Source organism: Monodelphis domestica, chromosome 2, assembly GCF_027887165.1.
Source record: "Monodelphis domestica isolate mMonDom1 chromosome 2, mMonDom1.pri, whole genome shotgun sequence".
Classification (NCBI taxonomy): Eukaryota; Metazoa; Chordata; class Mammalia; order Didelphimorphia; family Didelphidae; genus Monodelphis; species Monodelphis domestica.
Genome location: NC_077228.1, coordinates 242,754,544 through 242,879,219, shown reverse-complemented (window position 1 = coordinate 242,879,219; position 124,676 = coordinate 242,754,544). Strand labels below are relative to the sequence as shown.

At 35.6% G+C, this 124,676-nt stretch overlaps 3 protein-coding genes across 4 annotated transcripts; all 3 read left to right on the top strand.

Annotated features, from left to right (window-relative positions):
- The first annotated feature begins 6,625 nt into the window (after window positions 1-6,625).
- MYH2 (myosin heavy chain 2) lies at window positions 6,626-31,870 on the top strand. Its single transcript, XM_001371567.4, has 40 exons — window positions 6,626-6,656; window positions 6,879-6,942; window positions 9,271-9,498; window positions 9,584-9,727; window positions 11,897-12,053; window positions 12,618-12,645; window positions 12,733-12,841; window positions 12,963-13,055; window positions 13,445-13,508; window positions 13,832-13,930; window positions 14,201-14,304; window positions 15,549-15,687; window positions 15,894-16,012; window positions 16,097-16,246; window positions 17,904-18,074; window positions 18,433-18,742; window positions 19,759-19,835; window positions 20,890-20,977; window positions 21,058-21,175; window positions 22,017-22,140; window positions 22,221-22,357; window positions 22,475-22,730; window positions 23,182-23,424; window positions 23,555-23,731; window positions 23,827-23,972; window positions 24,055-24,145; window positions 24,229-24,618; window positions 25,037-25,163; window positions 25,904-26,022; window positions 26,144-26,340; window positions 27,165-27,348; window positions 27,436-27,601; window positions 27,694-27,818; window positions 28,005-28,313; window positions 28,410-28,613; window positions 29,540-29,665; window positions 29,753-29,923; window positions 30,012-30,116; window positions 30,412-30,507; window positions 31,581-31,870. Exons 3-40 carry the CDS (start codon window positions 9,295-9,297, stop codon window positions 31,731-31,733), a joined length of 5,820 nt encoding a protein of 1,939 aa, XP_001371604.1. The 5' UTR covers window positions 6,626-6,656; window positions 6,879-6,942; window positions 9,271-9,294; the 3' UTR covers window positions 31,734-31,870.
- Window positions 31,871-34,871: 3,001 nt separating this feature from the next.
- Window positions 34,872-76,671, top strand: MYH1 (myosin heavy chain 1). The gene is made up of 40 exons (XM_007482985.3): window positions 34,872-34,966; window positions 35,227-35,270; window positions 37,567-37,804; window positions 37,886-38,029; window positions 38,128-38,284; window positions 40,446-40,473; window positions 42,416-42,524; window positions 42,614-42,706; window positions 42,847-42,910; window positions 43,110-43,208; window positions 43,298-43,401; window positions 43,480-43,618; window positions 47,661-47,779; window positions 47,930-48,079; window positions 49,473-49,643; window positions 51,125-51,434; window positions 51,539-51,612; window positions 52,374-52,461; window positions 52,551-52,668; window positions 53,114-53,237; window positions 53,330-53,466; window positions 53,678-53,933; window positions 55,799-56,041; window positions 56,147-56,323; window positions 57,858-58,003; window positions 58,104-58,194; window positions 58,284-58,673; window positions 59,798-59,924; window positions 62,409-62,527; window positions 62,639-62,835; window positions 70,761-70,944; window positions 71,569-71,734; window positions 71,827-71,951; window positions 72,138-72,446; window positions 72,543-72,746; window positions 73,662-73,787; window positions 73,876-74,046; window positions 74,181-74,285; window positions 74,407-74,502; window positions 76,417-76,671. The coding sequence occupies exons 3-40, from the start codon at window positions 37,601-37,603 to the stop codon at window positions 76,567-76,569; spliced, it is 5,817 nt and encodes a 1,938-aa protein (XP_007483047.1). The 5' UTR covers window positions 34,872-34,966; window positions 35,227-35,270; window positions 37,567-37,600; the 3' UTR covers window positions 76,570-76,671.
- An 11,557-nt stretch (window positions 76,672-88,228) lies between these two features.
- Window positions 88,229-123,291, top strand: MYH4 (myosin-4). 2 transcript variants are annotated; one of them, XM_001371494.4, is made up of 40 exons: window positions 88,229-88,308; window positions 88,610-88,654; window positions 91,755-91,993; window positions 92,127-92,270; window positions 92,575-92,731; window positions 93,460-93,487; window positions 93,573-93,687; window positions 94,225-94,317; window positions 94,489-94,552; window positions 94,693-94,791; window positions 94,905-95,008; window positions 97,157-97,295; window positions 99,669-99,787; window positions 99,888-100,037; window positions 100,132-100,302; window positions 102,111-102,420; window positions 103,935-104,002; window positions 105,743-105,830; window positions 105,915-106,032; window positions 107,086-107,209; window positions 107,304-107,440; window positions 107,692-107,947; window positions 109,802-110,044; window positions 110,148-110,324; window positions 110,759-110,904; window positions 111,149-111,239; window positions 111,328-111,717; window positions 112,284-112,410; window positions 118,156-118,274; window positions 118,379-118,575; window positions 119,268-119,451; window positions 119,536-119,701; window positions 119,809-119,933; window positions 120,300-120,608; window positions 121,036-121,239; window positions 121,849-121,974; window positions 122,062-122,232; window positions 122,330-122,434; window positions 122,555-122,650; window positions 123,006-123,291. In XM_001371494.4, the coding sequence occupies exons 3-40, from the start codon at window positions 91,790-91,792 to the stop codon at window positions 123,156-123,158; spliced, it is 5,817 nt and encodes a 1,938-aa protein (XP_001371531.1). In that variant the 5' UTR covers window positions 88,229-88,308; window positions 88,610-88,654; window positions 91,755-91,789; the 3' UTR covers window positions 123,159-123,291. The 2 variants fall into 2 exon arrangements, with proteins under 2 accessions (XP_001371531.1, XP_056673418.1); XM_056817440.1 differs by lacking the exon at window positions 88,229-88,308 and having other exon boundaries at window positions 88,502-88,654.
- The last annotated feature ends 1,385 nt before the right edge of the window (window positions 123,292-124,676 follow it).

The window sequence follows — 124,676 nt, the reverse complement described above, 5'->3', positions numbered from 1 at the left end:
ATGTAGACTCTAAATGATCACCTTAGTACCAACATTAATGACATGGAAATAGGTTCTGTTCAAGGACACATGTAAAACCCAGGGGAATTGCACATAGGCTATGGGAAGGGGTGGTGGGATCGGAGGGAAAGAATATGATTCTTGTAACCAAGGAATAATGTTCTAAATTGACTAAATAAAATTTTCAATAAATAAATAAATTTTCATAGAATCCCTTAGTTATATGCACAGGTTATTCTCAAAAAGAATTTATAGAGATAAAAAGGTAGGCACATGGAGCCATAGTTGATGAATTCTTTTAATTTTCCTTTTCAAAATAATATTGTATGTGATTTTAAAATGTTTACATTTTTCTTTTTTGAGAGATATTGAAAATTAATCTCTGACCACTTTCAAAATTGCAGTACTATTGGAATAGATTTCTTCTGTAAGTCAGTTCTGGCTTCTATTTTCAACTTTATTTTCTTAAATGTCATTCCCACTGAGATGTTAGAGGTCGAATGTTGTAATTTACTGGTAATGATATATAGAAGTTCATGTCACTTGACATCTATTCCTTGTCTTCCCCAATTGTATCTAGAAATACAAATGTTTTTGACATGATCTAGATTAATTGAGTCCCCAGAAAAACTTTCGTTAAGCTTACTTTCCTCCACTAATAGTATTTTTGTGAAGTAGTAATTTTCTTCCATCCTTTTTCAGGTGAGTTTGTATTCTGAGCCAACATTGGCATATCTCTCTGCTTTGCCAACCCAATCATGTGATTGCTGGACATTTTCAAACTATGTTGACTGGTTATCAACCTCATCTTCATCCCCTCTGGAATTTTGGACATCACTCTTGGGATGCCAGAATCATACTGGTGAGTTTCTGTCTTATCTAGCTTAAAATCAGGCTTTGAAGTGATTCTGTGCCTTACCATGCTTCCCTATATGTCCCCTCCCAAACCATTTTCCAGTTCCCTTCATTTATTGTTAAGTTTTCTGACATAAAACATTGTCTTGCTTGTTTGTAATTGTGCCTCCAGACCTTAGCACAGTCCACAGTGCCTGACATATGGTATTTTAATAAATGATCTCCCTATGCACTATATATGAGTGTATGTGTCCATATTTAGTTAAACGAAGAAACTGTGATAATCAAAGATATTGTCTTTACTTTTATACATTTCCCATCCCATTTTCAGTTAAGAATTTTGAAATTAGGTTGAAACAGAGATGACATAGTTCTCTACAGTGTTTTCTCATCTTTATTCTTTCTGCTTATTTTATTTTAATTTTTCCCTAACTAGGGAATGACAGGAAGATTATACACAGATAGCTGATTCAGATGTCACCCACTTCTTTTACTTTCTGTCCCAAAAGCCAAGTTAATTTTTGTTATCCATGTCTAATACCTTATAATTGTCATCTTAAAGAAAGTAATAATGGCACTTAGGTGGCTCTGTGGATAGAGAGTCAGACCTAGAGATGAGAGAGACTTCTTTTTAATCTGGCCTCAAATACTTCCTAGCTGTGTGATCCTGGGCAAGTCACTTAATTTCAATTGCCAGCCCTTACAATTCTTGTACTTTGGAACCAATGCTTTGTATTGATTCTAAGACAGAAGGCAAGAGTTAAAAAAAAAAAAAGTAATCATATGTTTGCCTAAAACTTCTGAGTAGTCTACCAACATTTGCCTTCTTTCATTTCTTTATTCGAAACCATACTTTGCCCCTCCTCTTTTAAATCTATTTCATTTTCCCATTCATTTCACTGAATATCAAATGTTCAATGACTTCCTATCAAAAGAATTCAATCTCGATAAATATTTCTTAAAAACATTTTAATGATATCTCTTTATTTTGCTTAAATTCTCCATATATCCCTTCTTTACCCTCTTCCAAAGAATCCTCCCATATAACAAATTTTAAAGAGAAAAGAAAATAAAAGAAATAAAAAATTTAGCAAAACTGATAGATGTATAAAAAAAATCTTAAAATGTGTGTGATATTCCATGCCCGTCTATCTTTTTCCTCTGCAAAAGAATTAGAGGATGTGTGCTTTCATATCTTTTCTTAATAGACAATCTTGCTCTTTGTAATTTTGCAGCAATCATTTTTTTTATTTTGTTGTGTCAGTTGTTCTTTCCATTTATATTGTCATAATCATTGTGTTTATTGTCTTCTTGGATCTACTTACTTCACTCTACTTCAGTTCATATAAATTTTTCTTTGCTTTTATGTGTTTATTATATTCATTGTTTATGTAGTATTCCATTACTTTAATGTAATAGTTTAGCCATTCCCCAAAATTAATGAACTTCTAATCATTGCTACCATAAAAGTGATGCATATGAATATTTAATTGTGTTTTAAGATTTTCATTTTATAAGTGTTTGGGGTTATATGCCTAGTACTGAAACCTCTGGATCAAAGAGTTTAGACATTTTAGACATTTTATTTGCAAAATTCAAATTTCTTTCCTGAATGATTATATGAATAGATACAATTCATAAAATAAATTCCAACAATGAATTGTTGTTTCTGTCTTTCTATGACCTTCCCAAAATTTTTTCATCTTTGCCAGATTGTTGGGTGTGAAGCAAAACCCAAGATCAACAAAAATTTCTTAAGATTCTTAAGATATTCAAGCACTATACTAAGATCTAAGAATATAAAGGCAAGAACAAAAGTCCTTTAGGGACTTATAATCTCCTGGAAGATCTTGTGTTTTACATAGATATTTACTTCTATCTTCTACTACTGATGTTGGTGAATAAACTAATATTATTTCCATGATGGTCTTTTTGCTAATGCTTCTCTTAAGAACTATAAAGTGAAGTGACCAAGAAGTTTATATCATAATATTGCTTGCAGTCTTTGGATACTCAACAAAATCAACTTTTTTTTTTATCTTTCTGGGGAACTACCCTTCAACTTAGCTGAAAATTCTTTGTATCTTCCAGTTTCTTTTAGAGCAAGAATATCAATTCTGAAATGGTCAAGTTGCAAGTTTCTTTAATCAAAGAATCAGTCAATCAAAGGTCTTACATTGAAGTAATAATAGTAATAATCAATAATAAACTTTTAATTCATATTTATAGATGGCCCATCAGCATTGGTGAACCTTTTTAAGATCCTGTGCCTGAATTGCAACTTCAAGCTGCCTGGGGGTCTCACACATTAATGCAGACAGCAGAGGGAGGAAATGCTTTCATTGGGCAGCTGGACAGAGGAATGGAGCATGCAAAAAATGTCCTCAGGGTCTGTGAAGAAGGGGAACAGAGCAGCCTCCTCTGTGTGCCAGGGTATGCATGCCATACCTTTGCCAACATGAATCTAAATACTATCTTCTGTGATTCTTTCCACCTTCTAATCCTTTTTCTTGCCAGGTTACCTTCCTTACTGCAAAGGTAGAAAGGAGTTTAAATAGGACTAAGGACACTAAATATATATGTATATATTTATACTAATTATATAACTAATATATAATTATACTATTGACTAGTATAATTATATATTAGTAATATAATCAGTTGGTTAGTTGGTTAGTTTGTTTCAAAAGAATGAATTGTCCAAAAAAAATGTCCAAAGAATTCATCACCTGGTTGCTAGCCCTCTAGTGATGAGTTTTCTATAACTAACTAGACTGTCCCTAGAAGTTCAGTTTTCTAGCAGGAAGGTACTTTTTCATCTTGATAAGATTTTCCAAAACTTTGGTTCTTCTGGCACAACATTTAAGAACCTGGGGTCACTTATATATCCCAATGAAATTGCAGAGGAGAATGTTAGGGAATATAGTACCAGTTTTAGACTTCATCATGAAGGTATCCATAGTGAATGAGATGATTCTCTGTATTCTTCCTTTACTAGAGAACAACTGAAGAACTGTGTAAAGTTCTGGGCAACACATTTTAGGATGGATATTGTCACTATTTGGAACATTTCCAAAGTAGGGAAACTAGTGCTGAGTCTGGAGACTCATGCCATATGAATATCAATTCCAGCTGGAGGAATTGTAGATGTTTGAATAAGAGAAGACTTACAAAGGATGTGCAAGAGTTTAATGAGGTGCCTTGGAAGGTAATGGGCGGCAACTTGCAGTCTTCAAGAAAAGGCTGAATGTCAATCAACAAATATTTATTAATTGCCCACTATGTGCTAGGTATTATACTAAGCACTGAGGATCCAAAAAAAAAAAGGCAAAGATAGTTTCTGCCCTCAAGGAGTTTTCAATCTAATAAGAGAGATAACAAGTAGAAAAATATATACAAAGTAAACCATGCAGAGGAGAATAGGAATAGCTCACAGAGAGAAGGCACTAGAATTAAGAGAAGTTAGGATGGGATGTAAAATACAGGCTTTTAGTTGGAAATTAAAGGAAGGCAGGGAAGTCAGTAGGCAGGGTAAAGGAGGGAGAGCATTCTAGGCATGGGGGAAAACCAAAGAAAATGACAGGTGTGAAAATATGTCTTGTCCTTGATCCTCAAACAGGCCAGTATGACTGGATTAAAGAGTATGTGTCAAGTATAAGAAGACTAAGAAGGTCGAAGAGGACTGGGTTATGAAACACTTTGAATTGTAAACAAAGGATATGGAGGTGATAGAGCTTATTGAGTAGAGAAGAGATAAGGTTGGACCTATACTTTAGGAAAATCACAGTGGTGGCTGAATGGCTAGGAGTGCAAATCCACCAGCAGGCTGTTGCGGGAATCAAAGAATGAGGTGACGAAGGCCTGCATTAGAGTAGGGACAATGTCTAAGGAAGGAAAGGTGTTTATGAGAGCTGTTGCAGAGATGAAGTCAACAGGCCTTAGCAACAGATTGGATATGTGGTTAAGAGGGTAGTAGTGAAAAATTGTAAGTAATCAAAGATAACTATTAGTTTGTAAGCCTGAGCTATAGGGATGATGGTGTTGTCCTCTACAGTAATAGAAAAGGTAAACTAGGGAGAGAGTTTGAGGAAAAGATAATAAGCTCTCTTTTAAACATTTTAAATTTAAGATATCTATTGAACATAGTTACTTTGTTAGGTGTAAACCTATTACAGAAATCTTTATGGTACTTTGAACAGGATTATAATATAAATGTCATTTAAAAAATCCAAAATAGCCACAAGAACTCAAAAGCACTACACATGAGGAAAATCAAGCACAATGAGGCTTGCTCAGGGTCATGAAGCTAGCATGTGTCTGAGGCAGAATTTAAATTCAGATCTTTCTGACCCCCAAGTCCAAGACTCTATCTATTGCACTATCAGACTAAAGGGAATCATAAGATTGTAAAGAACCTCCAGTGAGCAGGTGGGTCATTGACTAGGGATCCCAGTACTTATACTCATTCCCAGGATCAGTGGCAAAGAGTGGACTTTATAGCACAATGTGTGCAATATGCTTTTCCTGGACTGGGAGAAAACACAAGAACCAAGCCAAGAGTGGCAGAGAAAGAGTGAAGACGGTAGTACATTCAGCTTGATAGCCACATTCCTAGACCATCAATTATCCATGTCTTATAAGATAATGGCCAAATTTCATGATTGGAGCAGTGGAAAAATGGAGCCTATTTGGGTTGCTCAAATTAAAAGCTTAGTGATCATTTGCAAGGCTGAATCAAGGGTTTAGAGATCAAGGGTTTAACCTGCTTTTAATAGTCTTGTATCATAGTTAGAACCATCTTATAATGTTAAATAAACATGCAAACTATTTTAGTTTTGACGTTTAAAGAGAGAATAATTGCTTTTTGATGATTCTCCTTGGCAAGAGAGAACAACTGTTTTTTGATGCTTCTTCTAGACCTAAGACCAAGAGACAACAAAGCATAGAGCCAATAATTATAGGATACAAAGTTTCCCCCAATAGAATACAAGTTCTTTGAAGACAAGAGACTGTTTTCTCACCTTTGTGATCCTAGCACCTGATATTATATCTTGCATATAGCAAATAATAAATGCCTACTGGAATGAAAAATAATAAAGGGATTATAGGCATGTGCCACCATTCCAAACTTGAATGAATGAATGAATGAACCATGGATTGGAGATCAGGATGGAGTAAATTTGTTCAGGGACATTCTTAGAAGGCTTGAGGGTATGTGAATATTTGGCTTCATTCAAAATAGGAGCAAAAAATGGAAGTGGTTACATATATATACATATATATATTTGCACACACACACAAATCTAGGGAAAGAAATTTGCACATGCTTGTCAAGTTTGAAGCAGGGAATCAGACTGATAAGCATCAATCTTGCAAAACACATTTTAAAAAATATATCTTGCCAGTTCAATGTTTAAGGTGCCAATGTAATGTAAATTTAGATCAAATGATGTGCCTAAAGAAATCTGGTAAGATAATAGTAAAATTGTTGGTAAAAGCTAAAGATCCTGGGCCCATATTTACTCCTTTACTCACCACCCTGCCTTCTCCTTTCAGATCATCCTCTCAAATTATTCATAGGAGATTTATTCACATACCCAATAAGAAAAATATGTCTAATTATATCCAAACATGCTTAATATGAATGAGAATTATGCTTGGACTCTCGATTGCCAAAACAAGCTTTGCCAAACAATTTTTTCGACTTAAGAAAGGACAGGCAGCTGCATTGTTTCCATATCTATCCTTATAAAAGAGCTCTTGGAATGAGTCTGACTCGTCTTGCTTTAAAAAGCTCCAAGGTAAGTGTGACAAGGACCTGGATTTACAACAGAGGGTAAGCAAAGAGGCCTTACAGCCACACATCCCAGTTTCAGCTGTGACTGATAAAGTTGCTATTGGTCTAGTCTGTTGGGTTTTTTTGTTTTTGTTTTTGTTTTATTTTGGCATTCTTGGGCCATTCTTGTTGCTTTGAGTTCATACATGCAAAAAAGGAAGTCATATATTTTTTCTTTATTTTACAGCATCTCCCTGCTTCAAGTTTTCATCTTCTTCCCTTCTTTCCCATATTCTTCCCTAACATAAGAGGTAAGATCTTGTTTTACTAATCTCCAGAGGATAATATGAGAGGCTCCCACATGGGATTTATGTAATTTAGCAACCTTCTAGAAAGTGCTTATCTAGTAACTATGTCTTCCAACTTGTACTTCAAGCAAGTTACTAGAAAGTGGATATTTTCTTTCTAATAGAGGACTTAAGGCAATTAATTGAAACAAGATATCATCTGGGCAAAGAAAGAATAAAGTTTTTCAGTATATTATCTATAGAATGGATCCATACTAAAATTCCCTTGTGGAAGAGTCTACTTCATTTTAAAATGCTTTAGCTTAGTCAACATTACCTTACATCAGTACTTAGGAAGTAATATTATTAAATTAAATTAAATTAAAAACTGTATTGGAAAGTACTGTTCTTTAGACTGTACTTAGAAATGTAATTCAATTATTTACTCAGTGAATGAAAGAAGACACTAGAAAATATGTAAGGTACCTTTTAGCTTTAAAATTCTAAGATCATTTGATCTTGAGTCTCCCATGTAGATGTATGAATGAGCATGCTTTTTAGTGCACAGTACACATTAATTATAATGTTTCAAGTAGTTCTGTTATAGAAAGAATGTGATAACATTCTTCATCAAAAGACCTGTATTTGAATTTCAGTTCCAACACTAATATTGAGCAAGTCAATTCACTGAATAGGTCCTCTCAATGATAAAAGAGAGATATAGTACTAGCTGCAATACCTATCTTAGAAAGTTGTTCTGAGGGTCAAAAGAGAGAGATGTAAAGTATTTTGCAATCATGAAGTGCCATCTAAATGTAAGCAATCTAAATTATTTGAAAAATGAAGGTGAACATTGGAAGCAAATTGATTTCAGTTCAAATACTGCCTGGTTGACATAAACTGGATGAGTGACTTTGGACAAGTCTTTTAAAATCTCAGTGTTCAGGTGACTTTGTAGGAATAAAAGCTTCAGAATCATTATTGATTTGTATTGGTAGAAGGAATTCCCTGATAAAAATAAATAAATAAATAAATAAAGATACCTACAGTAATGAAATCACAGATCTGAACCAAAAAACAAACAAACAAAAATGTTGTTGAGAGATGTTAAATAGTTTGTCTAAAGTGTTTTAGGTATTTAGTAGCAAATTTAGGAGAAGTAAGTTTTCCTGACTAGAAATCTTGTTTTGGGAGAATAAATTGTGTAAGGTACTAGGGGCATTCTAACCCAATGACATCTTCAAATCATGGCAGTCTGAGAGAAACCATAGAAATAAAGGAGAAAAGCAGGAAAAAACAGACTGATATACAAAAACATATTTTTTTTTTTGCATTATGAAAACACAGGACTTACCCTATCAAAAAGATCAGAGATTTAGAATTAGAAGAGACTTTAATGTTGTTTAATCAAATCCTCTTATTATATAAATGAGAAACTGAGTTCCAGAATAGCTAAATGTCCCAAGTGTCAGGCTGGAGATCTGAAGGATGAAATGACCCCAAATAAGCTGCTTACTCAATCAATGCCCTTTCCAGGTGAAGTCTGAGGATCCTTCTAGCACTTCCATTTGGGGGAAGACTCAACTTGAAGACCCATAGTGGATCAATCATGAATTAAAATTAAAAAAGCATGTAGAGGAATCCTCTGTTGAGGAGAGACATAATCAAAAATCAAAAATATTTTTTGTTTTGGGTAATAAAATTTTCTAGGAGAGGCAGTAGCATCAGTCCACAACACTTTTTTGCTGGGAGAATTTAAATATTCTCTACTTGTCAGAATAGGGCACAGGCAGAAGAACTAAAATGTGTCTTAAAGACTAAACCATTCCTAGCCATTTTCTTTCTCCCTTGAGACAAGAAGCATTAAATATTTCCTGGTTGCATTGACATGGGATGGTGAAAATGGAAACCAAAGGACACTGAATATCCTGCTAGGAAGATCTTTCCTAGAAGGAATGAGAAGTAGAGAAAAGTCACATCTTTTCAAGGAGGAATTCACTTGGGGTACAATCTCCCAAGGGAGGAAGCTTGGTTCAATTTTTTCTTTGTTGCTGAAGAACTGTAAAAATCTTAGCATTCTCTAAATTTCTATGCCTTTGCACAAGGCCCTAGTTGTCCCATCCTAATAATAGTTCTGCTCATAGGGGGTATGGGAAAATAAATTATGAAACATGAAAATGTGAGTTACTTTAATTTTGTCAGTAATTAAACAAGGATAGTTGGCTATAATCCCTTAGTCAGGAACATAGCAAATATTAAGTACAAATATAAATTGGCACATAAATGAAAATACATGTATGGTCATGCAAATCCTGAATAATTAATTTAATATATCTTCTTCTTTCTACTAAGCCTTGTGGCTAACATACTGTAGCCATGAGTTCAGACAATGAAATGGCCATTTTTGGGGAAGCGGCCCCTTACTTACGAAAGTCTGAAAAGGAACGTATTGAGGCTCAGAATAAGCCTTTTGATGCTAAGACATCAGTCTTTGTGGTGGAACCTAAGGAATCTTTTGTAAAAAGCACCATCCAAAGCCGGGAAGGAGGAAAGGTGACTGTAAAAACGGAAGCTGGAGCGGTAAGTAAAAATCTTACCAAATTGAATTCACATTCAATTTATTGTCTCCTATTCTATATGAATTTGTGCCTTTCCTTCTTTTCAGACACTAACAGTAAGGGAAGATCAAATCTTCCCCATGAACCCTCCCAAATATGACAAGATTGAGGACATGGCCATGATGACTCACTTGCACGAGCCAGCTGTCCTGTATAACCTCAAAGAGCGTTATGCAGCCTGGATGATCTATGTACGTGAGTATATCTCAAAATATGTGTTGTTTAGAACACATGCTGTTTTATTCCACTTTTAAATTCATTCATGTGACCTTGTAATAAAGTTCAAAGAAAGGTCCCACTGTAGAGTTCAAGAAGTTAAGTAGCCTATGATCTGAACTGTATATGGTTATTTTTTGCTGGAGTCTAAGGAATAATGAACAAAAAAGAATCTTTAGCTGATGATGGAACTTAAATCCAGTGATTCCCAAATAAGATGCTTCCAAATGCTCTATCAATATACTCTATTCATGATGTTTTAGAATCTGATAATACCACCCTCATTCCAATCATCACCTCCCCATTATGGTTTCATTAGCTGAAGAAAAGAAAGTTTCTTCTGGTTTGCTACAGATCTGAATAGGTATTTAAGGAGCTGCTAATTGGCAATTTAATCAAACATGGAAGTCAGTTGAGTTTTTTATCCATTTCTAATTAAGGAAACTCAGTGTTTACACATGTTTCTTAGTGCCTTGGATAAAGGCATACCTGTTTATCAAATTTGCAGATGACACAGAGTTCACTTGGCTGACCTTGAAGACTCAAACAATTTCAACAGCTAGAACTTTGGAAGGGATAAAAATCTTATACGGGTAAATTTAAAAAGTACAAGAAGTGATAGGAATAGCTTGATAACAGATCACTTGGAAAGAATCTAACATATTAGCCATCTATAAGCTCAAGATGGATCAATAGTATTAGATGAAAACCAAAAAAAAGTGAATGCAATCTTGGCTCGTGTTAAGAAAGGCACAGTGTCCAGGACTAGAGAAGTAATAGTCTTACCATACTCACAATCCTGATCTGAAGTCTTGTGGGGTTTTGCGTTCAGTTCTGGGTGAGACATTTTAGGGAGGACATTGATTAATTGAAGAGCCTTCAGAAAAGAAGAGTCAGTATGGTGAAGGGCCTTCATATAATGCTACTATATATAGTAGTAGTCTCTCAGTGACCGAGAATGACAATTGTCTGTGTGTTTTCATCTACGGTGTACCCTCATATGGCTTTGAAGTCTAAAGACTGAGGTGCAAAGTTTGTGGCACATGGGGCATGGGACGCCAGTTGTTACGGGAGGTGTGGTTGTGGCCTGGTGTCAGCGTTCATGTGCAGCGGCAAGATGTCGATGTCATTCATCTTCAAAGGTGGTGGCAGCATGGTTAATGTGGATTCCCCTGCTGCTTCTGACAGAGGCAGCAAGTTCTAGTATATAAGGACCAGCTAAAGGAAGAGGGTATATTTAGCCTGGAGAAGTGGTGATTTACAACAAGGCATAGGACTTGTCTTCTAGTGTTAGAAAGGTTATCGTGTAAAAAAAAAAAAAGGGATTAAAATGGTCCATTTGACCCCAGAGGGCAAAAAAGGAAGCAATAAATTAATAGAAGTGTTGAAAAAAGAAAATTTAGGCTGGATATCAGAAAAAAACAACACAATAATGAAGTCATTTAAAAGTGAAATGGGCTGTTTATAGAGGTAATGGAGGTTTTTAGAACTAAGATTTAATGACTATAGAAAGGATTCTTATTCCCTGAAACATGGATTTAGGGATAGAATGGACTTTTGGGGATATCTAGTCCAACTCCTTCATTTTAAAGATGAGAGACCAAAGCCTATTGAGGTTAAGTATCTCTTCCAAGGTCACCTATGTAGTAAGTAACAGAGAGGAAGTTTGAACCCAGATCTCCTACTAAAAAATCCAGTGCTTTCTCCACTCAGTACCTTTCATGTGTGTTTTGGATTAGATGATATCTGAGGGTCATTCCAACTTTTAGATTCTGTAATTTTGTGATTTCTAAAAGTAAAAGGGAGAAGCTACATTCACTATATAAGTTTACATTAAAAGGTAGTGCCTAAAATTCAGCATCAATCCTTTTGGGCTTAAAACTTACTAAGTGTCAAAGGAACTCAAAATGTCTTCTCAGTTTTTAGCAGGACTTTTCAATGAACAATATTTATTATAGGTTTTTAAAATTATAATTAAGGCACAGTGCTGAAAACTATTAGAATTATAAAGAATTTAAGAATTTCCTCTGCTCTGTTAGCTAAAAATATAGTTATAATATTCATGCCTTGAAAATCTTCCCTTTAAAGGGGTTTTCCCTTCTTTAACTAATATAAAAATTGCTCTCTATTCCTTCTTTGTACAGACCTACTCAGGCCTCTTCTGTGTCACTGTCAATCCCTACAAGTGGCTACCAGTATATAACCCAGAGGTAGTGACTGCCTACAGGGGCAAAAAGCGGCAGGAGGCTCCTCCCCACATCTTTTCCATCTCTGATAATGCCTATCAGTTCATGTTAACTGGTGAGTGATTCAATATTTAAGTACCTATAGAAGACTAGATGTCAGGTAGATGGCTGAATGAAACATTAATCCCCATTCTTCACTGTCATCATTTTTATTTCACAGAGTGATATGAGACTTCATGATGTAGCAAAGATTATGGTACAATCAATAGGCTATATGAAGAGAAAACACATCCTCTGCTGAGGATTGCATCTTATTTTCTATCTCTTCCTAAAGGTCATTTTATAAAAAGAACATTACAAAAGTTTACAGCACTTTTCTTCATGAGCTATAATTCCGTGATGTTTTTATTTTTATTCATTTTGTTTTTCTTTTTTATAATTTTATTCCAATTACAAATTTACACATAAGTTTTCCAAAGTTACATGATTCATGTTGTCTCCCTCCTTTTTTTCCCTCCACCATCCCAGAATTAATAAGCAATTCCTCAGTGATTTTTTTTCACTTTAAACATTTCCTCAGTGATGTTTTTAAATGAGACATGCTACTTTTAAGGAAACATGTTAACTGTATTTTGAGAAACCAAGTATATTTAAAATTCCTTTATTTTCTCTTTTGTAGATCGAGAGAACCAGTCAATCTTGATCACGTATGTAGATATCATCCTGGGGAGCTGATAATTGTATTGCTTAAATTATTTGAGAGTATGACCATTTCTCTTCTATGGATTTGGCAGTGGAGAATCTGGTGCTGGAAAGACTGTCAACACCAAGCGGGTCATTCAATACTTTGCAACAATTGCAGTGACTGGGGAGAAGAAGAAAGAAGAGTCCGGAAAAATGCAGGTGGGCTTATGAGTCAATACAGTGTTGGGTTTTCTGGTGCTCTTTGGTGTTTGAGTGGAGTTCCTGATATGAAAATGAAGATATGAAAATGAAAAATATGAAAATATTGTTGTTGTTTTAGGGGACACTAGAAGATCAAATCATCAGTGCTAATCCCCTATTAGAAGCTTTTGGCAATGCCAAGACTGTGAGGAATGACAACTCTTCTCGATTTGTGAGTCTCTTGGCAACACTAATAAGCACCATTAATGTGAAATCTGTAACATGGTATCTGGAACTCTGTCTTCAATATCAATCTTCGTTATATAGATGTGTTCCCCCTGCTTCCAATTATGGAACGGCAAAAGCCAGTGGGAGTTAATGTCTTGATATTAACATGGACCAATAAATGAAACTTTCTTTTTGGTTCTACCCCTGGATTCCTATATAACCTCCATAATGTTATAGTATTTATTTCATATGTTTAAATATAAACCTTCAAAATTGGGTATTTTTTCTAAAAATGGGAATTTCCCCTACAATATGAGGATATTTATGGAATTGATTACATGTACGATGATTTTGAGCTATGCAGACAAGGTTGTTTGTTTTTTTCTTTTCTAGGGTAAGTTCATCAGGATCCACTTCAGTACCACTGGGAAATTGGCTTCAGCAGACATTGAAACATGTAAGTGACCAAAGACTACTAATCTTGAATTTAGTTTACCCTTCAAATTTTTTTTCTATTTCATATATCTATGAATCTTTGTTTAAAAATTAGGCTTTGTATCTCACTTGTAAATTTTGACTAATTGGGTAATTTGGTGGCTTGGTGGATAGAAATCCAGGCCTAGAGACAGAAGGTCCTGGGTTCAAATGTGACCTCAGATACTTCCTGGCTCTGCACTTAACCCCAGTTGCCTAGCCCTTACTTTTCTTTTGCCTTATAACTGATACTTAGTATTAATTCAAAGACAGAGTATAAGAATTACAGTTTACTTTTCTCTCCAGATCTGCTGGAGAAGTCAAGAGTTACTTTCCAGCTAAAGGCTGAAAGAAGCTACCACATTTTTTATCAGATCACATCAAACAAGAAACCAGAACTAATTGGTAAAGTATTTTGCAATTTCCTTCATTAAATCAAATAACTGAAGTGATAAACTTGTTTAGACCAAAGACCTATATCTAGTTTGAGATTCAGTCTCTTCCATAGAGAGAGATGGAGGATCTTCTTACATAAATCTCACTGCATTCAGGTTGTCTTGGGTTAGTCAGTCATTCTTATTTTTTCAATTGTCTCTTGTGGTTCTGGTTATATCAATTGTGTTGGATTCTTTTTATGAGAAGGATAATTCTGTCAATTCTATTTCTTGTTCTTAGAAATGCTTCTGATTACCACCAACCCATATGATTATCCATTTATCAGTCAAGGAGAGATCACAGTTGCCAGCATTAATGACCAAGAGGAGCTGATGGCTACCGATGTAAGTATTTAAGAACCTAATTCCATCTTGGATAGGATTCAGTTCACCAAATTAAGTATTCTTTCTCCAACTCTAACACAAGAAATGGTTCAAGAATGAATATTGTTGTCCACCTTATTGTCAGCCTCAAAAGGTGAAAGTATCACCCCTCTCAAACAAAACAAACCCCGCCAAAACAAACAAAAACTCTTACCCCAATAGTTGGGGTCATAGAGTTTATTGAATACTGTGTTACTGTTTTTGCTTCGGTGGTGCTCCTAATCTCTTTTTCATTGATTGATTTTTCTCTTTTTAATCAGTATCAAAATGTTTTTATGATTACTTTTGTAAAATAGTTTGAGATCATGTGGTGTTAGGTCTTCTCACTTTTTCATTTTATTATTTATCCTCAGATTCTGGACCTTTTATTCCTCCAGATTAATTTTGTCATTATTTTTCTAATTCTCTAAAATAATACTTTGATAACTTGACTAAATAAAGATAGTGTGGTCATTTTTATTATATTGGCTCAACCTTCAGTTCCATTAGGTTCTTTCTATGCCCACAAGTCATCATCTGTTGGTTAAACTGTTTATGATAAACCACTTTGACCACATACTTCTTGTATAGACAGGTACTTATTCAGTTTAAGCCTGTGTTAAAAGTTTTTTGAACTAAATAGAAACTGCCAGAGTTTATATTCTATTGATAGAGCCTCTGATAACCCCAGTTCACTTCTATGCCAGGTTGAAGTCCTATATCACAGCTATAGTAGAAGAAGCTATAATAATAATGATAATTATTAATATTATTCTATACATTCTATAAAGCACCATAGGGGCAGTTAGGTGGTATGATGACTCCAGCCAGGCCTGGAGTCATCAAAACTCATGTTCTTGAGTTCTAATCTGGCCTCAGACAAGCAGTGGCTGTGTGACCCTGGGCAAGTCACAACCCAATTTGCTTCAGTTTCCTCATCTGCAAAATGAGCAAGGAAATGGCAAGCCATTCAGTATCTTTGCCAAAAAAATTTCAAGTGGGGTTGCAAAGAGTTGGACATGACTGAAAAAATAGAACAATAACATAAAGTTTCAGATATTACTATCTTAAGTTTACTTCTTTATATGTGTTAAAGGGATGAATACCACATTGGGATATGGTTAATATATCTCAATCTACCCCTTATCAAGTTAACCAGAAAAAAGAAAATAAACTCAAAGTTTCAGATCTTATTCTGACATATGTCTCATTGATTCTATTGACAGAGTGCAATTGATATTCTGGGCTTCACAGCTGATGAAAAGGTGGCCATTTACAAGCTTACAGGGGCTGTCATGCATTACGGAAACATGAAATTCAAGCAAAAGCAGCGAGAGGAACAAGCTGAGCCAGATGGCACTGAAGGTATTCTCTAGTTTCTCTTAAGCTGCTTGATTCATATAACTGAAATAAATATTTTATCTCATATTACCTTTCAGATTATAGAGAAGCACCACAGTATAGGGGCTAATCTTCATCAGCATATATGCATTTGCGTGTGTACCCATGTACATATTTACATACATATTTTTATATACTTACATTTTTTTTTTCATTTTTGTCCCCTGCAGTTGCTGATAAAGCTGCCTATCTCCAAAGTCTCAATTCTGCAGACCTGCTTAAAGCATTGTGCTATCCTAGGGTGAAAGTTGGCAATGAATATGTCACCAAAGGCCAGACTGTAGAGCAAGTATGTGCCTGATTGATTATAAGTGATTCAGCCATTTTTTACATTTCCCCAATAATGACAAGAATAACATTTTTGTACTTTAAGGTGACTAATGCTGTAGGTGCTCTGGCTAAAGCGATGTATGAGAAGATGTTCCTATGGATGGTCACTCGCATCAACCAACAATTGGACACCAAGCAACCCAGACAGTATTTCATTGGGGTCTTGGACATTGCTGGTTTTGAGATCTTTGATGTGAGTTAGCATCAAGTCGGCTAAAGGGGAATTTATGGCATTAAATTCAGAAAGAGGGCACTCTGTACCCTTATCTTGTGATTTTTCCAACTTTGATTTTAACAGAGAGTGATTAAATGATTTCAAGAGATGCTATATTCTGCAAGTTCCTATTTGTTCAGAAGAAAGCTGAGTAAGGTTTGGTCTGCATTGTAGTAGAATTCAATACTCTCAATGCAAGATAAGGTTGACATATTTAAAACATCTGAGTTCACTTATGAATGACAGGATATCCCAGAATGGATAATGGAGAAATATATCAATAGGGAGGTAAGAACTAAGAAGTAATTGAGTAATTTTGAGGTCAGAACTACAATCAACTTCTGGACCTACACTTTTGCTAGCACATAGATGAAAAGAAAATTCTTTTTGCTTAGTGAAAATGTGCCTGGTATTGTAGACCTTGGTAGCAAATCCAGTTAACTTAATACATCAAGCATTTCTTACCATGGGCCAAGCTCTATGTAGTCACTGACAATATAATGAAAAACATGAAATAGCCCCTGCCCTTAAGGAATCTGTTGATTGTTTAAAACTCACTGTTTTTCCTCTCTAATCTCCTTTTATACGTACATTTTGCCTCATTAACTTTAGAAATGAAAGGAGGCAACACATTACAATGGAAAGGTCATTTAAAATTTTTTCTTTGTTTTATGAGTCAGCAAGGCCCCAAAATTTTCATTATCATGTACTCCGCCTACAAGTGACAGGTAGCAAGACTAATCCTTAGAAAACAGATTCAGCCCATACTTGGAGTTGTGCTCAAAGCTATTCTAAAAAACTCCCAACCACTTTAAAAGTATAAATTTCTAACACATTGAGGGATTTGCAATATGGAAGGGAATCTAATACCCAGAGCTCTCCCATGGCAATGAAATCCTAGGCTTGGACCAAATAAATAATTTAAATTGTATTGACTGACTAAATAACTACTTTATTATTTAGAGTACTTGGGAATGGAATAAAAGGCTATGATTTTTAAAAAATCCTTACCTTTAATCTTAAAATTAATACTGTGTCATTTCTAAGGCAGAAGGGGCAAGCAACTGGGGTTAAGTGACTTGCCCAAGGTCACACAGCTAGAAAGTGTCTATGGCCAAATTTATATGCAGCATCTCCGGTCTCCAGGCCTGGCACTCTAACCACTGAATTGTCTCCAAAGTGCTATGATTAATCCACGAAAGGTAGAGGAAATACCTTTTTTTTGCCAATGGGATCTGGAAAAGCTTCATATGGAAGATAATTCTTCATCTGGGCCTCAAAGTCAGCATGGAGCTATTAATAATAATTATTATTATTGTCCTCATAATGAGGACCTTAGGAGGAACAGATGGAGTCCAAATGCAACTTAAAACATACCATTTCATGGAGAAAATAAGTGAAGAATGGTATGTTTTAATTTAACCCTTCATGGAATTCCTTCTACATGGTGTGGCTTCTCATGAAGTCACCAGATGTGTTTAAATTCTGATATGTACACTTAAAAGCTACAAAGCTTTGGGCAAATTACATTAGTGAGCCTCAGGTTCCTCTTCTATGAAATGTGGGTATATAACTATGGATGTCTAAAAGTCCTCTCCAGCTTTAAATCTTACCTCTCTGCAATCTCTCTATTTAGTTCAACAGTCTGGAACAGTTGTGCATCAACTTCACCAATGAGAAATTGCAACAGTTCTTTAACCACCACATGTTCGTGCTAGAGCAGGAGGAGTACAAGAAGGAAGGCATCGAGTGGACATTCATTGACTTTGGGATGGACTTGGCTGCCTGCATTGAGCTCATAGAGAAGGTGTGTTTGGATATTTTCATTTTAAAAATGTAAGAGCATCTAGGTAGCTCAGTAGAGAGATGGGAGGCCCTGGGTTCAAATATGACTTCAGATACTTACTGGCTGTGTAAGACAGTAGGTAAGGTTTTTTTGTTTGTTTTTTTTTTTAAGTCATGAAGATTCCCATGTTTGAAGTTAAAAAATATTTTTTATTCCAGATTTTACAAAACAAAACGAGCATTTCCATATCTAAAGAAAAAATATTGTATGCTTAATCTTCCAGCATTAATTTTGTGACTGTGTAGAATTTGAATTTTATTTTGATTTTATAGTCAGAATGAATCCTATAATCATTATGTGTCTACTGCCTTCTCTTCAGCCAATGGGCATCTTCTCTATCCTTGAAGAAGAGTGTATGTTCCCCAAGGCAACAGACACTTCTTTCAAGAACAAGCTCTATGAGCAGCATCTTGGAAAGTCTAGCAACTTCCAGAAACCCAAAGTTGTCAAAGGGAAAGCTGAGGCCCATTTCTCTCTGATTCATTATGCTGGTACTGTGGACTACAATATTGCTGGCTGGCTTGACAAGAATAAGGACCCTCTGAATGAAACAGTGGTGGGCCTTTACCAGAAATCCTCAATGAAAACTCTAGCTTACCTCTTCTCTGGGACTCAGACTGCTGAAGCAGGTAATGCTTAAAAGTCAGCTCTTATTCATTACTGAATGAAAACTGGAAGTGGTCCTTTTTTTCTAGTGACTTCTTAGCAACTGGCTCTGGAGGTATAGAACTAGTTGTTCTTTTAGGCCTATGGTTGGTAGATCCTTTTCTAATGACTCATTCATGAGATTTTCCAATACTTACTGTCACCCTGGTATTAAGAGAGTAGAGGAAAACACAAAATTTTCTACACATGATATGCTCACATTTGGTATATTTTATTCCATGGTCCTAGTAGCAAGATTCCTGCTAATATGATCAAGAGGACATTGTGGATTCATCCTCAACCCCATTTCCACTATTCTTTACTTACATTCGGTGGAAAGTGTCAAAAAGCTCCTAAGGTTTCAGTGTATCTGGACAAGGGCATACCTGTATTTATTTCAAGTTCCTTCAAACTCCAAATTTCTAAAAAAATTTTTTTTAAATCTACATCTTTGGAATCTTGGGCAGTTAAAGCAGTCAATTTAGTCAAGTCAAAAGTTAATTCTTGCTTCTCAGCATCTCAGTATCTCTATCAGCAAATTTTTAAAGCAATATTTCCACATTTTTCTACCCTTTTGATATAGGACATCAAAGTGGGAAGTTCCTGGCATGTAAATGCAACTAATAACTCCCTTTAAGCTTATTATCTTGGAGGGAATACGTTTAATTGATTTGGAGATGTGAACCTTTCTTTTCCTGACTCCTGATTTCTTAATTTCCTCAATTCATTATGCCACACTTCCTTTCTACAGCTTTCCTAAGTATATATTCTGAAATTTTGCATCTGTGCTAACAGTATATTTAACACTTCATTTAGTAGGGGGTCATAAATGTATATTCTAAATTAGTAGTGTATTTTTTGCAAAACTCCAACTTTGCAGAGAAGGACCAACAGCTATCTCAAAGCAATCCATTTAATAAGGGTGAGAAAGGAGCTAAGAAATAATGCGGAACATGAATATCTTAAAACTACTAAATTGCATATTTTCTCTTTTCTTCAGAGGCTAGTGGTGGAGCTGCCAAGAAAGGTGCTAAGAAGAAGGGCTCTTCTTTCCAGACTGTATCAGCTCTTTTCAGGGTAAGGTAGGAACTCTATTTTAGGTTTTCTAGGACCTGGTACTAGGTACTAATCTGGTCCTGGATAAAAAAAAATGAATCCCCAAATTATTTAGATAAACCTTAATCAGTAAGGGACATCTTTCTTCCCTATCCCCCTTTCCGCTACAATTCTTTGGTTTTACCTCAGCATGAAGGACTTTAAATTGCCTAGAATCATTCTCATCTTTCATGTTATGATAGAGGAACAAATTTTTTCAGAAGGCTTTCTAACATGTTACATTCCACAATCTCATTTATTCAATCAATGCCTAGTCAAGTTCTAAAACAAATCATAGAAACTAACAAATATAAAGTAGGTGGCCTAAAAGAAACTTAAGGTAGCCTGCCTTTCCTCTGTACCCATAATTCTTTATTATCCGTGGTCATTTTGCTTATCCTGTAGATAATCTGAGTGTCTTGGAAGCCAGCCCATGTAGTAAGGAAATCCGTGTTGTCAGGAAACCCTGGGAATTCAGTGCTGGCAGATGCAAATATTTTCTTAGAGTGATATGAAATTTAGTAGAATGAAAAATGGATTTGTAGCAGGGGAGAGGGAGGAATGGTATAGTGGGAAAGTAAGTGCCTAAAAGGAATGCAATTTTATGAGCTGATTATCATTCAGTTTTAAAGGAGTTTTGAAAATTCTATTTGAGATTGATTTGTATGGGTATTTCTGATCAGTAGTAAAAGAGCAGTTTGTTCTGTAGGGAAATTCACAGCTCAGCTCAAGTCCTATCTCTTACATGAAGTATTCTCTGGAAATTATCTTGTATTCATTTTGTATATGTGTTGATTTTCCTGATAAAGGAAAGTTCATTAAGGGTAATGTCTGATTTTATTTTTGTCTTTCAATTCTGAAATTGTGAAAACCTAGTACAGTGGTAGGTGCTAAACAAATGCTTCTGAATTGATTTTAAAATTACCTAAAAATATGACATTCCAATTAAGGTTTCGATATTGGTTTTTTTATAGTAACATAAATATTAGTACTTAGTTTTCACATTTTTCATGAGTCTTCTCATGTGGTCTCCTAGGAGAATTTAAACAAGCTGATGACCAACCTAAGAAGCACTCACCCTCATTTTGTACGATGTATCATTCCTAATGAAACCAAAACTCCTGGTAAGAGAGTCTCAGATTAAAATGCACAGTAAGCTCTTTATTTTGCAATATGGTAGCCACATGAATTTTAATTGTTTTAGGTGCTATGGAACATGAACTTGTCTTGCACCAGTTGAGGTGTAATGGTGTGCTAGAAGGCATCAGAATTTGCCGGAAAGGATTCCCAAGTCGAATCCTGTATGCTGACTTCAAACAGAGGTCAGTTTCTCTACGTTTTATTTTGCTAGAATTTATATTAGCCATTTAAGGTTTAAAAAATTCTATACAGATATTGCTTTACCATATCCTTACAACAATCCTCACTTGAGGACTTTGGTCTTCTGAAAGTTTAATATAATATAAATATTTCTGAATTCTTTAGAGCTCATTGCAAAAGAAAAAACAAAAATTATATCATGATTTTGAAAATAGGTTAAAATTTTATGTTAAGTTTTTTAAGCATTTTATAGAATTCATACTGGGCTCACTAATATAATTAGACAATTAGGCAACAGACATTTGTTGAATATTTGATATGTGCAAATCTCTAATGTAGAGGGGCAGTGGGAGATGAGTCAGAAAGCCAAGCTGAGGAAATATTGTAAGGAACTTAAATGTCAGATAGGACATCCAAGAAAAAAATGTACTGGGAGAGGAGTTGGGACTAGAGATGAAAATTTAGGACTCTTCTTTCAGTAGATGAATACTTTTATCAGTCATTCTAACTTTATGTGAATGGCCATAAGCTCCTTTCTTTAAGAGAGGTTTGATAGAGCAGAATGATAATCATGAGGGCATACAATACTTGATGGAGGAAAGGAATAATGGATTTGGGGAAGAACAAAAGAAGGAAAGGGTGGATCTCTTTTAAAACTTTGACTTGGACTGGTTCTATAGTGCTAGGTTGATTATCCTGATAAATATAGTTGTCCCATTTCACCAAGAATAGATATAGTTATATCAGAGAATGCATTGTTTCTTTATGGGCCTTATTATTTTTGGTTAATATCAATAAGTCAACAGAAAAATAAGTTATATAACATTTATTCTATCTCAATAGATACAAAGTTTTAAATGCAAGTGCTATTCCTGAAGGACAATACATTGATAGCAAGAAGGCTTCAGAGAAACTTCTGGCTTCTATTGATATTGACCATACCCAGTATAAATTTGGTCATACAAAGGTAATAATCTTAAGCAAATCCTTCCCATTTGTATTTCCTGTAGAATGAAACCAATGATCTGTAATCTCTCATCTATACAGGTTTTTTTCAAAGCTGGTCTTCTGGGTCTCCTGGAAGAGATGAGAGATGATAAGTTAGCACAGCTTATTACCAGAACTCAAGCCATGTGTCGGGGTTTCTTAGCAAGAGTAGAGTATCAGAAGATGGTGGAAAGAAGGTATGAATTCAAGTAAAGTGCGACTTCAAAATGGTTTCATTGAGACCAAGAAGTTATCTTGTATGTAAAGTTTCTTTTCATCACTGTATAACTAAGTGAACATTAATTTGTCAATAGGGAATCTGTTTTCTGCATCCAATACAATATTCGAGCCTTCATGAATGTTAAGCATTGGCCTTGGATGAAATTGTTTTTTAAGATCAAACCTCTACTCAAGAGTGCTGAGACTGAAAAGGAGATGGCCACCATGAAAGAAGAATTTCAGAAAACTAAAGATGAACTTGCCAAATCTGAAGCCAAAAGGAAGGAATTGGAAGAAAAAATGGTATCCATGCTGAAAGAGAAAAATGACCTGCAACTACAAGTTCAATCTGTAAGTAATATCTCTTCTTTCTCTCTGTGATAGTTATGGAGTTATAAATATTATAGGTTATAGATAGGTATAAATAAGTATGTTGTTTTCCCCATTATTTATCTAATATTAAATTAATCTTTACAAATTTCATTTCTAATCTCTGGTAGAATATAGGCAGGGGTTATATAAATTTTAATTTCTATATTTTTAGCATATAATAATAGTGCTTAGGACATGGTAGGACCTAAAAAATACATGTTGAATTGAGTCTATTCCTAACGCAGAGTCTGGCCCCCTGCTTCTCATATTATAGGTCCCACATAAATATTGGTTGAATGATAGAGTGACATATTAAATTTTGATTGCTTATTTTGTAAAATCCATACTCTTCTATCTTGTTTTCAAGATCCTCCATTATCTGGCCTTACTCCTTTATTTTTCTAATTTTGGTTTTCCTTTTTAATTCAAGGAAGCTGAAAGTTTGGCTGATGCAGAGGAAAGATGTGACCAGCTAATTAAAACTAAAATCCAACTGGAAGCTAAAATCAAAGAGGTGACTGAAAGGGCTGAGGATGAGGAGGAGATCAATGCTGAACTGACAGCAAAGAAGAGAAAACTGGAAGATGAATGTTCAGAGCTCAAGAAAGATATTGATGACCTTGAGTTGACACTGGCCAAAGTGGAAAAGGAGAAACATGCTACAGAGAATAAGGTCTGAATCTCACCATTATGAAATAGATTTTAAGAGCTTTACGAAAGCATATACTTACATTTGATGGAGCATAAATGCAATACTGAGTAAACAATAATATGTTTAATGAAAACAAATTTCACTTACAAAGGTGAAAAACCTCACAGAAGAGATGGCAGGGCTGGATGAAACTATTGCTAAGCTCACCAAGGAAAAGAAAGCCCTCCAAGAGGCCCATCAGCAGACCCTGGATGATCTGCAGGCAGAAGAGGACAAAGTCAATACATTGACCAAAGCTAAAATCAAACTAGAACAACAAGTGGATGATGTAAGCCTAAAATTACAAAAGAGATACAATCCTTTTATGATAATTAGAAATTATATTCCTCTAAGAAGTTCATTTATAGTACTGTGAACTTTTAGCTTGAAGGGTCTCTGGAGCAAGAAAAGAAGATTCGCATGGACCTGGAAAGAGCAAAGAGAAAACTGGAAGGTGACCTGAAATTGGCCCAAGAATCAATCATGGATCTTGAAAATGAGAAACAACAGCTGGATGAAAAATTTAAAAAGTAAGTAGAGGAGAATTATTTGTGAAATTGACTATAAATTTTGAGGAACACTAAAATGTCTACTTTTATTTTTTTTAAAAAGGAAGGAATTTGAAATCAGCAACCTGCAAAGCAAAATTGAAGATGAACAAGTACTAGGTGTTCAATTGCAGAAGAAGATCAAGGAGTTGCAGGTAAAGTCATCACTTCTCTGGATTCTCAGAAAATAAGCCACTGACAGGAAGGGGCTGATGAGTGTGTTTTCCCCTGTTCCCAGGCTCGCATTGAAGAACTGGAGGAGGAAATAGAGGCAGAACGGGCTTCTCGGGCCAAAGCTGAGAAGCAGCGATCTGATCTATCCAGGGAACTTGAGGAGATCAGCGAGCGCCTGGAAGAAGCTGGTGGGGCAACTTCAGCTCAGATTGAGATGAACAAGAAGCGAGAGGCTGAATTCCAGAAGATGCGCAGGGACCTTGAAGAGGCCACCCTGCAGCATGAAGCCACAGCAGCCACTCTTCGGAAGAAGCATGCAGATAGTGTGGCTGAGCTTGGGGAACAAATCGACAACCTGCAGAGGGTCAAACAGAAATTGGAGAAGGAGAAGAGTGAAATGAAGATGGAGATTGATGACCTTGCTAGCAATGTAGAAACTATTTCTAAAGCTAAGGTACAGTGAATCATAAAACATCTGTAAATATAACTCTTTCAATGTGTTTTAGTTCTTTGCTTAAATATCTTTGTCATTTGGAAGACGAGATACTTTCTGGGCAGATTTGAGTAATAAACTATCGGTGTGCTTATTGTCTCCACTGTCTTATAAGGTAAGGTATCATTTCATTTCATTGGTATTTAGTGAAATTCCTGGCACAAAGTAGGTATCTTGTAAATGCTTGTTGACATATTATTTAATCTAAGTTTTGAACTAATTATAAAATTACAGAACTGTCCTTTTACAAAGTTCAAGATGAATAAGAGAAATGTTCTTTTCTGATGTAGTTTTTGTTTCTATTTTAAAGGTATGGTATATAACTCTGGCATCATGTTTTAAAATGCTATATTTTTCGTGTCATCCTCTTTACATATAGGGCAACCTTGAAAAAATGTGTCGCACCCTGGAGGATCAAGTAAGTGAATTTAAATCAAAAGAAGAGGAACAGCAGCGACTAATCAATGATCTGACAACTCAGAGGGGGCGCTTACAAACTGAATCTGGTAAATTGCTTTCTCCAATGTGTGTCAATGTGAATAAAACAGAGATTTTGGAAAATACTAATGAGATCAACCTTCCAGCCCAACTAGAAAGGTCTGAGACAACTTAAGAAACACTGTTTCAAGCTGGACAGAACTATACCACAATGATTTGGGCTAGTCCTAGAAAGTGCCTAAATATCGGACCTCTTCTGAATCACTTGGAGATTTGGGTACAGTTCAGAACAGATCTAATGATTCTCAGTTTAGTTTAGTTCTCTTTGTTCAGTCCTAGACTAAGCTATCAAAGTCTAAACCCTTAAAATGGAACAAACACAGATTTCCATATGTCCATTAATTTGCAGAAAATTAGAGATTAGTGCATCTAGCCCTATTCTAGTTCAGATTTACATGTTTTGGGGGATATCACATCATTCCAAAAGGATAAAGAATTTAGGGAAGAAGGATAGAATGCAAGTTTTATTTCTCACTCAGTTTAATTCATATTAGCTCCCACGGTACTACATAGAAATATGATATAGAATATGTGGATTTCAATATAGAAAAATATCATCCTACCTTGAATTCAGTTAGATTAGAGGGGAAATTGTTGTTATGATTAATTTCCAATGTAATAAAAACACATAAAATGAACTTCCAAGATTGTCTTTCAATTCAATAGTATTAGTAATTTTCTTTTTGTGTGTATTTGTGCATCTATGTACATCTACATACATGTTTATGTACACGTGTATCGATTACAGGTGAATATTCACGTCAGCTAGATGAAAAAGATGCTTTAGTTTCTCAATTGTCAAGAGGAAAACAAGCATTTACACAACAGATTGAGGAACTAAAAAGACAACTTGAAGAAGAGACCAAGGTAATTTCTATGCCAAAATTTTTCCCTCACTTTATGAAAAAAAATACTTTCAAGATTTTCTTGCCATATAATATTATATATAATATAATATCATAAAATTAATTTAGATAACTATCCATAGGCCAAAAATGCACTAGCCCATGCCCTTCAGTCATCCCGCCATGACTGTGACTTGTTGAGGGAACAGTATGAGGAAGAACAAGAATCCAAGGCTGAATTACAGAGGGCACTGTCCAAGGCCAACAGCGAGGTTGCCCAATGGAGAACCAAATATGAGACAGATGCCATTCAGCGCACAGAGGAACTAGAAGAGGCCAAGTATGTGCAAAAAATCTCTTAGAGGAATGAACTAGACATATTAAATAGGAGAGAAATAATTGAATTCTGAATAAATTCTAGATGGATTCTAAAAGAACTAAAGCAAGTATGCATTAGAGTGGAACTGAGTGAATGTACATGGTTAAATAAAATAATACTTTTTAGGTCTAACATTGGGACAAATGAAAGAAACTGCCACATGACCAAATCCTTTTGACATTTGCACACACATATGTGTATATATATGTTATAACATATCACATATCATGGAATGCTCTCAAAGGTGTGTGTGTATGTGTGTGTGTATGTGTATTTGAGGAAGGGGGAGGAGCGTTCTACTAAACTCAGGAATCCTGAAAGACCTCCTATGGGAACAATGTTGTTTTTATTGTTCTAAGTTTGTGATTCATTGGTGTGAGAATTCCAAATATGGAAGCTTTTCTCATCGATCCAGTTCAATAGCTTTCCTATTTGGATAAACTTATATAAACCTGGGGCCATAAGAGGCTTAGTAACTTGCCCAGAATAATACATCTAATAGTTGTCAGAATCAGGTATCAAACCCAGGCCTTCTTGCCTTAAAGACTGAACTTTTATCCACATTTTCTCTCTAAGTCAATATGGATTTATATAAATATATATGTGTGCATATATATATAGGCAAATAGGTCTACCCCTAAAGAAGTTCAAGATGTTTACCTTATACCAAATTCTACTTGCCTTCTTTAATGACCAATATTTTAATGAAGTTCTTTCAACATTCCCTTTGATAATTTTATTCTTATTTAAGTTATTTATCTCCTAAAACATACATAATCCTTCAGAAAGAAGCTGGCCCAGCGTCTACAGGATGCTGAGGAGCATGTAGAAGCTGTGAATGCCAAATGTGCGTCACTTGAAAAGACTAAGCAACGATTACAGAATGAAGTAGAGGACCTGATGCTTGATGTGGAGAGGACGAATGCAGCCTGTGCAGCTCTGGATAAAAAACAAAGGAATTTTGATAAAGTATCTTATGGTATTTTGTTAATGATTTTTGTGTCCTTAATTTTTCTTCATTATTCTATTTACAGAAGACTGTATTTTGTTCTTCAGGTCCTGGCAGAATGGAAACAGAAATATGAGGAAACTCATGCTGAGCTGGAGGCTTCCCAGAAAGAGTCTCGTTCCCTCAGCACAGAGCTGTTCAAGATTAAGAATGCTTATGAGGAATCCTTAGACCACCTGGAAACCTTGAAACGAGAGAACAAGAACTTGCAACGTGAGTTGTTTCGTTTGCACTAATGTGACTTGGAAGACTCTTCTATTTTTTCACCTTTCTCACTCAATCTCTTCCTACCTATCCATCCATAGAGGAGATTTCTGACCTCACTGAGCAGATTGCTGAGGGAGGCAAACGTATCCATGAGCTGGAGAAAATAAAGAAACAAATTGAGCAAGAAAAGTGTGAACTCCAGGCTGCTTTGGAAGAAGCTGAGGTACATAGAAAAATGTAGACGGATCCATTCAGAACCTGCATTCAGTCTGACTCTTAGTAGCTATGGAAAGAATGCCTTAAAGAAAGATACAGAGTAAACATGGAGAATAGTTCCTCAGGGTTCAGGTTATTAGAACACAGTGTTCTTCCCATTCTGTTACTGACTTTATTGTTGTCTTTCATGAAGGCTTCTCTTGAACATGAAGAAGGGAAAATCCTGCGCATCCAACTTGAGTTGAATCAAGTGAAGTCTGAAATTGACAGGAAAATTGCTGAAAAAGATGAAGAAATTGATCAGCTGAAAAGAAACCACATCCGCGTTGTAGAGTCAATGCAGAGTACACTGGATGCTGAGATCAGAAGCAGGAATGATGCCATCAGGATAAAGAAGAAGATGGAAGGAGATCTGAATGAAATGGAAATCCAGCTGAACCATGCCAACAGAATGGCTGCAGAGGCCCTACGGAACTACAGAAATACCCAAGGAATACTTAAGGTAAATGGAGCCAATCATTTCACTCTCTCTGAATGGCTAGTTTTGGCTGAGTCCTTCAGAACATGAGGAAGAACTGTTTTTGTTTGCTGTGCCCAGGATACCCAGATCCACCTGGATGATGCTCTCCGAGGCCAGGAGGACCTGAAAGAGCAGCTGGCAATGGTTGAGCGCAGAGCCAACCTACTGCAGGCTGAGATTGAGGAGCTGCGGGCAACTCTGGAACAGACAGAGAGGAGCAGGAAGGTAGCAGAACAAGAGCTTCTGGATGCCAGTGAACGTGTGCAACTCCTACACACCCAGGTGAGAATAATTATAAAAATATTCTATTAGGAGGATGAAAAAAAAGGAAAAATTCATATTAGATCCTGCTGAAATATATTTTTGTACTTGCCAGAACTAAGGAGTTTTCTATATGACAAAAAGTTAAAAAAAAAAGATTTATCATTTGCATCTGTCCTTTTCATTGGGAATGAATTCCACATTTTTCTTAATGATACCATCATTTTTCTAATCATAGTGGCTCCATATCTTGGTATCATTTTTTTCTCTTTCCTCTACTTCATACTTGTCAAAATCTCATCTATCCTTCAAGCCTATTCAAATCCACCTTCTTAAGTCTTTCTGTTTTCTTTAACTGAATGTTATCCCTTCCTCTCTAGGCATGTAGCATTTTGTACATCCATTATTACAGTTGATTCTAATCAGCCTTATCTTATATAATATAAAAAATATAAACTAGAATATAAATTACATGATGAGAAGACCTGTCTTCTGTTCATCTTTTTCCATACCCATAGTGGCCTAGTATTATGCAGTCACATCATAAAGATTTATTGATTGAATCAAATCATTTCAATGAATGTCTATTCATCTTTAATGCTGAAGAATTGACTGTATATACAATATTGGATATTACAACATAAAAAAATTAGGCATGTAGTCTCTGGGAGGTGGTGTTGCACAGTGGATGGATGGCTAACCTTGGAGTCAGGAAGATTTTACTTTGACATTGACCCTAGGCAAGGCACTTCACCACCCTCCAACATTATAAGTTACTGCTGATTTAGCAATTTGCATGACTGTAGGGAGTTTCATCTTGAGAAACTCTTCACATTGATGAAATCACAGGTTCAGATCTCCTCCCTGAACTCCTTCCAAAGATTATGATCTCATATAGTCATTGGGAAAGAAGGACCAAGATCATTTGTTTTTATTTTTTTATCCAGAACACCAGTCTGATCAACACCAAGAAGAAGCTGGAAACAGACATTTCCCAAATCCAGGGTGAGATGGAAGACATGGTTCAGGAAGCCCGGAATGCAGAAGAGAAGGCCAAGAAGGCTATCACTGATGTGAGCAGAAAACACACTGATTTCTCTCTTTGATATAATTTATGACTAGCTGATATTTATAGTTTTCTTGGTTTCCTTGCTAACCAGGCAGCCATGATGGCCGAGGAGCTGAAGAAGGAGCAGGACACCAGCGCCCACCTGGAGAGGATGAAGAAGAACATGGAGCAGACAGTGAAGGACTTGCAGCACCGCCTGGATGAAGCTGAGCAGCTAGCCCTGAAGGGAGGAAAGAAGCAGATCCAGAAACTGGAAGCCAGAGTACATATCCTAAATCTTTGTGTTGTGCATCTTGTCCAATGGGCGATTATAGTAAAAATCTTAATACAAATCTAATATTTTATGTTAGGTTCGTGAGCTTGAAGGGGAGGTGGAAAGTGAACAGAAACGCAATGTTGACACTGTGAAGAGTCTCCGCAAACATGAGAGAAGAGTGAAGGAGCTCACTTACCAAGTAAGGGAAACAATCTGTCCTGGTTAATCGCCTGGAAAAAGCAAAAGAACGTTCAGTGTGATTATCTAGGTTCAAATCTTCCTTCTGTCACTTACTACCTCTGTAACCTTATACAATTAATTCTGGTATTTGGTTTCCCCATTGGTTAAATGGGGGGTTAGACTCAATGTCCCTAAGATCTCTTCAAGTCTTACATTGATGATACTTTTTAGTATCTGCATAAGATTAATGTCATCAGCAAATAGATACCAGTAATTTATCTTTAATTGTTCCGTACCTATCTACAATTTTTCAGACTGAAGAGGACCGTAAGAATGTTCTCAGACTTCAGGATTTAGTGGATAAACTCCAGGCAAAAGTGAAATCTTACAAGAGACAAGCTGAGGAAGCTGTAAGTGTCTACAAGAAAGTAGCAAAGATAATTCTCTGAGCTAGAAATCCTAATAAAAAGTCATAAAATTTATACAATTTTGGTGTTCCATCAACATTTCCCCAAACTCTAGGCATTAACATGTTAATGTTTAAAATCACTCAAAATACTATTATCTTTAAAAATAAAATAATATCCAATAATCTCTTTCCATTTATCTAAGATTCCCCCCCTAAGCTCCAAAGAAAATAAAGTTTCTTTTTTCCAGGAAAAAGCTGGGTGATCTTTGTTATATATTTAAAAATTGGGCATAACAGAGAGTTTGGGTTCATATTTTATCTCTGAGTCTTACAACTTGTGTAATCATAGGCAACTTTCTTAATCGCCCCAGGCCTTAATTTCCTTATCCATAAAATGAAGAGGTCAAACTAGATGGCTCCTGAGATTCCTTTTAGTTTTATTTCTGTGATCCTATAACATGCCTGATGCCTCTTAAGCTCTCCATTGATTTAAGAGCAAAATATAGTTACTGTTGTCTAATTGTAGAACTTATGGTCACAAGAAGTGACCATAAGTTACCCCTTGAAAGTTTCATAGTGTGTTTAGTTTAAGATTTGTTTTAGTAAACTATTTTCTGTGATGCTGGAGTGTTTTGATAACAAAAGGAGATATGCAAATATTTATGAAAAAACAACCAGGCCTAGAGACTGGAGGTCCTAGGTTCAAATCTGGCCTCAAACACTTCCTATCTGTGTAACTCTGGGCAAGTCAATTAACCTCCATTGCCTAGCCCTTACAATTCTTCTAAGATGGAAGGTAAGGGTTTAATGAAAGAAAGAAAGAAAGAAAGAAAGAAAGAAAGAAAGAAAGAAAGAAAGAAAGAAAGAAAGAAAGAAAGAAAGAAAGAAAGAAAGAAAGAAAGAAAAAAACTTAAGTTACAAAGTAAATTCTAAAGGTAAGAAAACATCTTCAGAATTGGTCAAATCACTAGTAACATTTTAGTAAGATATTTTAAACAGCCAGATTAGGGCCTTTCTCATGTAGGTCCAGACACATGTATTCTTTGTTATTGACAAGTCTATTCCTTTCATCAGGAGGAACAGTCCAACACAAACCTCTCCAAATTCCGCAAGATCCAGCATGAACTGGAGGAGGCTGAGGAAAGGGCTGACATTGCCGAGTCCCAGGTCAATAAGCTGCGGGTAAAGAGCAGGGAGGTTCACACAAAGGTTGTAAATGAAGAATAGATCCAGCCTGGTCCTGCAAGGTGACTGAAGAAATACCCAAAATGTGAAATTCTTGGTCACTTTACCCTGTAATAATTGTTGATCTTGCCTTTCATGTTAAGAAAATAAAAATTGTAGTATATTTTGCAAAGAAAATACATTAGACTGGACTTTAATTTTTGAAATTATTTGTTCTATCATTATAAACATTAAACACTCAATTTTCTGCTAATTAGGAAATACACTATACATTCTAGTGCCAATATGACAAGGTAATAAGGACAAAATTTAGAAGGATGGAAGGTGTCTTGAAATGTCAGTGTAAATTTTTGCTTCTCTTCATCTTTTTTTCACAAAATTCAATTTAGCTGATAAACTCACTTTGCCCAGGACTCCCAATCTACAAACAAACTAGCTCTAGTTATGTACACATAGTGGCTGAACTATCCCCTTTCTTCACAATGATTCTCTTTTCTCTTGATAACTTTCATCAAGTATGCAAACCCAAAGCATTCTTATTTGGTTAATATATTGTTTTGTTATAATAAAAAAAAATCAGCTGAATGCCCAACATTTTTGCCTAGATTATCTACTCCTAATGTTTAGAAATAGCCACTGTGGCAGGTTGGATTCTAATATATGTGAACCTCAGCTTTTAAAAATCCAATCTCCATTCAACTAAGCAGAAGTTTACTATAATAAGGTGCTATGGGAATACTAATTGAACCCTGGATCCAGATAAATCTGTGATTAATTAAATGGTGATATTTTAAGAGAAAAGAAAATTTTAAATTGAGCTTAGTAGAGCTACAGGACTAGGGGACGGAAGAAGTGAGCTAAGTAGAGCTTTTCCATTTCCAAATATAGAAGGAAAGAGAAATTTGGTTTTAACTGGTACCATTGAGGAAATATTTAAGACAGAAACAAACATAACTTTTACCTACTTTCTGTAAGGAATAAATATTTTCATTAGACTAAGTTTTATGATGGAAGTACTTAATTCTTACAGAAAGCATGTTAATATTATTATTTATTTCTGAACAAGACAGTAAAAAAAGACAATTTCTAAACTCTCAGGTGCTATAAGGATTGGGAAAAGGAAAGATTACACTGTGTTAAAGCTGGTGACTGTTATTAATTCACTATATGATCTTGGCAGTCACTTTTACTCTCTGTAGATGGACTAGGATAATCTCTACTTTCTTTTCCATCTCTAAGATTCTATGACTTACATTTGCAACTAATGTTCCTAAGCATCTAATATCAGATGCCATAGGTGAAGATTTACTATAAAGAACAGGACTACTTGTATTTCCTAGGACTTCATTTTTTATGAGACTGTGCCTAAACACAGGGTGATTGTCATGAAGCAAAAACTTTTATTGGTGTGTGGAGACTTTATAAAAGAAGGGGATTTTGAAAGGAAGAAATAATGATAGTCCCTGATAGGGGGTATAGCAGCAGAGCAGCCTAATTAATAGCCATTATTATAAGACAATGGAAGTTGAAAGAGGATCTCCACCTATGGCAGAGATGGAAGAAAACAACAGATGATGCCTATTGGAGGGATTCAGATACTGTCTGAACTCTACTCTCCATCTCCTCCCCCAAACCACTTCTCTTCAGCAACTCAAGGGATATAAACCTGGTTCTTGGACCTGAAGAGAGAAAGACCTGAGTTCACTCAGACACCTCAGACACTTCCTAACTGGAAAATCTTAGATAAGTCTCAATCTCAATAAGACTTAGAAAAGTCTTAATCTCAATTTTCTCATTTGTAAAAAGGGAATGATAATAAACTCGCAGGGTTTTTATAAGAATAAAATTGGCTAATATTTAGAAAGCATTTTATGAACCTTAAAGCATTATATAACTGCTAGCTATTATATATACCATGCCCTTTCCCACACCCAAGTATGAGTCTTGGAATAGATCCTTACTCCTTTGATAATCATTTCAAATTTCATATAATATTTCAATTATTATTGATATGAAAGTGATAATTATTTACTTTAAAATGCATGCTTTTGTATGGTCTGTTAGCATGGTACAAAGCAAGTTCAGGTAATCTTGGAGGTTTACAGAAAAATTGGGTTGAGGATGGTTTTTCCAAGTTAAATGAGACATATTTATCATCCCACATTCCCCATTATCAACCAAAAGATCTATCCACTCTATCAAGCAGTTAAATGAATGTTCTATTCTAATCAAGTAGATTGATTAAACAGACAAGATCCCTACTTCAGGCAGACAATACTAAAATGAACAGTTATAATCAATATATAAACATGACAAAACACTTTAACAGTTCAATACAATTAACAATTACATAGAAAATAAAAAACAAAAAATACATATTTAGTACTTAGTGGAAGTAGCAAACTCCAATACCAATAGTGAAAAAAATAATACCAATAAAAGAGAGTAAGCATTATTTGGTGCTAGGAGAAGGGAGGGAGGGAGGGTCATGAATGTTGCATACTTCAACAAAGAAATATCAAACAGAAATTTCTAACTCGAGGCTTAGAGAAGTCAGATTTTTTAAAGCTACTTGGTTGATGAAAAACAAAAGACAGTTGGTGACCTTACTAGGAGAACATTGTAGCCATCAAAGGCAACTCTAAAGAAAGCTGGCAGTGGGAATAAAATGATCAGACAACAGGGTTAAACAATTTTGAAAAGAGGCAGGGGGGCAGGCTCATGGGTAAGAAGAGATGAAAGAAATGAGGTCTATCTTTTTTTTTCCACTTAGATGTCTAAGCATCTAATTTGTATAAAATCTCTACCTTTATAGAAAAAAGTAACATATTTTTGCTAATCAAGAATACAAACTTTCCCCCAAAATATATTTGCAATTATTTAGAAAGTTTTGAAGTCAGAAAAAGAGCACAAAGAGTTGAGTAGAGTAGGCAAGAAAATTCAGAGATCTTAATCCTTGATCAAGCTCTCTCTTAGACAACACCTACATTATAACAACATACTCTCTCAGATCACTTTCAGATTGCTCCCTTACCGAATTATTTATAGGAGATTGATTCACATACTTACTCAGTATGGGATAAAATATTTCTAATTATATCCAAACATCTTTAATATGAATGAGAATTATGCTAGGAGACTAGATTGCCAAAATAAGTTTTGCCAACAATGTTTTGACTTAAGAAAGAGGAGGAGGCTACATATTTTCCATATTTGATCCTATAAAAGTGCCTTGTGGAATGAGAATGACTTGTCCTTCCACATAAAGCTTCAAGGTAAGTGAGTCTGAGGATAGCTCTGTGTCTGCAAGGAATGGGAATCAGGGGAAGCATGTCTGGCTGTCCACTTGCATGCCACTCATCCTTGTTCCTGCTGCTTCTGGCAGTCCTTTCAGGACAATATCAACTTGATCTGTAGGGATTTTAATTAGGCATTTTAATATTCCCAGTCATTTTCAAAGGTTCATATTTTAAAACTAGGCAATTGCAGGAGTCAGAATAATTTATTCAAAAGGAACTTATTCTTTCTCTCACAGTTTTGACCCCCTTCAAGCTTGCATCTTCATTTGCAAAACAAAAGGTAAGATCCTATTTCTATTTCCCAGGCTCAAAGAGTTTTTTTTTGTTTATTTGGTTTTTTTTTTTACTGTGAATTTAATCATCCTCATTCTAGGGATAATGAGCTATACAAATATGAGAAAACTTCTACTTAATAAAAAATAATTACCTGCAGTGAAATGTAGAGGGGAGTAATTAGTAATAAAAGCATCTTTTTAGTAATAAAAGTATCTTCCTTTGCTGGTTAGTGCCTGATGCTACTGCATATAAACATACAGATTTTTACTATGAATATGCAGTCATTATAATAGGAAAAGACAAGTAGGACTTCTGGAATGGTTTCTCATCAATCTCAAAATTTTGTCCCACAAGCAAAGATTTTCTCAGATATTTAGATAGTATGCATTTTTTGTTTCTGTCATGAACATAGCATTTGATATAATATTCTTTTAATGATCAAATTCAACTAGCAGGAAACTATTGTATTCTGCACTGTTATTCTTAACTTGTAGAGAGATAGCATTTTACATAGTTCTATTCAAAAGTGTTTTATGTCAAAATGCACAATTTGAATTTAAGTTCCTGGAGATGAAGTCTAGTTGATGAGTGCACACTGCTAAAATGACTCCAGTGACCTTGCAAAATATAAATTAAACTTGTTTCTTGATTCTCTGCCAGTAAAGTGAAGCAAAACATATTTACAAAGCTATGGTAGGAGACAAATCATTTTAATCTTGTTGTCATCTTTACAGTTGTTTAGCATTGATGGAGTAACATTAGCAAGTCCTTGAGATAATCACTCTGAAGAAAACAATTGCATGATTACTTTTCTGTTATCAAAATATCCTATATAGCAATACCAATCAAGAATTGATAAATAACATTTAAAAATTGAAAGGGACAGGAATCTTTTAAGAAAATTGAGGCATTCAAAAAAAAAGTAGGTAGGATAGGTAGGTCTGAGAGTCAGGTCTAGAGATGGGAGATCTTGCCTTCAAACCTGGCCTCAGATACTTCCTAGCTGTGTGACCCCTGGAAAGTCACTAGCCCTTGCCACTCTTCTGCCTGGGTGTCAATACACTGAATTGATTCTGAACAAAAAGCAGAAAAGCAAAGATTGGGAAAAGAAAGCATTGTAATAATTCTTTGAGTAACATGTGTAAAGGACAGATAAAGAGTCAGTGAGGTTTAGCAGAAAGAATGCTTTCTTGGAGTCAGAGCTCAGTGTCCATCTCTGGGTTCCTACTGGTTGCTTTACCTTAGGTAAGTCATTCAAACTTCTCTGAACTGGCTTCCAGACCTGTAGAATGGGAATGATAAAACTCACATTAAAATAAAACAACAACAGCAGTCTCTTTATGAGCCCAAGTTTCTTTTTTTCCTTTCTCAAATTTTCCTAGACAGCTTTGTTTGGATCTTTTCCTTACTCATATCACATTCTAACTTAGACCTCAAGATTATAAGTTTAGAGCTAGATTTAAAATTTAAGATTTAGAACTTATAAATCATGTAGTATAGTATAGAATAATAAAAATTTCTAAGAAACATACACATGTGTATAATTCTATATGAATATGTAAATATTTACATAAATGTTCAACATGTTGCTTCAGAGGGTTGTTGTGAGGCAAATGTTTTTAAAATTATAATGTGTTACATAGAAGTGAGATATATAAATATGAGAAAAAGGCTACTTAAGTTTCTAAACAATAGAAAAAAGTAATCTTTCTTTAAACAATATAGCCCTTAATAAAACAACTGTTTTAAAGAAAAAACTTTCATTTAATACAAAATAATTGCTATTATTTTCACTTTTCTACATTCAATTCACAAAGTACTCTCAGTACAGAGAGTGGTACTATGCTAGGAGCTATGAAATGCACAAAGGAAGTAGAAAGAAGAGGCCCTGCCTTCAAGGATCATACAGTCTACCTGGGAACACAAGCGTTCATGAAAAACTAGAGTAAAATTGCAGCAAAAAGTCTTGGATTTTAAAAAATATATAAGTTCCTGGAAAAGCAGCTGCTCCCATTCTGTGGCTCCTGCATTTACCATAGTTATGAAGTGATGCTGTGACAAAAAAGGCAAGTAAAGCAGTTTAGAAATGTCACAGTGGTTGAGCCAAAATTCACTGTCTCATTCCAAAGACATGACTGGTTTTTGTCCACACAAGCACCTGGGGTTAACATTTCACCTGAAACAAAGCCAGAGGTTTATACAAGAATAACATTATGCTTGGAGATAAACAGGTAAGAGAAAAAGTGTGAGACTCATAAATCTCGAATTTTCACTATCCTATTATTTTTTCCCCCTCAAAGTTCTCTTCTGTGGAATCATAAATCATCTGCAACCATGAGTTCAGATGCTGAAATGGCCATCTTTGGGGAGGCCGCTCCTTATCTCAGGAAGTCTGAAAAGGAAAGGATTGAGGCTCAGAACAAGCCTTTTGATGCGAAGTCATCTGTCTTTGTGGTGGATGCTAAAGAATCATTTGTAAAGGCTGTTGTTCAGAGTCGGGAAACTGGAAAGGTGACAGTGAAGACAGAAGGAGGAACAGTGAGTAAACTGTAAATTATTACACTTGCTTCTTCACCCGTTTCATTTATTTCATATCTGTTTTTCTATTTTTCCTGAAAGACTGTAACTGTTAAAGATGATCAAGTCTATCCTATGAACCCTCCTAAATATGACAAAATTGAGGACATGGCCATGATGACTCACTTGCATGAGCCAGCTGTCCTGTATAACCTCAAAGAGCGTTATGCAGCCTGGATGATCTATGTAAGTAAATTTTAAAGAGCAACTTTTCAGTTATTTACTTGAAGTTTTTCATTTTACTTAGCTAATTGTTCTTTGCTTCTATTTCCTTTTTCATGCAGACCTATTCAGGCCTTTTCTGTGTCACTGTCAACCCCTACAAATGGCTACCAGTGTATAATGCAGAGGTGGTAACTGCTTACAGGGGCAAAAAGCGACAGGAGGCTCCTCCCCACATCTTCTCCATCTCTGACAATGCCTATCAATTCATGCTAACTGGTGAGTGATTCAGTTGTTTGTAATATTGGTTATGTTATCAGTTATTGCATAGAGTTGGTATTTTATAGTATCTCTTTATAATTATGTGCCCTTTGCAAAGTTCAATAAAATTCAGAATAACAGACAACTATTAGAGAAGAATCAGAATGTTATTTTTTAAGTTAAAGCTCCCAAGAGCCTAGACTATTTATTTTTCAGCCATTTTTAGAAATTGTAAGAGTTCTTAAAGATTATTATATTACATGCATGAAGATGTTACATCATTGGTCTATTTTTAAAAGGGCATAAACTTTGAATTTCCAGTGACTTCTCCATTACTTCTCATTTGGTCTAACTTTTAACTCAAAACTTTTATGAGATAATTGACCAGGGTTTGGGGTATAGTTTGGGCCAAGAAATAGAATTTGCCCCTACTGCCTTTAGGAAGTTAACTGGTCTACATGAATATTTAGTCTCCCAACCTTAGTCTCATGAATTAGCATCACATTTTGCTCTGTATCAACTAAGTCAACAAGCTCAAACATGACTTAGAGTAGTAGAAAGAGCCTGGAATTTCAAATCAGAGTCCTAGACTTAAATCCCATTTCTGCCATTTATCACACAATTCTACCTGAATGACCTTGGGAGAATCATTTCCTCTCTCTAGGCTTTACTTTCTTCATCTATAAAGTAAGAAGGTTGAACCACGCTATCTATAAGACCTTTTCTCGCACTGACTCCTATGGTATTCCTATATTGTTGATTGTCCAAATTAGCCAGGGTCTGGAGGAAAATGCAAATTAAGTCTACAAGTGATAATGGAGGAACAATTTTGGTTATCTAACATGTGATAACATAAATTAAAACAAGCTAGTTTATGTGTGTGCTTAAGGAGATAACCATATTATGCTTTCTCACCTTACACAGAAGTTTTTGAGAGAAAAGTTTATATGCCTACATTCAAGTAATAAAGGATTTTACTTTTAAAAAAGCCATTGAGATTTTTTTGTATATCTGTTGATTTGTGAAATGATTGGAATAAAATTCATTATATCATAAGTTTTCATCCAATTAAAATATATAATTTAAGAACTCTCCAAAAGTTCCAAATATTCATGTAAATGTAGTTTAATACATTCAATTAAATTCATAAAATTATAAAATTTCAAAATTCTTGAATTGGAATGGAATCTCACTGGCCATCTAGTCCAACAAATATCCCCCAATAATTCTTTTAAAACATGTCCATAGTCTTCCAACTTCTGCTTGAAGACCTTCAAGTGAGGAGAAATCTACCAAAGCTTGAGACAACTCATTGCACTTTTGAACAGTTCTGTTTTCCGTTTTATACTTCCACTTTATCTTAAATACATTAATTACTAGAGAGTTTGTATTTTTGAGCAAGGAAGAGACATGGTGAGAAGTATGTGTGAGACAGGTAGATTATTTTTATATCTGTATGAGGAGGGAACACGAAGTCTAATTAGGAGGCTACTACAGTAGCTCTTGTAGAAACAGAATTAAGGTCAAAAGCAGAATCCTTCTGAAGGACCTACAATGACTTCTTATTACATCTAAAATACTTTGTTTGACTCTCTGCGATAGTCCTGCCTTGTTAGTCTTCTTAGAATGTGTTCTTTCAGTCTGCTTGCAATTCTCAAATACAAATCTTCATTTCTTCTCTCCAACTCTCCTCCATGCCTAGAATATTCTGTCTCCTAAACTACACTCCTTTGTTTCCATGAGACTCATCCCAAAACTCAGGAAGTCTTCTTTGGTTCCCATCCTCCATCATACACTTCCATCACAGCTGCTAATGCCCTGTGCTCTCAGAGTACTTTTTATCTACTCTGTAGATATGTTGGATCTATCTAGTTGTTTACATATTGTCTCTATCATTAAAATGTAAGTTTCCTGAGGCAGGGGCTGTGTTTTGCCTTTCTTTGTAGTTCTGGCACTTAGGATAGTCTGGCATATAGCATTTGCTTAATAAATGCTTGTTGACTGAGCACTAAATACTCATACTATACTCATAAATATTAATAGATAAAAGGAGTGTTCCTGAGTTTAAATATTAAAATGTTGACACCACTCTATTGACTGTCAAAATGTCTTTGCCAAGTTGTTAGTACATGTGAGTACTATACTTACTAAATGCCTCTCACTTTCTTTTATCTTTCAGATAGGGAGAATCAGTCTATCTTAATCACGTAAGTATTTTTATGCTAATACTACTGAGGCATTTTAGCAGTTAGGAAAATAAGACATAAGAAAAGTAGAAAATTTCTTCAGTCATTTAGCAAAGCAGAGGCAAAATCAGAGCAGGTCAACACAGCACTTTTTGTTTTTATCTAAGTTTTAGATTCATCTGAATATAAAATTATGATCAGAGAGGACTTGGAGAGATTGTGTGTGTTTGCATATGTGTGTGTGTATGTGTATGTGTGAGAGACAGAGACAGGGAGAGAGAGACAGAGACAGGGAGAGAGAGAGAGAGAGAGAGAGAGAGAGAGAGAGAGAGAGAGAGAGAGAGAGAGAGAGAGAGAGAGAGAGAGAGAGAGAGAGAGAGAGAGAGAGAGAGAGAGCGCATTTGACATGTTTTACAATACAGGCAACAACCCAGGGAACTTCCAGTCTAGTCTTGGTCCATGAGCTACTGAGAACAGGAGGAGAAGCCAAGTTTCATCTGAAATAATAACAACTTGCATTTACATAGGACTTAAAGGCTTACTAAACATGAAGTTTCTTGGGAAAGCCTGGAAAAGTAGATAGTTCAAATACTAATAGCTCTGTTTTACTGAGGCCGAACAATAAATGATCATTTTAGCAATGTTAAAGCCAGGATTCAAACCCAGAGCTCCTAAATCCAAGTCCTTTGACTATTTCATGTGTCTTTTAAAAGTATGAACATAAATATTAACATGAGAAGCACTGAAGTTTTGAATCATAAGAAGCCTGTGTTTTAATTTTTGTTAAAAATTTGTCTACCAATTCCAGAGAGGGAGCTCTCTTAGCTATCGCAGTACTTACTAGTGAATAAAAAACACATATTTTTAGAAGCATACCCAGATCAATGCACAGTATAGAGATCTTCTTGCAGCTTCCTGAACATGTAACTAGTTGAAAAAATGCCATCACAGAAAAGTTATTATCAGTCTCTGTTCAAGATATCCTGGTCCTTGTATTTCTAAGCTTCCTTGGGAACAAAGGAAAGCTATTATTCTTCATATTTCTCACCATCTAGAAAAATGGTTAAAGTGGCTTAATCTTCTCCCTTACAGAAAATCCTACTACATAGCAAAATGCTTCCAGAGCTTAGCACAGTGTCTGGCACATAGTAGGTGTTTAACAAATGCTAGTAATCTGAGGTATTGACTAGAGTTTAAATTCAACTTTAACATTCTGTGATTTCCTTTTCAATAAGAATGTATTGAATAATGCATATATGTATGCCTTGTGGAAAATGGAATGGAGAGAAGTAAAGAAAGGGAAAATTAAAAAAAAATGCAAGCCATGATCTCTGTCAGTCAGGATCTTACAGTCTTGTGAGAAAGATAAGAAATATGTCATTACATAACAATGCAAAATAGCATATGTGGCCAAATGAAAGCTAAGATAGTACAGTGGATAGGATGCCATATTTTGCATCAGGAAGATGAGTCAAATATTACTCAGAAACTCTACCTGGACTAGTTATCTTACCTTTGTCTGCCTCATTTTTTTTTATGTCAGTAAAATGGGGATAATTGGATTTGCCTCCCAGGGTTGTTGTAAGGATAAAATAAGATAATGTTTGTAAAGCATTTTGCAAACCTTAAAGTGCTACAAAAATAATGCTCATTATTATAGTATGAGTGTGGCACAAATAAATTTTATGGAAATTCTGAGAAAAGAGAGAAGAATGTTATTTGACCACAATGTAGTAGTGACCACAATGGGGGTAACTTGTGCTTGTCACATAAATCTCTTTCCCTCACTTCCTTGTCAGGTGCCCAAGGTAAAGGTCTGGAGAAAGTAGGGTCACAGATGTAGAGCTTTAATCAAATGTTTTTGTTTTTTACTAGTAGGAAGATGCTTCTAGGTTATGATGACTCTTCCATTTCTCTGACTGAAGCTCCTGTCCTTATATTTATTATGATTTCTGCTTGGCAGTGGAGAATCTGGTGCTGGAAAGACTGTTAACACCAAACGTGTTATTCAGTACTTTGCAACAATTGCAGTGACTGGAGAGAAGAAGAAGGAGGAGCCTGGAAAGATGCAGGTGAGTCTGTTCTCAGAGTTAGAATAAAATCTTTTCCTCTGCTCTCAGGTGTACATATAACCCTGATATAATAATTTGTTCCTTTTAAGGGGACACTAGAAGATCAAATCATTAGCGCCAATCCATTGCTGGAGGCTTTTGGCAATGCCAAGACTGTGAGAAATGATAACTCTTCTCGATTTGTGAGTTTTTTTTTTTAAATCCCATTTAAGTAACTAGAGCTCTGTCTTTGGTATTTATTTCTACTGGCATAGCTAACAATTTGATAAACATATTTGTTTGCCTTCTACATTTTTACAGTTATACTTTTTTTTATTTCAAGGGTAAATTTATTAGGATCCACTTTGGCACTACTGGGAAACTAGCTTCAGCAGACATTGAAACATGTAAGTAATTACAATGAGCCACTAAAAAAGTATTTTGGGGTATCTGCACTATCCCCAAAAGTAAGTGGATTTCAGCAGATGACAATTGATTTCCTGAATCCTGTAGCAAATTCTATAGCTTTAAATATGACTCATAAATTTATGCAACCTGAATTTCTTTATTAACTTCTGATTTTGTTAATTATGTATTCTCCTTCAGATCTGCTGGAGAAGTCTAGGGTTACCTTCCAGCTAAAGGCTGAAAGAAGCTACCACATATTTTATCAGATCATGTCAAACAAGAAACCAGAACTAATTGGTAATTAATAGAGGAAAAAGAGAACAGCTTTTTAACAAGAGTTCGATGTTTTCCAATATTTTAAGACATACATTCTTCCTTACCTACAGAGATGCTTCTGATCACTACCAACCCATATGACTATGCCTTTGTTAGTCAAGGGGAGATAACTGTTCCCAGCATTGATGATCAGGAAGAGCTAATCGCTACTGATGTAAGCAAATGAAAGGAGACAAAGTTAACCAGTTTTCTAGTACTGTATATAGAATTTACAGAACTAAATTCCTTGCAGAGTGCTGTTGATATCCTGGGCTTCAGTGCTGATGAAAAAGTGTCCATTTACAAGCTTACGGGGGCTGTCATGCATTATGGGAACATGAAATTCAAGCAAAAGCAGCGAGAGGAACAAGCTGAGCCAGATGGCACTGAAGGTATTAACTAAATCCTTATCTATTTTCAAATAACTGTAAATATAGCTGGGAAAAAAAGAATCTTGTCTTTAACTTATGATACCCTTGGAATTGTATTCTTAAAATTTCCTCTAGAAAAAGGAAACTCATCATCAAAAATTATTTACTGGGGGGCAGCTGGGTGGCTCAGTGAATTGAGAGCCAGGCCTAGAGATGGGAGGCCCTAGGTTCAAATCTGGCCCCAGCAAGTCACTTAACCACCATTGCCTAGCCCTTAGCAATGGCAATATTGATTCTAAGATGGAAGGCAAGGGCTTAAAATTATTTACTGATTATCTAGTATATGAAGAACTCTGTGATGAAAGCATCTACATGATAGAAAAGATATATATATATATATATATATATATATATATATATATATATATATATATACTACATGGTCCCGAATCTCAATGTTCAATCTAGTTAGGATATAAATCTGTAAAAAAAATGGTTCTAGAGTGCACTAAATAATTAATGAGTGATGCTGACAATTAATGGAAAAGTTCAGAGGGTTAAAGGCATCATGGAGGATGTAGCACCTCTACATATTTAAGAATTAAGCATTCAAATATTTAAGAACTGCTGCTGAACTTATGATAAAGAGATATGCCCCAGATGACAACACTGTACTCAGAAGGGGAGAATCTCAAAACCTGGCTTTAAAGCTTGGCTCTTCCCTTTCTCCTTGTGTGACCTTGAACACATCACAACCTCTTAGGACCTCAGTATAAAATAAGGAGTTTGTACTAGATATTCTTTAAGATTCCTTCTGACTCTAAAATTCCGTGATCCATACGGAAAGCTATCTCTGTGAGTATATTTGAATTAAAGGCAGAGTTGTCAAGGAGTGTTTGAAAAACAGTCTTGAAACCATTGTAGTCTTTTTTTGTATTGTTTTAAAAGACTTTTAGTACTTGAATGTTTCAGATATCTACAACTGCAGTGGTATGATTGCCCCCTCATCTCACACAGATCTAATAATAATAACAAAAACCATTAAATAATCCAATAATTTCAACAACACTTTAGCTATATTGTCACATTTGGCTTAGTAGATAATAAATAAAGTCAAGCCAACAAACATTTTTAAGAACTCACTATGTACCAGGCATTCTGGTAATTGGTAAGCATTGGAAATAAAAAGAAAGACAAAAACAACACCTTCCCTGCAGGAGCTCACAATTTAATAGAGGAGATACTATGAAAGCAATTATGGGGTTGGGGGGGGAAGACTTATAAAGGATAAATTGAAAATAAAGTTAAAGGAAAGGCACTAACATTAAGGGGAACCAAGAAAGTCTTCTTCCAGAAAGTAAGATTTTAATTGGGATTTGAAGGGGACCAGGAAAGCCAGGAAGAAGAGATTATGAATAAGAAAATTTGTCATGGGGAACAACCAATAAAAATGTATATCAGTGGAAAATAGAATGTCTTTTACAATATAAAATAAGGAAGCTAGAGTCTCTGGAGTATGGAGTATGTAAAGGACAGTCAGGTAGAAGAAGAATACTGGAAAGGTAAAAGGGGACCATGCTATGAAGGACTTTAAAAGGAATAGGAGCTACTGGAATTGAATGAAGAGGAAATCATATAAATCACTTTAACATCTGAGGGGAGAATGGACTGGAGTATGGAGAGACTTGATGGAAAGAGACCAATTAGGTCTATTATAATAGTCCAGGCATAGAGGTAGGCTAGGCATAGAATAGTAGTAGTGTCAGAGGAGAGAAGGGGACTTATGTAAGAAATGTTACAAATGTAGAATCCACAGGTCTTAGCAATAGATTGAGTATGAGAGAGAATGAAGAGTCAAGGCTACTGTAAGCCTAGATGACAGGGAGAATAGTAGTGTTCACAACAGTAAGAGGGAAGTTTGGAAGAAAGAAAGGTTTTGGGGAAGAAATAAAGAGTTCCATTTTCAACATGCTGAGTTTTAAGATGACTACATTACATCCACTTCAAGATGTCCAATAAGTAATTGGACATACAAGACCGGCAAGTCATAAGAGAGGTTAGGATTACATAAGTACTGTCTGCATAGAGATGATAATTGAGTCCAAGAATGTTGATAGGATTACCAAGCAAAATATGGAGGGAGATAAAGATGAAAAGACAGCCAGCCCATGGCAGAGTCTTGGGGGATATCTATGTTTAGCTAGGGTAACTTGGTTGAAGACAAGGAGACCAAGATAGAGTGGTAAAATAAATAAAAGTAGAACCAGGAAGAGAACAATATCATGAAAACAGAGAAGTGAATATCAAGGGTACAATATGAATATGTATTAAAGGCTACAGAGAAGTCAAGAAGGATAAGGATTGAGAATTCTATATCATAATTTAGAGATCACTGATGCCTTTAGAGAGAGCATTTTCAATTGCATGGTGAGTTCAAAAGCCAGAAAACAATTAATGAGAGTAAAAGTAAAGGAAAGTGGAGGGTTGGAGGCACAAATTATGAGTGGTTTTCTAAAGGAGTTTAGCAACAAAAGATATAGAATGAAACCTGGTAGAGACTGATTGATCATGTGAGGGATTTTTGAGAATGGAAAGAGAATGGGCATTTATAGGCAGCAGTGAAGCAAGGAAAGATTAAAGATTAGTGAACTTAGATCTTCTGGAGAAAATGAGATAGAATGATATGACTTTTGCATACAGAGGAGTTTCCTTTGGCAAGAAGAAGAATGTGAGACAGTGAAGAAGGAAGAAATAGTGGCTGAAGACATCTGGGTAATGCAAGATGAAGATGAGGAGAAGAGACTTTCAGTGAATATCTTCATGTTTTTCAGTGAACTATGATTTGAGGTTTTAAACTGAAATGGTTGGGGGAAAGAACCATGAGAGGTTTGAGAAACAATGAAAATTTAGGAAAAGTCACTGTGGTGAATTGGTTAGTGATTCAGTTAAAGAAGAGTAAAAGGATTGTCTTGCGGCAATGAGAGACCAGTTGAGATTATGTAAAAATAAAATTGTAATGGACCCAAGCAGCACAGTTTAATGATTTTTCTACAGCTATGTTCAGCAACATGTGAATAGAAACAAAAGCATCAGAGAGTGGTCATCATCTAAGACTTGGATTTGTCAGGACAAGATTTGTAATAGGCTAAGGAAGCAAGAACTCAGGAAAATAGGACTGAACCAGTTCATTAAGTGGTCAAGTTGGGGAAAGAGGGAGAGTATAAGCAGTGTAGGAGGGATGGGCTAAGAAAGAATTAGGGGATAGAGGGACTGGAGGTCATGGTGAGGAAAAAGAGAATTTTATAATCTTTAAGGGAGAGATAGGATGATAAAATATTATAAGGTAAAGAATTTCAGCATTCATGAATGTGTAAAAGATGGGAAGAGGTTTACTAAAAAATATCTGTCATTATGTGATCAAGGTCTTGATAACATTTTTTTAAATCAGTTATTCTGATTATCAGATAAAAATATACAATGTATAGTTGGACCTATATTTGAAGTTTGTTAGACCCACCAGAGATCAGTGTAGACTTTGAAAGTCATTGTCCATGCTATATAATGATAAGACTTTAGAGGTTTAAAAAGTTTGTTTTAATAAATGATTTTCAAGATCAGCATGGTACAGTGGATGGAGCCTTGGACTTGGATGGAGTCAGAGAAAAACCTGAGTTGAAAATTTGCCTCCAACACTTACTAGCCTATATCTAACAAAAGTTATTAAGCAGAACTGAGAGAACGTTGTACATAATAACAACAATATTATACGATGATTATCTGTGAAAACTTGACTACTTTCAGCAGTGCAATTATTTGGGAATAATCCTTAATGATTTATGATGGGGAATGCTATCCACCTCCAGAGAAAGAACTGTTAGTGTCATTTTCACATAAGTGTATTTATCATTCTATTTTGGGGGTTTTGTTATGTATGAGTTTGCTTTTACAACAATGACCAATATGGAAATATGTTTTGCATGAAAATAAAAATACTTAAAAATAAAATAAAGAAGCAAATAAATAGTTTTCTTTGGCCTATTATATTTCCTTTCTTCACTCACAGTTGCTGATAAGGCTGCCTACCTCCAAAGTCTGAATTCTGCTGATCTCCTCAAAGCTTTGTGCTACCCTAGAGTAAAAGTCGGCAATGAATATGTTACCAAAGGCCAGACTGTGCAGCAGGTAAATTAGTTCCTTAACTATAGATTTAGTTATCAATTAGTTAATCAAACAAACAACAATTATTTATCAACTATACATACAAAATAAATGTGTGGCAATTCTCTAATAAAGACAGCAATTTTATGTTGATTAACTTATCTGAACTTCAAGGTGATCAATTCTGTGGGTGCCCTGGCTAAAGCTGTCTATGAGAAGATGTTCCTGTGGATGGTCACTCGTATCAACCAGCAGTTGGACACCAAGCAGCCCAGACAGTACTTCATCGGAGTCCTAGACATTGCTGGCTTTGAGATCTTTGATGTGAGTTAATAGTAATTTAGAATTTTTATGGGGTTTAGAGATTGTTTTCAATGAGATGACTATGAAAACTAGAGTTGAGAGAGGTATTAACCATATGTTTTAGTGGCAAATCTAGTTTCAAATCTTGTCTGGATAAAATAAAGTTGAGCAATAATTGGCTGAGATGTGATGAAAACTGAGAAGCCATGTGGTTAGGCAGGATGGTGATATGTCAAAACCATCCAAGTACACTGACAGAAGAAATAAAAGCAATCTAGAATGATGTCAAAAGAAAGATTTCAATAGTTCTTGTGGTATTTTTTAAAAAGAAAAGTGGTTAGTTTGTTCAAAGATTTTAGGAGTTGAAAGTGTAACCCAGAAGGCAGATGGTATTACAGAGAAAGTTATCTCAATACTGAGAAGCTAAGGGAAAAGTTCACTGAGTTCTTTGAACAAGTGTTAGTGGAAGTTTCAAAACAGGACTGGAAAGTGGATGACCAATCAATCATCAAAGGAATGTTACAGCATCTAGACTACTGACTTTGCATTGTCAGAGAGAAATGTTGCAGTAGATTATTTATAAAATTATATTTGGGCATAACAAAAGAAATGAAAAAAATTTTTTGACTGCTTCTCCCTCTGTGGACTACAATTCAACCATGGTGATAAAGCTATGCCATCATATTTGGAGATGTTTACTAAAAAATGAAAAGTATTTTATAATTGAGAAATTATATATTGTCTCACTTATGAGGAAGTTATTTGCCAGGAGACTTCATTTATCATGAAAACAGAACATAAAATTGAGAACTGAAAGAGATTAAAAGAATTGGCAAAATCATCCAGATAGTAAGTAGCATAGTAAGATTATCTCAAAGTCCATATACTAAAGTTTATATCTAGAAGAATCTCTACTTTTACTTAAGAAACAATTATAGAAACAGGACACAGAGTGGATTAGAAGGGTAGGTCTATTAGAATCAGGCATGGTGACAAAAACAAAAAATGACAGCTGAGAGCCTGTCAGGAAGGAAGGAGACAGAAAAACGTTTTTAAAAGCAGGTGCAAGAACTCAGAAAGCAGAGCAGTCTGTAGATGTTGAACAGAACAATAAACAGCCTTGTATAGTTCAATAGTATCCACAGGCATTGTTGTATAATTATATCTTAGAATTCATGTTGCCCCTGATCTTGAATTAATGTAATAGTTTGTCCTCATAGTGATGAATACATTGTCAAGAAGAAATTGAACTATGTCCAGTGTATTGTTTAAGAAGTCTCAGAAGTACTGATACACTTTACGTTAGCATGATTTTTCTCCCAAGTAGTTAAAATGCTGTAAAATATTCAATGTAGATGGAACATCTCATTCTTTAATGAAACCATGTAAATGAGATACTTCTATATGTATTCAGTTCAACAGCCTTGAGCAGCTGTGCATCAACTTCACCAATGAGAAACTGCAACAGTTTTTCAACCACCACATGTTTGTGCTGGAGCAGGAAGAGTACAAGAAGGAAGGCATTGAGTGGGAGTTCATTGACTTTGGGATGGACCTGGCTGCCTGCATTGAGCTCATTGAAAAGGTGTGTTTGGCCAACGATTAAACAGAAAAGCTTAAGTTCCTTCAATAAAAATTGACTGTGGCCTTTGAAAGAGAAATATAATATTTTTTAATATATGTTTGTTTTGGTTCAGATTTGCTTTTCTTCTCACGAGTGAAATACAAATGATACCAGCAAAAAATCTTTCTTTCAATAATCCCTGGATTTGAACACACAGACAAGATAGATAGATACATATATATGTATATATATCACATATGTGCATATATATACACATATGCATACATAAACATTTATACCTACATATACGTATTTAGACTTGAACCATGCTTGTGATTGTCCAAGAATAGAGAATTGCTCTGTTCTGTAAGACATCTGAACTTTTTCTATTTTATAGAATAGCCTGGAATGATGAGAGTTTAAATGACTTGCCCCAGGTCCCACAGTATTATGTATAAACTCAGGTCTTTCTGACTCTAAGACTGGCTCTCCCCATCTCTTAGATCACAAAGCCTCTCACAAAGAACATGAGTTTGAATCCTGGATCTGCCCCTTGATCTAGGTGACCTTGAGAAAGTTGTTTCTCTAAACCTTAGTTTAGTTATTTGCATATACATTCCTTCTACATATATGTATGTTACATATACATATGTGTGAATGTGTTTTCTAGGGGAAGTTAGATGGCAGAGTAAATAATGGGATGGGCCTAGAGTCAGGAAGACATAAGTCATGAGCTCAAATCCAGCCTCAGACATTTATTATCCATGAACCTAGGCAAGTCATAAAAAAAAAAAACCACCTATGCCTCAGTTTCCTCATCTGTAAAATGGGGACAAGACTAGTATCTATTTTCCCTTGGGCTGTTGCAAGGATCAAACAAGATAATAATTACAAAGTACTTAGCACGGTGCCTGGCACATAGTTAAGTATCATATAAATATTAGCATCTATTATTATATTTTAATGTAATCTGTAAATAATACTTAAATATATATATATATAAATACATAGGTAGGTAGATAGGTTTTCTTTTCTCTAAAAAGGTGGAATTTTTTGATTTTTGTATATGAGAATTTTTTTTTTTTGCATTTTAGGTGAATTTTAATGGAAATTGGGGTATTTGGACCTTGTAATCTAAGGCCTTTCAAAAAATTGTTTTGTTTATTTTTTATAAACATGGCAGATCCTTGGAACTTCACCCAAGACACATTTACATTTACCTTGGTTAATATTAATGAACTTACACTATTATTTATATATATTCTACATACAAAATCAGAGAATCATAAATTTAGAGCTGCAAGGGTCATCAAAGATCATAGTCCACATAATCCAACTCTTTTATTTTACAAAAAAGATAAGGAAACTGAAGCCCAGGAAGCAGTGGTTTGTCAAAAGTTACTCAGGTCTTCTCAATAAAAATCCAGAGTACTTGCCTATATACCATGTCATATCTTTCACTTCAGCTTCAACTCAGGCTATATCTGTTGTCCTTCTTTCAGCCAATGGGCATTTTCTCCATCCTGGAGGAAGAGTGTATGTTCCCCAAGGCAACAGACACTTCTTTCAAGAACAAACTGTATGAGCAGCATCTAGGCAAATCCAACAACTTCCAGAAACCCAAGGTTGTTAAAGGAAAGGCTGAGGCCCACTTCTCACTGGTACACTATGCTGGAACTGTGGACTACAACATTGCTGGTTGGCTGGATAAGAACAAGGACCCCCTGAATGAGACCGTGGTTGGACTGTACCAGAAATCTTCAATGAAAACTTTGGCATTCCTCTTTTCTGGAGCAGCTGCTGCTGAAGCAGGTAATTTCTGTATAATTAACATTTTGTTATATTTATATGATACAAGCTACAATTACCTTAGAAGAAATGTACTTTAATTACATGAGTTTTTTTTTTCCTCTTAGAGGCTGGTGGTGGAGGAAAGAAAGGTGGTAAGAAGAAGGGTTCCTCTTTCCAGACTGTGTCAGCTCTTTTCAGGGTACAATATTCTTTTTTTCCTCTATAATGTTTCAAATTTTAAATTACTATGTAGTTGGGGTAAAATTAACTAGATTACATAATCTATAGATATGAATACTGTATTGTGTAAGTACCCACATAATGCCTGGCACATAACAGGTAGTTAATAATTGATTCTTAATTGATAATAATAATAGATTCTTAATTGATTATGTAGAAAGATATCACATCACAGTGGAAGTCAGAAGAGACCTCAACAGACAAAGACAGCAGGATTAGTATATTCAAAATGTATTGATACTTGATAAAGAGTAGAATTCCATGGATATGTGGGGAGAATAGGGCTATGTAGACATGATATTAGATTTGGGAGAGAATCTTTCAGCAGTGAGAAATAAAAGATGAAAATAAAAAGCTGGGAGTCATTAAAAGAATAAAGGCATATATTCATTAATACTTAGCAAACTCAGGGATATAGATAAAGATTCAGTATAGAAAATACAAGATTGCACAAGATCAGATTTAGAGATGGAATGGATCTGACCATGTCCAATTCCTTCATTGACAGATGAAGAAACTTAGACCCAGAGATATTAAAAGTGATTTGCCAAATAGGTCATACAGGAAGTAAATGACACAACCAGTACTAGATTCAGTCACTCCGAAATACAATTTTTTGAAATTTTTCATCTTAATCTATGTCAAAGCATGATAATTACCTAATGGCATATGAATAAAACAATATATTAATTCAATTATTCTTATCATATGGTCTCCTAGGAGAATTTAAACAAACTGATGACCAACCTAAGAAGCACTCACCCTCATTTTGTACGATGTATCATTCCCAATGAAACCAAAACTCCTGGTAAGAACCTCAAGAATTAAAATTTACAGCTTGACTTTTAGATTCTTATTTTGTGGCTATGATAACCATATGAGTTTTAACTGTTTCAGGTGCTATGGAACATGAACTTGTCCTTCACCAGCTGAGGTGTAATGGTGTACTAGAAGGCATCAGAATCTGCCGGAAAGGATTCCCAAGCCGAATCCTGTATGCTGACTTCAAACAGAGGTCAGCTTTTTTTCCATTCTGAATTAACCTAAAATATTTGTTACTTACCAATATAATTCTGCTGTTCAAAGAAAAGCATTGTAAACATAATAGTGAAAATACTGGATTTGACTTCAGATGAGATAGATTTAACTGCCTTTTAAGAAATCATTTCCTTTCTGGACTTCACTTTCCCTTCTAACTCTAGATTTAGAACTGAAAAAAGACCCCTTTTTTGATTTTATAACAAAAGAGACAAATCAATGCAATAAGATGTTAGTGACAAATTTAGCTCAATAAATCTAGGGACCTAAACCACCTTCAGTATATAACAAAAACCATAAGTAGGAGACTATCATTATTATACGATCATACTGCTTAATGTCTGCTCTATTTGTACAGTGGGACAAAGAGAAGATTCATCAATTGATGACAGCAGTTTCATAAATTTGTTTTACTCTAACAGATACAAAGTCTTAAATGCAAGTGCTATTCCTGAAGGACAATTCATTGATAGCAAGAAGGCTTCCGAGAAGCTTCTTGGGTCTATAGATATTGACCACACCCAATATAAATTTGGCCACACCAAGGTAATAACTATTAATTTTACCTAAGCCAAATCCACTCAGTTTCTAATTTTCATAGAATGAAATCAATGATTTGTAATGACTCCTTCATGCAGGTCTTCTTCAAAGCTGGTCTTCTGGGTCTCCTAGAGGAGATGAGAGATGACAAGCTGGCACAACTTATTACCCGAACTCAAGCCATGTGTCGGGGTTTCTTAGCAAGAGTAGAGTACCAAAAGATGGTGGAAAGAAGGTAAACTAATTCATTTATTCTAATTGGCATAAGTCATAATTGGTCTACTTGTTCTGTTTTTACATTGGATAAATATAACATACATTTTATTTTTTAAATATATACTTTATTGATTTTTTTTGCTTTTTACATCACCTAAATTTTTCCCTATATCTTTTCCCTGTGCCCTTTCACATCTAACAAAGAACATGTTCATTTTTGTATATTACAGAGAGTCCATCTTCTGTATCCAGTACAATGTCCGTTCCTTCATGAATGTCAAGCATTGGCCTTGGATGAAGTTGTACTTCAAAATCAAACCTTTGCTCAAGAGTGCTGAGACAGAGAAGGAAATGGCCAATATGAAGGAAGAGTTTGAGAAAACTAAAGAAAACCTTGCAAAGGCAGAGGCTAAAAGAAAAGAACTAGAGGAAAAAATGGTAGCTTTAATGCAAGAGAAAAATGATTTGCAGCTCCAAGTTCAATCTGTGAGTGTTACACATCACTTTACTGAGTCTAAGAGATAGATTCAGTTTTCAATACATGAATCTTAAAAAAATCTAATGCTTCTATTTGTATTGCTTCTTCTTTAATATTTGTCAAGTCTCCTGCAATCAGAAACTAATTTTCTCATATTTGCATCATTTCTTAACTGAAAGAAAAAGTGTAGTAGTATTCCGTTTTTATTCAGAAGGGTTTGGTTGAACTATGATTTCCAGAGACAACAGAATGGGCATTGAATTTGATTCCACTCTGAACCTCCTTCTCTGAGGCAGCTAGGTGGCACTCTGGTTAGAATACTAGACTTGGAATTAGGAAAAACAGATTTCAAATTCAGCCTTAGACATGTACCAGCTGTGTGACCTTAGACAAGTCACTTAACTTCTGTCTGCCTCATTTTCTTCCTCTAAAAAAATGAGAATAATAATAGTACCTAACACCAAGGGTTATAAGGAGGACCCAATGAAACAATATTTGTAAAATGCTTTGCAAGCATTTTATCTATGTTTAAGGTTTGAATTTAGTTAAGATTTTATTGTTTACAAAGTACTTTACATATATTAGCTGATTTCATTCTTACAATAGCCCTATAAAATAGATGATATTATTCCCATTTTTACAGATCAGGAAATTGTCTCAGAGGGATTAGGTGTTTTGCTGATGTCACATCACTGGTAGTTTCCTAAAACAGAATTTGATCAGTCAAATTGATAAGTCAGCCTAATTCCCAAACCCTGGAACAATTCATCTGCTACTCAGCCTGAAACGTTGTTGTAAGGAAGATACTTTGTAAACCTTAAAGATCCTTAGAAAAGGAGACTTTCATTCCTTGTTATTGTTTACCTTCACAGAGATTCTTGTGACTATCAAATGAGATAATGTATAGGAAAGTATTCTGTAACCAATAAAATACTTAACAGATGTAAGCTCATCTTCCCCCTTTTTTTTCACCCAGAGAAAGAGGACCTGGCCATGTACTCTCAATAAATTTGCTGTTGACAAGCTTATGTGACTAAAGATTATTGACAATAGTAATAAAGTAGTTCTCTGGTTAGCTAGATAGCTGTTTTGACTTCTGGTCTCTCTATACTCACACAATAATGATTGATAATTGAAAAAGAAGTTTACATTCATATGGTGCTGTGAATACATCATCTTTTTTGATCTCCATAATAATCAGTCCCTTCATTTTAGTATTAAGTAAGCAGATTTCAGTATCCTTCTCCTCCTGAATAACATGTATGTTATTTGTCTCAAATCTTTATCCTTCTTTCCAAACCAGAGTAGCACATAGAATATTTTCAACGAGACCCTTTCTGATTCTATCCCTTCTCTATTGGGTACCATGGTACATGCCATTTCTAGGAAACACCTTCTAATACTGACCTACTCTGCCCCTCATCTGATAGTTCCTGGTCCCTTTGACCTACCCAAAAAAGAATGAAGACATCTATACCATCCCTATGTAAAAGAAATCCATGCACTAATTATTTTCAGAAGATGAATTTGAAACAAGGAAAAGATGTTACTAATGATTAACTTTAAGAATTCTGAAATAAAGTCCTAGAATTTTAGAAAATTACTAATCTAGTTTTCCTATGAATAATTCATAGACAGATCATGTTTTGGGAAATATTATGAGATTATATGTTTGTCTATATCTCCTTGACCCAGTACCTTATTAATGATAAAAATTTAATTCAATTAAATGAATATTGACCTTCAGATGGAACTATGTGATAATTTTTAATTTACATGTGACTGAGGTAAAAAACAAATAAACCAATGAATAAAAAAATGTAAGTTATTGGCATACAGTATAAAAAACAAAAACAATCAAATATCTTTCTAGGAAGCAGATAGCTTGGCTGATGCTGAGGAGAGATGTGACCAGTTAATCAAAACCAAAATCCAACTTGAGGCTAAAATCAAAGAAGTGACTGAAAGAGCTGAGGATGAGGAGGAGATCAATGCTGAACTGACAGCTAAGAAGAGGAAACTGGAAGATGAATGTTCAGAACTCAAGAAAGACATTGATGACCTTGAGCTGACACTAGCCAAGGTAGAAAAGGAGAAGCATGCTACAGAGAACAAGGTACAAATAACAACCATGAAAATCAAATAATTTATAGTAGGCCTATGATATGTTTAAGTATGATACTTAATGCACAATAATACAAAAGCATTTTTCCTCATAAAGGTGAAAAACCTTACAGAGGAAATGGCAGGGCTGGATGAAACCATTGCTAAGCTTACCAAAGAGAAGAAAGCTCTCCAAGAGGCCCATCAGCAGACCCTGGATGACCTTCAGGCAGAAGAGGACAAAGTGAATACACTGACAAAAGCTAAAATCAAGCTGGAACAGCAAGTGGATGATGTAAGCCTAAAATTATAAAGAAAAAATATTCTTTTTTGAGAAAAACAATATGTAATCATGCTTACTTGATTGTTCAATGCTTATCTATTATCTATTGGTCCTGAGAAGTATTTTATACTTAGAAAAACAAATTCCTAGAGTGTTAGAGATGTGAGAAAGGGATAAATCATCCAGTCCTACCTTTTACTCAGTGTTAAAAAAAAACAAAAAACAACAAACCCAACAACTTCGGGTTGATATCTAGAACTAAAAGGAAATTTAGAGCTTTCACTCCACAAATGAAAAAATTGAATATTGAAATAACTTGCTGAGGGTCACAGGGCAAGTCCTTTGAAGAGCTTAGACTCCAAGTCTAATATTATTCCATTGTACATCCAATACTCACCAAATTACCTTCCAAATAAGGACTTTTTAATCTTGCTAAAGGAAAAAATCTGTGATCAAATAAATGTTAACTTTATTGGACAAGCAGTAAGTTTAAAAAGGGTTAGAGAGTTGGTAATGATTGATTTGCTGTAAAGTCATGAGAGTCTTAAAAATTCTACGTCTCTTTAATTTTTTTCTTTGTGAATCCCCTTCTCTACCATCCAGTTGTCACCCAAGCTCAGGACTTCATCACCTCTTGCGTTGACAATTCGAGCAGTTCCTAATTAGTTTCACTGCTTCTAGTTGCCTCTCTTCTCCAAAATGTCTTTCACATACTTGCCAAAATAATTTTTCTAAGGTACAAGACTGACCACATCTCTCCTTTTGTCAAAAACCTTTCATGGTTTTCTATAAGACTACATGCAAACTCCTAACCCTGACATTAAGGCTCTCTGTTGTCTGGCTCCCTACCTTTCCTCACATTTTTACATTACCATACTTATGTTATCTATCCCTCATTTTAAGTAATTTTCCTTCATATGCTGTATGGTTCAAACAAGCTGAACTACTTGTTTTTCACCAAATTTGACACTTCATCTTAAGCTTCTATATATTCCCAAAGTAAATACAGTCCAGACACTGGCCATCTTCCAGTGACTGGAATGCACTTCTTACTCATCTTCATCTTTCAGGAGCCACCTCCTCCATGAAACCTTTTTTGATCATCATCCCAATTTTATTCTTTTGGTCTCTCCCTCCTTGATTTTACTGAGGATGTACCTATTTGTGTGTCAAATAAAACCCTTATCCTTTGAATAAAAGATGCTTTTTTATTTATATAGTCAAGGGCTATTTTGTTTTTGTCTCTCTGTTCTCAGTACTTAGCTCAGTACCTTGTCCATAACAGATATATATTTTTTTAAAATTTGTGTGAAGAGATATGAATAAATAAGGTAAAAAAGTGCAAAGGAAGAATCAGTAAAACTTGATGACTAATGGGACAAGAAAGCAAAAAGAAAAAAAAATACAAGAAAGAAGAAAAGATGACCAGAACTTTTGGACTGAGTAGTCCAGATAGGGAGTGGTTAGTGGGTTTAGGAATTAGGAAATTATTATTATTACTACTATTACCAGGAATTGTCATATTTCATTAAATTATTAACTTTAGCTTGAAGGCTCGTTGGAACAAGAAAAGAAAATCCGCATGGATCTGGAAAGAGCAAAGAGGAAGCTTGAAGGAGACTTAAAATTGGCTCAAGAATCTATCATGGATGTAGAAAATGACAAACAGCAGCTGGATGAAAAGTTAAAAAAGTAAGTGGTGGCAAAAACTATTTCTGGAAGGGGGAGTCTTTTAAAATTTTAGTTTTAAATACAAATGCAAAATATTAAACATGTCTTGTTTTCCTAAAAGGAAAGAGTTTGAAATGAGCAACTTGCAAGGCAAAATAGAAGACGAACAAGCTTTGGGTATGCAGTTGCAGAAGAAGATCAAGGAGTTGCAGGTAAAGTCATCATTTCTCTGGATTTCAACTCTCAGAGAATCAGCCACTGACAGGAAGGGGCTGATGAGTGTGTTTTCCCCTGTTCCCAGGCTCGCATTGAAGAACTGGAGGAGGAAATAGAGGCAGAACGGGCCTCTCGGGCCAAAGCTGAGAAGCAGCGATCTGATCTATCCAGGGAACTTGAGGAGATCAGCGAGCGCCTGGAAGAAGCTGGTGGGGCAACTTCAGCTCAGATTGAGATGAACAAGAAGCGAGAGGCTGAATTCCAGAAGATGCGCAGGGACCTTGAAGAGGCCACCCTGCAGCATGAAGCCACAGCAGCCACTCTTCGGAAGAAGCATGCGGATAGTGTGGCTGAGCTTGGGGAACAAATTGACAACCTGCAGAGGGTCAAACAGAAATTGGAGAAGGAGAAGAGTGAAATGAAGATGGAGATTGATGACCTTGCTAGTAACATGGAGATTGTCTCCAAAGCTAAGGTAGGTACTTGACTTTCTCCAGTCAGAATCAGCTACCTTGAAGTAATTTAAGGTCCCACAATACCTGACGTTCTAGAATTAAAAACCATTCTTTTGGAGGTAAACAATGCTATCATTCACCCAAGGAAAATTTTTGCAATAAATTTATTCATCATATTTCTTTTTTCTCTAACCAGGTACAGCTAGTTATTATGAGGGCAAGAGAGAAAGTGGGCAAGCCACTTCAGTCTCTTGGGCCTCAGTTTCCTTTTTTATAAAATGAAAAATTTGGCTAAGATGAGGCTCCTCCCTACACTAAAAGTACAATTCCATGAATAGTGGATTCATCATCTTTTGAATCTCATTTCTAACAAAATTTTTGAAATGAAATTCTTCTCATTTTAAAACCATGTATTATTATTATTAAATTATCTAAATATAGATACTAATAATACCATAGAGTTTATAAATTAATAACATTTTAAAGTTATTTCCTTATAATTATTTCTTTAAACCTTCATAATTACTTAGTTAGAGATGCAGCAACTATATTATTATCTGTTTTTCAGATAAGAAAACCAAGACAATGAGATATGAGTTAGTAAAAGAACCATACCTTGCTCTTCTATTTCCTGGTTGCTAAGTTTAGTTCTCTTTCCACCTACTCTGGCTACCTTATAACTGGGGCCAGACCTAAAATTTCCACTATTTTATTTAACTCCCACAACAACCCCTCCTTAGGGTTGTAGCAATTTGGCACATTCTCTTCAACCTATAGAGCCCTGAGAATTTAAGCGGCTTTCCAGTGTCACACATCCTGTATGTCTCTGAGACAATTTTTAAACCCAGACTTTCCTGATGACAAGACATGCTGTCTAACCATATCATACTTTATTCTTCTAATAAATAAATATTGTGCCTGCTACAAAAATTTTAGATAAATGTATTTCAATTTTATTTAAATGTTTTGTGATCATTTAATCCAATCCTTTAATTTTTATAAATAAGGAAACTGAGACCCAGTGGTAAAATGGCTTTCCAAGTTTGGATTCCAACTAGTAGAGTTGAAAATCAAACCCATATCCTTAAATTCAGTTCATCACTCTTACCATTACATCACAAGGTTTCTGTAATTTTATATGTAGGGCAACCTTGAAAAAATGTGCCGCACTCTAGAAGATCAAGTTAGTGAACTTAAATCAAAGGAAGAGGAACAGCAGCGCCTGATCAATGACCTGACTGCTCAGAGAGGGCGCTTACAGACTGAATCTGGTAAGTCATTTACTGTGGACTACTTGCTACTAATTGTTTTAAAAGTTCAATTGTTAAATCAACTTAATAAGTATTTCTTTGCAGCTACTATGTGCAATATACATTCTGCTGGGAACTAGGGATAAATAGATGAAACAAGGATCTTGCAATTTACACAGGGGGAGGGGAAGGGGTGTGAAGGAAGGGAATAAAATCAATGATAAATGCATGACAGCTCCAAAGTAAGAGGTAGAAAAAAGGAAGATGATACATACAAGGATCAAATTCTATAAATAAAAAAGCTTACATATTTTCCTCCAAGAATTGTTTTCTAGCCATACTTTCCCTATCTTTTACTTGGAGAGTTGATTTTTTGAACCCATGTATAGGATTTTACATTTATTCCTATAATGTTTTATCTTTTAAATTGCCAAATGTTCTAGGCAATTAAGATTTTTTGAGATTCTGACTCTGTGGGCAATATTCAGGCAATATTCTTTGCAACTTTGTATTATCTGTAAATATGATAAACATTCCTATCTTTATCAAAGTCACAAAATCATAAATTAAAATAAAAAAAAGGGCAAGCAGAATCCACTGACTTCACTAGAAACTTCTCTCCAAGATTTCATTGACCAAATTATTTTTTTGTTTTGTCATTCAAATTTATATCTATCTAATTACATTCTCATCTTGCTAACATCTCTCCATCATGTGCATAATAGCATGAAAGACTTTGTAAAAAAGCAAGTAGCATTAGTCTAATATGACCTGTATTCTTTTTTTTTTTAAATCCTTACTTTTTCTCTTAGAATCCATACTAAGTATCAATTCCAAGGTAAAGGCTGGGTAATTGGGGTTAAGTGACTCACCCAAGGTTGCAAAGCTAGAAAGTGCCTTAGGCCTGATTTGAACCAAGGACTTCCTGTCTCCAGGCTTGGCTCTCAAGGCACTGAGCAATCTTGCTGCCCCTATTGAATGCATTCTTTTTCCTCCCTCTTTAATTACTATGAACCTGTATTCCTTTTTTAATTTTTTTTTAATTTTATTTAGTCAATTTAGAACATTTTTCCTTGGTAACAAGAATCATATTCTTTCCCTCCTTCCCTTCCCCCAACCCTTCCCGTAGCCAACTTGCAATTCCACTTGGAATTCCACATGTGTTCTTGATCAGAACCTATTTCCATGTTGTTGATATTTGTACTAGGATCATCATTTAGAGTCACCATCCCCAATCATATCCCCCTTGACCCATGTAAATCAAGCAATTGTTTTTCTTCTGTGTTTCTACTCCCACAGTTTTTCCTCTAAATGTGGATAGTGTTCTTTCTCATAGATCCCTCAGAGTTTGAACCTGTATTCTTAATGAAAACGTTCTTTGTGATCATTATTTCCTTTTTCTTCACTGATCAGAATTTTGTAGAAACCACAGTCAAATTCAATATCCTAGAGTTTGCAGACTTCATTATTTTTCTATTTTTGGAAATTTGAGAACACAGTTAGTCTAGACCAATAACCCTTGAAATAGGTGCTGATGATATAAATACCAAGACTTAACAATGTCTATTCTTAGAATCAATACTTGGTATTGGATCCAAGGCAGAAGAGTATTAAGGGCTAGGCAATGGGGATTAGATGACTTGGCCAGGGTCACACAGCTAGGAAGTGTCTGAGGCCAGGTTTGAACCTAGGACCTCCCATCTCTAGGGCTGGCTCTCAACCCACTGAACCACCCAGCTGTCCTGAACAATATCTATTCTCAAAGACTTTATATTCTTGGGTGTGATCTTTAGAATGCTGGAGAACCCAAGTCAAGCAGTTTTTTGTTTCATTCCTTTTCTCCCAATTATTCACATAAATTTCTATTAAAAAATCAGAGTTGTGTGGACAATAGAGTCTTGGAGTCCATAGACCAGAGTTTGAGGATCACTGTACAAGAGCATACCTCATTTTTTATATAGGACCCCATCATTCAGAGCTGGCAGAGAACATAGAAATTCCTTAGTACAAACTCCTTGTTTTACAAAATAAATTTGAGCGAGTCCTAATGAGGTAAAAGGGCACATTAAGTAGTAAATACTAAGCTTTGAACCAACATTTTACTCATCTAAAACCACAAGTTCTTTCTACTATACCTCAACTACTACCCATTAGAATGTAAATGAACTCAGCGTAAAATCTTCCCTTTTAAAATATTATGTGGATAACCAGCACAGATTGTGGGAAAATGGCCACATGCCCCAGAAAGATAAAGGATATTGGTACATTGTTTTGAACACAGTAGGAACTTAATAACATTTTTTACTCCAAAAAACACATTTACTCCAATTTTCTGTATCTGGGAAGTAAGAATGAGGATTTATGCTTCAAAAATCCTTGTAAGCCTAGTTATTTATTCAAAAAAGAAGTATTAGAAAATGTTTTTATTCTGTTATTTAATTTTTGATTTAAAATATAAATATTTCCAATCTGTTTAAGTTCTTGTTTCCTCACACACATACACAGGTGAATATTCACGTCAGCTTGATGAGAAAGACTCTTTAGTTTCTCAGCTGTCAAGAGGCAAACAAGCATTTACTCAACAAATTGAGGAATTGAAGAGGCAGCTTGAAGAGGAGATAAAGGTAGATTTCAGTGATTCCCTTAGTCTAAGTTTAGATATTTTCTTTATTGATGAGGAATCAATCATTTTAGCTTAAATATCCAATAATCAAATAAATTTATTGTTTACACAGGCCAAAAATGCTCTGGCCCATGCCCTGCAGTCATCCCGCCATGACTGTGACTTGTTACGGGAACAATATGAAGAGGAACAGGAAGCCAAGGCCGAGCTACAGAGGGCAATGTCTAAAGCCAACAGTGAGGTTGCCCAGTGGAGGACCAAATATGAGACAGATGCCATTCAGCGTACAGAGGAACTTGAAGAAGCCAAGTATGCTTGCTAGAATTAGTGGAAAGGAGATGATGTTAATAAGTGAAGAAAATGATCTAAAAACCTAAATATGCTGGATCAGAAAGGCAAGCTTCCACAGTTGCCTGACCTCCCTGGGACAGAATGAAGTTGATTGCATAGAGCCATAACTACCAATTTTGACATTTATTTTTTCCATATGAATAAGTTTATTTAGTCAATTTAGAACATTATTCCTTGGTTACAATAATCACATTATTTCCCTCCCTCCCCTCCAACCACTCTTCCCACAGCCAATGTGCAATTTCATTGGGTATTACTTGTGTCCTTGATCACAACCTATTGCCATATTGTTGTTTACACTAGGATGTTCATTTAGAGTCTACATCCCCAACCGTATCCCTTTGACCCATGTATTCAAGCAGTTGGTTTTTTTTGTGTGTGTTTTTACTCCCATAGTTCTTCCTCTGAATGTGGATAGTGGTTTTTCTCATAGGTTCCTCCAAGTTGTTCAGGGTCATTGCATTGCCACTAATGAAGAAGTCCATTATATTCGATTGTACCACACTGTATCAGTCTCTGTGTATAATGTTCTCCTGGTTCTGCTCCTCTCACTCTGGATCACTTCCTGGAGGTTGTTTCAGTCTCCATGGAATTTCTCCACGTTATTATTCCTTTTAGCACAATAGTATTCCATCAACAATATATACCACAATTTGTTCAGCCATTCCCCAATTGAAGGACATCCCCTCATTTTCCAATTTTTTACTACCACAAAGAGCGCAGCTATGAATATTCTTGTACAGGTCTTTTTCCTTATTATCTCTTTGGGGTATAAACCCAGCAGTGCTATGGCTGGATCAAAGGGCAGACAACCTTTTATTGCCCTTTGGGCATAGGTCCAAATTGCCCTCCAGAATGGTTGGATCAATTCACAGCTCTACCAGCAATGAATTAATGTCCCAACTTTGCCACATCCCCTCCAGCATTCATTACTTTCCTTTGCTGTCATGTTAGCCAATCTGCTAGGTGTGAGGTGATACCTCAGAGTTATTTTGATTTGCATTTCTCTGATTATAAGAGATTTAGAGCACTTTTTCATGTGCTTATTAATAGTTTTGATTTCTTTAACTGAAAATTGCCTATTCATGTCCCTTGCCCATTTTTCAATCAGAGAATGGCTTGATTTTTTTGTACAACAGGTTTAGCTTTTTATAAATTTGAGTAATTAGACTTTTGTCAGAGGTTTTTGTAATGAAGATTATTTCCCAATTTGTTGCTTCCCTTCTAATTTTGGATGCATTAGTTTTGTTTGTACAAAACCTTTTTAATTTGATGTAATCAAAATTATTGATTTTACATTTTGTGATTTTTTCTAGCTCTTGCTTGGTTTTAAAGTCTTTACTTTCCCAAAGATCTGACAAGTATACTATTCCATGTTCACCTAATTTGCTTATAGTTCCCTTCTTTATATTCAGGTCATTCACCAATTCTGAGTTTATCTTGGTGTAGGGTGTGAGATGTTGATCCAAACCTAATGGCTCCCATACTGTTTTCCTATTTTCTCAGCAGTTTTTATCAAAAAGTGGGTTTTGGTCCCAAAAACTGGGATCTTTGGACATGTCATAGCCTGTCTTGCTGAGGTCACTTACCCCAAGTCTATTCCACTGATCCTCCTTTCTGTCTCTTAGCCAGTACCAAATTGTTTTGATAACCACTGCTCTATAGTATAGTTTAAGATCTGGGACTGCAAGGCCACCTTCCTTTGCATTTTTTTTTCATGATTTCCTTGAATATCCTTGATCTTTTGTTCTTCCAAATGAACTTTGTTATGTTTTTTTTTCTAATTTCGTAAAGAAGTTTTTTGGTAGTTCAATGGGTATGGCACTAAATAAGTAAATTAATTTGGGTAGGATTGTCATTTTTATTATGTTATCTCATCCAACCCATAAACAATCAATGTTTTTTCAGTTGTTTAGATCTAGTTTTAATCGTGTGGAGAGTGTTTTGTAGTTGTGTTCATATAATTCCTGTGTTTGTCTTGGCAGACAGATTCCTAAGTATTTTATATTGTCTAGGGTGATTTTAAATGGAATTTCTCATTCTAATTCTTGCTGCTGAGATGGGTTGGAGATATACAGAAATGCTGATGACTTATGTGGGTTTATTTTGTATCCTGCAACTTTGCTAAAGTAGTTGATTATTTCGACTAGGTTTTTGGTTGATTCTCTAGGATTCTTTAAACGATCATATCATCCACAAAGAGTGATAGCTTGGTCTCCTCATTGCCAATTTTAATACCTTCAATTTCTTTTTCTTCTCTAATTGCTACTGCTAGTGTTTCTAGTACAATGTTAAATAATAGGGGAGATAATGGGCATCCTTGTTTAACTCCTGATCTTATTGGGAATGTATCTAGTTTATCAGAATTGCAGATGATGTTTGCTGGTGGTTTTAGATATATACTGTTTATTATTTTTAGGAAAGACCCTTCTATTCCTATACTTTCTAGTGTTTTCAATAGGAATGGGTGTTGTATTTTATCAAAGGATTTTTCTGCATCTATTGAGATAATTATATGATTTTTGTCAGTTTGCTTGTTAATATGGTCAATTATGTGGATGATTTTCCTAATATTTAACCATCCTTGCATTCCTGGTATGAATCCTACCTGGTCATAATGAGTAACCCTTGTGATGACTTGTTGGAGTCTTTTTGCTAGTATCCTAGTCAAGATTTTTGCATCTTTATTCATTAAGGAGATTGGTCTATAGTTTTCTTTCTCTGTTTTTGACCTGCCTGACTTTGGGATCAGTACCATGTTTGTGGTGTAAAATGAATTTGGTAGAACTCCTTCTTGGCTTATTCTGTCAAATAGTTTGTATAACATTGGGATTAGTTGTTCTTTGAATGTTTGATCCATCTGGACCTGGGGATTTTTTCTTAGGGAGTTCTTTGATGGTTTGTTCAATTTCTTTTTCTGATTTGGGGTTGTTTAGGTAATTTATTTCTTCCTCTGTTAGTCTAGGCAATTTATATTTTTGTAAGTATTCCTCCATTTCACCTAGATCACCATATTTGTTGCCATATAATTGGGCATAGTAGTTTTTAATGATTGCCTTAATTTCCTCTTCATTGGGGTGAGGTCTCCCTTTTCATCTTGGATACTGTCAATTTTATTTTTTTTCTTTCCTTTTTTTAATTAGACTGACTAGTACTTTGTCTAGTTTATTTGTTTTTTCACAATACCAGATTCAAGTCTTATTTATTAAATAAACAGTTCTTTGACTTTCATTTTTATTAATTTCCCCTTTGATTTTTAGGATCTCCAATTTAGTCTTCATCTGAGGATTTTTAATTTGTTTGCTTTCTAGTTTTTTAACTTGCCTACCCAATTCATTAACTTCTGCCCTTCTTAATTTGTTAATATATGAACTCAAGGATATAAATTTCCACTTGAGTACTGCTTTGGCTGCATCCCATAGGTTTTGAAAAGATGTCTCATCATTGTCATTTTCTTCAATGAAGTTATTAATTGTTTCTATGATTTGTTCTTTAACTAACTGGTTCTGGAGAATTGTATAGATACTTTCCAATTAATTTTTGATTTACCTCTCCATGTACCCTTACTAATTATTATTTTCATTGCATTGTGATCTGAGAAGGTTGCATTTATTATTTCTGCTCTTTTGCACTCATTTGCAATGTTTTTATGGTCAATTTTTTTAATGTACCATGTGCTGCTGAAAAGAAAGTATATTTCTTTTTGTCCCTATTTATTTTTCTCCACATGTCTACTAACTCTAGTTTTTCTAAGATTTCATTCACTTCTCTTACCTCTTTCAGATTTATTTTTTGGTTTGATTTATCTAGTTCAGTTAGAGGAAGTTTCAGGTCTCCCACTAGTATAGTTTTTCTATCTATTTCATCCTTGAGCTCCTCTAGTTTCTCCTTTAGAAATGTGGATGCTATGCAATTTGGTGCATATATGTTGAATACTGAGTTGCCTATACTACCTTTTATCTGGACATAATTACCTTCCCTATATCTTTTAACTAGATTTATTTTTACTTTGGCTTTATCAGATATCATAATTGCGACTCCTGCCTTCTTTTCATCAGTTGATGCCCAGTAATTTGGCTCCATCCTCTTACTTTCACCCAATGCGTATCTACCTTCCTCATATGTGTTTCTTGTAAACAGCATATGCTAGGGTTTTGGATTCTAATCCACTCTGCTATTCGCTTGCTTTTATGGGTGAGTTCATTCCATTCACATTCAGAGTTATGATTACTAGCTGTGTATTTCCCAGCATTCTGATTTCTACTCCTGGTCCTGCCTTGTCTTCTTTCACTATTTCCTTCTACACCAATGTTTATTTTTAGTCAATCCCTGTAGTTCCCATCCTTATTTTACTTCCCTTTCTACCCCCTACCTTCTTATTCCCCCTTTATTTTCCCTGTAGTCTTTCTAAAATTGCCCCCCCCACTCTCTCCCTCCCTTGTACTGCTTTCCTCCCCAACAGTCCATTTGTTCCCCTTCTACTCCCCTATAGGGCATAAATCTATTCTCTGCCCCAATGGATTGGATTGTTGTTCCCTCTTTGGGTCAATTTCAAAGCTCATAAGAGTTGAGTATTTCCTATCTCCAAACTCTTTACCCTTCCAGTGTATTGATGTTCTCCCCCCTCCTGCCATGAGCTTCTTTGTGGCATGTAAATTTACCCCCATTTGTTTCTTTTCCCATTTCTTTTAGTATTAGTCTCTTTTTTTAGCCCTAGTTGTGTGTGTGTATATATATATTTATATATATATATACTTACACACGTGTATATATGTTTATACATGCATATATCTATATACCTATTTATGTCTTGTCCTTTCATCCTATACAGTTTGTCACTGTTCCCTCTACATGTAATTATTCTACCTGTCCAGATGATAGCAATAGTTTTTAAGAGTTACCAATGACCTCTTGTCTTATTATTGAGTCCCTTAAAAATTTGTTTGTTTGTTTGTTTTGTTTTGTTTTTCTTTTTCCCCTCTTTTTTATTTACCTTTTGATGATTCTCTCGAGTTCTGTGCTTGGACATCAAATTTTCTGTTCAGATCTGGTCTTTTCTTTAAAAATTCTTGGAATTCTTCTATTTTGTTAAATGACCATACTTTCCCCTATAAGAATATAGTCAGTTTTGATGGGTATTTGATTCTTGGTTATAGACCTAGTTCCCTTGCTTTCTGAAATATCATATTCCATGTCTTTCTGTCCTTCAGTATGGATGCAGCCAGATCTTGCGTTATCCTCACTGCAGTTCCATGGTATCTGAATGACTTCTTCTTGGCAGATTGTAATATCTTTTCTTTGGTCTGATAGTTCTTGAATTTGGCTATAATATTCCTTGGTGTTGTCAGTTGGCAATTACATACAGGAGGTGATCTGTGGATTCTTTCGATCTCCACTTCTCCCTCTTGTTCTAGGATATCGGGGCAGTTTTCTTGAATAATTTCCTGTAGTATTATGTCCAAGCTTTTTCTTTTGTCACGGTCTTCTGGTAGACCAATGATTCTTAAAATGTTTCTCCTCGAATGATTTTCTAAATCCTCTGTTTTGTGAATGAGATGCTTCATATTTTCCTCAATTTTTTCATTCTTTTGGTTTTGTTTTATTGTGTCCTGCTGCCTTGTGAGGTCACTTAATTCCAGTTGTTGTATTCTGGTTCTTAAAGCCTGGATTTCAACCCTGGATTTTTGGTCATCCTTTTACTTCTGGTCTGATTTTCTTTGAAGGTCATCTTTCATCCTCTTTACCTCGTCTTTCATCTCCTTTGCCTTATTTTCCAGCTGGTTGTTTTTGGCTTTCAAGACACCATTTTCTTGTTTTAGTTCAAGTGCTTCTGTTTCTAGATGACTTATCTTAGTTTTTAAGTTCTTTCCCCAATTGTCTTAAGCCTCTCTTAATTGTGTTTTGAATTGCATTTTGAGTTCTTCCACAGTCTGTATCCAATTCGCTGGGAGTTCTGATTTATCGTTTGCTGTTCCCTCCCCCTCTGTTCTGTTCGCTGTATAGAAGCTGTCTATTGTAATTTCTTCCTTCTTTTTCTGTTGTTTGCTCACATTCACCCCTTCTTTGCTCCCCGTATTTGTCTGTGTTCTTGCCCCTCTCATTTTTTTTTTTGTTTTGGGGACTTCTGTCAGTCTCCCCCCCTTAGAACTCTAACAGAAGCTCTCTAGGTACAGTCTCTAGGGGAGGTTTGTTGGGGGTTTGAGCTTCCTGTCCTTGGAGGCTTTTGATTGGATTAAAGCCCAGCATTGGAGTAGGATGGGTGTGGAGCCTAGGTTTCTCTGAGTTCTGAAGACTTTTGATGGGATTAAGTTCAGCTTGGTTGGGCTAGGTGTGGTCTGAGTCCAAAACCTCCTGGAAGGCTGGAGCAAATATGGAGGATCTCCACACCTCTAGCCAGGCTGTCAGGTCTATGTTCCCTCTCTATCTCCTTTCCCACTGTCTGTGTTTGAAGCTCTGAACTTGGCCCACAAGGTTCACCCTCCAGACCATCACCTTTGCCTGTCTAGAAGTTCCCACTGCCCCTGGAATCTCAGCACTCTAGGTGGGCCTGGGACCTTCCTTCTGCCTTCCCCTTAAACCCAAGTGTTCTCAGATTCTGGCTTTTCAGGAGGGCCTACCTTTTGAATTGAGTCCAGCAGGAGGTTTCCTTTGCTCTGTCTTGTTGTTAGGTTTGATTTTCAGTCCCCTAGGAGCATTCAGTTTCTGATCGGTAAGGAAAGATATTCAGAGGTCTGAGCTTCTGCTCCTTCTAGGCCACCATCTTGACCCTAAGCCAATTTTGACATTTAGGACCAGCTACATGGAGCACAACCCCAAGTCAATTTTATAATTTCTAATATGAAAATACATAAGTAGTAAATAATACAAATTTAGTTTATCTGGATTGGGAATTATGAGTGTTAAGGTAAAAGAATGTTGAAATGGGAATTAATATAGACTCTTGGATGGATGTTATTAATTAGTGCAGCCTGATAGCTTCCTATTTTAACTATTCTTATGAAGTATTTCCACTTTGCTGGAATGATCTGTCAACACACAAATGAAAGAATATTAAAAAATTGTACAATATCTTAAAATCTTTAATATTCTATTTTTGTGCTGTCCTTATCTTAAAACCTCATTGACTCATCTACCCAATCAATCAATAAGCATTTATTGTGCTAAGTGTTAGAGATAAAAATTCAAAAGTCAAACAATCCCTGCCCTCATGGCACTTAAATTCTATGCTAATTAGAATTCTCTAATTTTGCCTTAGATATGATAATGATAAATTGCATTTCCATAGCCTTTTTAAGTTTGGACAGTACTATAAATATCCTATTTCATTTGATTCTCACAATAATCCTATAAAGCAAGTTCTATTTTTATATCCATTTTGCAGATGAGGAAATCGAGTTTGAGGAAGGTTGTGACTATGTGTCCTGGACAAGATTTCAACTCAGGTTTTTTAAATGATAATTCTGGCAAACTATCAGCTATATTATGCTTCCTCTGTAATAAAATCGGATCCTTAATTTATATTAACCATAATATAAACATAATTCTTGGTAAATTGAAAAATTATTATTCTTACATTTTATTTTATTCTTTTGTTTTCTCTTCAAATTATTTCAACACATCATTCCTAATTTGTACATTTATTCTTGCCACTAAATTGCATGAATACCCCCAAAATTTCAAGTTGGGTAGTCAAGTGCAGTTCTTTTGAGACAGACAGATAGATAGATAGATAGATAGATAGATAGATAGATAGATAGATACATAGATAGATACATAGATACATAGATAGATAGATAGATAGATAGACTCATAATTTCAGAGTACTCTGAAACATCCAATTCTGTTTACTCTATCTAATTAGAACTGTGAACTTTCCTTTCCAGGAAGAAGTTGGCTCAGCGTCTCCAAGATGCTGAGGAACATGTAGAAGCTGTGAATGCCAAATGTGCTTCCCTTGAAAAGACCAAACAAAGGTTACAAAATGAAGTGGAGGACCTCATGATTGATGTGGAGAGAACAAATGCAGCCTGTGCAGCTCTAGATAAAAAGCAAAGGAATTTTGATAAGGTATTCCACACTATGTTTTGTTCTACTTATACTCAGTTCCCCATTATTAACATCAAGATATTTGTTTGGGTTGTAGAGGTGTGTTAGAATCATCTCCTATGGGATTTTGAGAACAATTATTAAATTTTCAGTGGGAGCATTTATACTTAGGAAATCTGTAAATCAGGGCTTATGGGGATTTTTATTATCTAGAGAAAGTCATGGAGGAAATGTTAATAAACACAGGTAAAACTTTAAAGCTTGTTGTGGGTATTATCCATTAACACTCTAGCTGTTAAGTATTTACTGTCACACACCTCTTTATATATGTATGAATTGTACCTAACAATCCCAGATTGAGGGTGGTTCATGTCTACTAAGCTGCATGACAGTTTGGGTCATATACTGCAATAGTGGGATGATATTGCTTTCTCTATCTGAGAAGTCCTAAATCCTCCAACCAATCTAAAGAGGATATCTATGGGTTACTAAGACTTAATATTGTTACTCTGCATATCTTTCCAAGTCAAATTAAGTTGACTATATATATAATTTTATATATATATATATATATATATATATATATATGAATTCAATCTTTCTTACTTCCTCTGTTGAATGGGTTGATAATTCTTTATTCTTCAGGTCCTGGCAGAATGGAAACAGAAATATGAGGAAACTCATGCTGAGCTGGAGGCTTCCCAGAAAGAGTCTCGTTCCCTCAGCACAGAGCTGTTCAAGATTAAGAATGCTTATGAGGAATCCTTAGACCACCTGGAAACCTTGAAACGAGAGAACAAGAACTTGCAACGTGAGTTGTTTCGTTTGCACTAATGTGACTTGGAAGACTCTTCTATTTTTTCACCCTTCTCACTCAATCTCTTCCTACCTATCCATCCATAGAGGAGATTTCTGACCTCACTGAGCAGATTGCTGAGGGAGGCAAACGTATCCATGAGCTGGAGAAAATAAAGAAACAAATTGAGCAAGAAAAGTGTGAACTCCAGGCTGCTTTGGAAGAAGCTGAGGTACATAGAAAAATGTAGACGGATCCATTCAGAACCTGCATTCAGTCTGACTCTTAGTAGCTATGGAAAGAACGCCTTAAAGAAAGATACAGAGTAAACATGGAGAATAGTTCCTCAGGGTTCAGGTTATTAGAACACAGTGTTCTTCCCATTCTGTTACTGACTTTATTGTTGTCTTTCATGAAGGCTTCTCTTGAACATGAAGAAGGGAAAATCCTGCGCATCCAACTTGAGTTGAATCAAGTGAAGTCTGAAATTGACAGGAAAATTGCTGAAAAAGATGAAGAAATTGATCAGCTGAAAAGAAACCACATCCGCGTTGTAGAGTCAATGCAGAGTACACTGGATGCTGAGATCAGAAGCAGGAATGATGCCATCAGGATAAAGAAGAAGATGGAAGGAGATCTGAATGAAATGGAAATCCAGCTGAACCATGCCAACAGAATGGCTGCAGAGGCCCTACGGAACTACAGAAATACCCAAGGAATACTTAAGGTAAATGGAGCCAATCATTTCACTCTCTCTGAATGGCTAGTTTTGGCTGAGTCCTTCAGAACATGAGGAAGAACTGTTTTTGTTTGCTGTGCCCAGGATACCCAGATCCACCTGGATGATGCTCTCCGAGGCCAGGAGGACCTGAAAGAGCAGCTGGCAATGGTTGAGCGCAGAGCCAACCTACTGCAGGCTGAGATTGAGGAGCTGCGGGCAACTCTGGAACAGACAGAGAGGAGCAGGAAGGTAGCAGAACAAGAGCTTCTGGATGCCAGTGAACGTGTGCAACTCCTACACACCCAGGTGAGAATAATTATAAAAATATTCTATTAGGAGGATGAAAAAAAGGAAAAATTCATATTAGATCCTGCTGAAATATATTTTTGTACTTGCCAGAACTAAGGAGTTTTCTATATGACAAAAAGTTAAAAAAAAAAAGATTTATCATTTGCATCTGTCCTTTTCATTGGGAATGAATTCCACATTTTTCTTAATGATACCATCATTTTTCTAATCATAGTGGCTCCACATCTTGGTATCATTTTTTTCTCTTTCCTCTACTTCATACTTGTCAAAATCTCATCTATCCTTCAAGCCTACTCAAATCCACCTTCTTCTTAAGTCTTTCTGTTTTCTTTAACTGAATGTTATCCCTTCCTCTCTAGGCATGTAGCATTTTGTACATCCATTATTACAGTTGATTCTAATCAGCCTTATCTTATATAATATAAAAAAATATAAACTAGAATATAAATTACATGATGAGAAGACCTGTCTTCTGTTCATCTTTTTCCATACCCATAGTGGCCTAGTATTATGCAGTCACATCATAAATATTTATTGAATTGAATCAAATCATTTCCTCTTTAATGCTGAAGAATTGACTATATATACAATATTGGACATTACAACATAAAAAAATTAGGCATGTAGTCTCTGGGAGGTGGCGTTGCACAGTGGATGGATGGCTAACCTTGGAGTCAGGAAGATTTTACTTTGACATTGACCCTAGGCAAGGCACTTCACCACCCTCCAACATTATAAGTTACTGCTGATTTAGCAATTTGCATGACTGTAGGGAGTTTCATCTTGAGAAATTCTTCACATTGATGAAATCACAGGTTCAGATCCCCTCCCTGAACTCCTTCCAAAGATTATGATCTATATAGTCATTGGGAAAGAAGGACCAAGATCATTTGTTTTTATTTTTTTATCCAGAACACCAGTCTGATCAACACCAAGAAGAAGCTGGAAACAGACATTTCCCAAATCCAGGGTGAGATGGAAGACATGGTTCAGGAAGCCCGGAATGCAGAAGAGAAGGCCAAGAAGGCTATCACTGATGTGAGCAGAAAGCACACTGATTTCTCTCTTTGATATAATTTTATGACTAGCTGATATTTATAGTTTTCTTGGTTTCCTTTCTAACCAGGCAGCCATGATGGCTGAGGAGCTGAAGAAGGAGCAGGACACCAGCGCTCACCTGGAGAGGATGAAGAAGAACCTGGAGCAGACAGTGAAGGACCTGCAGCACCGCCTGGATGAGGCTGAGCAGCTGGCCCTGAAAGGAGGAAAGAAGCAAATCCAGAAACTAGAGGCCAGAGTATGTATTCTAGATATCTTCACTTTTTTCATCACAGCAAAAATTCTTTAATAGAAATCCTCCAAAACAAAATGAAACAAAGAACATCTGGCCATGGTTGAGCAGAAAGCCAAGACCCTTTTTCTTTATTCCAGGTGCGTGAGCTTGAAGGGGAGGTGGAAAGTGAACAGAAACGCAATGTTGAAACTGTGAAGAGTCTCCGCAAACATGAGAGGAGAGTGAAGGAACTCACTTATCAGGTAAGAGGAAAAGATTTTCTGGACTCTGGCACAGAGTACAGTAGGATTACAAATATTTCTACGTGTAAACATAATGATAATTTAACTTTTAAATAAACCATTTATTTACAAATTCTTTCAGACTGAAGAAGACCGTAAGAATGTTCTCAGACTTCAGGACCTGGTGGACAAACTGCAATCTAAAGTGAAAGCATATAAGAGACAAGCAGAGGAAGCTGTGAGTACAGATTTATTCCTAATGTTTGATCAAGAATTTCATATGTGGCATCTCATTCGAGCATCACAATATCCTTGTAAAGGAGATAGAGTTATTTTTACCCTCATTTTACAGATGAGGAAATTGGAGTATAGAGAAGGTGTTACTTGCCAAAGTTACCCATCTACTAAATGGAAGGGCCAGCATTCAAAGTTTGGTCTTCTGAAACTAAATTCAAAACTGATTCAATGATAAATACTAATTCAATTATAGAACATGGCTTTTCAGATTGAGGAGGTGCACAATGCTCCATATTCACCTATGTTTCCAGGTTTAGTTCAGTTCCAGAGTTTAGTAGAAGGAAGGAAAAGTTTTAAAAAGGGAGTGGGGGCAAGAAAGGAATCAGAAGAAATAGAAATGGAGTGGAGGGGAGAATATTGTCAGCATAGCAGGAATAAAAAAAAAAACATTTTCAAGGATAATAGAACCAGACTGAATGATTTGATCCCTCCCTTAGCACTCCTACCTTCAAAGTTTCCATTCAGAGATAGTACAGATTTATCCTTTTTAGAGATGTCACAAATGAATTTACCTTACTTTGCTTTCTGAACTCATACTATCTTAAGCACAATTAAAAAAATATATACATGAGAAATTCTCATCTATGGCTAATGGTCAGGGCCATTGGCCTAGGCAAATGCAAAGGCAATCAATAGGTCAGTGTTCCATTTTGGGGCTTTTATCTCCAATGCCTAGATAATTAGTATATTGAACATAGTAAATGTTTATTAAATTAAATTGTTGAATTCATAAATTTAGACAGTGTAAGGTGGCAGTAATACACAATCAAGACTTTTAAAAGATAGGAAAGATCAGATCCCATAGATGGTAAGCATTAAAATTTTGTTTTCTTTGTTTGGTTCCAGTTTTTAAACTCATAAAGATAAGCTTGGGTACTTAGAATAATTTACTTGGATGTAAATATAAATTTACATTCTGCTAAATTTTTCCTTTAATGAAAATTGCCAGACAGTAGTTTGAAAATCAAATGAGATCACAACTAGAGAATAAAAAAGGTATTAAAATTCAACTAGTCCTCTTCTTATATGTGAGGCCACAGTTAGCACACAGATAGAGTGCTAAATATGGAGTTAGGAAGACCTGAAACCCTGAGCATGCCACTTAACTTAATCTGCTTCAATTTTTTCATGTATAAAATAAGGATAACTCCCAGAGTTGTTGTGAGGATAAAATGAGATAATGTTTAAAAAGCATTTTGTAAACCTTAAAATGCTACATGAGGGGCAACTCAGTGGCTCAATAGATAGAGTCAGGCCTGGAGAAAGGAGGTCCTGAGCTCAAACCTGGCCTCAGATACTTCCTAGCTGTTTAATCCTGGGCAAGTCATTTAACTCCAATTGCCTAGCCCTTAACTATTCTTCTAATTTGGAAGTGTTAACTAGTATTGACTCTGAGACAGAAGGTAAGGTGTTTTTTTTTTAATGCTGTATAAACACTATATTATTCCTATTATTTTAGATGAGTTACATAAGGATATAGGTATTAATGTCTGAAGTAAGCTTTAAACTCTTAGCCCTCTTACTCTTTCCATTGTGCCAGCCATTATTATATGTTGAGTCAGTTTGAAAAATATCAAGGAAATTTATCCTAATATTTTAAAGATAAGTTTTATGAATTCTTAGTCATTCTTTTAAAATGCAAAGCATAAAAGTAAAATTAACCAAGAGTTTTGAGACCTATCTGATTTTGGATTCAAGAAGAATCAGAGAATTAAAAATTCTAGTCAGACATTACCTTAAATAGTATATAAACTAATCCCCTCAATTTATAGTTTCAAAATACATATTTAGTGACATATCCTCAGGCTCCAAATCAGAGTCTTTCATTCTCTTAAAAATTCATTTTGTTTCTTAGGAGGAACAATCTAATGTCAACCTCTCCAAATTCCGCAAGATCCAGCATGAGCTGGAGGAAGCTGAGGAACGGGCTGATATCGCTGAATCCCAGGTCAACAAGCTCCGAGTGAAGAGCAGGGAGGTCCATACAAAAATTATAAGTGAGGAATAATCCTTATATCTCCAGGTGACTGAAGAAACACAGAATGTGAAAATCTTTGTCACTATTTTGTACCTATTGTACTAGAAGATAAAGACTCTAGGAAACTAAAGATACTCTTTTGTCTGTCTTTTTTTAATTATACCTATTCATCAATTTTTATAATCTTTGAGAAAAGATTACTTGTGTAAAATTCACAATAGTCACAACATTCCTCATTCAGAGATCAGTGAAGAGTTGTTGGGCCTGAGCTAGGTGACTCAGTGGTAGTGAGCCAGGTTTAGAGATGTTAGATACCGTGTTAAAATCTGGTTTCAGACAATTCCTAGCTACCTTTCTAACCTACATTGCCCAGTCCTTACCACTCTTCTGACTTGGAACCAACATACAATGTTGATTCTAAAATGGAAAGTAAGGGTTTGGAAAAAAAAATAATGAAGAATAGTTGGACTCTTAGATACAATCTATAGATAGTATAAGGATGTTGGGGGCAGTAGGGTAATTTGTTTTTCTGGCACATTTGTGTTTTATATCTTCCTCTGTCCCTTATTCTCCATTAATCTCAGTGCCCTTATGCACAGGTTGCCAAGAAACTGCAACACATTCCTTCCATGACAGTCCTCCACAATTCCACATTATCCTTCCTTTCTACCTTGACCCCTCTATCTAGAAGCTAAGTGTGTTACATTTTACCCCTCTACCACAATTCTCCAATATCCTTAAGGGTCTTGGAGATAAGTTGCCTCTCTGCCACTGGCTCCAGCTACCTTAAATCATGCTGTCCCAGTTTTGGGGAGGGGAGGTCTTATATTTCAGTAGTTCTATTCAGTCATTAAAAGTCAGATTAGGATTTATAAAATAATATTTACTTCAAAAGTATAGCAAGAGGACATATATATCCCACTTACCTATCAGGTGGGTTCATAATCCTCCTACCTCCACCCACATACATATCCAACACACCACCTCAGTCTCTGCAGAGGGGAGGCAATTAAGTTCATGGTTTTATTCCATTTCTATACAGCCTAATTTGACAAAGTTCTAAATCCAAAGCCACCTTTGAGTTTACATTCTTGGTACCTTGCCTTCTAAGGATTTCACTGTCCTAATAGTTGTAATTATGGATTGAAACCCTTCCTCCAAGGTCATCATGGCTCCAATCCACTTCTGGGGATTCACCTGTTTATGCCTAGAACTGAAAAAGAGAAATGAAATTGATTAGACTAAAACACAAAGCCTAATTCTTGAAAGCACAAGATCTAAATGGGAAAAGGAGGGAAGGTAGTCCTTCCTCTCAACTCATTTTATGGTGCCTATGCATTGAGTGAATAAGACCTTCACCTTTTAAATGAAGCCAGAAAGAGGAAGACTGTCCAAGTCTGGAAGTTGTAAAGATGTAGTCTGTGTTGGTTATGCAGCTAATGGGGAAAGGTCATTTCCATTCATGTATTAGAGAAACACAGAATGTCTTCTCCCAAAAATAGGTCGCTGGCATCTTCCATGTAAGTGCCTCCATCTTAGGTGATCTGAATACAATCTACTCCAACTCCCATTCCTTCTGTACATTAATCTTGATTGGATATCATAAGAAAAGTATTTGATAATATCAATTTGTACTCATCTCAAACTTCTCAAGTGTGTTTGTATTATATAAGTAACTTAATTACCCAAACAAAGTGATTTCTGATGGAAAAACATTTTATCAGAGCAATCTTACAGAAGGTATCCTCTCAGATATCTCACTGGTGACTTTCTTCTTGTGTATACATAAGGCCTATTATACAAAACAGTAATAAGAATGACAAAGCATTTTTAGTTTCTTACTAGGAACCAAGCATTATGCCAAGTAATCCCTGGGATACAAACTAAAAAGTGAAGCAGTCTCTGTTTTTAAAGAATTCATATTCTAATTTGAGGAGACAACATATATAGGAAAGTTCAGCTTCAGTCCAAGTATACTAGACCTAAGAATACTTAAGGTATCCAGCTGAGAATGAGAGAGCCTGGTGATATCTTAATAACTAGGATCTGAGATACAGCTTTTGGCTTAATAGATGTAATCTCTGCCACCCGATGATGGTCTGAAGTTATTAAGCTTGGAGGCCTGCTGTCTCCAGAAAAGCACAGTTAACTAAATTCATAAAAGGGTATCCCTAGGCATAGAAAAGAGAGCTGGCCTGCGTTTATTCAACTTTATAAATAACTTAAAAGTTGGTCACAAAATTAATTCCTGATCAAAGAATCATGTTTTCCTTTTTATTTTTATTATAGAATTGGAGATATTCTTTCCACAAGAAAACCTTTGTCCCCAAGACTAAATAAAAATCAGTTAAACTTTTGAAACCATATATATTAAATGAAAACCATTTTCCAGTAAAACATTATTTATAACATTCAAAATACAAATTCTACCCCCAAATCACAAATACTATGTGTGTACACACACACACACACACACACACACACACACACACACACACACACACACACACTTTCTTGGCCTCTGATCTCAGTTGGGAGGTATATATACCCTTTGATATAGGAATATGTTTAGCTCTTTGTTCCCTGATGAATCCCAAGTGATGTTTGATTTAATTCAATTCAGTAGTACTTAAGTATCAGCAGTATGCTAGGCACTAAAGATAAAAAAGACTAAATCAAACCAGTGCTTGCCTTGGAAAAGTTGGAATCCTATTTATGATTTGGATCCTTACATGGTCATCATCTCCTTCCATGTTCATCGTCCCCTCAATATATTTGGAGAAATATCTTAAGCAAATGTGTTACAGAGATAAAAGTCAATGCTTGGTGAGGGTGAGGTAATTTTTCATTGAAGCTTATGGGGTTTTCTGCCATTTTGGCATGAGGCATCATTTTCGCAGCTACTGATTGGGCACTGAAGAAGATGCTTGACTATAGTATTGCTGTGTCCATGTGTTGTCTTCTGCTTTGCCCTTATAATGGAAACATCACTGCCACTAAACTAAGTTAAAACCAGAATATATCCATAAAATGAGGGAATTATATGTATGAAAATATGTAGATAGAGAGCTATAGATGTACATGTATATATACATACACACATATCACCATTATGTCATTATTTTTCCTATGAACATAATTATTAAAAATTAGCTCTGATATAAGTAGGAGCTCTTTATATTAGGAAAGAAGTAGCAGTAAACCACATGGTCTCAAACTGTTATGACTGAATATTATTATGGAAACATATCCCTTATTCAAAAGTAAGTAGATAGGTAAAAGGAAAAGGAGCAAGTAGTATAGTATATAAAGAAGATATAACCATTGTTAGGAAGTACAAAGCCAAAGAAAACAGTTTAGAATCAAGAGAGATTGTCTGAAGAGACAATTTCATAGTAGTTTACTAAAGGCACTTGGACTAAAAGTGAAAATGGACAAGAAGTCCATTAGAAGTCCAAAAGAGATCATTAATCTGGCAAGGAAACATGATGGTAGACTTCAAGTATCAGCTGTATCTTTGACAAAATAACAGTTTATAGTTTCTTGCTTTGCTTAAACTATACTTTCATCTTTTAAAAGGTGGAGTAAACAAAGGAGAGTTTATATTTTGGACATGACTTTCATAAACAAAGAAACTGATGAAATTTTTCTTAGGGGATAGTGGCCACTACATCACGAAATTTATGGTAGAAAGGAAGAAAGTCAGGGGTCATTTAGCATGTACTTTAGAAATGAATAGAATAAATTTCAAAGAAATGTAGCAAGTATGGATTCAGAGAAAGACTAGATAAAAACTCTTGGCCTAAAATAATACAAGAAAAGATTAAAACCAAGTGATGTCAATCTCACCATATTTTTTCCAATGGAATTATAAATTGCATTATTATATTGTTCCACAATGATGCTTCAAGGTGGCAGAGATGTGACCTTGGGTTCTTGAAATACCAGTGGAAATACAAGCATTGGCAGGCTTTATCACTTTGGAAAGAATTTAAGCATGTACTCAGTAATTAACATTTATAGCAATATTGAGTATGGCTATTGTCTAAAGATGAGTATAGCCAAGCCTGAATTGATTTATCACCAAGTTTGCCACCAAATAATTATTTTGTTCAGTTACAGCAAATCTCAAAGACTACTTATAAAATTAAAGCTTTGGCTAAAGCAAAAAAGGCAGGGGTTAGGGCAGGTAGGTGGATCAGTGGATTGAGAACCAGGCCTAGAGATGAAAATCCTGGGTTCAAATCTGATCTCAGATACTTCCTAGGCATATGATCCTAAGCAAATTATTTAACATCCATTGCCTAGCCCTTAGCACTCTTCTGCTTTGGAACCAATGCATAGTATTAATTCTAAGATGGAAGGTAAGGATTTTTTTAAATGGTGGGGGCAGCAATCATGATCTCAGAATATGCAAAAGCAAAAATAGACCTAATATATAGGGAAATTCATCAAATTTATAAAAACAAGAGTCATTCTCCAGTTGATAGTCAAAGGATATGAATAGGCAGTTTTAAGAAGGCATAAAAGCTATCTATAATTAGAATTGATAACCAGAATGCTGGGCCTAGAGTCAGGAAGACTTATCTTCCCGAGTTCAAATCTGCCTCAAAATACATCCTGGTTGTATGACCTCTGGGTAAAATAACTTAACCCTGTTGACTTTAGTTTCCTCATCTGTAAAAGGAGCTGGAGAAGGAAATAGCAAACCACTCCACTGTCTTTGCCAAAAACCCTAAATGGGGTCATGATGAGTCAGATATGACTGAACAACAAAGCCATATTTTTAAAGCTCTAGGTCACTATTGATTGGAGAAGTGTAAATTAAAACAATTCTTAGGTGCTATCTCAAACCTATCAGAAATGACAAAAGATGGAAAGGATGAGAGAAAAATAGTTCCATTAATGAATTGTTGAAATAATGATTTACCCATTCTAGAGAACAAATTGGAACTCCGCCCAATGGACAATAAAACAGTGCATATCTTTTGATCCAGCAATACTACTTCTAGATCTGTATCTCAAAGAGATCAAAGAAAAAGAAAAAAATATCCATGTATACAAAAATATTTACTTTTCTGTAGTGACAAAAAATTGGATATTGAGATGATGTTCATCAATTGAAGAATAGTTGAACAAGTTGTGACATATGAATGTGATAGAGTGCTGTGGTGCTATAAGAATGCAGAAGAGGGAAGTTTCGGTAAAAACATGGCAACATCTATATGAACCAAGGCAAAGCAGCAAAACTAGATCAATGGGCACAGTAACAGCAAGGTTTTTAGTGATTACCAACTGTGAAAAACTTGGCTACTCTGGTCAAGACAATGATCCAAGACAATTTCAAAGGATTTATGATGAAAAAAATGTTACCCACCTCTGAGTGCAAATTGAAGTATAATTTGCTTGCTTTCTTAATTTTTTCTTTTTTGTGATATGACTAATGTAGAAATATGTTTTGCATGATTTCATATGTATAATTGATATCACATTGTTTGCTTTGTCAGTGGGTGGAAGAGAGGTTGGGAGGAGGGAAATAATCTGGATCTTAAAATATAAATATAAAAATGCTAAAAATTAATATTTAAAAATAACTAAATTAATGAAAACATTTTTAAATAAATTAAAATTATAGAGGGATTGTAATCGGCAGCAATGGAGGGAATTTCCAGACTGATGAAATCACAGATCCTTGAGGAAATGCTAGAAGTAGCAGAACGATGTAAGCATAATACACATAAAGACATTCCATAAAGACATTTGATAAAGTTTCTACTGATTCACTTTTCTCCAAAATACATAAAAGTGAACTGAAAAATGGACTTAGGTTTGAGTTCTGATTCCACTATTTAACTGTGTGACATTGGGTAAAATATTTCCCCTTCTCTCTAGTCCTTAGTTTTCCCAACTGTAAAATGAGGGGATTGCATTAGATGATCTCTAAGTTTCCTTATAGTTCCAAAATCTGTAGTTGTTGTTTGTCCTCTGTTTTCAAAGAGGATCAATTATATTATGTAGTGATGTCTTGACTTGTGCATGAATTGGATTTCAGTGAGGCAGAGTTGCACAAAGTTGTCAGTCTCAATGTCTCTTCTAGAGTCATTGAAGTTCAATGACAAGTCAAGTGATATGCCAAAAAGATCAAAGACAGAGGACAAGAAGCTACTTGTACAAAAATATTTATAGCCTCTTTTTGTGTTGAGTAAAAAACTGGAAACTGATGGATGGCCATCAATTGGAGAATGGCTGAACAACTTGTGGTATATGATTATGATGGAAATCTTTCAAACCACAAAAAAAAAAATGAAAAGACAATCACTAAAACACCTGGAAAGACATATATGAAGTGACAAAGTGAAGTGAGCAGAACCAGGAGGATCCAGTATCCAGTAACAGCAATAGTGTATGATCATCAGTTGTGAATGGCTTACCTATTATCAGCAATGGAGGATCCAGGACAACTCCAAGGGACACATGATGAAAAAGACTATTCACTGCCACAGAAGGAATTGAATGAATCTAAATGCAGACTAAAGCATAACATTTCATTTTATTTCCTCCATAAATTTTTCTCTAGTGTAAGCAATACACATTTTATTCTACAATGTGAGGAACATGGAAATATGTATTGTCTAATAACATATGTACAGCCTATATCATATTGCCTGCTGCTTAAGGAGGGGTGGAAGACAGGAAGAGAACATGGATCACAAACTGTCAGAAGAAATATTATGAAAAATATAAACTGGTAAAAATTTTTTTAAAGAATCTAGAAAAAAATAAAAAAGTCAGGACAACTGGTGATGTCCTAGGATATAGGGGATGACCTTGGCATCTTCAATATCTGACCAATCTCTGCGCACTCTACAATTCCTGCTTAAGGTGCCTTCATGTCCACCAATATAAATTTTCTCATCCACCCATTCTGCTGTGGGTAGTCTATATGTACTTGGGGTAGACATCTCCCTAAGTCATTGATCCATTTGAGGCCTATCTGTTAACCTGATATAGCTGATCTACCAAGATGGTTTTTCTGGGGCGTAGACACTACACATGCTACAGCTTCTTGGAGTCAGAGGTGAGAGTTGGATGACTGATAGACATCAAAGATGGATAAGCAGCCCCAAAAAGAACTCAGCAAGATTTCACACCACAGATACTAGTTCTCCATCAACATCCAATATACTTCTCTAAAATGTAAATTCTGTTCCTATATGTTCATATCTTAGCAATCTAAATCTTGGTCATAGATCATAGGTCACCCCAATATTTATTTTATTTTCTATGCCTCTCATACGTTTGAATGCTGTTGGAGAAAGTTATGGAACAAGACCAAGAAGATCTAGTACAAATTTCTGCTATCTAACAGGTCCCTTAGTGCTTATATAATGATTCTTATATTCTTCCATGCATGGCAAGTCTTTATCATGCTCCCCACAGCAACTGGCACAAGTTTTCTCTCTTTCTTCAAGTCCATTAATGAAAACCTACTTCCAGTCTTAGGAAATGAATTTCCCTTTTATCTTATTGAGAAACAAACAGACATCTTTCATTAATTTCATTTTGCTGTTTTCATAATCCTCCCTTCCTTTGTTTTAATCTTCATGAAATAATAAAATATATGGCATGTCTATCCACATGTTATAACATTTTTATATAGATTATGGTAGATGATAGAATATACGCACATAATTAGGCTCTTTGACTTGGGAATGAGACAAAATCTCAGCTAAATCAAAGAGAGAACAGTTGCACCAGAGACGATCCCCATTTAGCAGTCTCTGGGGTCACAGGTTCTGAGAATCAAGATACACATTGGAGACTTTCAAAAGTTTGTAAATTTAGTCGTTCAAAAATTTATTTCTTATCTCTTACTCTTTCTCTGTCTCCACTTTTCTCACCCCCAGCTTCTCCAAAGTCTCCCATCTGACTTATATCATATACCATTTCACAGGTTTTGAGGTCTCTCAGTCAATTGGGAGTCACATCTTCTATCAATACACAGTTTCATAGGGCTATTCTTCAAGATATCATCAAACTCAAGGAGTGCTCAGTTCACATATATAAATCATTAGGCCTAGATGGAATAGGTGAAGAATTAAAATCAAAACACTGATGTATAGTTTGCAGATTTTATTCTCTTTTCTTTTCTGAAAATCAGGACAGAATTTGTTCCCTTCCAGTTTTGTAGTTACCTTCATATTCTCTACAGTTCTTCAAATATGATGGGTACTGGCTCAGAAATCATATCTACCAGTGATTACTGGTAGTGATTGCTAAATCAATTTAATACCCAAGTATATAAAAGCAATTTAGTATCTCAAGATAAAAAGTTAAAACATTTAAAAAACTATTTAAATGAATTATTTTTTTGTATTGGAAAAGAAATGGAAACTTAAAGAGGTTGGAATGAATTGAATACATAATGAAATACATCACTGCAAAATAGTTGAACAAATTATGACATATTTACATGAACTGATGGAGAAAAATGTGAACATAACAAGAACAATTTATAATGTAAACATCAACATTTAAAAAATAAGCAATTTTGAAAGACATAATAACTCATACTAACTTCTTGACAATTCCAAAGGACCAATAATGAAGAATCTTATACTCATGAAAAGGAGATAGTTTTATTAAGAATAAGATGTGTTTTTGGAGAGAGACAATATTGGGAATTTGTTTTCTTGATTTTGCTCATTTTTACAAGAGTTTTCTTTTCATTTTTTCCTTCAGTGGGAGAAATTTGAGGGAAAAAATGTTTGACAATTGAAAAATAAAATAGAATTTAATTTAAAAAGTAATAAATTTTTAGCAAAAATGCTCCATTATGTCAAGAACTAAGTCTTAGCTAAACTTTTCATCTTTTTCATTACCAAGCACAGTACACATCATATATTAATAAATTTTCATTAAATTAAATTGAATAAGTAAATGTCAACAGAAATAATTCCTAAAGAGGAGCTCAAAAAGTATTCTGAAAATGTCTGGATTATGAAGTATATAGCACCATAGAGAGACTACTTGGAAAGGGATAGCACTCATTTACACACATAAATTCTGATATGGTTATGTTAAATCAGTTTCATTACTTTAATGTTGCATGTTTTATTTCTTATTAGGAAGGAGGAAAGGAAGGAAGGAAGGAAGGAAGGAAGGAAGGAAGGAAGGAAGGAAGGAAGGAAGGAAGGAAGGAAGGAAGGAAGGAAGGAAGGAAGGAAGGAAGGAAGGAAGGAAGGAAGGAAGGAAGGAAGGAAGGAAGGAAAGTAGCAAAGAAAGAGAGAGCAATAAATCAGAGTATGAGGCAGATTTATGGCATTTGCTGTTTCTGAGATGTAAATACCCACGCTGAAAATTTAACAATTCAAGCCTGCATCACCTAACTCCACCATATCATTTGGTGAAATCTTGGGGTTAATTGACATTTCTATTATTATTATTATTATCCATCTGCATTTTTTTCATATAGATGTTAGTGGATTGTGATTGGTTTTTTTTTTTTTGCGAAACATTTGTTATTGTCTTTTGACCAATTTACTATTGGGGATTGGCTTTCAGTTTAATATAATAAATAAATACATACATAAATAAATGAATGAATGAATGAATGAATGAATAAATAAAATAAAGCAGAAAAACTCAAGTTATACATGTCTGGTATCAAGAAAGCCATAATTTTTTTATCTTCTTTGATTCAGAATGAGTTACTTGCCTTGATGTACTAATCACAAAGTTCCAGTAAATAATATCTCAATTAATAAGTATTTTAAGCCTGTGTACTATAGTTCAAAATATGGTGGTACATATGATATGCATACTTGGATTAGGCATATTCTCTTTGTTTTATTCAGCAACAGGTGTCAGTAAAGAAGTTCACAGTTTACAATAATGACTTGCAGTACGATCATACTTGTTTATCCATTGAGATAATTTTTGTAAATATTACTTATATTTTAAAGATTTGGATATGGAAACTCAGATCACTAAAGCAACTTCTCTGGAGTCATACAAAGAATAAACATCAAAGGAGAAAATCAAACCCAGATCTCCTGACTCTAAAACTCATTCCACTATGTCACATTGAGTATGTAAAAGTGGCCTGCCTCCTTATCTCACAATGAAAGTACCTGGTAGATTTAACACTTCCTATAAATAATGGGTGAAAATTCAAAATGTACACACCAAAAAAACTTCTCCCTTTCCATAGGCATTTGCTATGAAAAATGATAAGAACATTTCATATACCTTTCATTATGTCATAAGAATATCACAATATTTTGTTGTATCTCATTGAGAATGTTTGAAAATTAGAGATACCTGGGAATATGTATCTAGTTTAGAATTAAGCTGAATTTTTATAATAGTAAAAATTCATATTTATATAATATTTTGTGTTTTGTTTATATGTTTAATAAGTGTAACATGTTTTAAAATGCTATGTGTAATGATATGTTATATATCATAAGCTATGTAATTAAATATTTAATTTAATTATTTAAAACAATTAATTTAAATAATTAAATATTATCCAAACTCATAACTCCTTTCTTAGGCTTAATACAAGAACTATCCATTCCATCATTCTACTTCCTCACACTTTCCAAGTTTCTGTCATTATCCTCAAAAAATTATAGCTCCCACAGGAATATTATGCCCTCTGTTCATCAGTAAAGCAGCTTTGTTTAATACAAGTAGCCTGGGGTTTGTGAACTTTAAAAAAATGTCCATATGTGTATTTCTATAATTAGTTTCCTTGCTAATCCTACATATTTTATTTTATACTTCTAAAAATATTATTCTGACATGCTGTGTATTTAATACTAATACAGCAAAAGTTGACAAATATAGGCTATGTTTCCCTGAGAGTTATTTAACCTTTCTGTGCCCCAGGCAAGAACAGGTATTGATCTTTATCCACAGAATTTCATTAATAAGAATTCTCTTTACCAATGAAATCAGAAGTCCAGTTTCCATCCCTTCCTCTCCAAAATATGTGCTACTCCCTTATCCCTAGTGAATTGTTTGAAATTCTTCTACTTCTACAACAGAATTTTTTATTTGTCATAAGAGTTAATAAATGATATTGCAAAACCCTCTACACAATTTTGTTGTTCATTTGTTTCAGTCATGTGTGTGACCTCACTTAGGATTTTCTTGGCAAAGATACTGGAGTAGTTTGCCATTTCCTTCTCCAGCTCACATTATAGATTAGGAGTATGAGGCAAATATAGTTGAAGGACTTGCCCAGGATGACACATCTAGTAAGTGTCCAAAGTCAGATTTAAACTGGGACCTTTTTGACTCCAGGTCCAACATTCTATCTATTACACCACCTAGCTGTTTCCACACAATAGGCTGGTTCTAATATGCCTGTTTTATAGGTACTAATCTAGTAAGGAACTATATCTATAATATATCTATAATCTAGAAAGGAACAATAGTTGAGCTGGGAAAAAAAAAACGAACACCTAGAAACCCTGAATCCCCAAATCTCCTATCTAATTCCTATACAGAAACCGAGATCATCCCCTGTCAAATTATTTATAGGAGATTGATTCACTTACTTAATGTGACAAGAAATATTTCTAATTATATCCATTCACAGCCACAGTCATTGCATATTAAGGTAGGAGATTGCCAAAAATGTTTTGCCAAAAATGTTTTGAGAAACGAAAGCAGAGGAGGCTGCTGTGTTTGCAAACTGGTCTCTATAAAAGTGCTACTGGGGCTGCTCAGTCCTGTCCTTCCTCAAAATCTTTTAAGGTATGTGCCCACATACATATGCATGTCTAGAGGTATTCATATTTGTGGGAAAGGGGGAAAATGATATATGAATTTCCCATGCAGCATCTTCCCCAGATGAGAATTCTAATCCTTTTGGATATTGTACTGACACATCACTGTGCTGCAACAGTTATTTCCTGGAATTTTAATGTTACATCCCTAATGATCCTGGTGCTTTAATGATTCCAGCTTTCAGCCCCTATCTGACAATCATATGATCACTAAGTAGCACCTTGTGATTAAATAAACTGTTTTCTCTCTTCCTGCCTATCCTTTGCAGTGATCTGCTTTGAGCCTGCATCTTCTTCATCTGGTATCATAAGAGGTAAGAGTCTAATTTAATCATGCCCATAATAATAGTAATAATAATGTTTCACTTTGGCAAAGTGCTTCATTGTTCATAGTGTTTTCATATTTTTTGTCTTATTTAATCCTTACAGTAGCTCTGAGATAGGCAGGGACAGCATTACTATCCTATCTTTCAAATGAGAACCCTGAAACCTACAGGACTGAAGTGACTTGTCCAACATACCCCAGCTAGTTAATGATGATTCTCTCTGAACAAAAGAACAATGATACTGTTGTCCATTAACAAGTAACTTCTTTTTGTATTAATATTAAGAATAAGAATATAAGAAGCAAATGATCTTTTGAAATAGCTACTCTGACTTATTCTAAGGCTAGAGCAACAAACTTGTGAAGGAAATACATCATTTTAGACAGACTATACGCTTCTTGAGGGTAGGGACTGTTTCAGTTTGGTCTTTGAATTTTCAGTGCCTGACATGTACTAGTTCTGATATTTTAATTAACTCTTGCTACTTAGGAAAGATCATAACCAAGTCATAAGATGGGAATTGCATATATAATTTTCCTATTCCCCCAAATACGTGGGAATCTATGTTAGTAAATTAATTCATAATTGCCTAGTGACCAAAAACATTAGCAACAGACAGAATGGCCTTTCTCTTATGGAGAAAGTCACTAATCTCTATATAGGTTCAAAAAATCTCCCTTTTGGCAATTTTTCAAATTTGCTTTCTATCATATGAATGAATTATTATTGTATGTATAAGGTGATGCAGATCCCATCAAGGTATATTTGATTCTCTTTGAGAAATCTGGGATCTGGTGATAGATAGATAGATAGATAGATAGATAGATAGATAGATAGATAGATAGATAGATAGATAGATAGAGTCAGCTGAAATAGTGATTATTCTTTATAAACAATTAAGTAACTGCTCTACAAATTACTCTGTATTTTATACCAAGGAATAAATAGAGGAAGGGGAAACAAGAAATGGGTTTTAAGAATCTCTGTTTCACTTGCCACTTAATGCCTCTGTTGTCAATGGTAATATTCCTCCATTTTTTTTTTTGTGGAACATTCTTAGGAAGACAAATTAAAGACAATTTTGCATTGAAACTTCAGACCAGCCATATTTTTCAGGTCAGAGGAAGGGTAAGGTCACTACATTTTGAGGGCCAATAAAAATAAGCTAAATAATTAATAAAACAAGAATGCAAAATAATTTCTGTGTGTAAACAAGTCAAAGACAAAATCTAAATTGGGCAAAAAGTTCTGACCGAGGACTTAAAAGTACTAGGTTCCAATTGCAGTTCTGCCACTCTGTGTCCTTGGACAAATCACTTTTCTTACCTGTGCCCTAGTTTCCTTCTCTACAAAATGAGAGAATTGCACTAGATAGTCACAAAAGTCCTTTTTCTCTCTAACCTTTTATGACTCTAGGAAACATCTTTGACCCAGAATCTGTGCTCCACTCAACTCTCTAAAACTAAAAGTTGCAAATTGGTAGAGGGAGTTTACTCACCAGGAGTTCTCCACACTGATGAAATCACAAGTCCAGTCCAAAAATTAAAAACAAAAAACAAAAAAACCAAACCCATACACACTCAATACTCCACGGGTAACATGAAACTGAGAGAAAAACATTCTGATGATAGTAATCTTTTCTTCACCCATAAACCAACTTGAGGAACACAATTATGCTGAAAAGAAAAAAAAATTATATTCCTGGAACTATTAACTGAATTTTCAAATTGAACAAAATTTGTCAAATTAGTCATTCAGCCTTCGTTGAATTATTTTCTTATCTCCATCCAGTTTGTTCCCTGAAACAACTAGAATATTTAATATGCCTTTAGTTATATAGGTAATTTATGACAATTTCCCAGAATGACTTGGATTAGAAGGGAATTCACTTCATTTGGGTTCTTTGAAAGCTCCCCTTTTAAACTCATTAGCTTCTTGAAGGTAATGAATTTTAGTTTAGTTTCATCACAGTGTCTATTACATGGCTTTGCACATACCAGGTGTTCAAAAACTTGTGTTGACTGACTGAAATTTTAATTCCCTTGCACTTTCAACTGATGGCTCAAAATACACAACATGGGATTGGATTTAACATGTCATAAAAAAAACTAAGCTGTTAAAACACAAGGCTTCAGGATCAGTGATCTGATCTTGTCAGGCATATCTAGTAGCACAGAAGAGTGATCACTGAACAAAAGCCAATAAAGGGAAGTAAACATGGCAAATGGTCTCTCTGAAGCTAACTCAGCAGGACTATTTTCCATCCCAAATGGGATCATCCTTTTAACAACTGGCATGAGCTATGCAATGAACTTGCTATAATGCCTTCCACATTTTTGGTTGCTTTTTTTTTTATCAAGGCTTATTTTTCCATCTGTGTAAAGAACTCCTGTGTTGGAAATTTCCTGCACCAGTGCAACCTGGCAACTCATCTACAACTAGCAGTTTTAAAGAGTAATGGAAGTATTGAAAGGTTAAGTGATTTGTCTATGGACACACTATCCAGAACATGCCAGAGGTGGACTGGAGATACAAAGATATAAATTAAATCATGGCTGCCTTCAAGAAACTTACATCCACATAGACATATATCTATCAAAAATGTTTATATTTTGGACTAGATCTATGGCATAATTGTTATAGGGAACTCCTAATTAAGAAACTCCCTTTTCCAATTCAGATCAGTGCCTACTCTGCAGTTTATGGTCTTCAAGAATTGCCTGGGGTCCTGAGACTTTAAATGACTTGCTTAGAGTTTAATAGCCAATATGTACCAAAGATAGCTGAGGTTTTTATGATTCCAAGGCAAGCTCTCTAACAACTATGCCATTCTACCTCTCACATATCAAGCCGAATATGAAATTTAAAAATTCAGAGGTCTGGAAGCATTAAAGAGACACTTGTGTGGATTGGGTATGGGGAGAATCTCAAGAAAAGCCTTCTTTAGGAGATGGCAAGGCATTTTTTCTTTGTTTTACCTTTCAGGTTCCTTCTCTGGAAAATGAAGAGGTTCAGCTACTAAGTTAAGTGATCTTTAAGTTCCCTTCCATCTCAAAAATCTCCTAATTGTATATTTATTCCCCTTCAGGTCCCTTACTGTGTTGCCACCAATAAGCTACAGCCATGAGTTCAGACGCTGAGATGGCTGTTTTTGGGGAGGCCGCTCCTTACCTCAGGAAATCTGAAAAGGAGCGGATTGAGGCCCAGAATAAGCCTTTTGATGCTAAGAACTCTGTCTTTGTTGTGGAGCCCAAGGAATCCTATGTGAAAAGTACTATACAGAGTAGAGAAGGGGGAAAAGTGACAGTGAAGACTGAAGGTGGAGCGGTAAGTAAGAAAAAAGGTGGAGGGGAACGGAGGTGGGGGGGGAGAGAGAGAAAGAGAGAGAGAGAGAGAGAGAGAGAGATTTTTTTAATCAGCTTAGTTGATATTTACTTGTTTTCTTTTTGTTTTTGGCCAGACTCTGACAGTAAAGGAAGATCAGGTTTTCTCCATGAACCCTCCCAAATATGACAAGATTGAGGACATGGCCATGATGACTCATTTGCATGAACCTGCCGTCCTGTATAACCTCAAAGAGCGTTATGCAGCCTGGATGATCTATGTGAGTGAACACATGTTCTGTAGCAATTCATTGATGCTTGGCATTAAACGAAACTTTTATTTTAAAGCATTAATTAATAAAAATTAATTAATACTTGGTTCTAGAGATAGAAATACGAAAGCAAAAAAGACCGTATCCTAAAGGAACTTATATTCTTGTTGTGAAAGCATAAACAAAATAACATATTCAAGTTATTGAAACTTATGAAACAAGCCAGCAGTTCCACCAAGATCAACAAATTAATTAAAGAGAAAAATCTGTGAGCTAAAAATGCATTGTGTAATTATTTCCCTTCTTCATACAGACCTACTCAGGGCTTTTCTGTGTCACTGTCAACCCCTATAAGTGGCTGCCAGTGTATAACCCAGAGGTGGTGGCTGCCTACAGGGGCAAAAAGCGACAGGAGGCCCCTCCCCACATCTTCTCCATCTCTGACAATGCCTATCAGTTCATGTTAACTGGTGAGTGTTTCAATATTAGCCAATTACCCTAAAGTATGCTAGAAACTTGATAACAACAATAAAAATATACTAACAAAAAAAAAAAGCATAGCCAGGGCCAGTACCTTGAAAGTAAAACATTCCTTCAAAAAGATAGTAGGTCAACAATAAATCAATGGGAAATATGTGTAAAATAAAATTCAGTTTCAAGATATAGAAAGAGAACATTTTTAGAATAACTGTCTCAATGTACCAGTTAACTAGAGCTAAACTCAATTCAGCTAACTTAATTGAACTTGAATTCTGCTTTTCAATTATGCCAAAATATATGGAATACTTGTAATACTTGTAAGCTTTATCTTTGCCAACAGCAAAATTTCAAGAAAGCCAACAGATGACTTACATAGACAATTTTACTTAAGAATCAATAAGTATTATTGAAGTAGAGATTGATACCATAACATTACATTTAAATCTTGGCAAGTGGTGAATGAAACATAAAACTGACATTTTTCACTATCTCTTATATATCTTAGATTATGCCATAATTAATAGTTTATGAGTATAAACTTCATTTCCTAAGGAATATTTTATGATCTACTTATTCTTGGAATTTTACAAAACAAAAAAAATCTCAAAATGGCATGACAGTTTATAGGCTATCATTTTAAGAGAACAATTCTTTTGGTACAAACTTACTCTTTTTGGGAACTTAAGTATATTTAAAACTTGCATTTTCTTTTTCACAGATCGGGAAAATCAGTCAATCTTGATCACGTATGTATATATCATATTGGGGACTAATAATTGAATTGTTTGCAATTGTTTGAGATTCTGATCATTCCCTTCTATGGATTGGCAGCGGAGAATCTGGTGCTGGAAAGACAGTCAATACCAAGCGTGTCATTCAGTATTTTGCAACAATTGCAGTGACTGGAGACAAGAAGAAGGAAGAACCAACTCCTGGAAAAATGCAGGTAAGTTCTTTCTGGCACTGAAGACAGAGAAGGGTGTAACTAATTGCAGTAGCCAAGGATCCCCTCTTGCTAGATAGGACTTGTGACAATAGCAGAAGGCAGAGCTAACCTGAGGCTAGGACCAGTGAATAACTCACAGGAAAGGCCTCACTTCTAGTATTCCTTTATCTATTCATTCATAAAATTAAATTTATTCAATAAACATTTATTCATCATCATTTTAATGTAAAACATGGTTCTAGTTCTAAGGAAGATATAAAAGTTAAAATACTTTCCTTGATCACACTGACATTGCAGTCTAGTAATGGGATCAATTCAGATAACACAAGGTAAAAATATAAATGGAGAAGTGCTAGCAGAAAAGTGCCAGTCAGTGATGCAGAAAATTTTTAACTCAGTTAAGAGTCCCTTTAAATTCCCTTCCCACTCATAAGAAACATGCAATAGCAACTAAATTATAGAGCAGGACCAGCGGAATCAGCAGACTGCAGAACATTTCCCCTAAAAACATTCATCTCTTATTCTATTTATTTTAAGGGGACCCTTGAAGATCAAATCATCAGTGCCAATCCCCTGCTGGAAGCTTTTGGCAATGCCAAGACAGTGAGGAATGATAATTCTTCTCGCTTTGTAAGTTTCCACCTATTCTTTCTTACTTATCAAGTATTAAGACTGTTATATCTATGTAATGTGCCAGTATCCCTTAATACAGTTCCCAGAAGAAGCATAAATAAATTATGTATGCCCATTGATATGTAATAGAACAACAACAACAGAAAACTCTTATTTTTCCTTTTAAAGGGTAAATTCATTAGGATTCATTTTGGCACCACAGGGAAACTGGCTTCTGCTGATATTGAAACATGTAAGTGCTTTGAAGAAAGTAATCTAGCCTTCTTCTCCTACAGATTATCAAATAAAATATCAGATTCTTTTCCATTTTTCAACTTGTCTTATTTATTTTCAATCTTTATGTTTACACTTTTTCCCCTTTAAACACACCAGACCTATTAGAGAAGTCCAGAGTTACCTTCCAGCTCAAGGCTGAAAGAAGCTATCATATTTTTTATCAGATCATGTCCAATAAGAAGCCAGAACTCATTGGTGAATAAATCTTTTCAATTTATATTCTAGAAGTAAATAATTTTTCAAATAATTTCTACTGTAATGTTTCATATGAAGGAAATAATTCTTTCTACTTTTGCCCATTTGTGCAGAGATGCTTTTGATCACCACCAACCCATATGACTTTGCATTTGTCAGTCAAGGGGAGATAACTGTTCCCAGCATTGATGATCAGGAAGAGCTAATTGCTACTGACGTAAGTTACATAAAGTCAAAAACAAAATATTCATTTTCACTTGTGCAAAATACTCAAATTTCATTTGTCCATTTTAGTAGAGGCAAACCTGGCATAAAAGATGCCTGATAGACTTCAGAGAAAGGGGGACCTGGGTCCTAGGTCCACTACTGACATATACTAGCTATGTAAACTCTCAGTCTTAGAAAGTTTCCTAGAGCACAAAAAGGTTAAATCAGGTTAAGTTAAACCAAGCATCATTTATTAAGAGCTTACTATATGTCAGTCAGGGGCAGCTAATGGCACACTGGGCTTGCAATTAGGGAGTTTCATTTCATGAATTCAAATCCAGTCTCACATACTTATTAGCTAGATGACACTGGGTATCAGTTTGTCTCAGTTACTCATCATAACATAGGGAAAGAAATGTGTTCCAGGAAAACTCCAAATAGGGTCATAAAGAGTAACATGACTGAAATGACTAAACAAAAATAAATTTGTCAGTCAATGTGCTAAACCCTGGGGAGGCAAAGAAAGACAAATATATGGTCCCTGCCTTCAAGGAGAATAGTCTATGAAGAGCTTCAAATGACAAACAAAAGAGTTTATATTTGATCTGGGAATTAACTGGTAGCTGCTGGGGCTCATCGAGGAAGAAGGTGACATAATTAGACCTATGTTTTAAAATTTTAGCTTAGCAGCTGAGTGGAGGATATATTAGAGCATGGAGATATTTGAGGTAGGGATATCAGTTAAAAAGCTATTACAGGGGGCCACTGGGTAGCTCAGTGGATTGTGAGCCAGGCCTAGAGATGGGAGGTTCAAATCTGGCCTCAAGACACTTCCCAGTTGTGTGACCCTGGGCAAGTCACTTAACCCCCATTGCCTAGCCCTCACCACTCTTCTGCCTTGGAACCAATACACAGTATTGATTCCAAGATGGAAGGTAAGGGTTTAATTAAAAAAAACAAACTATTGCAATAAATATTGAGAGTAGGGATGTAGGGACTTACCCAGGAATTGTAAAGCTAATATATATCAGAAGCCAGACTCTAATGCAAGTCGTCCAGACTTCCTCAAGACTTTCAGAGGCTTACTCTCTAAGACAAATTTTAGCACAGAGCATATAATGGTGTCTAATCCAGCTAATCTCTTCTTTTAGCAGTATCTAGGTTTGGAACACAGAGGAAATAAAAAGAGGGGCAGGAAATTTAAAAGCAATCTGCAAAAATAATCATTCACATTTGCATGGTATTCTAAGATGTATAAAATACTTGCTTCAAAACAGTCATAAAACAGATAGTTCAAAGTATTAATATTCTGATTTTAGAGATGTGGAAATAGGGCTCAGAGTGATAATGTAACTTCCCCATGGGTCATAGAGTTAATTATGTGTCCGAGCCAGGACTTGAACTACTGGGGGCCATCAAAGCCTTCTGTTCAGTCTTCTAACTTGCCTAAGGCTTGTTCCAGTATATAAGAAAATCTTAGGAGATGAGACAGACAAACTTTAGAGTTTACCTGTCCTCTAAATAAGAGATCTTTTCAGTTCCTACTGAGAAATGTTACCAGGAAGGCAAATGAAATTTGTTTGGTTGGCAAAGAAAACATTTTTGGAAAAATTTGCACATTTATGTCAAAAATGTCCATGTACTTTCAGAGTCAGTTCTGCCACAGTCTGAGCTGGTATTAGAGAACGTCATAACAAAACACTTAGTCCCCTCTTTACTCCATATTTCATACTCATAGAATGCTAACTATGTAATACTGACCTGCTATACTAGAGAGGAAAGAAAACCAAAACACCTCTAGATTTGTGTGAATGAAAAAGAAAAGCAAGGAAAAATAAGAAAGATTTGCTGGGAATCATTAGAGGAAAGCAATGTGTTGAATTTATTATGTGATGGAGTAACTCCCTCACCTAGCAATGGAGAGCATCTTACAACTTTGACCATCTCCCTCATACCTATTTGTGTTGCATGTTCAGTCAGTCCCCCTTTTCAATTATATGTGATTTGAACTTGAGTCTGTTTCATTTATCTTTGAAAGCCCCCACATGCCTAGCCCAGTGCATCACATGCTTAATAAATGTCTATTAAATAGATTTAAAGATAATTTGATTGTGGATAATTGATATTAGTGAATTAATTATATTAAATCTTTTGTCAGAGTGCTGTTGATATCCTGGGTTTCAGCAATGATGAAAAGGTGGCCATTTACAAACTAACAGGAGCTGTCATGCATTATGGTAACATGAAATTCAAGCAAAAGCAAAGAGAGGAACAAGCTGAGCCAGATGGCACAGAAGGTATTGATAATCCTAGATTATATTTATAAATGATAGGTTTGTCTAAAAATAATCTACTTGTGTCATGAAAATATTTCTTGTTTTTGTGTACCGCACAGTGCCAAACACAGAGAAGACACATTTAATATCTATTACTGGAATAACAGTGTTCTAGCAACAGAGTCAAGGGTCAATCCCTGTAATATATATCATGTAAAATGAAGAATGTAGCCACATCAATTTAGTTCTCTCCACTGCTCTCCAGTTTCCCTCTGTCTATAGCTTGTATTCTCTTTTCTATACAGCAGCATGGCCTGAGCTAGTTATTCTTCCCAGATGTCAGATTCTTCACCTATAAAATGAGATTTCCTTCTATTATATAACATTGTTTGAATCTGTGCCTGGAATGAAGAATTGTTTTCAAGCCATAGGGCATCTGGCAAAAGAGAGATATATCCTTTCAGATTTACAAGTATGGGATACTCCCTCCTCTGGACACTGAAGAGCCAGATGTGCAGGTGTCAAAAATGTCATCTGTATATGCCTACTATTTTTCACCTAGATGAGTCTTGTTTTAGAGTGTAAGTGTGTAAGGTACAAGATGTAATGAGTCACTTTCATTACATCATATTTTGGTATTTCTCAGAATACTGTCACTTTGCTGTCGAGATATTTACAGAATCTATTTTTTCCCATTGTAAAAGGTTATCCTCTAACTCAAAATACCAGAAAAAAAGGGGGAGGAGAAAGGAGGAATACTTACATAATTTTCTGATAGTCTGCATAATACAAATGGGCACTTTATACAAAATATTGTGTTCATGTGTGTGTGGTATATATATATATATATATTATGCATATAAATACATACATATATACAAAATTCCCTTTTTTTGGTTGATATTACTATTAATATGTAGTCTAGTATTAGCCAATCTAGATTAGTTTGATCAAAACATTTAAGCCAATCTCTTCAACAAATGAGGTAAAAAATGACCTAAACAAATTTGCCTCAGAGCTGGCACATTAAAAACAAAGTCCCCTGAACTTTTATATTGCTGTTACTTGATATTAACAATGAAAACAACAAAACCAAACATATAGTAAGTGTGTATTACACAAAAAGAAGTGTGCTAGGTATTACAGGAAATAAAAAAAAAATTAGATTATACGTTGTAACAGTCCTGGCTTTCCTCCCTTCTCATCTGGACTATTTAAATCAATAACCTCCGAACTGACCTCCTAACTTTGAGAACTGCTCTAGTCACGTCAGTCCATCCTATACACTGTTATCAAAGTTTTGTTTTGTTTTGTTTAAGAGCAGAATTGACCATTTCACTTTCCTGTGAACTCTGTTGGTTCTCTATTGCCTCTAGAATGTAAACACTTTGTTTTGCTTTTACACTTAACAAACTTGTCCCAACCTATCTTTCTAGACATTGGTATTACTTCCCCTTCTACATTCTGCAATCCAATTCAAGTGGCACTCTCTTTTTACACATTGAACTCCATCTCCCATCTTTGTGACTTTGCTTCCCATTTTGGAATGTCTCACTTCCTTTTCACTACCTGTTAGAATCCTTATCTTCCTTCCAAGTTCTGTTCAAGTACCATTTTCTACATAAGGCATTCTATAGTGCCCAACTACTAGCTCCAACCCCTCCCCAATACCCCAACCAAAAGATCTTGTTTTTGCATAAATATTTTGTTAACTTATGCATGTGTATAAAATATATATTTTCTCCAATATAAGTTCTTAAAGAACCAGGACTGTTTAATTTCTATCTTTATATCTTCAAATTGGCAGGCAGCTAGGTGACACAGTGGAGAGAGTGCCAGCCTTGGAGTTAGAAGGACTTGACTCTGTGATCCTGGGCAAGTCTCTTTGCCTCAGTTTTCCTCTCTGGTAAAATGAGCTGGAGAAGGAAATGGCAAACCATTCCAGTTTCTTTGCCAAGAAAAACCCCAAATGAGGTCAATCGACTCAACAACAACAACAATGAAATGCTTTAAAATACTTAATTAACTAATTGATATAATCCCTTTCCTATGGAACTAAGACACTAGCATAGCTCAAAGGTATCACTGTAGACCACTAACATTTTGCTCACATTTGTGGGTAAAAGATTTTTCAAACCAGATAGTCCATTTTAAAAATCAACAATATTCATAAGTCTAAATTACTAATGAGAAAATATCTTTGTAAATGAATTTTTGTCAGAATTGAAAGTTGGAAATTTTGGAATTAGAAACATCAAGATCACAAATAGCATGTTGTTAACTACTCTTGGAGAGTCACTGGTTGTTAACCCCCTTATTTCTCTCAGAAATTTAAAATGGATTTGAATTTGTCTGAGCTGTGACCCCTTTGTTCTTCTCTCTGTGTTTTTATAGTTGCTGACAAGGCTGCCTACCTCCAAAGTCTGAATTCTGCTGACCTCCTTAAAGCTCTTTGCTACCCTAGAGTGAAGGTTGGCAATGAATATGTGACCAAAGGGCAGACTGTGCAACAGGTAAATATGGTTAAAGTCACTTAATTCAAATAAACAAAAAGAAACTCAAGTGTTCATTCTTTTCTCTGACTTTCGGGTTACTGTACTATTCTTCTTAAAGGTATACAATTCTGTGGGTGCTCTGGCAAAAGCTATCTATGAGAAGATGTTCCTGTGGATGGTCACTCGTATCAACCAGCAACTGGACACTAAACAGCCCAGACAGTACTTCATTGGAGTCCTGGACATTGCTGGCTTTGAAATCTTTGATGTAAGTTATTAAGGAAAACCAATCTATAAATGGAGATCTTCAACTCCCTTCATTTTTCTAAACATTCACCATGTTTTGTATTTGACACACTCAGTTCAACAGCCTGGAGCAGCTGTGCATCAACTTCACCAATGAGAAACTGCAACAGTTTTTCAACCACCACATGTTTGTGCTGGAGCAGGAGGAGTACAAGAAGGAAGGCATTGAGTGGGAGTTCATTGACTTTGGGATGGATCTAGCTGCCTGCATTGAACTCATTGAGAAGGTGTGTATACATTTTCAATTACTTGAAATCCTAAAGAAAAGTTTAATTTTCACTCCAGAATTTTCAAAGTTCCTAAAATTAATTGTTTCTTTACTTCTCCGAGTAAGAAGGCTTTATATTATTATCTTACTTGGAGCAATCCTGACTCTAAGTCACTTACAAATTAAATAGATCTCGAGATGGATTATTAGGATTCTTTCATTCATACATCTTCATAAGTCCTCTTTTATCTTTCTTTTTATCCTTCAAAGAAGTATCCTCAATTTTCTTTTTCAAAACAGTTTCTTTAAATATGACTGAACAAAATCAAACATCTTAAATTTTTAAAAAAGCCTCCGGTGTACAACATTGTCCCAATTTTTAAAAAAGTTGAAATAAAAGAAATGTTTTCTCACTTCGTAAAAATGTATGATTACTCCTCAAAATACTAATTCTATTAGCAAAGCATTATTTTTTTCTCACTGAAACAACGTTGCCTTCCTTCCAATAGAGTATGTTCAATAATCTTTCTTTTGTATATATACTAATTTATCTAGTATGGAATTGAAATCTTAGCAATTCTCAGATTTCTTTATGAATTATTCCAAACCATTAGTATCTTGAAATATAAGGACTATTAATAATTAAAGGCTATGATTTTGGACTGTCATAATTTTATCCTCTAGTTCTTTGGATTTTATCCATTCCTGATTCATTATCTTAGAAAATTTACTATATTTATATATGGGTATGGGGTTTAATCTGTTGAGTTAGATTAAATTACATTTTATACATTTCTTTTTTAACCTTGATAAAATCATAGTATCAGAGTACCCATAAAAATCCAAAAACAAATGGTATCATGAGCTGAAACCTTCCTCACTTAAATACTATTGTTATAAGTGCCAAGCTAGGAGAAAATGGTACACTCATAAGTCACTGAACATCTCACAAAGGAAGTTTACTTTGCCTTAACAGCAAGGATATGGAACAAGGATATAATGCCATTAATCTTATAGAAGTTAAGTGGCCCCTGTCATCTCCATCTAGAAATGGGTCCAGTCAATTAGTCATAGTGCATAGAGATTGGTGGCCCTAACATAGCTTTATATTTTGACAATTTAAGAACAAGAATTCTCATGAAGGAAATAATGGTTTGTATCTTTGCGAAAATTCTGTTGGCTTTAAGACTATAAGAAAAATCATGCTATTATAACCACTGACAGATATTTCTTTTGATATGGTCTTTTGAATCAGTTATGTTGTCTGACATTTTAATTTGAATAGAAAGCTATAAGTGTATGCTTCACATACTTCACAATGTGAAGACATATTTCCATAGACATATAGTTTTCTTAAAAATACCATTAGACATACTTTTATATTAGAAAAGATAGTTTTTTATCATCATATAACTTCACAATCTTTTTTATAGAATTTTGGCATCTTATTATTATTAAGGACAGAGTAGAATATAATGTTTAACCATATAAATTTGCATAATGATTAGAGTTCCACTATAAAACAGTATTCACATTAACCTAAATTCATTTTGAATATGAAGTTTGTAACATGAGAACATGTAATACACACATAAACACACACATATAATATCAAATCTTTACAGAAAACACACTTCCAGAATATATAATGATGACTTGATGTTTCAACATTTGCAATTGTAGAGATAATCTCATTTATTATTAAATATAATTATTAAATTTAAAACTTCTGAAAAAATAGTATATTCTGGGCTATTAAATTTCCACATACAATTAAGCCAGGATTTCCTGGGAGAATATAACTATAAATCTCTTTCCTACCCACAGCCAATGGGCATTTTCTCCATCCTGGAGGAGGAATGTATGTTCCCAAAGGCAACAGACACGTCTTTCAAGAACAAGCTATATGAACAACATTTGGGGAAATCCAACAACTTCCAGAAACCGAAGCCTGCTAAAGGAAAGGCTGAGGCCCACTTCTCCCTTGTGCACTATGCTGGCACAGTAGATTACAACATTGCAGGCTGGCTAGACAAGAACAAGGATCCCCTGAATGAAACTGTTGTTGGGCTGTACCAGAAATCCTCAATGAAAACTCTGGCCTTCCTCTTTGCTGGAGGAGCTGCTGCTGAAGCAGGTAATTTTTCTTAGAGTCATATAATAACCATTTGGGGGTCATTAACCCCTTTGGCAGTCCAGTAAAGTCTATGGTCTCCTTGCATAATAATATTTGAAATATATAAAATACATAGAACTATGAAGAAAACTATATTGAAATGACTTAAAATATTTGCAGCAACAAGAAGTGCCTGAAGCCTAGTTAAGAACCACTTATATAGGAGTTGGGTACATAAACACTACCCCTAAATACTGTCTCTAGGAAACAAGTCTCTTTTGCTAGTGTAAGGGCAAGAATGTAAGGGATAAAATATTTAAGAGTGTAGTCACCAGGAATTATTACTCATTACCAAATTATTTTTATGGTAATTTATTTGCAAAAGGAGAAAGAATGAAAGTAGGAAAAATCAGAGAGAGTAGATATTTACTCCAGCCTGATCCGAACCAGGCAGGGTTTAAAAGGCCCAGCAAAGGGGGCCCAGAGGTAAATTAAACAAGGGTTCTAGCCATGAGGCCTCCTCCAAGATGAGGAGCCTTTCCAGATGCTAGAATCTCCAGAGCAAGCCAGTGGAAGGAGTCAGTCTTTTTCACTCACCCATATGGTAGTTCAAAGGAAGAGATTTAAGAACAGTCTCACCAAGTCCAGGACTCAGGTCCATGAAGCAGATTTTTCACCAGCCTCCCACTCAAACTCAGAACTCGGAAGAACAAAGAACTCACACTCACAGGAAGTTGTAACTCCTTAAAAAGACACTTCTTTGTGTCACTTCCTGTACCTTCTTCTACTTTACATGGACCAATTATAGTCTCTAAATTTTCTTAGGACTGACCAGGGGGCATTCGGTGGGTTCTGATTAGTCACTCACTTTCACACATGTGGGTCACAGACCACCCCCACTTAAAGATAAGTGGGGTGTATATGCTTCTTCTGATTAAATCTAAAAATGGGCAAGGGAGAGTTAATCTCATCTTCACACTGGGGATAAGGAGGTCCATCCCTTCCTTATATCCCCTTTTCTTATAATTGTGTTTTAATTTATTTATCTTAGGAATCTTTTAGCAAAATTATATTCTCTTAGCCAACTGACTATACAATTTAGAGAAATTGTATTCTCTTAGCCTTTTAGACTGCACAGTGGATAAAAGTATGAGGCCTGGAGTCAGGAAGATTCATCTTCCTGAGTTCAGATCTGGTCTCAGATACTTACTGTGGACAGATACTTACTAAGCAAGTCATTTAATTCTGTTGGCTTCAGTTTCCTCATATGTGAAATGAACTGGAGAAGGAAGTATCAAACCAGTATCTTTGCCAAGAAAACCTCATAAGGGGTCACTGACAGACGCTACTGAAAATGACTGAACAAAAGTCCACAAATCTGAAAATTAATTTAAAGGGGTAGGACATGCATACTAAAAATCTGTGTGGCAATATAAAAAGGGCAGAATTTAAGGGCCAAAAAGAATTTGAGCAGGAATAATTTGGAAAATTATAAATGATAATATGTAATGTACTTATTTTCTTTTATTTCTCAGAGGGCGGTGGAAAGAAGGGTGGAAAGAAGAAGGGTTCTTCTTTCCAGACGGTGTCTGCTCTTTTCAGGGTATGATATAATCTTGAAATCAACAGAAAGATGTAAAAACAATTATATATGAACAGATTTAGAAAGGCTCTCAGGGAAAACTAACCTTAATATATCCCAAAGAATTAATTGATCCTCAAATACTTAAGTCACTATATCAGTCACACATAATCAAGGGCTAAATTCACATTTTCTCCAAATGACAGTATCTGGAATAAATATAACCTAGACTTGGTTAACGTCTTATAGAAGAAACACATTAAAATGTCCCTATAGTCCGTTTTTTTTTTTCAGTTCCTTGGCATTTCATAGTTTTTTTATTTAATTTTTTAAGGTTAGTTTTCTTTATATCAACAAGCCTAAAAGACTAAACCAGTGACTCAAATTCCTTTTCACCTTTTTTCTTCCTCTTGCTAGTAGCTTTTCTTATGAATATGGACAATATAAATTAAATCACTTTCTAAATCCTTTAAATTTTTTAGATAGTTATATAAAGTTACAGTGAGTGGTTGTCAAAAATATTGAATGCCTTTTGGACATCTATAACTAAATAACCTGTTGGCGTCATAAACTCACTATGTCCAAAACAAAAGTTATCTTTTACTCCAAATCATGCCTTCTTCCAAACTTCCCTACTAAGGGCACCACTGTTCTCTCAGTAACCCAGTCTCAGAACTCTGGTATCATTAACAGCTCCTCTTTCTCACTCCATACATCGATCCATTTATAAATCTTATTTCTACCTTCACAGCATCTCTCCTATTTGTCTCCTTTTCACCACTCACATAGACCACTGTCCTAGTTTGGGCCCTCATCACCTTACTCTTGGACTATTGCAAAAGCTTTCTTAACTGGTCTCCCTGGTTCATATCTCTCCCCATTTCAATCCATTCTCTGCTTATTTGCCAAAGTGATTTTCCAAAAGCATAGATCTGACTGTCACTCATCTACTCAAAAAAGGATCCCTGTCACCTCCAGATCAAATATAAAATTCTTGGAGAGCATTTAAAACTCCTTCCTAGCTTCTCCAGTCTTTTACACTTTGCTCTACACCAGGCACTCTATGATCCAGAGATATTGATGTACTTACTATTTTTACACACAACCCATCCATTTCTCATGTTTATGTCTTTGCACTGCCTGTCTCTCATGCCTAGAATTCTCTCCCTCATGTATCTGCCTCTTGCCTTCCCTTGCTTCTTTCACATGTTGCTTAAAATTACATCTTCATAAGAAGCCCTTACCAGTCCTCCACAGTGTTAATATCTTTCCTCTGAGATCTGCTCACATTTACTCTGTATTTCTCTTGTTTGTATATAATTGTTTACATGTTGTAACCTCAGGATAAAGCATAGTCCCTAGCATACAGTAAGAGATTAATAAATACTTCTTGACTGACTGATACACTGATGCTATATCCTGGCATGGAGGTGACCTTTTCTACAAGGCCATGCCAATAAAGCTCAATGTTTGCAAGGCCCTGTACAACCTTAAAAGCTTTAAGAAAACACATAGTGATGGAATATTGCACCTAGTGATTGAGGGCCAAGATTGAGCTCTATTTAATTAATTTTTTGGCTTCAGCAACTCATAAAGATGTTTCTGTAAAGAATAAAGGACTTGACATCTATTTTGGGAGAGGGAAAAAGCCATAGCAAGTGAAACAGACTTTTTGAGAAATTGAAATAAGATAGTTCATTGATAAGGTTTTCAAGTAGCTACAAAAAGGAATTAGTAACATCTTTTCATATGATCTTACAGGAGAATTTAAACAAGCTGATGACCAACCTTAGAAGCACTCACCCTCATTTTGTACGCTGCCTTATTCCCAATGAAACTAAAACACCTGGTAAGAAAGAGTGCCATTCAAGTAGATGCCATGGTTTTTACCTTGATTTTTAAGTAAAATTTACATATTTTGTTGTTTTTTCAGGTGCCATGGAACATGAACTTGTCCTGCATCAGCTAAGGTGTAATGGTGTGCTTGAAGGCATCAGAATCTGCCGGAAAGGATTCCCAAGCAGAATCATTTATGCTGACTTCAAACAACGGTAAAGCTCTCCCTCTGATAATAGCATCATTTTTACTTTAAAATGTCATTTGATTTGTCTTATAGAAAAGTATTATTTTCAATATTTCAACAACAAAACATTAAAGACTATTAGTTGAAAAGTCATATGAAAAGAGAAATCTGGGTAGCAGAGTAAATTTATCCTTCTTACTAAACCAGAGAAACATCCTGGTCTCGATGATATACCATTTAGTGGAAAATACTCAGTCACATCCTAGCTGTCTGACCCAAATTGCCTAGCCCTGACTGCTCTTGTGCCTTAGAATAGATACTTGCTATTGATTCTGAGAGAAAGAATGTGTTTAAAAAAAAGAAGAAAAAAAAAGAAAATGGCACTAGGTTTGTTCATTCATCTGTTTATTTAGTTAGCTATCTACTCATCTATTCATTCATAAATTAGTTAGCTTATTTATTTTTGAAACTGAGACATCCTATCCTTGCCAGTCTGGAAGTGTAGCAGCTATCATAGACTCACTCTCATTACTTACTGACTGACATGGGATTTTGGCCTTTTCTGTTTCTGAACTAAGCTGATTCATTCAACCTTTTAAACAGCCAGATGGCTCACACCATATTTATTGGAGTTAGTACAGAATCCTGATTAGCTTGATTAATTGCTTGTCTGAACCCCTGAACTCAAGTAATCCAGCAGTCTCAGTCTCTACTATTAACAAAGACTTCATTTTTTAAAAAAATACTGTTTAATATATAATCTCCATTTTTTATATATGAAATATCCATTTCCATAATCTCTGCAATATCCTTCTCCAGACATTGCTTATAACAAAGAATAAAATTTAATCTAACCAGTGCATCAACCATGGCCAATAATATATACAATATTCTGCACCCTCAGTCTCCCACCTCTGCAAAGGAGAGGGGAAATGGAGTGCATTCTTAGAGTGCTTTTTAGGACCAAGGATGGCTATTACCATTACAATGTTTCATTTTTTAAAATTCACTATGATTAGGCTATAATGGTTATATCACCTTCTTAATGAAAACAATATCTGTATTCTACTTATTATAATAGATACAAGGTTTTAAATGCAAGTGCTATTCCAGAAGGACAGTTCATAGACAGCAAGAAGGCTTCTGAGAAACTTCTTGGCTCCATTGACATTGACCACACCCAGTATAAATTTGGGCACACCAAGGTAATACCACTGACCAAAATTTTCACCCTAGACAATTACTTTCCATTTGAAATTCCAACTGAAAATTGTCAAATTCAACCTTTTCTTTGCCAAGGTCTTCTTTAAAGCTGGCCTGCTGGGAACCTTAGAGGAGATGCGAGATGACAAATTAGCTCAACTCATCACACGCACTCAAGCCATATGCCGAGGCTATCTGATGAGAGTAGAATTCAAGAAAATGATGGAAAGGAGGTAAGACCCATATTAGCATTTCACAATATCTATATTTCTTTTTCTTTTAATTGAATGTTATTATTCAATAATCCAAAACATATGCTCAATTAATGGATTCATAAGCATTTATTAAATTTCTTTTTTTTTCCTAGGGACTATAGTAGGTACTAAGAATACAAATACAAAAGTAAGACAACCCTTATCCTCAAGGATATTACATTCTGTTTTTCATAAGTTTCATTACTTTTTAAATGAACTTTCACTTACAGAGAGTCTATCTTCTGCATCCAATACAATGTCCGTGCCTTTATGAATGTCAAGCACTGGCCCTGGATGAATCTATTCTTTAAGATCAAACCCCTACTCAAGAGTGCAGAAACAGAAAAGGAGATGGCCAACATGAAAGAAGAATTTGAGAAAGCCAAAGAAGATCTTGCCAAGTCTGAAGCTAAGAGAAAGGAACTAGAAGAAAAGATGGTAGCTCTAACACAAGAAAAAAATGACCTCCTTCTCCAAGTACAATCTGTGAGTATTTTTCAATATTCTACAAAAATCGATTTATTTGATAATAACAATAATTTAATATTTGTCAAATTCCCACTATAATTTGTATTTCTTTCATCTTGATTATGAGATTTTTCAAAATAATTTTTAAAAGCTATAAACTGTTGTATAGAACAGAGGATAAAACATTGGTTGTAGAATTAGGAGGCCCAAGTTTGAGTGCAGGCTCTGGTGTTCACTAGCTTGTAACTGCCAAAATCTCCCCTGAACCCCAGTTTTTTCATTTGTAAAATGGAGATAATAACTGCATTACCTACTTCACAAAGCTTTCTGCGGAAAGTATTTTTTAAATCTTTAAGTGCTATGTAAATATGGATTATTATTTCAATCCAATTTTAAAAAACACCTTGAGCAACCCTAAAAAAGCAAGACAGATTCTTCTTTAATCATTTTTGTAATGTAAATATTGTTCATACAATGTTAATTTATTAACATATGTACATACGGTGTATACATATATATGTGTGTGCATTTTGTATATTCCTTGTTTTTTTTGTTCTATCTTCCCAGAACCTGCTTTGGTTTCCTTAGGGTTTTTTTTTTTGGGGGGGGGAGGCGTATATTTTGGATATAAGTAAGAATGTACTTTGTCCTCATCAGTACAGAAAGCAAACTAAAAGAAAAGTTACATGTAGCACTCTTAACAATGACTAATTGGAGAGAAGAGGGAATTAGTATCTATTCTATGATTACTGAGTTCTTTCTTCTTTTTTCATCTTCTAATATCTTGAGTTATTGGCCCTAAGTATCTTTTATGTAATAAGTTTAATTTATAAAGCAGTTATATCCAAACCACAAGGATTTATTGGATATAGTTTTATAGTGGCTGTCTGCTTCTTCTTCCCTTTTAGTTGATATGTTTAAAGCCTAAATCCTAAGCTTGAAAGAATAAGAAAACAAATAAGAAAAATAAGAAAACAAAAAGGTCACTTTAAAAATTATTTTCTGGGGGCAGCTAGGTAGCTCAGTGGATTGAGAGCCAGGTCTAGAGATTAGGTCCTAGGTTCAAATCTAGCCTCAAGACACTTTCCAGCTGTGTGACCCTGGACAAGTTACTTAATCCCCATTGCCTAGCCCTTACCACTCTTCTGCCTTGGAACCAATACACAGTATTGATTCCAAGAGGGAAGGTAAGGGTTTAAAAAATATTTTGTTTTTCTGTTCTCACTCTCTTGCCTACTACCTTTTTCTTCAAACTTTCTTTTATGCATATGTTAGTTTAAGCACAATGGCATTTCACACTAAAGTTTCCAAAGCTCTTCCTCATGTAAACATTTCTCCTTGTAAATTAAGGGTGTTGGGAGACTAAGACATAAATGAATATATATTGTTTACCTTTTCATTACTTATATGTATATAAGTACTTTCAGTATTTATTTCATATTTAAAATATTTGATGAAAATGTGAATAAATGTAATAGCTTGTGTTCCTCAAAATCAACATTCCTATTTCAAGCAAAACTTTGAATTTGGTAAGTTTGGGATATGTCATCTTGCTTAACTTTACAACTCTCTTTTCCCCCTGTCATGTCTTTCACACCTCAAGATTTTTGTGAGGCTAAAATCAGATAAATTTAGAAGAATTTAAAAATTAGAAATGCCTGATAGAATTACAAAACACTATTATGCAAAATAATAGATTAATTTTAGCTGATCAGTTGGATGAATCAGTCAATATTGTTAGTACATACAAACCAAGCAGCTGGTTCATTCTTTGCCTTGTCTGTTTTTTGGATAAGTTATTCTTTGTAGATGTGTAGCTATAGCTTTAAAGAATTAAAAGGATGGTTTTTGTTGGGGGGTTTTTGACCACAGGAAGCAGAAGGTTTGGCTGATGCTGAGGAGAGATGTGACCAGCTAATCAAAACCAAAATCCAACTTGAGGCTAAAATCAAGGAAGTGACTGAAAGAGCTGAGGATGAGGAGGAGATCAATGCTGAACTGACAGCCAAGAAGAGGAAACTGGAAGATGAATGTTCAGAACTCAAGAAAGACATTGATGACCTTGAGCTGACACTAGCCAAGGTAGAAAAGGAGAAACATGCTACAGAGAACAAGGTACAAATAATACCAATAAAAATGAAGTCATTTATATTATGAATATGTTATGTATAAGTTTGACACAATACAAAATAATATAAAAGTATCTTTTCTCAAAAAGGTGAAAAACCTCACAGAAGAGATGGCAGGACTGGATGAAACTATTGCTAAACTTACCAAGGAAAAGAAAGCCCTCCAAGAGGCCCATCAGCAGACCCTGGATGACCTGCAGGCAGAGGAGGACAAAGTGAATACACTGACCAAAGCCAAAACCAAATTGGAACAACAAGTAGATGATGTAAGTATAAAAAGCTCATTGAACTTTTTACACACATTGACTGATAGGATTTTAAGGTTAGAAAAAAGAAGTTCCTTCTTTAATACAAAATAAATTGTTTTTATATTAAATGAATTATGGTACCACATCATTTTAACATAACTGGATTCCACTAAATTTTTTTGTTATTTTAACAATGGAAATTGGTACTGCTTAAAATTTTCTATCTCAGGGGCAGCTGGGTAGCTCAGTGGATTGAGAGTCAGGCCTAGAGATGAGGTCCTAGGTTAAAATCTGGCCTCAGACACTTCCCAGTTGTGTGACCCTGGGCAAGTCACTTGACCCCCATTGCCTAGCCCTTACCACTCTTTTGCCTTGGAGCCAATACACAGTATTGATTCCAAGAGGGAAGGTAAGGGTTTAAAAAAATTTTTTTTAATCATTTTAAAATTCAGCTTGAAGGATCCTTGGAACAAGAAAAGAAACTTCGCATGGACCTAGAGAGAGCAAAGAGGAAACTAGAGGGTGACCTAAAGTTGGCCCAAGAATCCACAATGGATATTGAAAATGACAAGGCACAACTTGATGAAAAATTAAAAAAGTAAGAAGTACAGTTTAATTTCATTATTAAACTGATTGAAATAAAACATTGGTAAAAAAATAATATCTCAGAATTAAAATAGATACTGGAAAAACTTTAGAGGACACCACTGGTCTAAGAGATATCTGGTATCCTTATTTTCCAAAATCATCATTATAGAGGGAGTATAATGTTTAATTTTAAATAATTAAATGAAAATTTATGGATTTATGGTTCCCAGTAGCATGTCTTGTTTTTCTAAAAGGAAAGAGTTTGAAATGAGCAACTTGCAAGGCAAAATTGAAGATGAACAAGCCTTGGGTATGCAGTTGCAGAAGAAGATCAAGGAGTTGCAGGTAAAGTCATCACTTCTCTGGATGCCACCCTTAGAGAATCAGCCACTGACAGGAAGGGGCTAATAGGTGTGTTTTCCCCTATTCCCAGGCCCGCATTGAAGAACTAGAGGAGGAAATAGAGGCAGAACGGGCCTCTCGGGCCAAAGCTGAGAAGCAGCGATCTGATCTATCCAGGGAACTTGAGGAGATCAGCGAGCGCCTGGAAGAAGCTGGTGGGGCAACTTCAGCTCAGATTGAGATGAACAAGAAGCGAGAGGCTGAATTCCAGAAGATGCGCAGGGACCTTGAAGAGGCCACCTTGCAGCATGAATCCACAGCTGCTGCCCTCCGCAAAAAGCATGCGGATAGTGTGGCAGAGCTTGGGGAACAAATTGATAATCTGCAGAGGGTGAAACAGAAACTGGAGAAAGAGAAGAGTGAATTGAAGATGGAGATTGATGACCTTGCAAGTAACATGGAGACTGTTTCCAAAGCCAAGGTACTGTGGTCTGCTGTAAAATCATCCCTTTGTTTTTATTTGCAAGGAAAAAATAAAAACAAAAGCCTATTTTTTTACTATACATTGTGTAAAAGCCTTAGGAATATAAGATTCAGAGCTAGAAGAGACCTTGGAGACCATCTACTTCAACTCACTTATCTGGCAGATGAGAAAATGGTAGTTTTGCTAGTATGAAGAAGACACTAAGGTTTAACTCTATCAATAAGGACTCATAATTGACTAGTAACTGACAGAAGATAAATCCTAATCTATAATAGTGAAAGCTATTGTGTATGTATCTTCATTTAAATTACTTTACTAGAAAAGGAAAAAAATATTCTCACTTTTTATCTTATTGATGCAAAATTATTTTGTTTTTACCTATGTATGAGGCACAGTAGTAAAATAAGCCTCATGTGAAAATAATTCTCATGACTTTAATCATTCCTTATATTGCATATTTTAGTGATGCTAAAAGCCTAAAGCAGCTTTGAATTTTCTTTGATATCAGATATCTAAGATAACTAAATTAAGATTCCTTTCTTTTTTTATTCCTTATTTCACAGGCAAATCTTGAAAAAATGTGCCGCACCCTGGAAGACCAGCTCAGTGAAGTAAAAACCAAGGAGGAAGAGCAACAACGCCTAATAAATGACCTGTCAGCTCAAAGGGCACGCTTACACACAGAGTCAGGTAATTATACAACAAATATGGGGTGTTCAGGGAGGGGTAGTATCTCTGGTATGGAGGGCTTGTTGTGCCCTTCTAGGGCAGCTCTCCAGCCTCTGACACCCAGCTCTCACTTGTGGCTCCCAGTAGCTGCTAGCATGCGGCAGCGGCCACACCCCGGGCAATGGCTTCAGGTAGGCTAAACCTTGTGAGGGTAGCCATCGGGTTGTAGACCCTTGGTGAACCAGGGCCTTGCTCACCCAGCATGTGAAGACTGCTTCAGCTGAACAGACGGAAAAAACCAATAAGAAAGTTCAATGGCTGAGATGGCGACGCAGCAAAGCACTGTGGAGTGCTTAGGGCATGTTGGAGCACAATAGACAACAAGGCCATCCAATGCAGCTGAGGAAGTCTCCAGGTGTAATGACTTTTCATGCCCCTAGACCCAGGCTTCCAACGCCGAGAGAGTGGGACTGTCTCTGTGCATCGACTTTTCCACTTAACTCTCCTTCACACACAAGTGTCTTTGTGCACACTCATCTATCATAGATGAAAATGCACAAAGACAATCGTCATCCTCGGTTACTGAGAGACTACTACTACTTGTGTAAAGTGTACTAGACTTATAGTGTTTTATATAGTTTATATAGTTTCTGTAAACTAGATTCAGATTTTTCCTCTCCCACTTACTACCCATTTAACTACAGGCAAATTACTTACCCTCTTTGAGCTTCAGTTTCTCCATCTCTAAAATAGGAGCATTGAATGAGTTGGTTTCCTAAATCCTAACTCCATGACCTTTCTAAAGATGTACAGAAGGAGAAGAAAATATCTTCTCTCTTTGCTATTTCTATCAAATATCACTCAGTCAGCTCAACATTTATTTGTTCCATGTTCTTCTTCAAATTAGTCTTGATGGTAAAATATGAAGCTTATGTAACTGACAAATATTTTCTGTAATCAATCAATCAACAAACATTTAATAAGTACCTACTATGTGTGAGATATTATACTTGGAATATAGCTACAGAAGTGAGACAATCCTTTCACACAAGGAGTTTATATTCTACTAGGAAGATATAATGTTCTCAGAGATAAATAAATATAGTACATAAATTACACAAGAGATTGGGATGGAAGAATGGCACTCATAACTAAGGAGTCAAGAAAAGTTTCTTGAAAAAGTTAGAACTTGAGCTGAGCCTTAAAAGGAGATTGGGAATGGGAGGAATGCACAGTATAAGCTAGATAGCACAGTGGCTAGAGCAGGAGGTCTAGAATTGTGGGTATCTAAGTTCAAGTCTGGCCCTAAATAGTTCCTAGCTATGTGACTTTGGGCATATCACTTGACCCCCCCATTGCCTAACCCTTACCACTCTTCTGCCTTAGAACCAATATACAGTATTGAGTCTAGGATGGAATGTAAAGGCTTTATAAACAAACAAACAAAACAAATAAATAAATAGATAAAAAATGAATGAATGAATAAACAAACAAAAAGAATTGCGACTTAGACAAATGGCAAGTGAGAGAGATGAAAACGAGTTAGAGCTGCTGATGTGTGGCCTTGAAGATGTTGATGTTAACAACTGCTACATGCTATTTACAAGAACAGCTACTGCCCAAATCACCCCATCATTCAGTGGTTCTGGAAGGCTGTGTTATTGATGGATGCTACAGGGACATCCCGAGTACCTATGAATGCATTTGATGAACTTTATGGTTCAAACCTTCCTCAGCTGTTTACAATAGAGCAATGGGGAAGCCCTGAGAAATTGCCCAGAGCTCATACAAGCTTTCATACACCAGCTTTGAAGATGAGCAACGTCTATGTCTTGCTGCTGCACGTGAACGCCGACACCAGGCCACAACCGCACCTCCCGTAACAACTGGAGTTTCATGCCCCATGTGCCACAAACTTTGCGCCTCAGTCTTTGGACTCCAAAGCCACATGAGGGTACACCGTAGAGGAAACTGCACAAAAACAACAGTCATTCTCGGTCACCAAGAGACTACCACTACCACTACATACAAGCTTTAATCGCCTTGACTTACCTTCATATGAAACTTTTGAAGATTTAAGAGAAAAACTTCTCCATGTACCATTACTAATCATTATTTTTATTGCCTTGTGATCTGAGAAGGCTGCATTCATTATTTCTGCTTTTCTGCATTTGTGTGCTATGTTTCTGTGACCTAATGTATGGTCAATTTTTGTGAATGTGCCATGTGGTGCTGAGAAGAAGGTGTATTCCTTTTTATCCCTATTTATTTTTCTCCATATGTCTATTAATTCTAATTTTTCTAAGATTTCATTCACTTCTTTTACCTCTTTCTTATTTATTTTTTGATTTGATTTATCTAAATTTGATAATGGTTGGTTTAAGTCTCCCACTAGTATGGTTTTATTGTCTATTTCTTCCTTCAATTCGCCTAGTTTCTCCATTAGAAATTTGGGTGCTATATTATTTGGTGCATACATATTGATTAATGATATTTCCTCATTGTCTATAGTCCCTTTTAACAAAATATAATTACCTTCCCTATCCCTTTTGATCAGGTCTATTTTTGCATTGGCTTTATCAGATATCATGATTACCACTCCTGCCTTCTTTCTATCAGTTGAGGCCCAGAAGGTCTTACTCCATCCTTTAATTCTGACCTTGTGGGTGTCAACCCGCCTCATGTGTGTTTCTTGAAGACAACATATGGTAGGGTTTTGGATTCTAATCCATTCTGCTATTCGTCTACGTTTTATGGGTGAGTTCATCCCATTCACGTTCAAAGTTATGATTGTCATTTGTGGACTCCCTGGCATTTTGATTGCCTTCCCTAATTCTAACCTTTTCTTCTTCGGCTCTACCTTTTAGTCCAGTGATTTACTTTGAAACAGTCCCCCTTGTCCCCTCCCTTGATGTTTCCCTTTTTAGTCCCTCCCTTTTTGTTCCCTCCCCCTCCCCCCTCTCTTTCCCTCCCTTTTTGCTCTCCCTCTCCCCCTCCCCCCCTTGGTTTTCCCTTCTCCTTACCCTTGTTGGGTAAGATAGAATTCAAGATCCCAATGGATCTGGAGGTTTTTCCCTCTCAGAGCTGATTTCCCTGAGATTGAGGTTTAAGTAACCCTCCCCCCCCTCTCTTCCTCTCCTTCTTATAGGAGTTTTCTTCCCCTCCCCTTCCCATGTGAATCTTTGTGTGAGAATGATTATTCTATTTGGTCTTTCTTTACCCCCTATTTATACATTACATTTTCCCCACATGTTAGTATACATAGGTTGATATAAATGTAGTCCTTATAGAAGAGAGTTTGAGTAAAAGAAGAAGATAACATTTTCCCCTTTCCTTAATATTTACCTTTTCAGGTATTCCTTGCTCTTTGATTTTCGGTATCAAACTTTCCACAGAGCTCTGGTCTTTTCTTTGCAAAAAGTTGGAAGTCTTCTATTTTGTTGAATGCCCATACTTTCCCTTGGAAGTATATAGTCAGTTTTGCTGGGTAGCTGATTCTTGGTTGGAGACCCAGCTCTCTTGCCTTTCTGAAGATCATGTTCCATGCCTTACGATCATTCAGAGTAGAACTTGCAAGGTCTTGGGTGACCCTGATTGGCATTCCTTTATATCTAAATTGTCTTTTTCTGGCTTCCTGTAGGATTTTTTCTTTTGTTTGATAGCTTTGGAATTTGGCAATTACATTCCTGGGAGTTGTCTTTTGGGGGTTTAGTGTAGAAGGTGTTCTGTGAGCTCTGTCAGTGGCTGTATTGCCCCCTTGTTCTAGAATCTCTGGGCAATTTTCTTTGATTATATCTTGTATCACCATGTCCAGTTTGGTGTTTATTTCTGGCTTATCTGGGAGTCCAATTATTCTTAAATTATCCCTTCTCCCCCTATTTTCCAGATCTATCACCTTGTCGGTGAGATATTTTATGTTCTCTTCTAATTTCTTGGTATTTTGGCTTTGCTTTATTGATTCTTGCTCTTTTACACGATCGTTGTCTTCCAGCTGCCTGATTCTGGCCTTTAAAGCCTGGTTTTCTTTTACAGTTTGGTCAAACTGGTTTTGTAGATGCGTGAATTTCTTTTGCATTATTTCCAACTTTTCCTCCCAGAAGGCTTCCATCTTTTTGGTCATTTCTGATTCAAATTCTTCATAGGTTTGTGGAGAGTTTCCATTTCCTTTGGAAGGTTTTGGAGCATTTTCTTTTATATTATCTTCTGTCTGCTCTGTATTTTGTATTTTGGCTCCATAGAATGTGTCCAAAGTCGCCCCTTTCTTCTTATTTTTCTTGGTATTTTGGGGCTTCTGTGGTTCTGTGGAGTTTGCCATTTCTGAATGTGGAGGATTAGTTTTTCTTGTCTCTTTCTGGTGTTCAGGGGCTTTAGTCCTGGGCAGATAGTTCTATGAGCTTTCCCTGGGTTAAACTGAATATGCCTCACTGGAACTGGAATGGAAGGGTCGGACCACGAGGCCACACTCTCCCCGGCTCGCTTTCCGGAAGTTGCCTTCAGAATCGCTGGCCGTGAGGCTGTTTCGTTGGCCTGCAGGGGGATGGGCTGCAGCTTTCCCAAGCTCCGGGCAAGGACTTTCACTGAGACTTGGATAGCAGGATCCAGCCCGTGAGGCTGTCTTGCCCGCCCTGAGGGTTGCTGTTGTTTCGACCAGCTCTCTGCAGCGGAAGCCCCAGGCAGTAACTTTCACCTGGACTGTAGAAGGCCCTGAGGGTTCTGCTCTCTGAGCCCGGCAGGGCTGCGGCTTCTGGGAGCCTTGGACTCTGCGCTCCTACCCCTGAGGTCCGAGTGATCTCGGGTTCTGGCTTTTAAGGGGAGCCGTACCTTTTGAACCGGGTCCAGGTCCAGGAGGAGGGTTCCCAGGGTCTGTGCTGTTGATCGTTTTGAATTTCGGCGCCTTAGGAGCTTATCGTTTGAGATCGGTTGGGAAGGGTTTTCAGGAGATCTGAGCTTTAGCTTTCTCTAAGCCGCCATCTTAACCGGAAGTCAAGAGAAAAACTTCTCAAGGCTATTGAAAATGCTCAAGAATTTGAAGGGGTGGATTAGGCAGCCGCTATTTTTTGGTTGTTGTTCATCAAAGCAAGTTCTTCTTGCCCTTTTGCATTTGCCTAATGGACACATAAGCAACAATGGTAGAACACTTGCACAAAGTTGGTTTCTGGAGCAAACAGTGCTGTTGCCTAAGTGCAGAAGTTGGAACTATAGCCTAAGGATAGTATTTTTGCATTTTCCACCACAAATTATCAACTGATTGATGTGTACACTAATTGCATTTCAGGAGGACTTGTTCTATTTATGTTGGGCCTCTGTAGGCAAAACCCTTAATAAATATTTTACATGCTTTCTAATGACAAAAAAAAAGTGACTTGCCCAGGGTCACCTAGTGTCTAGGTCTGGCTCTCAATCCACTGAGGTACCCATCTGCACCCCCTTTTTTAAAAAACCCTTACCTTCCATCTTGGAATCAATACTGCATATGTATGTATGTATATATATATATAAATTATTATTATTATTATTATCTCAGTGCAGGGTAGAAAAACAGGTCCCCTAGAAATTAAATAAGGTTATAAACCTTTGAAGAAACAAATCTATTATTTAAAATTTTCCAACATCAAAGCAAGTCTCCAACTTCATTAGCAAAATTTCCTCCATAAGAAGTATAATGGGGTGGGGGGAACCTACATTATTCATTGTTAATATGCATTTTCACGTAATACCTACTCCTGGGTAGAAATATTAAATTCTTCTTATGTTGGACTTCTGTAGGTGAATTTTCACGTCAGCTTGATGAGAAAGACTCATTAGTTTCTCAGCTATCAAGAGGCAAACAAGCATTTACCCAACAAATTGAAGAACTGAAGCGGCAACTTGAAGAGGAGACTAAGGTGAAAATTTCAAATCTGAGCTTTTAAAATATACCACCTCATTGAAGCAAATGAGGGAAATAGTATTGTCAAGGTAAATATCACAAATCCTGACTTTTATGTAGGCAAAAAATGCTTTGGCCCATGCTTTGCAATCTGCTCGCCATGACTGTGACTTGCTACGGGAACAATATGAAGAGGAGCAGGAAGCCAAGGCTGAACTACAGAGGGCAATGTCCAAGGCCAACAGTGAAGTTGCCCAATGGAGGACCAAATATGAGACAGATGCCATTCAGCGCACTGAGGAACTGGAGGAGGCTAAGTATGGACTCTTGTGAAGGGGCAAGAAAAGGCAAAGATTAGGAAAGTATGTGGAAAGGAATAAATTGTGTAGAGTTTAGAAGAGTAAAAAATGCTTTTTTCCCAAGTCTTTAAACAATTCACATAATCTACATAAATCCCAGTTTCTCCTCTCTAGAACAGGGTATTGGACTAGTTAATCTCTAAAATCTGTTTCAATGCTATGTCCTCTGTTCCCCTGTACTCTTTAATGGGATAAGATCAGAGGTCACTAACTGATAGAATTCACAATGGATATACAAAAAAGGTAGCTGTGGCCATTTCTTTCTCTTACAGACATTTCCAACTGGGAATGGGGCATATCAAAATCCATTTCACTCCCTCCCACTCAACAATTTCTTCTTAACTCTTTAGGCCACAACTAAAAGCTTTGTCCTCTACATATACACTTAATACAAAAATCTAAGGACTTTAAGGAAATAAAAACTTATCTCTCAAATTGTTCGATTTCCTTCCTAATGAGATAAGTACATTGGTAAGAAAGGAATTCTGAGGGACAGATTGTCTGGAGAAATTTGGGTGGAGGGGGGACCCAACTTATTCCTTTTGAGAAAATTATAGGAAAATGAATGTTTTAAGAATAGTTTCATAAAATTTAATTTCGTAATCATTCTTTTCTTAAAAATTCACCTTATTGAACTTGGATCTTTTCAGAAAGAAGCTGGCCCAGCGTCTCCAGGATGCCGAGGAGCATGTAGAAGCTGTGAATTCCAAATGTGCTTCCCTTGAAAAGACCAAGCAAAGGCTACAGAATGAAGTGGAGGACCTCATGATTGATGTAGAGCGGTCCAATGCTGCCTGTGCTGCTCTTGATAAAAAGCAAAGGAATTTTGACAAGGTATTTCAAAAGTTCCTATCTTTTAGGAAATACATAAAACATTTTGTTCTTGACCATAGAGAATAATGATCATTGCCCTTTTAGGTGTTGTCAGAATGGAAACAGAAATATGAGGAAACTCAGGCTGAGCTTGAAGCTTCCCAGAAGGAGTCCAGGGCTCTCAGCACAGAGCTCTTCAAGATGAAGAATGCTTATGAGGAGTCTTTGGATCAGCTGGAAACACTAAAGCGAGAGAACAAGAACTTGCAGCGTGAGTGCCTTTCATATATATCTTTTACCACTAAAATTCTAGAGGGAAATCTTTGCTTTTTTTATTCCTTCTCAATTAAATTTGCCTTTTTATTTGCTAATCAACAGAGGAAATTTCAGATTTAACTGAGCAGATTGCAACAGGAGGGAAGCAGATCCATGAGCTGGAAAAAATAAAGAAACAAATTGAGCAAGAAAAGGGAGAGCTTCAGGCTGCTCTAGAGGAAGCAGAGGTACATGTCAATCAATTAAGCAAGGAAGAAATCATCAAGCACCTACTTTTGTACCAGTTGCTGTTGATATAAATATAAAAAGGGGCTTATCTCTCCCCTTAAGAAACTGACATTACACTAGGATGGAGAAACACAACAAATGCTGGGCCCAATTCATTTAATAATGAACTAAAAATATTGAAACTTATTATTATATTTTTTAAAATTGAAGGGGTGCTTTATATATGTTAGGAGCATAATCACAATACTTTCCAGAATAATAAAAATAAGAACATCACATCAAGGCACAACTAGTTCTTTTTTAAAAAATCATTGCAATGTATAGAAAGTAGCCTTTATCTCAACTGATTTTTTTTTTCTATTAAGGCTTCACTTGAGCATGAAGAAGGCAAAATTCTGCGTATCCAACTTGAGTTAAACCAGGTAAAGTCTGAAATTGACAGGAAAATTGCTGAAAAAGATGAAGAAATTGATCAGCTAAAAAGGAACCATCTCAGAGTTGTGGAGTCAATGCAGAGTACACTGGATGCTGAGATCAGAAGCAGAAATGATGCCCTAAGAATAAAGAAGAAGATGGAGGGAGATCTGAATGAAATGGAAATCCAACTGAACCATGCCAATCGCCAAGCTGCAGAGGCCCTAAGGAATCTAAGAAACACACAAGGTGTCCTGAAGGTAAGTTGGGTTAAGTATACAATATCTTTCATAAAGTCTTCCATGTAGTTTTTAATTTTAAAATATTATAAAGTTCATTTGTAAATGTAATTTTTATAATAATTTGGTGATGAATGGTGGATTTAACACTGTTTACTTTATTTGATGATAATTTTCATTTTTTCAGTAGTTCTAGGGCTTGAAATAAAAAATGCATTGGATCCATTCGTACAATGTGGTTGTCCTAACCAGATTTACTTTAAAATTAAATTTCAAATTTGTTTCTGTTATTCTTGGAATATAAATTACAAAAGACTATTATACGTACATAATGATTTTGTAAAAATGCTGCATTTGCATTCACAAATTTTTTGAAATTTGCCTTCCTTTGACATTGCAAACACAAGATGGATGAGATGTCAAAAAACTATTTTCCTTTGACATATAGGACACTCAATTGCATTTGGATGATGCCATTAGAGGCCAAGATGACCTTAAGGAGCAACTGGCAATGGTTGAGAGAAGAGCTAACTTGATGCAGGCAGAGATTGAAGAGTTAAGAGCTTCTCTGGAACAGACTGAGAGGAGTAGGAAGGTAGCTGAACAAGAACTTCTGGATGCCAGTGAAAGAGTACAGCTTCTACATACCCAGGTGAGATTTATTGTTATCAATTAATTAATCAATAAACATTTATTAAGCAGCTAGTACCTAACAGGCTCTAAGGCATAGGGGATACAAAGGCAAAAATTAATAGCTCTCACCTTTAAGAAACTCACATTCTATCAGAAATTAGAAGCATTTTTCTAAAGATATAGATAATTTTAGAAGTTATATCTAGCATATATCTGGAATGACACAACCTTTGACTTTTCTAAAACTCTCAAAAGAATATATAACTCATGTAATAATAGGTATGAGTTTCAGGTACATTTAGGGACTTCTTATTTCAGACCACATGACATTTATGTTGATGAGAGCCTAGAGTGTTGATCAATTCTAGGAGTTATCTATTTTTGGAAAAAAGCATAGAAAAACTGACAACTACACTAAACTTCTAAAATTAAAATAAAAAAAATTTATTAAATATAGAACTAGATGCCTGTAGAGGCTAAGGGGAAAACTTAGAGTTTAGTCTATGTTCTGAAAGGAATGCTTATTATTTCTAGCAGGAGTGTTTTTCAACTACATAGGCATAGACTACTTATAATTTTTGTTACCAAAACTGCTAACAGCACCAAATTTTTAAAATATTATAACCAGAACACTAGCCTGATCAATACCAAGAAGAAACTGGAAACAGACATTACTCAAATCCAGGGTGAGATGGAAGACATGGTTCAGGAAGCCCGGAATGCAGAAGAGAAGGCCAAGAAGGCTATCACTGATGTGAGCAGAAAACACACTGATTTCTCTCTTTGATATAATTTATGACTAGCTGATATTTATAGTTTTCTTGGCTTCCTTTATAACCAGGCAGCCATGATGGCTGAGGAGCTGAAGAAGGAGCAGGACACCAGCGCCCACCTGGAGAGGATGAAGAAGAACATGGAGCAGACAGTGAAGGACTTGCAGCATCGCCTGGATGAGGCTGAGCAGCTGGCCCTGAAAGGAGGAAAGAAGCAGATCCAGAAACTAGAGGCCAGAGTACATAACCTAAATATTACATCTTTATCAGCCTATTCACTGACTTGTTTCAGCAAAAACTGTTGAAGATCAAATCAAATTAAATCTTTTTTTCCAGGTTCGTGAGCTTGAAAACGAGGTTGAAAATGAACAGAAACGCAATGTTGAAGTTGTAAAAGGCCTGCGTAAGCATGAAAGACGAGTGAAAGAACTCACTTATCAGGTGATGTTATCTAGTATTCTATATAATGTTCTCCTTCCTCTTCCACCCTCCATGGAAATGAAAGATAAGAATAGTTGTTGGGTTTGAAATAATGAAATTGCCAACTATCAATTCTTTCAGACTGAGGAAGACCGTAAGAATGTTCTCAGGCTTCAGGACCTAGTGGACAAATTACAAACCAAAGTGAAAGCATACAAGAGGCAAGCTGAAGAGGCAGTAAGTATAGCATCTTGGCCATCATTTGACTAAAGCAAATATTTCTTAAAATTTTCCTTCTATAATCCTCCACTGGCTACTGCATAATAACTTTCCCTACCCAACACATGGCCTCCAAGAAACTAAGCAGGATTTAGATCTGTGTTCCTTTTCTTGCCCTACTGGCATCATAACAGAACTTAAATTTGGGAAAGTGAAAAAAAAAAAGATGAGGAGGAAGTAGTGAACTGAATTGGTCCATGATCCCATACTCTTCATTGCAATTGCAATTCAGCAATATTTTCCTTCTTCCTCAGAAAAAAAAGAACGAGAAATGCAGACTTCTCTTTCTGACCAATATATTTTCTATACTCAGGAGGAGCAGTCCAATGTCAATCTCTCCAAATTCCGCAAGATCCAGCATGAGCTGGAAGAGGCTGAAGAACGAGCTGACATCGCTGAATCCCAAGTCAACAAACTTCGTGTTAAGAGTAGAGAGGTTCACACAAAGATTGTAAGTGAAGAGTAATATCCTAATTCTTCAAGGTGATGGAAGAAATGCACATAATGTGAAATTCTTGGTCACTTTACTCTGTAATTATTGTCTACCTTGTCCTTAATGTTAAAATAATAAAGCCTAAAAGGGAAATTTGCAAACCTAAGTTGCATTTGTCTTCTTACAATATTATTCCAATAATTTTAGGGATATTAATTATCACATTTATATGGTGGCCTAAATTTGGAAATCATTCACATATATCATGTCACTTGAACCAGACAATGACCATGTAATTAGCCAAAGTTAATACAGAATAATTTATCAACTCTCTCTTCTCCTGAGAAGATAATATAGTTTTATTACTTCCTTGAGTTTTTTTTTCCCTAAACAGCTTTTTATTACTACAAGGAACCAAAAGTCTTAGAGTTAAAAAGGACTTTTGTCAGTCATGTAAAGAATTAAATTTAGGGGTTTGACTAAAATATGAGAATTCTAAAGTTATATTGTGGTCACCAATTAAAAAATATTATAGGGATTCTGGGTAAACATGGTGGCAATCTAGACTCATCCTCTCCTCAACAGCCACTGCTATAGACTACCTAAAAAGAGAAAAAAAAATTCATAAGAACGAAGGGACTCTACAGTAGGGCACAGCATTGAAGGTATGTGGGATTTGGGCATTTCCACACTATGAGGTATAAAGATAATTTTAGCATTGTGACTTAAAGTCTAATTTTAATTGGTCAGCAGGGAAAATCCCAAATAATAAAATACCCAAGTCAGCTGGAAATTTATGGTGATTTAATTGATATAGTGGAAAAAGATTAAGAAGAAGGAAAAGGAGTGGGATTTCTCCTGCCTGGCTAGTGCCAAAAGTGAAGACCAGAGGCTCTAGAAAGTAAGGATGAAGGAATCAGCCTGAACTCCAAAAGGGCTCAGCCAAAATGCCTGAACCTGAATCAGGTCAAGGGCAAACTCACCACCAAACACAGACAAATAGCTGCCACCATGCCAAGATGTCGGAACGCTTAGCACGCTGCCAGCCAGAGTCGCCTCTCTGGGGAAAAAGAGAGAGAGAGGAAGTGACATGCCTTATATAGATGGTTTTACGCCACTTTCCTGTGTCTCATCTGTACCAATGATAGCTTAGCTTGACTTAGGACAACCCAGAGGTCTGTCCACTGTTTCTGATTTGTCATTTGCTAGCACATGTCCATGTAATGTGGGTGTGCACATTCCTGGGTACTAGACCAAGCAAGATGGAGAGAATCTAAAAAACACAATCCCCCCTGATGATGATTGGGGGACTAGCCTCCCCAATTATCACTAAACATAAGCATCCTGCACCCCAAAAATTTCTAATTGCAGGTTTATACAAAATTTTACCCTCTAAGAGGAAAACTATAATAGTTAGAGATAAGGGGGAAATAGAAGAGAGAGACAGCAAAACCAATGTTTTTGCTGGGCACATTGACAAAAGCCAATTAGGGGGCAGTCCCCTTTGGCATAAGAGTGTACATTCAAAATAAATGTTCAACCAACCACACC

Coding starts and splice junctions, on each gene's coding strand:
- MYH2 (XM_001371567.4), top strand. CDS start 9,295: ATGAGTTCAGACAATGAAATGGCCATTTTTGGGGAAGCGGCCCCTTAC. Junction 13,056..13,444: donor ATGACAACTCTTCTCGATTT/GTGAGTCTCTTG, acceptor TTTCTTTTCTAG/GGTAAGTTCATCAGGATCCA. Junction 19,836..20,889: donor CTGTATCAGCTCTTTTCAGG/GTAAGGTAGGAA, acceptor GTGGTCTCCTAG/GAGAATTTAAACAAGCTGAT.
- MYH1 (XM_007482985.3), top strand. CDS start 37,601: ATGAGTTCAGATGCTGAAATGGCCATCTTTGGGGAGGCCGCTCCTTAT. Junction 58,004..58,103: donor CTGGATGAAAAGTTAAAAAA/GTAAGTGGTGGC, acceptor TTTTCCTAAAAG/GAAAGAGTTTGAAATGAGCA. Junction 74,286..74,406: donor TGAAGGAACTCACTTATCAG/GTAAGAGGAAAA, acceptor AAATTCTTTCAG/ACTGAAGAAGACCGTAAGAA.
- MYH4 (XM_001371494.4), top strand. CDS start 91,790: ATGAGTTCAGACGCTGAGATGGCTGTTTTTGGGGAGGCCGCTCCTTAC. Junction 121,240..121,848: donor TACAGCTTCTACATACCCAG/GTGAGATTTATT, acceptor TATTATAACCAG/AACACTAGCCTGATCAATAC. Junction 122,233..122,329: donor TCCAGAAACTAGAGGCCAGA/GTACATAACCTA, acceptor CTTTTTTTCCAG/GTTCGTGAGCTTGAAAACGA.